Source organism: Pipistrellus kuhlii, unplaced genomic scaffold, assembly GCF_014108245.1.
Source record: "Pipistrellus kuhlii isolate mPipKuh1 unplaced genomic scaffold, mPipKuh1.p scaffold_m20_p_9, whole genome shotgun sequence".
NCBI lineage: Eukaryota > Metazoa > Chordata > Mammalia > Chiroptera > Vespertilionidae > Pipistrellus > Pipistrellus kuhlii.
This window is the reverse complement of record NW_023425595.1, coordinates 40,487,128-40,631,306: the sequence shown is the minus strand read 5'-3', so window position 1 is coordinate 40,631,306 and position 144,179 is coordinate 40,487,128. Positions and strand designations below refer to the sequence as shown.

Below are 144,179 nucleotides of genomic sequence, written 5' to 3'. Positions count from 1 at the left end.
AGAAGCAGGCCTAAGCCATCAGTCGGACATCCCCTGAGGGCTCCCAGACTGTGAGAGGGTGCAGTCTGGGTTAAAGAACCCATCCCCTTTGAATACACAAATTTCATGAACCAGGTCTCTAGTAAATAATAATAATACAAGAATAACCTCTGCTTGGGTACTCACAACTGTAACCCTACTTTTGCCTCACAATGTGTATATCCTATATTCTGAAGGTCCAGTTATTTGGGTGCAGCAGAAATCTCAATGTGCTTCCTTTGTGTGCTTCCCAGATATCGACCCATGCCAACCCACTGGGTGACAACCTGGAGTCTACAGCCATTTGGAAGGCAGCTTCCTATATACATTGACCCTAACCCTAGATTATAAACTCAGCCTTACATAATCTCATGTAGAAAAATAGGGTTGGAAAGAAGCTTTAAAACCCCCATAAACATCAGCAGGACTTAGCTGAGGTAGAAGTAGAATTATGGCCTCCAAATTTCCTGTGAACCCTAGCATGTTGTAACAATAGTAGTTTATCACTCATAGTCATGAGGGACACTCACAGCAACAGATGGGGAAAAGTACATTGCAAATGCCCCTTTCTCGTTATTGACATAATGAATTTTATTGGCTCCTTTCTAAGAATGATGTGGGGAACTAAGCATTTAATCCGAAGTCCTCATTTTGAATCCCCTTTGCCATTTGTTTGTGGTACATTGAGTCCTTTTTTGAAAAGGCTGGAGATGAAAGACAGTATATCACCATCTGAATGGAAATCAACCATGAGAACTTATGACAGACCCAGGTGAACTGAAAATAGAATAAACAGTCACTATAGTACAAACAGGAAATCACTAATTAGATTTTGAGCTCAGCATAAATGCCTCCTAAATTGCATGTTAATACAGGAACTCACTGTATATTGATTCAATTTTCTTTAATCAAAGGATGCACTGACTAGATGTGTCCTCAGAGGCTTAATTGTGCTCAGCATCCTCCATCCAGCAATGGATGATTAAAATGCAAATGACATCGTGAGCTATCATTTGTATCTATAGAGTTTTGAAAACAGGTTATTCTAAATTATTATTTTTATCTTTTTTCTTGTCTCGACCTTAGCAAAATGTCAAAAATGGCCAGAACTCATTCAGAGCTCAGACAAACAAACACATCAATATGAATTAAACACAAAACCAGGCCCATAACTTTAAGTCCCTGTACCAATCTGACATCACACAATCCTCAGTAAGGATGTGGAGTTGATAAGCCTTTGGGTTGGCTACCGGTGTGACTGAAAGCATGGCCAGCTTTTGACTATTGCACTATATCAGGGGAGAAGCAGTAAGGATCAGAAGAGAGCACAATAAGGGCATAAAGAAACAAAGCCGGGACCAGTTTGGCTCAGTGGATAGAGCATCGGCCTGCGGACTGAAAGGTCCCGGGTTCGACTCCAGTCAAGGGCATGTACCTTGGTTGCGGGCACATCCCCAGTAGGGGGTGTGCAAGAGGCAGCTGGTCGATGTTTCTCTCTCATCGACATTTCTAACTCTCTGTCCCTCTCAATTCCTCTCTGTGTAAAATCAATAAAATATATTTTTTTTAAAAAGAAAGAAAGAAAGAAAGATGAACAGAGGAAAGTAAATGCCTAGTGGGGAACTATTTGCTTGGTAGTGTGGGAAAGGAACAAATTTTCCTTTACTCTCAAGGTTCTTGTGGCTTGTCTAATAATTAAATAGATATGAGACAGATTAGCAAGAGAAAATAACTAAACTTAATACATACATATGTATGGGAATCCTGCATACATGAGAGAATCAGAGATCCCACATGCAGGAAAGGTTCAGAGGTAGAAAGGGAGGTTGAGGTGTATAAGACATCCTGAGGTAGGCATAAGGTAATGCACCTGGGGGCTTCAAAGGTTCATTGCAGGATAATAAGAACAGAAGATTGTCCTGTCCTATAGATGAGTCGAGAAAGAAGTTATCTCTGATGATAATCCCTTATTAGGGACAAGGCCCCCAATTCATGTTCTCCTCAGTAGTTAAAAGGAGGGACAGAAGACTCTCTTGAATGTATAGCTGACGTTGCCTTTAGCTCAACACAATCTGCATACCACAAAGGCACCTCCTGGGGTGACCCATTATGGACTCTCACAGTTGAAATATAACCAAAGCTTTTAACACTTAGACATAAGCCTGACAGGTCATCCTGACATAGCTGAACTCGGTCCATCATCACAATAAACTGAGAACCAATCAGACACACTCAGAACTCAGAAGATTGGGCAAATGTTTATATACTAGTGGCACACTAAAAGGAAATTAATTGGAAGAAATATTTTTTTTAAATATATTTTCTTGATTTTTTTCAGAGAGGAAGGGAGAGAGATAGAGAGCTAGAAACGTCGATGAGGGAGAAACATCGACCAGCTGCCTCTTGCACACCCCCTACCGGGGGTGTGCCCGCAACCAACATACATGCCCCTGACCGGAATCGAACCTGGGACCTTTCAGTCCGCAGACTGACGCTCTACCACTGAGCCAAACCGGTTTCGGCTGGAAGAAATATTTTAATATCACTACTTGCCCTTTCTCTATGAAAGTGTCAACCAAATTCACATTCAACAGTGACAGATGGAAACACACACATGCAATTGGCACCAGCAAGAGCTTTATATGTATTGTGCATGCACGAGTCATGCACAATACATATAAAATCTTAGCCTTTTATAGATATAGAATAAACTTGCTTAATTAGACCTGCTTTCTGATTTAGCTAACCTTTTTCCAGCCCATTGAAGCACCCCAACCAAAAATGAATGAAAGTCAATCAAGCTTCTCCTAAATCAGTGGTTCTCAAAGTGCGGTCCCTGGATAATCAGCATCAGCATCAACCGGGAACTTGTTAGAAACACAAATTCTCAGGCCCCACCACAGGCCTACAGTCAGAAACAGGATGGAGGTCCTGCAATCTGTTTTCCCAAGCCCTCCAGGTGATTCTGATGTGAGCCAAAACTGAGACCCTCTGTCCTCCATTATCTTCCTAAGACTAGAAAAGTGCCCCTTTCCTAGCCCAACTGAAAAAACACCAACAGCTCTTAAGTCGGCTGCTTCTATTTCTAACAGAAAACTGAAAATGATGCATAAATCCTACACTGACCCCCACACCTGAAGCTTTAGGAAAGACAGTCAAACAGAACTTCCCCAATGAACCCTTACCCCGTCACATCCACCCCTTTCCTCGGTGTTTGTGGCCCCATTCTTCCTCTAAGCTCAAGGCTTCTAATTTCATTTTTCTCCTAATTTTATTGTCTTGCCTTATAATCAGGTTCTGCAAAGGATCTTTCTAGGGGATAACTAAGTTAACTCCATGCAGATTTCTATGTCCAATTAGGCAGCATATTGATGCGGCCTCCAGAAAATTAAATTACTAGGGTGTTATTGCATATTTATACCATCGACACCACTCTCATAATTTATAAACTTAATTTTATTTAATCTCCTAAAATGAGCTCCTAATAATTATTTTTTCAGAGGATTCGTGGTATTATTATATTATTTTATGCTTATATAATTTTTCTGGGGATTTCTGGCTATTATAAAGACCCTTTGTTTCCTTCACCTTTAAAACCAAATGGTAATACTAAACTTTCAAGGTCATTTTGAAGACTAGATACAATATAATGTTGTCACTAGCGTGTGCTTAATAAACAATATCTAATATTACTGATATTTCAGCTTATTCTGTTATATCTAAACTTCCTACTAACCCAAAATGCAAATTTTCACTCTAATAAAGTTATGATTAACCAGGAAGAGAAATGGGAACTTAAAATTTTAAATTTAAGAATCTTTAAATACTTGAGAGAACAATACAGTAAAAGAAGCTTTATAGTTCTCTTCTTTAAAACCATAATACACAAGTAGAATGGTTCTTAAGGGCCTATAGGTTGTCACTAGCTAAGTGGGCTTGGAAGATAAAAAATCGCTAACAGAATGGCGCTAGTAGAGGAGGAAGTGCTCACAGGGTGAAGGGGCATGAGGACTAATAGGAAGGGAGCGGCCCCATCCTGCCTCTGCTCTGCAGAGAGGTGTGTGTGGCCTGTGAGCTCACTGCCTGCATTGGAATCTGGCTCTGTCACTTCCCAGCTGTCTGTTCTTGCCTGAGTCACTTAATAGTGCTGCAGCTTGTTTTCCTCATCTCTGAAATGGAGACAGAAATAGCACTTGAACTGCCTGGCATATAAGACTAACGTGTTTGCAAGTGCTTGTATGAGCAAAGTACCATTCTAAGTTCTTTATATGTACATGTACTAATTTACTTAATTCTTATAACAGTCCTAAGAGCTAACATCATTTTGCAGCTAAAGAAACCAAGATACAGCAGAAACCGGTTTGGCTCAGTGGATAGAGCGTTGGCCTGCAGACTGAAAGTTATTTAGGAAGTTTTCCTGGGCACACCAGTTTGGAGAGAGCAAAGGTTTGTTGCAGGAGTGGGGAACATTTTGTCTGCCAAGGGCCATTTGGATATTTATAACATCATTCAAGGGCCATGCAAAATTGTCAACTTAAAAATTAGCTTGCTGCCTGGCCAGGGTGATTCAATGGTTAAGCATCAAACTATGAACCAGAAGGTTACAGTTCGATTCCTGGTCAGGGTATGCTCAGGCTGTGGGCTTAATTCCCAGTAAGGAGTGTGCAGGATGCAGTTTATCAATGATTCCCTCATCATTGATGTTTCTATCTCTCCTCCCTCTCTCTCTGAAATCAATAAAAAATATATATATTTTTTAAAATTAGCCTGCTGTATTTGGTCAAACTTTTAATTAACTCCCCTCAATGCCTTGGCAGGGCCAGACAAAATGATTTCATGGTCCCATGAGCTGGAAGTTCCCCTCCCTGGTTTAGATGAACGGACCCTAATGGCCAGACTATGGTGGACTTTGAATGGCAGACTGGTACTGTCACACGTGTTACCTTTTTTATTCTGACAAAACTATTAGGCAATTCCTATATCCTCGTTTCACAGATGTGGACACAGAAACTCCAATAATTTAAGACCAAAGAACCAGTTAGTTACTGAGAGGGCAGGGCGGGGTGAGGGGGCAGGGCGGGGTGAGAGGGCAAGGTGGGGCGGGTCCAGCTCCAGGTAACTGGACCCTAGGCCTAACCCAACCAATCAGGTCAGCCAAGGTAGCGGCACCACCCTCCCTATAAAACCCATTGATATGTTAAGTTCTTCCTCTTTCTCGCCCATGCCCTCGTTGGTGTGGGTGAGACTGGGCTCGGACTAGTCCGAAATAAATACAGGCTTTCTGCAATTGCATCGGATTCGGCTCCCTGGTAGTCTTTGGGGTTTATGACACTTGGGCATTACATATGGGGGCTCGTCCGGGATCTCCAAGACTGAGGGACTCTGAATCCGGAGAGCCTGTCTGGCCGCGGTAAAAGTGTGTGAAGGGATCCCTGTGGGAAGTGCCCGAGAGGTCTAGCGGACGCGCTATTGAAGGCCACGGGCCGGAGAGATCAAAAGACGTTTTGATCCTCCTTTAGGAGGGACATAGAATTCCCTCTCAGGACGAGGTAGTCGGCGTGAGGCCGTCGTTTGGTTTTAGGCGCCGCTTCCACGAAGTTGGAAGGCTGTTCTTGGGGGCCCCCCCGTCTGTTCCTGTGTTCTTTGTTTGTTTGTTTGTTTGTATGTTTGTATAGGGAAAGGTTTCAGTTTGCTCTTGTTTGTAAATTTGCTATAAAAACTTAACTGAATGTATTGAATTGTTATAATACTGAAAATGTTGATGTGGGGAGTTCTTCTCCTGGGGGCTGTTATAATTTTATGTGTTATTTTATGGACTCACTGTATGGATGTTATGGGACAAACTCAGATTACTCCTTTAAGCACTGTGATTAATCATTTTCAGGAAGTAGAGGCAAGAGCTAATGATTTTAGTATAGAGGTCTGGAAGGACGAATGGCAGACTTGTTGTTCAAGTGAGTGGCCAGCTTTCAATGTCGGATGGCCACCAGAGGGAACATTCGATCTCCCTACCATTCGCCGGGTTCGGAGTGTCGTCTCTCATCCCAAGACAGGTTACCCCGATCAGCTCCCATACATTATAATGTGGCAGGACCTTGTGGAGAACCCACCCTTTTGGCTTAAACACTCTGTGGCTCCGCCCCCCTCGGAGCCAAAACCTATTTTTGCCTTACAGGGAAAGGAGAGGACAGAGAAGAAAATCACCCTGCCATCAGCTCCCCCCTACTCTGTCTTGCAGGGGGGAACTGAAGAAGAATTAATTTTTCCTCCCCCGTATCAGTTCCCTAGGGTGCCGGAGGAGGAAACTGACCCTCCCCCATTGAGGGAAGCAGATGCCACAAGGAGAGCGGGAAGCCCGCCGCATACCAGACAAAGAGCCCAGAGGGAACAAACCACCTTCATCGCAGACTCCACTGTTAAGACTTTACCCCTTCGAGCCACTGGTCCCCCAGATGAGAGGGGCGATCAGCCCCATCACTACTGGCCTTTCGCCACTAGCGACCTTTATAATTGGAAAACTCAAAATCCTGAGTTTTCTAAGAAGCCAGCGGGGCTTATTAATCTGTTAGATTCTATCATTTTTACCCATCAGCCAACCTGGGACGACTGCCAGCAGCTCTTGCAGGTCCTGTTCACCACCGAGGAGAGGGAGAGGATCCTCAATGAGGCCCGGAAGCTGGTTCCAGGCGTGGATGGAAATCCTACCACCAACCAAGCTCAGATAGAAACCTCTTTCCCTCTGACTAGGCCTGAATGGGATTTCAACACAGCAGAAGGTAAGGAGAGGCTCCGGGTCTACCGCCAGGCTCTGATGGGGGGTCTCCGGGCGGCTGCCAGAAAACCGACTAATCTGGCTAAGGTAGGCAGCGTACAGCAGGAGAAGGATGAATCTCCAGCAGCCTTTTTAGAGCGGATCATGGAGGCATTCCGCACCTATACCCCCATGGATCCAGAGGCTCCTGAGAGTAAGGCAGCTGTTATTGTAGCCTTTGTAAACCAGTCTGCTGCAGATATTAGGAGAAAATTGCAAAGAATAGATAGACTGGGAGAGAAGAGTCTGCAGGACTTGTTGGTGGTGGCTGAAAAGGTGTACAATAACCGGGAGCCCCCTGAAGATAAACAGGCTCGCAGGCAGACTCCAGACCTGGCTAGGATCCTGTGGGCCGCCACTATGGATTCCCCTGAGAAACGGGACCTCCGCCTCCGACAGCTTGCAAACGATCGAAAGAAGGGTAAGGAGACCTCCGGGGAAGGGAAGTGGAAACTGCAGAAGGACCAATGTGCATACTGCAAGAAGATAGGGCATTGGGCTCAAGAATGTCCTAAGAGAGGCAGTGGGAAGGGGAGCAAGAGAGACCGAGTAAAGGTCTTGGGGCTTGATGAACTAAGTGATTAGGGGAGTCAGGGTTCGGACCCCCTCCCCGAGCCCAGGGTAACTCTTAGAGTGGAGGGGACCCCTGTGGACTTCCTTGTTGACACCGGAGCGCAGCATTCGGTCCTCTGCACTCCACAAGGAAAACTAACTAGCAAAAAGTCCTGGGTGCAAGGGGCAACTGGTATGAACCAGTATTCATGGACTACCCGAAGAACAGTGGATTTAGGGATGGGCCGGGTAACCCACTCCTTCATGGTAATACCGGAATGCCCCTACCCACTGTTAGGACGGGACTTACTGACCAAGATTGGAGCTCAGATAACTTTCAGACAAGGGGGGCCTCAGGTCACCGATGGCGAGGGCCACCCCATCCACGTTCTGACTCTGAGGCTAGAGGATGAGTACCGCCTCCACCAGGAGGCACTCCCAAGGGGGGATAACATGGATAGATGGCTACGAGAATTCCCCACAGCCTGGGCAGAGACAGGAGGGGTAGGACTAGCTGCTCACAGGACCCCAGTCCTAGTGGAGCTAAAGCCAGGAGAAGGTCCAGTAAGGATCAAACAGTACCCCATGTCTCAGGAGGCCCGGGAGGGAATTCAGCTACACATCCAGAGACTGCGGAGTCTAGGGGTGCTGGTTCCCTGCCAATCTGCCTGGAACACCCCCCTACTGCCGGTCAAGAAGCCTCACACAAATGATTACCGACCGGTGCAAGACCTCCGGGAAGTAAATAAAAGAGTCATGGACATACACGCAACTGTCCCCAATCCGTACACTCTCTTGAGCTCCCTGGTGCCCACCAGAATCTGGTATACTGTATTAGATTTAAAGGACGCCTTCTTCAGTCTGCCGCTAGCACCCAGAAGCCAACCCTTGTTTGCCTTCGAGTGGCATGATCCAGAGGAGGGCTACAGTGGACAACTCACCTGGACACGACTGCCTCAGGGGTTCAAGAATTCGCCCACCATCTTTAATGAGGCACTACACGAAGACCTGGGTGAGTATAGAAGGGAGCACCCTGGCCTCACCCTCCTACAGTACGTAGATGACATCCTGATTGCTGCCGACACGGCCAAGGACTGTGAAGAAGAATTAGAGCGAATCAAAAGCCACCCCACAAACAAGGAAGTCAGGGGCTGGTGGTATGCTCCAGACGGGAAGCTCCTGCTACCAGACCAGCTTGGGATCCCGATGTTGAAACACATACACCAATCGACGCACCTAGGGTCCCGGAAACTAAAGGATTTGGTCCGGCATGCTAAGATCAAAATTCACCAGCTGGACGCCAGAATAGATCAAATTGTATCAGCCTGTAAAACTTGCCAGCTTACAAATGCAAGGGCCGGGTCAAGTGGAAAAGGAACCCGGCTCAGAGGAACAAAGCCCGGGGTGCACTGGGAGATTGACTTCACTGAGGTAAGGCCGGGAAAGTATGGCTATAAATACCTTCTAGTTTTTATAGATACCTTTTCTGGATGGGTAGAAGCATATCCAACTAAGCATGAAACAGCCCAGATGGTTGCTAAGAAGCTACTGGAGGACATTCTACCCAGGTACGGTTTCCCAGCTGTGATAGGATCGGACAATGGCCCGGCTTTCATCTCACAGGTAACACAGGCAGTAGCCAAGGCCATAGGGGCAAATTGGAAATTACATTGTGCGTATAGGCCCCAAAGCTCAGGACAGGTAGAAAGAATAAATAGAACATTAAAAGAGACCCTTTCTAAATTAACCATAGAGACTGGCGGGGACTGGGTGGCTCTCCTTCCCTATGCTCTTTACCGGGTGAGGAACTCACCCTATACCCTAGGCTTCACTCCCTATGAAATTATGTTTGGTAGGCCCCCGCCTATCATTCCCAATCTTAAGGCAGAACTGCTAACTGAATTTGAAAACCAAGAAATATCTTTTTCTTTAAGAAGGCTCCAGAGGGCACATGAGGACATTTGGCCACGCCTACAGGCCATCTACGAGGCTGGCCCGATCCCAACGCCCCACCAGTACCGGCCGGGAGACTGGGTCTTTGTCAAAAGACACCGCTGGGAGACGCTTGAACCAAGTTGGAAAGGACCATACATCGTAGTGCTGACGACGCCCACCGCCCTCAAAGTGGATGGCATTGCGACCTGGGTCCACCACACCCATGTTCGGCCAGCTGACTCCTCTGCGATCCGGAAAGACTTCGCCAACGGATGGAGCATCGACCGAGACCGAGACAACCCCCTCAAGCTCAAGTTACGGCGTACTCAATCTGCCTGATGAAATTTTGTTTGCAGCCAGCTGCAGGAGTCCCCACCCCCCATACACTGGTTCGAGAGGGGGAGGAGGGAGGACTCACTTCTGCCCTGGACACTCCTGACCCCGCTGTGTCATCTTGTGTCCCCCTGGACACATCTCGTGGACTCCCCCAAAATGTCAGATCAGGGCACCGGGAAGGAGGAACTTTATGCACCCTTCAGAAGTGCATACGGTCCCATGATTGGGCCTGTTAATTCTCAAGACAAGGGGGGAATGAGAGGGCAGGGCGGGGTGAGGGGGCAGGGCGGGGTGAGAGGGCAAGGTGGGGCGGGTCCAGCTCCAGGTAACTGGACCCTAGGCCTAACCCAACCAATCAGGTCAGCCAAGGTAGCGGCACCACCCTCCCTATAAAACCCATTGATATGTTAAGTTCTTCCTCTTTCTCGCCCATGCCCTCGTTGGTGTGGGTGAGACTGGGCTCGGACTAGTCCGAAATAAATACAGGCTTTCTGCAATTGCATCGGATTCGGCTCCCTGGTAGTCTTTGGGGTTTATGACACTTGGGCATTACAGTTACAAAACCTGTCATCAAATCTTAATCTTCATACGGGTAAAATAGTTATTTTGATAGCCAACACATTCATCTTCCCCCACAATGCCTCAGTGAGGAGAGGTTAGTATTCATATACCGAAGTCATTTCCAACCTCTCACCAACACACACACACACACACACACACACACACACACACACACGTGCTTAGATTCTTTGTGTGGCTTGAACTTTCCTATGTATACTGTTGAGAAGGAAAACCCCTATTTTGTAAAAAAAAAAAAAAACAAAAACTGCTGTTTGGAATTTTCTGCTGTTTTTTTTTAGATGGCCTCTTATTCTAAAAAAAAAAAAAAAAATGTTTGCTTTCTAGCCTGCTTTAGTCTGCTTGAATAATGAGGAAGATAAACTTAGCTGTCTGACCTTGTAGGCCAGAGACTAGATATGCCCATACTCTCAATGCCATGCCAGATGCATATTTTAATTGGATAGAATTGTGTTGTTTTCAAGGCCAGCAGCGAGATAACCACTAAGTGCACATAGGGCTGGCTCTTTAATAAAAAGGGAAGTTCTGCTTGTAGCCTTACTTAGAATTTGAATTCATTTTCTCTAAGCCCACCACGGTGAATAAAGTGAATCTCCAAACTCTCCTCCATTGTTTGATTGTTCGGGATCTCTGTAACACCGTAGGCACTAACAGCTGAATTTACTATTTGATCTCTCCATGGGATGTAGTTTCCAAGCAAAGCCCGTCCCTGAATCCCACAGGCTCTGAAAATGCAAGCGTGCAAGGCACAATCATGTAAAATACAAGCTCTATTCCACTTACTTTGAAATATTGTCAAAAATTGCTTCTGTTAGAGTGCAGGCTTTGGAAATGAAAAAGGTCTATGGGGCGTGGCCGTGTTGCTGGAGCTGATGGGCAATCATTGCTGTAGGCTATGGGTGGAAGTCAGCAAAGCAGAGAGCCCACCACAGGGAGCCTTTAGACAGGATAAACATAAGAATGTGAGGGAGCCAACAATCGGAGCAGCAGATACGTGCTCAGGAAGGACCAAGTTAAGACAAAACTTTCCTCCAACCTCCACTCCAGGCTCCAACTCTTCCTCTGATGAATAAGACGCTCCCCCTGTGCTTGGCGTCTCCTCGAGGAAACCTGCTCAAATGGAGGTAACCTTGAAATGTTTACAATTTAAGTATCTTCAATCCAATTACAGTGACTTCACTGCAATTAGGTTAAGTGTACAATCTACTTTGGATACTAACCAATCTCCAGCCTAGAGGTTTGGATTTTTTTCATTCACATTTCTATCATATCCTTTTTAGTATCTATTTTTAGCTTTTTCTCCACAACTTCCCTCAGAAAATGGGGCAGCATTCCCAACTGACTCTGTCTTAATGGCTACCATTTCTCTCTCTCTCTCTCTCTCTCTCTCTCTCTCTCTCTCTCTCTCTCTCTCTCTCTCTCTTCCTTTTTAAGCCCACTTGCTTCTATTATGTAATCATGGCTATAAAAATAAGCCCTTGCTTCACTAAATCATGCACCAATCATTTGAGACAATGAGCGGAGTGTATTACATGTCAGAGCTTTTTAACAAGTATTCACCATAGAGAAGGTCATCCTGGTCTCAATGCCTTTGGGCAGGCCATGACATGTGCTCAGAGCTCCCCCAGCTCTCAAATTCTATCCGTTTTGTCTGGGCTTGACAGGAGTACTGCCTTGTTTTTGACACTGGATTCTGCTCCTTTCCGGTCCTTGGCCCAAGGAGAGTCTGTCTGTTCACAGGTGTGCACAGGCATGTGATTGTTTTATGTTAACTTTGGAGCATTTTGTTTCATTTCTACACCTTGAATTTCAATAATTTTCGCACCACTTCTTCCTGCACAGATGGTCCTCGGAAGACATTTTGCTTTCCCATACCTTTGAACCTTTACATGTTAGTCTCTCCACCAAAGACACTGCTGTCCTAGGAAATATTTCCTGGAAAGCCTTTCCTAAATATCCCCTCAGGTGTGCAAATGCTTCTTTGTGCGCTCATGGCACTTCATACATGTGACTAACCTTTAGGGCAATCTTCGCACTGGATTAGATCCTTGTTGGCATGTCAGTTTTAAGAGACACTTAGGTCCTTGAGAAAAGGGACTATATTAGTCAGGGTTTCCAGGGAAACACAACCAATAGGATATATGTAACTTATCCTATTATCCTCCAGAGAAATAGAATCAATAGGATAAATATAATAGGATATAAGTGTGTGTGTGTGTGTGTGTGTGTGTGTGTGTAAAAATTGGCTCATGTGATTGTGGAGGCTTGGTGAATCCAAAATCTGACAGGGGAGGCTGACAGGCTAGGGAGTCGGGGGAGAGCTCAAGTCCAAAAGCAACCCTAAAAGCTAATGTTGAGATGAAGTCTGAAGGCAGTTCACTAGGAAGTTTCCCTTGATCGGGGGAATAGGCCAGTTTTTTGTTCTATTCAGGCCTTCAACTGATTGGATGAGGCCCACCCACATTATGGAGGGCAATCTGCTTTATTCAAAGTCCATCAACTTAAATGTAAATCTCATCCAAAAATACTCTTGGAAAAAGAAAAACCCAGAATAATGTTTGACTAAATATCTAGGCACATAACAAATTGACACAGACATTTAACCATGACAGGGACTCTGTCACATTTGTCTTTGACATCCTCAGCACTCAGCAAAGGCTTAATATGCAGGGTGTGGTTTTTTGTTTTTGTTTTTAATGAATGATGTCCAGTGAATACAGAAGCAACTTTTTGAAAGACTTGAAACATCCAGTTCAGTATGACCCAAGCATTTTCTTTTTTACTTATTAGTATAATTACAAAAACCTCTTAGAATAGTGGCAGTGTTTTATTTAGAGATAGATAAATAATTTTGACCTATAGGCAAAAATGTTAGGAGCAAATACTATGAAGAATACAATAAGCCTGTGGCCAGGGAAAAGTAAGGATAAGACATGCTCACCCTAAAGCTAAGACCATGTGACTTTTCCTCTTATGGCTCTTCTCCCTTACTAGGCCCCTGAGTGGGAATAGAAATATATCCAACAAAACTTTTAAAATAATCCTTGGACACAGACCACACCTACTCTGCTACCCCTGTTGCCCTCAAAAACACATGAACCACAAGTAGAGACTGTAATTGATGGAGTTCAGGGCTTTGTTCAATACATTCAGAGAAGCCACCTCTCCATTTTCCCATCCTTTAGTCTGAATTGGACTCTTCAAACTTTGCATGTGGCCCCTGGAGCCAGGGTGAGAAAAGAGGGGTTTGGAGGTGTCACTAAAAACTTTACTAAGATTATTCTTAAAAGTAATAGAATGTCCTTGAAAGACCTATAATGGCTTAGCAGAGAGAAACATGAGGGCATTCTATCTGACCAGTAATGGGGGGAAATGCTCCTGGAGTTGAGCGGAGGTTTATTGTTATTTTATTTATTGCACACTTTTTAAATGGAATCGGTGAACTGAGCTCCTACCTTGGGACTCATTTTTTGTGATTTTAATATGGCTTCATAATTTTCAAGAAGAACAAAGTGTGTTGAAACCGGTTTGGCTCAGCGGTAGAGCATCTGTCTGTGGACTGAAAGGTCCCAAGTTCGATTCCAGTCAAGGGTATGTACATTGGTTGCGGGCACATCCCCGGTGGGGGGTATGCAAGAGGCAGCTGTTTCTCTCTCACCGACATTTCTAGCTCTCTATCTCTCTCCCTTCCTCTCTGTAAAAAATCAATAAAATATATATTTTTTTTAAAGAAGAAGAGCAAAGTGTCTGAGCACTTACTTATTCATTCAGAACACATTTGCTGAGGCCCTGTGTTAAGCCATGAAGATAAATATGACCCAACTTTGCCTTCAAAATCTCAGTGAGTGGAGGCAGCCATATTTGAATGTAAAATATTTTATAACAAAAAGCTGGAAACCAACCAAATGTGTCTATCCATCAAAGAGAGAATAGAAAAATAAATATGGAGTAGGCCCATAGTCTTTAAATTTTGGAAACTGAAAGTGACTTCATAATTATTTGGCAAAAGAGCCTGACATGAATTAATACACTAGTTAGTGTCTTTATTTCACTTAGAATGAATATTTTTACATTTCAATCAGAAACATTCGCCCTGGCTGGCTTGGTTCAGTGAATAGAATGTCAGTCTACGAATTGAAGGGTCCCAGGTTCACTTCCAGTCAAAAGCAAATGCCTGGGTTGTGGGCTCTATCCCCAGGGGACAGCCGATCAATTTTTGACCTATAGGCAAAAATGTTAGGAGTAAATACTATGAAGAGTACTCTTTCATCATTGATGTTTTTATCTCTCCTTCCCTCCTTTTTCCTTTCTGAAGTCAATAAAAATATACTTTTTAAAAAAAGAAATATTCATGTGTCTGATTACAAATGTTTCTCTATGACTCTAATAGGGGGGTAGGGGGAGAGATACTATGTGATTGATGGAATTGCATAATATCCATATTTATCCTATTACCTTTCTAAAAACAAGCAAAAAGACTATGGGCCCCAGAGAATTTTAATAACGTTTTAAGGACCTGTACACTCATTGCACCGGAAACAAAAATGAATGAGTTACAGTTATATATATCAACATGGATGAATCCCAAAAACATGTTGAGTGAAAGAAATGAAGTCACAAGAGAAAATATTCAGCATAATACATGCTTCCTAAAGTTCAAATTCTAACAAACTTTACATGGTATTATCTAGCAATGCATACATTTTACCAGCAACTAAAATTGTAACTTAAAGCAAAGGAACCTTAAATACAGGTTCTGAGGGGTGGCTCTCTTTGTGGGGAGGGGTCCACAGCTTCTCAGTGATAGAGCGGGTGGTGCCTTGGCAGCACTCTGGCACAGATGCTTACCGGAGCCTCCACAGGCCAGGGGAGGGGGCAGGCCAGGAAGAGAGCCAGGTGGGGTGGGAGATGAGGTTATGGGTTGGGCTCTACTCACGGGGAGGCTACTGTAGTCCTCATACAATGACTTCTTCCCGAAATTGCAATGTGGAATCTGTGTCTAACAAGACTGTTGACACAGTTTTCTACGTTTTTATTTCCCTTTGCCCTAGATTTAACCTCACATTTCCTGACTACACAAAATTAGTTGGTTCAGGTAGGAGCTGTCACTGTCAATAGGGGATGGGCTAAAAATAAAGGCTGCGATTGTAGGGGGTGCTCTGATGTAAAAGGATGCAATTAATTAACTCCACTTCAACAGGAAGTCCAGGTATAAGTGATTCATCTCTAAGTTTACAATCCTGATTTTATGAGCATTTCCAACAGTTATGGAAATTGCAAATGAGCATGCAAACCAACTTGATATTCAGAACAGTTAGCTTCATTAAACACTAATCACAATTTATACCCATGGTCCCATACCTCATTCTAATTTTGCACTCAGAAGCTGCCCTACTGAATCTGACTATGATGGGTGGACACTGAGGATGGAATCACAAACTTCTTAAATGTCATAAGTTTTACATCTTGGCAATGCCCTCAGTAGTACTTGGGGGAGATACAGGCACGATTGGAAACAGCAGATGATGAAAAGCAATATTTATCACATAGTCCTGATTGTAATGCACTGAAGATTTTTATCCATCTATCCAGCCATTCATCTACCCACCTGCTCATTCTTTCCTTAGACAATGTGCCAGGCACTGGAGTTAGAAAGTTGAATATGGTCTTGGCCTCCTGTTATAAGAGTATACAAACAATTATAAGCAATATAGTAAGGGTTGTGATGGGGTGAGCATAAGGGCACCCACTGGACAACTCTATAGAATTAATAGACTATTTATTTATAGCATAAAATTTCATAGCTGCTCCCTGGAGGTGTGCATTAGAAGAACCTCAGATGCTGCTGAAATACAAGGAAGGGTTGGGCAAGAACAGAGAAAACTCTATTAGAAGCGGTATCAACCTGAGTTTTGAAGAACTGGCCATGTGAAAGAGGGAAAAGGAGACATGCATGAAGGAAGGTAGAGTTCTGTTTTTCATGAAATAAAGTTTATTCTTCAGTTGGAATAGTTTAACCAAAAAGATGTCATGTCTACTTCCTATCAGTTCCCTTTGTTCTTGAGAAAATTTCAAGTGTTGATAATCTGCATATTCCAGTGGTTCTTTTTGTGTGTTTTCTTTCTTCACCATTGATCCCCTCCATGCCCTCTTCCACCTCCACCCATCTCCCACAATCACCACGTGGTTGTCCCTCCAAAAAGTTCTCTCTCTCTTTTTTTTTCTTTTTTTGCTCAATCCCTGCACCAAATATATTTTTTATTGATTTTAAAGAAAGAGAGAAAGAATGTGGTAGAGGGCAAGAGAGAAAAAGTGAGAAAAATTCATCAGTTGCCTCCTGTATGTACCCTAACTGGTGCCCGCACTGGGGATCAAACCTGTCGCCTAGACATGTGCCCTGAGCAGATTACCAGTGACCCCTCAGTACAAGGGATGATGCTCAACCAACTGAACCACACCAGCCAGGGCAAATGATACACATTTTTGAGAAGCATTTCCTATACTTTCTCACATGTACAAATCCTCTGTATCACTTTCAAAGAAACCACCAGACAATAATTCTGGCTTCAGTAAAATAATTAGAAGTTATCATGTGTAGTGGATTTTATTACTGGTGAGAATTACACAAGCATATCCCACTTTGTCTAATAACAACTGAAACCTAGAAGGGACAATGCTCAACAACTCAAAGGAATAAATAAACAACATTGATATTGAACCAAAATGCCCCCTGGCAAAATAAACCTTCACTTTCCCTTTTAAAAACCCTGAACTATTGTTTCAGCAAAGCATTTCTGCGTCATAGAATTGAATGAAAAGACATCCTTCAGTATTAGTAAAAGTTCTCCAGAGAAACAGAACCAATAGAATGTAGAGAGAGAGGGAGAGAGAGATTAAGGAACTGGCTCACACGACTGTAGATCCAGCAAGTTCAAAATTTGCAGGACAAGCTGGAAGGCTGAAGACTCAGGGAAGAGTTGATATTGCTGTCCTGTGTCCAAAGGCCATCTGGGATTTATCTTTTCCCTTAAGGCCTTCAATTGGTTGAATGAGGCCCATCACATTATGGAGGATAATTTTTTGTATTCAGCCAACTGATTTAAATATTAATCATATCGCCAAGCTATGAACCAGGAGGTCATGGTTCAATTCCTGGTCAGGGCACATGTTGGGTTTGTGGACTCAATCCCTGGTGTGGGGAGTGCAGAAGACAGCTGATCAGTGATTCTCTCTGATCATTAATGTTTCTCTCTCTCCCTAACTCTTCCCCTCTGAAATCAATAAAAATATATTTTTAAAAAATAAATAAATAGTAAATGTTAGTTATATCTAAAAATATATCTTCACAGCAACATCTAGATTGGTATTTGACCAAATAACTAAGTACCACAGCCTACTCAAACTGGCACAAACGATTAACCATCACATTCCATATCCCCAAATCTCAGTAAATAGCAGCACCATGCACCCAACTGTCCAAGTAAGAAATATGAAATCTAGATCTTTCTTCTTTCCTTACCCCACATACCCAGGTCCCCAAAATACTAATTTTTCTCCAAATTTTCTAGACTTAGTTCCTCTTCTTCACCTCATGTCTATTGCCAAACCAATGTCTTTTATCTGATTTATTAAAATGACCTCTTAAACCCCTAGTCAGTTGGGCTCAGTGGATAGAGCATAAATCCACAGACCGAAAGGCCCCAGGTTTGGTTCCAGCCAAGAGCACATATCTCGGTTGTAGACTCAATCCCCAGGGGCAAGTGTAGGAGGCAACCAATCAATGTGCTTCTCTCACATAGATGTTTCTCTCTCTCTCTGTCTCTCCCCCTCCCTTCCACTCTCTAAAAAAATCAATGGAAATATATCCTTGAGTGAGGATTCACAACAAAAAAATGATCGTCTAACCTAGGGGTGTCGAACTCAATCAGAGAAGGGGCCAAAATCTAAAATCCAGCCTAAATCGCAGGCCGAATGGTTTACTGAACAGTCATAAACTGTCATTGTGATGGAAACGCAGCGGAGTGCAGTGATGACAGTGCGGTGCGGGCCACATTGCAAGGCCTGGCGGGATGGATTTGGCCCGCGGGCCTTGTGTTTGACACATGTGGTCTAACCTGTCCCCTTATCTTGAATGTCATCTTCATTTTAAATTTTGAAACCATTAAGTTAATTTCCCATCTTAAAATACTTCAGTGATTCATTGTTTTTAAATAAAATCTAAGCTCCCTAAATCATAGACTACAGGCCCGTTATGATTTGACCCTGGCATGGCCTACCTGACCAGCTTCATTTCCCACCACTTACCCTTACTCACCCCAAAACTAGACAGCTATCTGCTTAACTTGGTTATTTGCCAGAGTACAATGAATTCAGAGTACAGCCAAGTACAGTAGAATTTAAAATAAATGGTTCCAATTGATCTTCTACAATTAGAGTTCTAAAATGTCATGATAAAATGCCTTGAAGTAGGTTTCTTTTTTATTCACTGTGCTGAGCACTCAGTGAATTCTTTCTATCTGCAAATTTATATCTTTCAGTTTTAGAATTTTTTTATTTTCTTTCTTGAATAATTTTTTCTCTCTCCTTCTTGGTTCAGAATATATTTGCAAATAATATTCAGGATACTGATATTCAATTAATCAGCTATAAGACCTCTTGACATATCCTCTAATTACATCTCTTTTTCCCTCTATATTCAATCTTTATCTGACAGTCTGGTTTCTAGTAGCTCAGTGGGAGTAAGATAGTTTGTGCCTCACTGTCCAATATGTAAACTTCCACTTAATTCTACTATTTTCAATAAGATGTGTGTCTCCCACTGTTCCTGGTGTCTTGAGTGTAGAGTCTGTCTGATTCAATTTCTCCAAATAACAAACTCTTTCCCCTTGTTTACTGATATGTGAGAGGTGGTTGGCTGATGGCATGGGGTTCAGAAAGGAATCTAGGGTTTTCCTTCTCCTCTATCTTGTGAGGCATCTGGTACTTCCAATTCCTCAGCCTTTCTGGAGTTTTAGAATTGAACTGATTTCTTCTTGTCATCTCCTTCTGCAGGATTCCATAAATTGTCTAAATAATATATCAATAGTAAAGCATTTAAGAGATCAGGACCTATAGCCATGGTTTAAATCTTGGCCCCTATACCTTCTAGACATTTCACTACAGACAAATTACTTAACATCTGTGTTTCAGTATTTTTATTTATAAGTGGAGGTCATTATAGTGCCTACCTTTTAAGGTTTTTATACCTAAAGGATGAAATAATACCTTTAACACATTTAGAGAGGTGAAAGAGTTGTACATTAAGGGTTCAAGATGACGGCGCCCAGAGGTTCCACGAGCGACGTGGAGAGCAGCAGCGGCAGCAGTGACGCCGAGGAGCTGGCGCGGTGCCGGCCTGGGGCCTGGAGCAGCGCCCGGAGGCGCCGGAGAAGCGAAGAGCCGATGCTACAAATTATCAGTTGCCAACTGCCCAGCCGAGCCTCAGGCATAAGGTGGATGAGCACGAACAAGATGGCAATGAGCTTCAGACCACCCCCGAATTCCGGGCCTACGTGGCCAAGAAGCTGGGAGACCTGCTGGACAGCTCCATTACCATCTCAGAAGCTGTGAAGGAACCAGCAAAGGCTGAGGCACAGAAAGCCACCCCAGAGGATGATGGCTTCCGCCTCTTCTTCACCTCCGTCCCCGAAGGCCCCGAGGGGAAAGCTGCTCCCCGGCCCCGCCGCCGAAAGCGCCTGCCTTCCCACTCCAGCAGTGAGGACAGTGAGGAGGAGTGGCAGCGGTGCCAGGAGGCAGCTGTGGCCGCCTCTGCCATTCTGCGGGAGTCCGCCATCCATGGTCCTGTCCAGGTGGAGAAAGAAACGAAGAAGAAGAAAAGGAAGTTGAAAAAGAAAGCCAGGAAGGAGGCCAGCACGGACTTGACCGCCGCCACCACCATCACCGGCACGGCCACCGCCGGGAAGCAGGAAGAGGAGTCCGCCACGCTCCACGGAGACCTTGTGTCACCTGGGAGCAAAAAGAAGAAATGGAAGGAAAAGGCCAAGAAGGCCACTGAGGCTTCCCCACTCCCGCCATCGAAGAGCGCAGCAGCCGCGCCTGCGCACTGACCAGGTGGCGGCGGGGCCCAACCGGCCCCAGGACGCGGTGCCCCTGGGACGGGCATTTCCAGGCGCTGCCGCCCTCCACGTCAGGGACTTGGCTGCACGTCCAGACTCTGCCCGTGACTGGGCTTGCCCACGAGTCGGGGAAAGCCCTGGTTGTGGAGTGAGAAGCCTGAGTAAGGCCGCCCTCCTGTGCTCCCTGGGCGCCGGGCAGACTGTGGAACCAGGACGTCTGTGGAGCCGTCCAGTCAGTCAAGGCTGACAGCCGAGTGGTGGCGCTCCCATCTCCCCAGGGCTGTCAGGGAGGTGCGTGAGGGGAGACCGAACCCCATCCTCAGCCTGCTGTGGGAGACAGCCTGAAGAAAATGCGGGAAGAGGTCCTTGAGGTGTCAATGTCCAAAGTGCCATGTAGACTGGATAGAACTGTCTGAGGAAGGAGAGATCTCCCTCCTCATTTTCCAGAACTTTCTACATTTGGGAACATAACCACACAGGATCATCTCCCAACCAGATTGTGGAAAAGTAAGGGTCAGACCCAGCACGTAACTAAGTGATGGGGTGCTGCCTCCAGCAGTGCTGAATCCTGATGAGACATTTTAAATCGGCACCACAGGAGGGTCCCTGCCCGGCCGCGGCTTATGGGAGAGTCACGGGCCTGGTGGACTGGCTTCGCTGGGCTTCGTGCATGAGGCCTATTCAAGGAGCAGAAGGCCAAGGTGAAGGTAACATTCTGGCATCGTAGATTCAGCAGAGCAAGAACGACAGGTGGCCCCTGAGAGTCTGTGTGTGCTGGACCCATCTCTCCTCCAGCCCCTGGCCCACCTCCGCCCCTCTGCCTGCCCAACCCCATCTGGGCAATGAAGGACAAGTAAGGAGTTTCCAATACGTTCCTCGTTTACTTTATTAAAAGTTAAATAATGAAAAAAAAAAAAGTTGTACATTAAAAACAAGAAAATATTGCTGAAATAAATCTAAGAAGACATCATGTGTTCATGAATTGGAAGATGTGAATACTACCTAAAGCAATCTATAGATAAGTGAAATCCTTACCAAAATCCCTGTAGCATTTTTTCAATAAGTGGAAAATCCCATCCTAAAATTCATATGGAATCTCAAGGGACCCTGGAGACCCAAAACAATCTTAAAAAAGAATGAAGTTAAATATCTCATATTTTCTGATTTCAAAAGATACTACAAAGTTACAGTAATCAAAACATTGTGTTAATGGCATTAAGACAGACATATAGACCAACAAGATGGAATAAAGAGTCCAGAAATTTGGACCAGGGTGCCAAGGTCACTTTTTCAATAAATGGTATTGAAATAACTGATATTTACATGCAAAAGAATGAAGTTAACTCCAAATGAATCAAAGACCTAAATATAAGACCCTAAAACTGTAAACCTTGAGAAGAAAACATAGGGGAGAAAACCTCATGACATTTATTTTCCAACTTCTGACCCCGTGCACAGACTCATGCACATTGGAAGGAAATTGATTAGAATAAATATTTTAATATCTCTATTCGCCCTTTCTCTACAATAGAATTGTCAACCAAATTCACAATCAACAATAGCAGATCGAAACACATCCATGGGTCATTGTTCCTATGCCAAGATCTCGCCAGTTGCAGGGCTGACTGACAGACACAATGGAGTTTCCATCAGCATGGCCTTTATTGAAGGTCAGATAAAGAGCTTCACAAACAAGAAAAAAACTAAAGGAATTCATCACCATCAAACCAGTATTACATGAAATGTTAAAGGATATTCTTTAAGGAGAGGAAGAAGGAGGAGGAGGAGGAGGAGAGGAGGAAGTAGAGAAGGAGAAGATATAAAATATGAACAATAAAATGCAACAAATACATATTTATCAATAATTGAATCTAAAAATCAAAATAAACAAAAAATCTAATTACCAAAATAAACTGGTGAATAAAACAGAATCAGAGACATGGAAGCATGGAACAGACTGATGAATCTCCGAGGTAAGGAAGGTGGGATAACCAAAGATCTTACATACAGACACAGAGAGTAGAATGGTGAAGCCCTGGGGTGGGGTGGAAACCAGATAGGGGAGCAAAGCGGGAATAAAGGGAGACATCTGTAATACTCTCAACAATAAAGTTTTTTTAAATTATAACAGGCAAAACTAAAAAAAAAAAAAAAAAAGGCAGCCCATGGAATGAGAGAAAATATTTGCAAATATATATATGATAAGTGGTTAATATCTAGAATATATAATAAATTCCTACAACTCACAATAACATGATTTTAAAATGGGGGAAAGGCCCGGCAGGAGGCTGGTAGGCTGGTATGGCTCAGTGGTTGAGCATCGACTTATGAACCAGGAGGTCATAGTTTAATTCCTGGTCAGGGCACATGCCTGAGTTGCAGGCTCGATCCCTGGTAGGGAGCATGCAGGAAGCAGCACATCAATGATCCCCTCTTATCACTGATGTTCCTATCTCTTTCACCCTCTCCTTTCCTCTCTGAAATCAATAAAAATATTTTTTAAATAAAAATAAAAAATGGAGGAAAGGCCTAAATAGACATTTCTCCCAAAGAAGATATACAAATTTCCTTTCCCCATCTGGCTTCTGTCCCAGAGAAACAACTCTACCTCCTCAGTTATCTCTAGTGAGAAAGAAATCAAACTTTTGCTTTGGGTCATCATCAGTACCTTAAAGAGACTGTCCTGCTCTCCATAAAAACACTTGAGCACTTTCTATAAACCTAGTTAACCGTCCCATGTACCTTAGGGCTCTTGAATATAAAAAAAATCTTTACTTTCCCAGATGGTGTTGAAAGTCCAGGACGGCCTTTAGGCCTCACAGATTGACAGACATCCAATGGCTGCTCCCTCCCTACTGTTCAAATCACAGACCAGAGAGACTGACCTTCCTGCTCCCCAGGTGTTTGGTGCTAAATCACAGTCCCTTAGAAAAATCAACTCTCTGAGAGGCATCAATCATTTCTCTACTCGTGGATAAAATGTTTTCTCTACTCTTCCTGGGCAGGAAGCTCTCTCAAAAGTGATCTGTATTCTAAGGTGACTCCTTCCAATCTTCCCTCTCATGGAAACATCTTTCCATCCAGCGTTCCAGCCTGGGCACTTCTCCTCATGATTTATTCTGGTTTTCAGACAGCTCAGAAGTCATGTCATTCACTTCCAACTTTGCATTTAGAAAGAAAACCGAGGCTCAGAGAGGAGGTAGGGCATGACCAAGAGGCAGCGCTCCCACGGCCTGGTTCAAGTCTGGATTCCTGTCCAGCTGCCTGTCCCACCCAAGGGCAACCATGTATTTTCAAGACTACAGAGCATCTTAAGAAACTAAGCTTTAAGGCTCTCCTTCTTTTGTGCTATGTGAGCCTGACTGGGTTACTCACCTTGCTCTTCAAGATGTGGTCCCCAGACCAGCAGCCTTGGCAATACAAGGGAAATGCAGAATCTCAAGCCCTATGTCAGACCTACTGGATTAGAATCTGATTTGAAAGAGATCCCCAAGTGATATGTACATTCAAGTTTGAGGAACACTGACTTAAATGATCGGAGTCTCAATATCTTCATCTGTTAAGTGGGATGATAGTAACTACACCTCATGAGATTGCTCCAAAAAGTAACAGTAACATAACTTGCAAGTTATAAGATGCCTTGATTTGAGAGCTCTGAGATTTTCTTCAAGGAGCTTTCGAGCTCAGCCATCTGGCAGAACTAAAATAAATGAAATCTCCACACACTGCTTCAATTGAATCCATATATCTTATAACTTATGGTAATGATTACTGCAGGAGCTAGAGAAAAATTCAAATTAAGGAATAACATATTTAGATGTTTGCTCTTGGGTGAGACTGCCTGGGTTTGCTCATTTCCTAGAGAGGCAAACTTGAGAGAGTCATTTATCTTCATTAACCCCAGTTTTTGCATCTGTAAAGTGAGGATGGTAATGCATCGTATGATGATGAGAATTCAATGAGATAATCCATGGGAAGCACTTAGCCCAGAGCCTGACCCATGGGACCTCTGCAGAAAAGCTCAGCCCCCATCACCATCCTCATCATCTTTGTTATCTTCATTCATGACAACGTCTCCCTTATGTCACTCACTCGCCGTGACTTGGGACGATCTCAGTACAAATGCTCCTAATGAGAGACAGGACAGGAGCCTCTCCTTTAACATGAATAATAATTAAACCCTCCGTTTCCCTTTTATGAAGGTAATCTGATCAGGGGCAAGTAAACAGCAAAGTTCTCACCTTGCCCTTCACACAGAATCTTTTGGGGGAAAATTTGTTCAACCCCGTTTGCTTTAAAGTCCATCGTCTTTGAATGAGGAGAGGTGAACCAGAGTGTAGTATGTTCACTCCCTGAGAGTTGGGATGAAGAAAGGGGCAGCTAGTGAACTGCAAGCATCCTGCAGTAACAACCTCGAGCTCTGTCTCCAAGCAACAGAAAGCACAGGCAGTAATTACAGGCTCTTGCTTTTTTTGTGCTTGACACTTTTCTAAACACATCAGCAACCATGCCATGAGGAGGGTAGAGCAGAAACTATGATGTCTCATAAGAGGCTCAGAAAAACTAAATGATTTTTCCAAAATCACAAAACTAGTAACCAGGCGAATCAAGACCGGGTATTTCTCCCAGGCTTTCTCTCGCATATATTAGAAAAGAAATCTCAGAATGGATCATACCCTAAACTCTCTTTAGAAACTCTCAGATTGTTAGTTGATTCTTTAATGGGAATGAACTGAGAGTCAGCTGAGAACAAGAATGGTACACAAACCCACCATCATGAGAAAGGAAGCCGGGGGTGGGGTTGGATGGATAAAAAGGGAGGAGAGGTGCTTTCCTAGACAAACGTCCCAAACTCTATAGTTTTACTGAAGGTGAGATCTGACCATGCCAAACCAACCCATTTGCAAGCTCTATTGGATCTGGTCCTAGACCAGGTCCCTGAGGGCAGGAACTTACCGTATTTTCCAGTGTATAAGACAACTTTTGAAATAAAAAAAAGTCAACAAAAATCAGGGGCAAAAGACCAAAATTGCACAAAAATTACCTGCAGATCTTGATGGCAAAGTAAGTCTTTTCTTTGAAGTGGGGGGTAGTCTTATACAGCGAATATAGGCCTAAACCTATGTTTTAACTGTAAAATTAGGGGGTCGTCTTATACGCTGGAAAATATGATATATCTCCAATGGTCAGCACTGTGCTGGGCACAGAGTAAATTCTCATACAGACTTACTGAACGAATGAATGGATGATTATGTGTCCATACTAACCCCGGTTTTGTCTTTAACATAGTCATTGCCCTCACCTTCAGTTTTCTTCCTACTTCCTCTCGGATCTCTCTAGCTGGGCCCAGTGTCAGGGCTCCTAATCAAGAAGGGAATTAGCCCAGAGAAGGCTTCACCTTGGCCCAGCACAGAGTGCAAGCAGGTCTGGCCCTAGGACAGCACTTTTCAGTTGAACCAAGCTAAGCAGGTTTATTGCTCATTCCTCTCAGACACAGCAGATTTGACATTTCTCCCAGCAGAGGGATTTCTTGTTGCAAAACGAAATGGAATCAATACAGTTTTATTAGCCACCCAGTGTAATAAATTTGCTCCAGATGACAACCTCTACGCCAGATTCTTACCAGTCCAGCCTGAGTCTGAGATACAAAAGGAATAGTCACTCCTCCAACCCCATTCCCACCCTCCAGCCCCCATCCTGAGCACCACCTCCCCAACCCATCCTTTATCACCTCTGCCTGAACTTCTGCACAGTCTCTTTAATCATTCTCCAGGGCTCCAGGCTGTCTCCCCTCCAGCCTTTCTCCTCCTGATCTGAATACTTCCCCCTTCCTGTGGCATTCATGGTCCTTCACAATGTGGACCTCCCCATCTCCAGGCTGATTTCCCACCACTCCACCCAATCACCCTACAGGTCACAGGAACCATTCCCCAGACAGCCCACAAACTTTCTCACCTCTGGACGCTTGCACATACTAGTTCCTCTGCCTAGCATGCCCTTCTCTACTCCTTTATCAGAACTCCTACTCATTTTTTCAAGGCTCACTTACTCTAGGAGGCCTTCTCTAAAGGCCCCAGAAAGAAGCAGTTATTCCCTCCTCCATGCTTTCTCAGTATCATTGTATTCATTGCCTGATACCTGGGACATTATCTTTTAAATTGAATTGTCTCTTCGCCCACTTGTAAATGTCTCTAAGATGAGTATGGAGTGTTGTTCAACCTTTAGACATCCTTGAATACCCCATGCCTGCCACAGTATCTGAACCAGGTGCACAAAAGTGTGTTGACCTGCACAAAAAAAGGCCAATAGGATTGTCCAAATCTCTGGAGAACTCAGGAGCTTTTGGTTCAGGCAATTCACATGTTGCAGCTGGTCAGAGCCATTGAAAGGTAAGGAACACCCTCATAAAAATATCCAAATGAGTGAAACTTTTTAGAGTGCAATATAGCAATATATTTCAACGTTTTCAATGAGCATACTCTTGGAGATTCCCATACTTTCATATCCAGGCAAGCAATCCTATATAATAAAAGCCTAATCTGCAATTGTCCCCTTGACCTGGAGTTCCACAAGGAGTTCAACTGCTTGCTATGATGTACACTGGCCACCAGGGGGGGCACAGACCATGGCAGGCGTTGGCAACACAGAGCTGATAGGGGGGCAGCAGTGGAGACACTGTTGGCTCCGATGGGCCTCAACGAGAGCAGGACCATGGCAGGATGGTGGAGATGAGTGGGCAGCACCAGGCCAAGGTGGGTGCGAGCGGGGCCCAATCGCCCTGCCAAACGCCCCACAGATGGCAACCGGCGGTGGTGGTGGCAGCAGTTGGCAAGGGGGAGGGGCCATTGCCTGGCTCCCTGGTGCTGAGGGAGCCAGGCAGGGGACTAATAACTCAGGCAGAGGGGGTATGCGGGGGCTGCACAGGGCCTAGAGGTCATGTGGGACCTGCCTTGCCACACCAGATGCTCGCACTTTGATTACAGGCCAGGCCTAGCATGAATTTCATGCACAGGACCTCTAGCTCATTTATAATTCAATACATGCTTTTTTTTGTTTTTTTTTAGCAGAAGCCCCATCCTCCAGCTTCCCTTTAGAATAGGGGTGTCGAACTCAATCAGAGAAAAGGCCAAAATCTAAAATCCAGCCTAAATCGCGGGCCGAATGGTTTACTGAACAGTCATAAACTGTCATTGTGATGGAAACGCAGCGGAGTGCAGTGATGACAGCGCGGTGCGGGCCACATTGCAAGGCCTGGCGGGACGGATTTGGCCCGCGGGCCTTGTGTTTGACACATGTGCTTTAGAAGATGAGCCCAGAGCTATTCACCGGCTAGAAAGGCCAGAACCTGCTTTTCTGCAGGTGCTCCATGAAGGGACACACCGCTTCCTGCTGCTCCCTCCCAACAGCCAATCGCACCCCCTTCTGCTGATGCTGGAGGCAGGGGCAGGAGCAGGGGGAGGATTGCAAGGGAGGGAGGCAGGTAGATGGAAGAACTGTAACATCAAAAGATGCCTCTGCTTCTATCTCTTTATCTCTCAAGGCTGTCTTATGGAGACCAGAATGAGCAAGGAAATGAACTACCACTACCGGTGCATCAATTAACTACAGAAACAGCCCTCCACCTGCACTTCCAGTGGCACTCCTGGTCCTGGGCAGGGTCTCCCACAGCAGGGAATTCTGCAGACACCAAGGCTGGCCTGCAGGGCACTGGCTGCAGAGGAAGTTGGGGATACAGCTCCTTGGGAAGAAAAGGACAGAAACAGTTGAATGAATTCCATGAATTGGTAAATTGCTAACCTAATCTCTCTCTTTGGATGAATGTCCTCTGTCTCTGCTTTAAGTGGTGGAAAAGGGCACGGGGTGAGGCTGCTGCCAGCTCTCTTCTCATTAAATGGCAGGCCCACGTCTTACCTCAGCAGTATTCCAGAGCCTAAGAAAGGACATTGCAGCAAATGAGCCTCTTCCTCCCTCCCGCTGTGTACGCTTTAGGGTATGAGCTGGGCTGGGAGAGCCTGAAATAAGCATATATGGTAAATAGAAATAATCCTAGTAATTCTATGTTATTAGTTCTAATAATGTTATTATTATCATTAGCTATATAATGGGTCAATAAATATTACATTTTTACTCTAAGCACTGTGCCAATGCTTGACATGCATAATCTCACTTTAAAATAATCCTATGGTGCCCTAACCGGTTTGGCTCAGTGGATAGAGCGTCAGCCTTCGGACTGAAAGACCCCAGGTTCGATTCCAGTCAAGGGCATGTACCTTGGTTGCAGGCACATCTGCAGCAGGAGGTGTGCAAGAGGCAGCTGATTGATGTTTCTCTCCTATCAATGTTTCTAACTCTCTATCCTTCTCCCTTCCTCAATAAAATCAATAAAATATATTAAAAATAAATAAATAAAAATAAAATAATCTCATGGTAAATTATTATTTCCATTTTACAAATTATTTAATCCTGAATTAAATAATTTTCACATCATTATCCAGTAAGTAGCCACACTGAGACTGATTTAGTCCCATTCTTAACCATTACACTACAGTGGTTGGTACAGTAGAATTTTGGCATTCCTGAGAGATACACCATGATGAGGCCAAAAATATTCAACCAAACACAAATATTTAACTCCCTGTTAAAATTCTAAAAACATTCAGGAAAGATATTTTGAAAAAAATAGTAAACCAATTAACATCAGAGGCAGAATAGTACATTGGTTAAGCACACAGCCACTGAAGCCAGGCTACCTCAGTTCAAATCTCACCTCTGCTACCTACCAGCTGTGTGACCTTGGACAAATGACTTAACCTCTCTGTGCCTCAGTTTCCTCATTTTTAAAATGGGTTGTTTGGGGATTAAAAGAGTTAATATGGTTAAGTAGATTAGTTTCCTATTGCTGTAACAAACTAACACCAACTTAATGACTTAAAGCAACACACATTTATTATCTTATAGTTCTGGGGGTCAAAAGTGCAAAATGGATCCTAAAAGAACTCAAACTGGGCTAAAGTCAAGGGCTCTGTTCCTCCTTGAGTGTCTAGGGGAGTATTCATTCTCTTGTCCTTTCCAGTTCCCAGAGGCCACCCACATTTCTTGGCTCATATTCCACGTCACCTTCAAAGCCAGAATTGCATCACTTCTATCTCTGCTTTCATGGTCACATCCCTTTGTTTGATGCTAACACTCCCTCTTCCTTCTGTCCCTTATGAGAAAAGGGCCATTGGATAATCCAGGTCTCCTCATCTCAAGATCCTCCATTTAATCACATCTGCAAAGCCCCTTTTTGCCATGTAAAGTAACATATTTTTAGGTTCTGGGGATTAGAACCTATTTGGGGGAGGGGGACATTATTCTACTTATCATGGTAAGGCTAGACAGGTAGGTAAGTAGATAGATGATAGCTAGATGATAGATAGATAGATAGATAGATAGATAATTGATAGAAGATGATAGATAGATAGATGATTGATAGAAGATGATAGATGATAGAAAGTTAGATGATAGATAGATGATAGACAGATGAGGCAGACAGCAGGTTTTGCCCAGTGAGAGTGAGCACTGAGGTGTGATAGGCCAGGAGGCAAGCTACCAGCCTCTCTCCTGCCAGTCACGGGAGCTGAAAGCATAATCTTTACTCAGAGGCCCTCAAACACACATTGACACATGTAAAACTGAGCACTAATCAAGAATCACCAACATCTGAGGAAAGCAATACCCGTGAAGATTAGAACTAATTCCACTAATGAGAACTAATACCTAATGAACTAGAAGAAGATAACTTACATTTAGTTTAATTCCTCCTCCCAGGGAAATTTGAGAAGATATTACTTCCTAGAAAAAATAAACATAAGACCGTGAAATAAATAAAATTAGACATTAATAACAATAGGATGAAAAATACTATTTGTTGAGTTAAAAGTCTAAAGCACCCTTTAAATTATCGTTAGGTTAAAGAGGGGAAAATTAAAATTACAAATTATCACCGAAACTGGTTTGGCTCAGTGGATAGAGCGTCGGCCTGCAGACTGAAAGGTCCCAGGTTTGATTCCGGTCAAGGGCATGTACCTTCATTGCGGGCACATCCCCAGTGGGAGGTGTGCAGGAGGCAGCTGATATATGTTTCTCTCCCATCGATGTTTCTAACCCTTTATTCCTCTCCCTTCCTCTCTGTAAAAAATTAATAAAATATATTTTAAAAAATAAAATTACAAATTATTTTTAAAGTTAAACAACAATGAAAGTATTAGATATCAAAACTGTGGAAAACTATCAACACAATATCAGAAAAAAAGAAAAAAAAATAATCTACTACCTCAAATGTATTTATTAGAAAACAAAATAGAAGCTATTTGAAGGGAGATAACAAACCCCCAAAAAGTAGAAAACAGAAATTAATAAAGGAAAAAGGGGGGGAAAAAACCCTGAAAAAGTAAGCTGATTAATACTAGCAAAAGCTGATTCCTTAAAAGGACTAACATATTACAAATATCTAACACGTGTAGTCAAGCCAGTGGGGGTCGGGTTGGGGAGAGACACCAAAAAGTAGCATTAAGTTAGATGAACGGAGGTATTAGAGATGCAGAGATGTCTATCCTATATAATAAGAGATGAATATGCTAATTAAATGGCTGCATAATGACTGGATCACGGATCTGTAGGAGGGTGGGGCAGCAAACTACTTCGGAGAGCTATAGGAGGGCACAGGGCAACAAGCTATGAAGAGGGCAGAGACAGGGGGGAGCGACAGAAGGGCAGCAGAGAGCTACTGGTGCATGAATTCGTGCACAGGGCTACTATTAAATTATAAGAGAATCATATTTCTTCTAATAAATTTGAAAATCTAAATGGCCCTACCGGTAGGTAGTTCAGTGGTTGAGTGTCGACCTATGAACCAGGAGGTCACGGTTCAATTCCTGGTCAGAGCACATGCCTTGGTTGTGGTCTCAGTCCCCAGTAGGAGGTGTGCAGGAGGCAGCCAATCAATGATTCTCATCAGTGAAGTTTCTATCTCTCCGCAGGTCTGGCAGCTCTAGTGACTACACTGTGGTATAGTGTGAGTCCCCATGTGCTCTAGGAGGCTGCAGCTGCAGAAACTGCTAATACCTCTGCAAGATAGCTCAGCTCAGTGAGACTTTGCTTACACGAAAAAAAATTTCATCAAAAAGACTTTAAAAATAATAACAATGCATTTATTTCAAAAGCAATATATTTGTACATAAATAATGCTATTTTCATTTGGGAACAGATCTTGCTGTTGAAATGATAAATCTGCGCTGTTTTCACCAGAAGAAGATAAAAATATTAACAGGACAGCCAGTGTAATATCTTGCTAGGAACAGCTTCCCGAACAACTCAGTTGAGAACATTTTGCTTTATTTCACTTGCTGGCTGTGGTGGGGAGGATCTCCCCTCTAGTCCCAATTCTGACAGTCATTATCTATAAGACTTTGAGCACGTTATTTAACTTATCTAAGTCTCAGTTCTCACATCTGTAAAATGGGAGTTCTGGATGTGAAGTCAGATTATAAGGAAGAAATAAGAAAAAGTGTGTATTTTCAAGGATTTATCAAAGCACTGGACACAGAAGGGATTGCAAGGTGGATAATTGGACCTCACGCCCCACTCCCCCACCAACCCACAGGTTCCTGAGGGAAATGTAAATGTGGAGTAAGGCTGAAAGAAGAATACCCTTCATTACTACGAGGCTGACAACTCTAATGCGCACCGCTCACGCGCACAACTCATTTGTCCGGACAGCCTGGCTCGTGGGTTTGAAGCCCGGTAAGTGGCCTCCATCGCCCTTCCCCGTCATCCCAGATCCTACAGCTCAGGAAGGAGGGACAGACAAGGCAGAAAGCCCACAGGCAAATAAGGGTTTGCAAGCACAGCAGCCAGGGCGAGAGGGCCGCTGTGGGCCTGCCCCGGGGAGAGGTGGTCTGCGCTTCACAGGCTGGGCGGTAAAAGCAACGCTGGCCAGCCTAACCTTCACACAGCACAGAGCAAGATGCTGACGGAGCAGAGAGAGCAAGAGAGAGAGGATGACTTCGGCGTTCCCTGAGCAAGAGAACTCAGCCCTTTCGGGAGAGAGATCCCAAGAAAGCAGGCCTAAATGCAAGCTCTGAACTCCGGTTCAAACAGTGCGTCTCCCCTCCCTGGTGAACAGAATGTGTTCAGACACAAATGATGGGTACCAAGGTTCTTCCTACAGGAGGTGCAGAGAAGGAGGCGGCAGTGAGGACTGCGGAGGAGCCCCCAATTGCTTCAAAATACCCAGCTGAGCCCTGGCCCCTGTGGCTCAACCGGTTGAGCATCATCCCATGCCCCGAAAGCTTGCCTGTCAATTCCCATCAGGGCATATGCCAGGATTTTGGGTTTGATCTTCAGTAGGGGGCATGCAGGAGGCAGCGGATTGATGTTTCTCTCTCTCTCCCCCTTCCTTTCTCCTCACCCCCTTTTCTTTCTCTCTTCAATACAAATATATTTAAAAAACAAAAAAACAACAACTCCCAGCTGAGGCATGTCAGCCATTTCCTGCTGGGACCCAGACTGGTCTAAAGACTTACAAAGAGAAATAAAGAATAGTCACCTATGCCGAAGCCGGTTTGGCTCAGTGGATAGAGCGTCGGCCTGTGGACTGAAAGGTCCTAGGTTCGATTCCAGTCAAGGGCATGTACCTTGGTTGCGAGCACATCCCCAGTGGGGGGTGTGCAAGAGGCAGCTGTTCGATGTATCTCTCTCATCGACGTTTCTAACTCTCTATCCCTCTCAATTCCTCTCTGTGTAAAATCAATAAAAATATATTTAAAAAAAAGAATAGTCACCTCATGGGCACAGCAACAGAGTGAGGAGCTATACAATCTTGCTCCTGAAGTCTGGACTCTGACCGAACTGCCTGTTCAGGCTCCATGATGCCAACTCTACTAAGAACCCCCTCTTCCCCTGAGGTGAGGCCTTGTCTTTCAACTTTCCAGGGCTTTTGCTCTCATATCGCCTTCCAGGGCCAGCAGGCTGCAGGAGGACGGGCCTCACATGCTACTGGGGGCCCACAGGGCTAGCACTGCATGTGGACCGGCCCCTCTGCCTGCAGCCACCTGTAACTGAGTGCTTGGCTCCATCAAAGGAGAGAACCACTCGGAGCCTGATGTGGACTCAGTCCGGGGCCCACAGACTATGCACCATTGTCTACACGGCAAGCCACACGGTGCAGGAGCCGTGCAGGCCCTGTTCTTACAAAGGACGCTCATTTACACGCGTGCTCTTCTGGCTGAAGATCTGTCCTCTCCAGCTTTTCCTTAGGGATGACTCTCCTCCTCTCTGTTATGGAGCAAACACGAGTGAACAGCCACTGGAGTCCTGACCAAATTAAAATTTAGGGAGCCTTTATTAGTCAGCCGGGCGGCCAGCAACTGCTCTGCCTTTCTCCACTCAGAGAGACCAGAGAGCAGCAGCGACCCTTTGTGGGATCACTTTTAAGCCCACAAACCATATCCTGTTTTTGCAGAGCAAGTAACCCAAGACAAAACAGTTTTTCCTAAGCTACATTAGGGTCATACTATTGATGACCATGTTATTCACAGGGACATCCTGTTCTTCAGAAAGCTGACAGAGATCTATGAGAGAAGGCCTACGTGCTGGGAAGGGGCCATGAGACTGTATCTCAAGGCCTGGCCTGCTGTCAGCAATGACAACTCTATCTGGGGCATAGTCCACGGCCTCAATAGTGCTAAAAAAAAAAAATTCCCTCTCTAACACCCTTCACGTCCTACAGAAACAGCCTGTGTTCACAGCCTCAGACATCCAGCCCCTTCACCAAGCAGCAGTGGGAACCGAGCGCTCGGGATTCCTTTGTGTCCTGATTTCATTAATATTTTTAAACTCGCTGTTACTTAATTTTCTTGCTCTTGCACCTGTTCACATATTTTATCCGGCAGCCAACCTGCCACATGTTGACCTAAATGAAAACCTGAAAACTGAAAAATAAACCAAGAGTCTGAATAAAACCAAAATTAACTTCAATCCCTCTTCAGAGGTGGAGAGGGGCAAGTCTGTGTAACCATCTGTGGAGTGGCTAACCTTCCAGGCCCTTCTGCTCTGCGAATCTGTGAGAGTGGCTTCTGCCTGGACGGTACGCCTCGTGCACACAGGCCTCGCCTCATTCCCTGCCAGGATCCACACCCCTTCTCCTCCGGGCATTGGGGCCTGGGTGCTACCTGACTCCGGCCTGCAGCACCATCCTCTCCCAGTCTCTGGAGCTAGTACTTTTGGGAGGCAAGCCTGAGAGTTTCCTCCTGACCATGTCTGTGTTGTCCCTTCAGACTGTCAGGGCCCCAAGGGCAGGGACTGTGCCTCTGCACTTCCCCTGGCTCAGGCCCACACACAGCAGGTTCCCAGTGAACACTTGCTCAATGAATGAGGGGCTGTGGCTCCCTGTGCCCAAGCCCTGTCCGGGCAGCCTTCCCAGCAGCCCCACTGGGGCAGACACTGGGAACTGGCCTGTTCCGGCCCCTTTATGGTGCTCGCAATGGAGGCTGCCAAAGTAGAAACACGTTTCCAGAGCTCTTTTTATCTAGGTCCTAAGTGTGATTTAGTTTCTCTAATCAGATGCACTGGTCCGAGGCTTCATTCAGAATGGAGTCGCCTGGGGAGAGGGACAATGCCTGCGGCAGCACATTTCTGTGTCTGGGAGCTGAACCACAGCTGTGGCGGCCTCCTGCTCCCAGTCTCCTGATTCTGGCAAAGCCAGCAACCCCGTGGTGTGATTGTAGGGAGTCACTTCTGGAAGGGAAACTCCCTTTATTTTCTGTTTCTTCAGTCCCTTCCCCCCACCCCTACCCGCCCCACACACACACACACACACTACCACCACCAAGAATTCTGTGAGCCTTCATATTTTCCATAAGCCCCTTTCTGCATCACCAGGTAGAACAGATTCTATTTCCTCCAACTAGAACCCTCACACCTGTGCTCCTGGCCTTCCACCTTCCGGAGTGAACCCCCCAACTCAAAGCCCCACACCCTTCGTCTCGGCTCAGCTTACCTTCACCCCACTCTGTCAGAGGGGAAGCACTCCCTCTGCTCAGGGGCCCCGGGCTACTTGCTGGAAGTACTGACATGAATGGGACCTAGCCCCTAACTGCGTAATTTTTCAATCAGAAACAGGAAACCCGAGAAGGTTTTGAAATGTTCCAGACAGGTCATCTCCGTTCCACGCGTGTTCCCTGAGCACTGCTCAGAGCATCTTCTGGAAAGTGAAACAGGGGCGAGCAAACGTTTCAGGAGATGAGGCTTTTTAAATATTACTCGGAGCAAACAGCATCGGTCCCTACAGCGGGGCGGGCGGGTTTCCTTAAGCACAAGCGCACCCAGGGCCCAATGATGCTACCCTGCTTCTTCATAACAAAGGCTGCGCTCATTTGCTTACCACAGGGCAACGGACACTCAGGATCTTACCTGCACGTGACTCCTGGGGGAAAGAATGCTGCTTATCTGGGAGATTCCAAGGACTTTGTGCCCTTCCAACCTTGTCTCCACTGATCTCTCCATTCTTCCAAAGGCATGGGCACAGCTAACTTCCACCATCGCCAAAACATGACCTGCCCTGTCTCCCTCTAACCAGTGGTTTTCAACCTTTCTCAGGCCGCGACCCTTTAATACAGTTCCTCACGTTGTGGTGACCCCCAACCATAACATTATTTTTGTTGTTACTTCATAGCTGTAATTTTGCTACTGTTCATGAATCGTAATGTAAATATCTGTGTTTTCCGACCTACACGTTGAGAACCACTAGCAGGGTCACCTAAGACCATCGGGAAAAAAACAGATATTTACATTATGATTCATTAACAGTAGCAAAATTACAATTATGAAGTAGCAACGAAAATAATTTTATGGTTGGGGGTCATCGCAACATGAGGAACTGTATTAAAGGCTGGTGGCATTAGAAAGGTTGTGAACCTCTGCTCTGACCCACCAGACTGCTCCCTTGACTTGTCAAAATCCCTGGCTCAGCTGAACGCTCTCCTGCACCACAAAGCTTTCGAGCGTTCCCTGGATACAGGGTCAGCTTGTTCCACATCTGTACCGTGGACCCTTGACATTTACAGATTTTAACCTTCTCCACTTTGAACATTGTCAAACCACCCTAAAGGTCCAAGACACAGACTAATTTGGAATGTGTTGAGGAGGGAAGTTCAGTCACACAGCTGCTAGGAGGCTGGTGTATCGGAAAGTGTCACTGAGCCACGAGGGTGGTGACAAAGTTGGGTATAAAGAAGGCCCTGGAGGTTAAAGAAGACAGAGAATGGTGGTGCTTCTTCCTATTTCCACCCTCACCATCACCCCGCTCTGTTAGAGAGGAAGGGCTGGTGAGGGGCGGGAATCTAGTCACTGAATCCCATCCAAAGGTCTGGAGGCATCAGGAGAAGTTGGACAGGGACCCTGGCACGCAGGATGGAAGCCCTTCCAGTCAGAAAGCAGGGCTCAGACACCAGCCATCAGGTAGGAGCTTGAGGTTTAGGGCCCGAGAGCTGACCAGGCACCCAGAAGCCAAACATGGTATTTCCGTACTCTTATTACGATACCTGCTGCTCAAGCCTAGTGGGGTCACAATCCTTCTGTCATATTTTTTTTCCAAATCCTGTGGGAGAACATAGAGCATCCATTAAATGCAGAGATGCCAGAGGCCTTGGTGTGTAGTTTCTGGAATGTGAACTTCCGCTGGCCTTGAGGAGAGCCTCTGTCACAGCACCTGTCGCCTCGGGGAGGTGGGGACCCCGCTTCTCCTCCACTAGAGCAGCCGGGGCTTTGTCCAGGTGGTCCTCACAGTTACCGTGGGGGCCACAGACCAAAGTGGAGCCATCATGGCATGTGTCCACTTGACCGTGCTAACTGGTCCAGGAGTGAAATGGAATTCAAGCTGGCCTGTGACTCTTTCCCTTTGCATGTTTGAACTGAAAACAGAAGACACGCAGTCAGTTTCTCTCTGATGGTGACGTTAGATGTAAAACTTCTGAGATGTCAGAGGCAGTTTCCTATCCTCTGAAGTCAGTCTGCAGTCCAACAGAAATGATACTAACAGCTAACACTATTTAAGCACCTTCTATGTGCTTAAACCAGGGACTATGCCAAGTCCTTTATGTACAGTAACTCACTGAGTCCTCATAACAACCCAGGAGGTAAATAATGATGATCTGGTTTACAAATGAGAAACTGAGGCAAAGCCAGGTTAAGTAACTAGCTCACTATCACTCGACTAGTAACAAGCCTACAGTCTGGCTCCAGAGCCCATCATCTTAGTCACTATCCTGCCCTGTAGTGCTGGCAGGCAGAGGGAATAACAACGAGATGGCAGGAGCCTGGTCACGTTCCAGCCCTTGTTCCAGCTCCCCCAGGCTATGGGACCTGTGCTGCCCCGTGTGTGTAGAGGAGGACGTCTGTGCCCCCAACACAGGGCTGGTTCTCAAGGTGAGTTTCTGTCCCTAGCAACCAAAGAACTCCTGACGAGCATAATGTCTTCCCAGCACGTAGCATGAGGCCCCCCAACAACATTCTTACTCTGCATCTCACTCACCCCTTCTCAAGTGGACACCAAAGGGAGAGTCCAACTCCACATGAAATCATCTCCCTAAAACACTCCAATATCCTTTCAGTGCCATGAGGGGAAACATCGAGACCTCTCTGTGTAACCCGCAAAGTGCTTCAGGGTGTTTCTCCTGCTTCATTTCTCACCATTCCCCTGTCCCTGCCCCCTTCCCACAGCGATCTACAGCTAAATTCCTGGGGCCTCGTGTGCTCTTCTCCCCAAACTCTACTGTCATTGAACTCTACATTCACCCCAACTGACCACCAGCACTGTCTGCTTTGGGTCCTGCTACCCTCCCTTCATCAGACGGAAGGCCAAAGACAGAAGCTCAAGACCTTAGCTCGCTCAGGTAAGGACTGCTCACCTGGCTGACCCTCAAACACTGCCCCCTAGCCTCCCCCCCCCCCCATCATTTCTTCCCACTGTGCTTCAACACTGGGTTCTGCTACCAAACAGAAATGCCGTATGAGAAAGTCCTCTACACAGAGCCTAGAGCATAGTAGTTGCTCAGTGTGTGACATTGCCCTTCCTGCCTCTCTTCTCCTCCTGGAACCCTATTATTGAAGTGCTGTTATCCTCCCTCTGTCCCCATGACAGCATCTCAGAACAGACTCCCCACTTCGTATGCCCTACGGCAGTGGTCGGCAAACCGTGGCTCGAGAACCACATGCGGCTCTTTGGCCCCTTGAGTTTTTAGCTAAGGCCAGCTTAAAAGTACCCTAATTAAGTTAATAACAATGAACCTACCTATATACAGTAGTTTAAGTTAAAAAAAAAATTGGCTCTCAAAAAGAAATTTCAATCGTTGTACTGTTGACATTTGGCTCTGTTGACTAATGAGTTTGCCGACCACTGCCCTAGGGCATATCTGAGAACTGTCCCACCTCCTACCCAGGTCCTGGGATCAGACAAGAATGGTTCAAGTTCTAATGCCTTAGGTCAAGGTGGGTGCTACTTTGGGGTCTGGGTCTCCAAGGGCCCAGTGGTAGAGAGGGAAGCGTTTCAGAGACTGGCACCCAGCAGACCTGACAGGGCTCACCCACACAGCACCTTTCCCTGACCTGAGCGCCGCTATAAAAAGAACAAGCTCAGAGCAAGCTGTTCTGGAAACGCTGCTCCATCTCCACAGCAATTCTATTTGTGTTAGCAGAAGAAAGAGGGCTGGAGCATCCCATTCTGGTATAATTGGAACAATTACCCCTTAAATGTGATAATTACAGTTTGATCATTTTGTAGGCAAAGGAAGATTGGCTCCAAGATCTCCTCCTTGTTGGAACTTTCAATGAGGAAACAGCGTATGTTCCAGAGCCATAGGCTTCATTGGTCAGATCCAGATGTGAATGCTTTCCAGGGCCTACCTTACCAAAAGAACACAAATTCTGAAATTTCTCTTCTGTACTGTGCTGCTAAATTTAGGATGAGACAAGGCAAATGTTTTGATAATTTAAGCCAGAAGAACCAGACTCATTACATGTGAGCATCAACTTAAAGATTTGTTTGGCTGAGTGGATAGAGCGTCAGCCTACGGACTCAAGGGGCCCATGTTCAATTCCGGTCAAGGGCATGTATCTTGGTTGCGGGCTCATCCCCAGAAGGGGGGTGTGCAGGAGGCAACTGATTGATATTTCTCTCTCATCAATGTTTCTAACTCTCTCTTCCTCTCCCTTCCTCCCTGTAAAAAAAATCAATAAAATATATATTTTTTTAAAAAGAGTTGATATCTAGCCTACCCATGTTCTTATAAATCTGTAGAGGACACCCTTTGTCACCTCTAGGTCTTCCCAGAAAGAAACGGCATATGGAAATGGCATTTGTGCTGCCCCTGCCCTCGCCTGCACCCACAGCAGACAGTACCAATCAACAGTGATATTCTTTCCTGCTGCACCAGACAGCCTCACACAATTCGATGCTTAGTTCTGAGCAGTCAATCGAAGGGAGTTGTCCTAAAGATGAAACCTATTTGCCACCTCTGGACTAGATGTCTGGTTTTCTTGAATACATGAAAAAAACACAGCCTCTTGAGGGATGAGAGGTCATATGTCTGAGAAGTTGCAACTTCCCAATTTTTGCCCTGTGACCTAGGAGAATAAAAGGTGGGAGGGAGATTGGTAGAGGTGACTTCTCTGTACAGCTAACAGTATGTTCCATTCTGAACTCCACCACTTACCTGCTCAGTGACCTGGGACAGGTAACTTTGGCCTTCTGAACCTCAGTTTCCCTGCCTGTAAAATAGGAGAAATAGCACCCAACTCATGGAGTTGCTAAGGAGTTCATAAGAGCTAATGCACATGAATGAGCTCATCTAAGGAGGTAAAGCAACACCCAAATGTAAGTTCTTTGGGGAAGAACTGTGGTTGGGGAGGGAAGGACACGCGTCATGGTACAGCTCCGGTGAGATTTCCCAGCTCTTCCAGCTCCCACTGCAGAAATTAGGCCCCAAAGGTGAGAAGACCCTGAAATCTTGTTTCCCAGCAAGTCCCTGTGAGATCCAAGTAGCCAAACCCCACAGTGAAGAAGGCTTCTCTGATCCCACCCCTCGATGCAAGCTGTGGACAGTGTGGACTCCTTGTGGACTCTGGCAGGTGAGGGATCATCCCTGGCCAGGAAAGAGAGGCTCTCAAAAGTCTCCCAACTCAGCATCTAGGGCAGGGGACCTAGGTGAAAACCAGGCTGTGACTCCTGAAAGTCCACACTGAAGAGGTGAGCAAAGAGCAGGCAAAGACCCTTTCTTTTCAATGCCACTCCCCAGCCGTTATAACACCCGTCGGTGACTCCACTTTACCCACTGATGAAGCCAAAGCAACTTTGAGGGCCAGCCCCACCTTTATCACCTTTAGCATCTGACTCCCTCTACCCACGACACATTGCTCCAACCACTCTCTCAGTTCCTGGACAAGACGGGCTCTCTCACACATACTTCCTAATTTTTGCAAGTATTGTTGCCTTTTGCACAGAACATACCCACACCACTAACCACCAAACCCACTTAACTAAAATACTTTTCTAGTCATCCTTCCAAGTGAAAGTCTTCCCAGCGCTCCCTGCTTTGGGTAATATCATCCTCTCTTATGCGTTCCCCTGAGCAGTCCATACTTCCCTTCCTCATAGTATTGATTACAGTTACACTGATAGTAACCTGTCTTTAGCCTCATGGCCTAGCACGTTGCCTGGCACCAAGGAGAGTCTTCAGGAAGAATTAGTTGAAGGAGTAAATAAGTCATCAACAAGAGTCACTGTCAGATATGATGTAACAATGCAAAGTATACCTTATGCTTTAACCGTCCTTTTTTCTTTTAATAATTCTTCCCTTTAATTCTTTATAAACAGCAAATGTGTAATTGGGTGTCATTGCCAAGCCCCTAGTACAATTCAGAAAAAGCCTCTTCCCCAGATTTGTGGAGACAGGGATAGGTATTTATCTATCTATAAAAGGCTAATATGCAAATTGTCCACTTGGGAGTTTGGCTGGGAGAGCAGGAGTGCGATCGCTCCCTATGATGGGGCGGCACAGAACACGGAGGGCGATCAGTGGTAGTGCTGAGGGTGTGAGGGAAGGATGAAGCAGGAGGTGGGGAGGCCAGGCCTAGGGACCCTACCCTTCATGAATTTCGTGCATCACGCCTCTAGTATTAACATAAAGTAACGCAAAGCTTTTGTAACAATGGGCTCCTCTGACTCATAAACTGTAAAATGAGTTGCAGAAATAAGGCCAAAGGATTGTTCTCTGCTCTGTCCTGATACTCCCTCTAGTGTCAAGAACTGCAAGTAAGCTAAGAAAGGAAAAGGAGACCAGTGGATCCTGTGCAGTCTCTCTGTCTCGTTCACCTGCTTCCCGAAGTACACTGGGATTCCTTCCCACCTACTCCCGGAGAAAAGGCCTGACTCATGTGAGTAGTCCAGGCAGCACCTTCTCTCCTTGAAGTCACCAAAACCACTGTCACTGTGCTGGAAGCCGTTGGCCATCTCATGCAACTGTATCCAACCTGAGTCCCCAAACCTCTGGGCCTCAGAGGAAAGAGCACTGGGGTCCTGGAGAGGGTTCTGGATTTCAAAATGTCTAAAGAAATTGTACCATCACTGGAGATAAAACTGGAAACCACCAAAAAAAATTGGCAAGTGCCTTTGCCTTCAGCTGAAACGTATCAGCTTGGTGTTGGATCAGCATTGCTTACAGCACTCACAGTCTTGAATTCATTGAATATAGTAAACTAAATAATGGCTTCCTACATGTCGTTGGTAATGAGTGGTTAAATTTAGGCACATAAGGGTAAAAATTAATAATAATAAAAGTGCTCCTTCACAATGAAAAATCCAGGACCCATTTCTCTGCCCCCAACTGGCCCCTAAGGTTCAGATACACTAGGTTGCTGTTAGATGGGGAGAATTTCTCGGGGCCAGACCACCTCATTGGGCGTTTGGAGGAGAAATGCTTTAATAGCCTGGACCAGTGAAGGCCAAACAGTTATTTTCTGGAAAGGCACTCCTTTTAAAAATCTCGAAAACTTTTGAAGTCTTCTGAGTCTACTGTACGAAAAACTTTTGTTGGTTTTTTCTATTCTTTTTCTCGGATTTCTATCCTCCAATTCCACCCAGTCTCCCAAATAACTCCTGTGTCCCAGACTACCAGGTCTCCTCATTCAGCTGTGACTATGTTTTGAACATTTACATATTCATCCAGCACATATTTGCCACAGGCTCATATTGGCCCAGGCATTGTAGTAGGTGTTGGAGAAAACAGTGACAGACTTGTTCTCCACCTTCACGGAGGACACAGAAGAGGAGTGCAGAGACGTGTGAAGGCTGGCCTGCTGTAGGAGTCCACAACAACAAAATGAAATCTACATGTGGAGAGCGGGGAACCTCACACAGAAGTGGCATATAAACAGATCTGAAGGTCAGGAAGGAGTTAACCAGGTAGAAAAAGGAGAAAACACTCCAGGTTGAGAGAAGACAATGTGCAAAGCTGTGAAGTGGGCAGAAGCATGGAGATTCTTAAACCATCCTTGCTCATTCCATCCTCTCTCCTAGACTTCTGCCCCACAATCTCCACCTAACAAAGACCTTTAAGACAGGGCTCAAACCTTATTTCTTATTGATAACCATGACCAAAAAGTGTAATTCTCAACTAACCCGAAGGATTTGTTTTCTGTAACCTTTATATGACACTAATCTATTATTGTATGGAAGCAATATACTTGTTCTGTTCTCCCAACTATATTACAGGTTCTTAAAGAGCAGAAATCTTTGCACACAGGAATAAATCAAATCGTTATGTTTCTGAGTTGTTTCCTTACGTTCCTCAAAGTAACCTTAAGCCTGGCTGGTACTCTGTGAGTAAAATTGAAAGGATGAAAAAAAAAAAATTTTAAGTCCAGAGTAGGGCAATGATTGTCAAGGACTGTGAGAGGTCTGAGATCTTATCCTATTTTCAAGCTAACTAGTTAGCCTGTCCCTAACATGGGTTTTTGGATGGATATTGGCAAAAGACATGAGGATCCTTGGCCAGAAACAAAGGACATAATTACTCATGGCATAGCCAGCTACATGAGCATCAGCATATTTGTGCCAGGCCCCAAATCTCATGGGGATGATGCAGATGGACCCAGGAATGTACCTGAGTATCTAGTAGCTTGCATTACAGAGAGAAACCCTGAGCTAGGAAAAGCCAAATCTTTTAGATTAGGCAGCAAGCATGAGGCCTGCTGCTCCAGAGGGAGACTATATTTCCCAAGGCTACTAATCATACAAACTTCCTTAAAAGAGAGTACAGCCGAAACCGGTTTGGCTCAGTGGATAGAGCGTCGGTCTGCGAACTGAAGGGTCCCCGGTTCAATTCCGGTCAAGGACATGTACCTTGGTTGCGAGCATATCCCCAGTGGGGGGTGTGCAGGAGGCAGCTGATCGATGTCTCTCTCTCATCAATGTTTCTAGCTCTCTATTCCTCTCTCTTTCCCTCTGTGGAAAATCAATAATATATATATATATATTTTTTTTTTAATTGTTATTTTTTTTAATGCAGAGAAGGCCTCTGTACGGGAGGTATGAGAGACCCATGGAGAACTACCTCCCAACATTGAACAAGGTCAACAGCAATTATTAATAAACATAGCTACTGTTTATTGGATGTGCCATGTACTGTGCTAAGCATTTTATATGTATTAGCTCCTTTATTCTCTCAACAGACATATAAAAAATATTAACAAATATATGGGAAAATAGTTTTATGAATTGAGACTTTCAGCATACAAAAAGGAGATTTTGGAAACACACGGAAACAAAAAGAGGTCTCAGGAAGCGGCTAAATCTTAGTTCCATCTCACGCCATCTGCTATTTCTGCTGCAGCCTCTCTGTACTTCTCCCACCCACTGGGCGGAATATGGCTCTCCCAGCTCTATAGTTCCAGCTAGTTTTAGTGAATGGTTAATAATCTCTGAATCCAATAGACAGCTCCACGAAAGAGAACAGGATTGGCCCAGCTTTGGTCACTGACTGATCAACACTTGTATTTCTGTTGGGGAGAGAGTCTTACGGTAATATAAACAATGGCCAATATTAATAAATAAAAAGGTGTGCTTTTTTTTATTATCGTTACGTTAAGGTAAATAAAAATACTGTGGTCCCACTTACTGGTCTGTATCTTCCAGTGGCTGTGAACTCCTCCAGCCTAGGGAACATATCATTTAACAGAATTATAATCATATCGGAAATGCACAATTGACCCTTGAACAGCACTGGCTTGGCCTGCACTGATCCACTTACAAACCGATTTTCCCCCAATAAATATATGTTTCATATCCATAGGTTTCACATCTGTGGATTCCACCAATCTTGGACAGAAAACAGTATTTTTACATTCACAACTGCGATTCCCAATTGTACAATAGATGGAAAATACCATGTTTGGTCCCCAACTGGTTGAATCTGTAGATAGGAAGGGATCTACTGCAGAGTTAAATGTTGTATACAGATTTTGGACTAGGCTGGGATCAGCATCCTAAACCCCAACCCCATTGTTCAAGAGTCAGCTGTGTGTGTGTGTGTGTGTGTGTGTGTGTGTGTGTATAAATGTTTCTGTCGCTAAGAATTTTTTAAAACTACTTAATGGTTGCATATTATTCCAACTTGGAACATTTCTGCAAGTTACTGAATCATTTTTACATATTTAGATAGTTTCAAGTTTTTTACTATAAATAACACTGCAAGAACTATAAATTTTAAGTCTTAGCTACAAGTGTAATTATTTTTTTCTTAGGATAGATTCTTAAAAGTGAAACTTTGTCTATTCACTTTTTAGAGTTTTCATATATATTATTAAATTGCTTTCCAAGTATGTTGTACTAATTTACACTCCTGCCAGGAGCATGAGTAACCCTAATTGCATACTTGATAGCATTATCACTTTTTAAAATCTTTAAAGGTTTTCCTTAGCTGGTGAAATTAAACTGTTCTTTCTTATTTATTTTCAGTTAGTACCCATTTGTACGTATTTCCTCTCCATGTATTACCTGTTAAAGCCCTTGCTGGCAGGAATCAAGTGTTGTTCTTTTAACGTGCCTGAGTGGGTAGAATGGTGCTTTTTATTTAGCTGACGTTCCCAAAACAGCAAGGAACTTACTGCTTGGATAATTACGAGAATAATTAAACTATTAAAAACTAATGATTGCTGCCATCTTAGATCTACAAAAAAAAAAAAAAAAAAAAAAAAAAAGTGCATTAGCCATGCATCTCCTGTGTGTTGTTATTCTCAGCATTTTACCCAGTGCAGCAAAGTCTGAAGTAGCTGAGATCTGAGAGGGATAAGTGGTGAATATCATCAGATCTACCCTCGAAGCAAAGGAATTCAGTTTCCCTGAAGAGGGGCTCAACCAGCTCAAGTTCCTCCTCCTGTGCACCAGAGGGCGAAGCTGCAGGATGTAAGGCAGCAAGAATGAGGAATTCTCTGGACTACATTTCCCAGAAGGGTTCTACGTGACCCCCACTCCCACCTCACCCCCACCCAGAAGGCTTAGCGGCTAAGGACTTCAGGTCCCAGGTTGCTGTGCGGCTAAATGTGCCTCCATCTCCCAGAGAGACACAGGCGCAATGGCTGCTAGTTCTCCAGGATTATTCTGCTGTTGAACTGTACCTCATTGCCAGGAAGCGGGCGCCAGAAGGTTCAAAGACAAGATCCCGCTCCCTTAGGGCGGTAACGGCGCGTAGGGGCTGGGAAGGGGTGGCGGGCGAGGCGGAATCGCTCGGACCTATGCCAGTGAATTGTGGGTCCTCCTGTGAGGAGGCCCCGCTTGGCTTGGCGGAGCCGCTGTGCGAGCCGGCGCTGGGCGGGGTTCTTGCGACGGGTCGAAAACTACATTTCCCAGCATCCTCGCGGCTCCAGAACTACCGTGCCCGAAAGTCTGAGCGTGAACCACCCAGCCTTCCGCTTCCTCCCGCTGACCGGGAAACGCGGGATATGTGGGGTCGCAGTGCCTGGCGGCTCCTGCGCTCCGAAAGCCCCGGGGGCCGCCGGGTTTCAGCCCCCCGCGGGCGTTTCTCGCTGGCCCTGCGGAGAGGTGAGGAAGGCCCCGTGTTCCGAGGTCGGGGTGCGTCCCAGAGAAAGGATGCTCCTTCCAGCCCGAGACCAGGGTGCGGGTGCCACGCCCCCCTGCCCGGCGCTCGCCGGGTGCTGGAGACGCTGCTGCCCGGCCTCGCCCCGGGTGGGCAAGGACTGGGGAGGACTCCGAAGGCCTGGGGTTCCCGCCCGGCGGCACCACGAGAGCTCCGCCGGGCTTCTTTCCGAGCTTGTTTCCTTTTTACCGTCAGATGAGCCGGTGGTCCCCGCCCCCTCGTAGGTCTTTCTGGGGCCAGCGTAAGGTAATCGGTGTCGGGAGACCTGATTTCTCTCGTAGCCTGTTCCCATTTAGACTGTTATGTGGGTGCTGGCCTCGAGCCCAGGTTATGGGGAGGCCAGCATGTGTCAGGCCTGCTTCATTCTCGTCGTGATTTTCAGTTCTCCGCGATCATCAGTGCGGATCCTGGAACTTACAGGTTGAACTGTTGGCGCCCCTGTTAGCAGTGTGCCCTGAAGGACATCTGACTCTGTTCTGAGAGAGGTTTTCAGAGCCATCATCCCACCACAACCACCAATTTTTAAACCCGTTAGGGTTGTCCACGGAGTGGCCGACTGGCACTAATGTTAGCATTGTGTTCACCTGGAATCTCCAGTGCCGGGTGAAATGAGCCAACCAGTACCCACTGTATTTTGTGCTGTTTTGCACATTGCTCCATTTTACTCACAGTAAGACCGCAGTTGTTGATTCAGCTGCCAGGGTCCTTCACAACCTCTTTGGTTCTCTATTTAGGTGTTTAACTTGTGTGCACATTAAATGTCCTTTACAAAAAGAAAGTAACATTTTTTTAAACCCTGGGAAATCACCCCAATCTCAGTTCTATGTGTGTAAACTTTTAGAGGTGAACTTTGTTTACATATTCAAATGAAAACAATATTAAACAGTTTTAAAGAACTTTAAAGTGCATATAACACTGGTAATACATCACCATGAGTAAAGGATAATGCTTCAACATATTTGTTGAGTTATGGCTCTTAAATCTATTGGAGAAACCTTAAGTGGCCCCTTAGTCTTTCCATCATTTGAATTGAGTTTATATTTAGATTTTTTTAAATCTGTTTCCTTCCTACTAACATATAAAGTCAATGAAAACATGTTATATCTGATTTTGCTCATTGCCCCCATGCCTTAAAAATTGGGACTTTATTGAAACAGGACATATATTTTTAAAATGTGACACTTCCTAGAGCTTTGATGTTAACAGCAAATACTCCAGCTTTCCAACCACTGTTCTAGGTATTAAAAAACAAACAAACAACAACAAAAAACAGTAATGAAAAACAGAGTCAGGGCCTCATGAAGCTTATATTGTGACTCAGAGAAACAAAACATGCATAATGCATAATTTCAGATTAGAACTGAGAACTATGTGAGAAATAAACTGAATATGGAAGAGTGTGGGAGTATAGAAAGCTACTTTGGAGGGGGATATAAGTATTAAAAATTCTCATAGCTCTATAAAAAACTTTTGAGCACTGAGGCAAGTTGGGCAATTTATGTTCTCCAGTAGAAATGTGGCAGTGATAATCAAAGCATTTGACGTATATTATTTTAGAATAACTCTTAACAAACATTTCTAAATACTAAAAGAAGGAAACATTTATTGAATGTTAGTTATGCCAAATAATGATAGACAATTTTGGATAAAAGAGTCAGGGGCTCAGAGGAGTCAGTTATCTTGCCTGAAATTACAGAATTCCTACGTAGAAGAGCTGGAACTGTATTATAATAAATGGGGAAAATGCTTTAGAAGCTAAAGTATGCTGCTTCTATTAGTTATTACAAGAAGTAAAAATATTGTCTTCTCTTCTCAGACTTCTTCACCACCACAACCAAAGAATCACATGATATAAGGCGAGTGGACATAACTCCTTTAGAACAAAGGAAATTAACTTTTGATACCCATGCATTGGTTCAGGACTTGGAAACTCATGGTGAGAAACAGGGGTATCTCTTGACAGAGTATATTAATACCACTCATGATATATTACCTAGTCAAGACAATATCACTATTAGGAACAATTAAGAATCACTATTTAAATGTAAGTGCCATCCAGACAATTTTATAGTCATAAAAAATGGTATTGCTTGATTATGTTCAAGTATTTAAGTGAAAAAAGTATTATGTAAAATTATGTGTATAGGGTGGTTCTAATTATGTAAAAAAGAAAAAAAGAAGAGTTTCTAGGCTGATACTGAAGTCCAAGTGGAAGTACAAGGACAATGTTTAAGAACAGCAAAAAAGAAAATAACAAGCACAAAAACTGACCAGATATCAAAACAGTTATTTAAACTATGTAATATCACATAGAAAAATAGATTATAGAATGGGAATCAGACACACACACACACACACACACACACATATGAGCTTAGCAAGCAAAAAAGAAAGTATAACAAATAGGGAAAGGAAGGACTATTTATTTAATGAGCTATGGTAACTGACTAGCCATTAGGAAAAATATATATGATCTCCTTACTGAAAAATAAATTTTAGATTGACTAAAAGCTAAATATAAAAAATGAAAGAAAAGCTGTAATAGAGTACTAGAATATAGAATATGTTTAGATTTTTAGAGGGAGCAAAACAAAACTCTAAAGCAATGAAAGTAAATACAGATGTGATTACAGAAATATGTATTTTTTAAAATATATTTTATTGATTACAGAGAGGAAGGGAGAGAGATAGAGAGCTAGAAACGTCGATGAGAAACATCAAAGAGCTGCCTCTTGTACACCCCCTACTGGGGTTGTGCCCGCAACCAACGCACACACCCCTGACCAGAATCGAACCTGGGACCTTTCAGTCCGCAGACTGACGCTCTACCACTGAGCCAAACCAGTTTCGGCTACAGAAATATTTTTTTACAGAAACATGACAATGAGCCTATGTTTTAATAAAGAGTCCATGTGAATCAATGAGAAAAAGCTCAGCAACTTTACAGAAAAATGGGCAAAAGCTCTAAACAGCTCACAGAAAAATAAATATCAGTAGTCAATAAGTATATGTAAAGATGTTTGACCAGCCGAAACCGGTTTGACTCAGTGGATAGAGCCTTGGCCTGAAGACTGAGAGGTCCCGGGTTTGATTCCAGTCAAGGTTGCGGGCACATCCCCACTAAGAGGTGTGCAAGAGGCAACTAATCGATGATTCTCATCTCTCATCGATGTTTCTAACTCTATCCCTCTCTCTTTCTCTCTGTAAAAAATCAATAAAATATTTTTTTTTAAAAAGATGTTTGACCAAGGAAATACAAACTTTAAGTACATATTAAAATAACAATGCAATACCATTTTTTATGGCAATTGTACACTTAAAAGTAAAAAAGACTAAAGTAACCCCAGAAGGAAAACTGACTTGCTTATTGCTGTTGTATGCCACTGTTTTGGGGTGGTTTGCTGTGCAGTAAAATATAACTGGAACAGAGACCTCTCACCCTTTATACATTTTCAACTTTCCATTATGTAAATATATTTCTTATTTGAAAGTAAATAAAATTATCTCAAAATAAAATGTACAATTAAAAATAAATAAGACTACTAATATCATTATTGATATAAATTGGGAAAATGGACAGTGGGCATTAAACTTGTAGATGGTTTTTAGAAAGTAATTTAGCAAAATCTGCCAAATTTTTATTGTAACCATTTTATAAAAACAGATAACAATTTATAGGGAAAGTTATTCCAGCTGTCTATTCTGATAAGAATGTGCACTTTAAAAAATATATAAATACCTATTTGCTGCCTACAGGATTTGACAAAGCACAAGCAGAAACAATTGTATCAGCATTAACCACTTTATCAAATGTCAGCTTGGACACTATCTATAAGGAGATGGTCACGCAAGCTCAACAGGTAACATTTTCCTTTTTATCACTTCTAAGTTTATTTGTCCATCTGTTTTATAACTGCATCTCTGTTTGCCCAGTGACCTCCCAGACATACCTGCATCATCTTTGTTCTCTCTAAAGGGATTAAAAAAAACCAGAAAACCTTTAGTAAAGTCAGTACCTAGAGAGATTAAGGAGTGAGAATAGTCATAACCATTTCGGTAACACAGAGAATGAAATTTTGTCAAATCTTACATTATGAGATAATTATATTATTAAAATCATGAGATGGTGGTAGATCATTGGTGAAACAATTTTTCCCTTTTGAAAGCCCTCCACAGTAGAAAAGCTAATCCTTCTATATAATAAAAATATTTCACTGCAGTCACATGTAAATTCTGCTTAATCTTTACAAACTTAGAAGGCTAAAGGTACTTATATGGCTGGAAGGACTTCATCAATCACCTGGCTAAGATGCCTTAATTTGACTGGATACACAAATCCTTTAAGTCAAAATAATGTCATTTACTAAGAACTTAAGATGTTGGAGGCACAATGCTGAGGACTTCTCATGTATTACTAGTATTTAACCACTCTAACAGCCTTGAAATGGAGGTAGAATTTTTCTCTTTTTGCCACTGAAGAGATGATCAGAGAGGTTGAGTAATTTGCAAGAGTTGTCATTGTGGTGTTATGGACAAAAGCTACAAGTTTATATAAAGAATAGAAAAAGCTCAGTGAACCTAACAAATAATTCATAGTTTGTCATCATGAATTAATTCACTATGTTTAAGAATCTTCTTATGTTTATATTTTTTAATTTTTCAAATTTGAACTTCCTTAAATATTTCACAGCAGCGGGTTTCTTTCTTATGTAAAATTAGCAGCTCTTACATAAAATTTCATTACATTAAAGGTCATGAAGGACAAAATCTTTTTAAAGATACAATAATTTCCAATTAGACTTTTAAAATTAAGAGTATTCAACTCCTGAATTTAACTTAACTAAAAATTTGTATGTGCATTATTTTAGCTTAATTTATTCAGAATCATAATAGACTACTAAGTCTACTGAGAAAAAGCCAATCATTTCATTCTCCCAACTCTCCGAGCTGTCCTGAAAGAACAAATGGAACTACTGACATCCTAATATATAAAAAGCCAGGGGCCGTCAGACCGAAACAACGAGAGATGACTGAACAACAGGCTGAGTGGGGCTACCAAAATGGCAGGGGAGGGCAGTTGGGGGCAACCAGGCCAGCTTGGGGGCAGTTAAGGGTGATCAGGCAGGCAGACAGGTGGTTTGGGGTGATCAGGCTGGCAGAGAGGGGCAGGGGCAATCAGGCAGGCAGGCAGGTGAGCAGTTAGGAGCCAGTGGTCCCAGATTGTGAGAAGGATGTCCAACTGCCAATTTAGGCCTAGTTTAGGGCATAAACTGGCAGTTTCCCTCAAGGGGTCCTGAATTGGAGAGGGTGCAGGCTGGACTGAGGGGACTCCCTCTACCCCTCACCCCCTCGTGCACCAGACCTCTAGTCTATAATAATAAAAGTGTAATATGCAAATTGACATGACGGCCAAATTGCAGAATTATGGTCTGGATGACCACACTGTGACACACACTGGCACCCAGGTGCGATGTGATTGGTTGAGGGTCCTGCCATCGCCCCATGAGGGAGGCCCAGACCAGCCAAGCAATTGCACCCTGCACCTGTTGCTTGCAGAGGGAGGCGACCAGTGGCAGGGGAAGAGGAAGCACCTCCACACAGATGGCAAGCAGTGGTAGTGGCAGGGGTAGGGCCAGCTATCCAAAGTCAGGGGAAGGAAAGCCTTAATCACTGGCCAGGCCCAGGGACCTTACCTGAGGGGTCCTGGATTGCAAGCCAGTTTGCCAGAGGGTGCAGGCTGGGCTGAGAGGCACACAAACACACACACCCATGCACAAATTTCATGCACCAGGCCTAAGTAATATACTCATATCAGATTTTTAAGTTTACCTGATATGTAATTAGTGAGTTAAAACTAGCTTGAGAAATGTTTATGTTGCCAGGACTTTTTTTTCAGGCTCCTTAGGGTGTCAGCCCAGAAAAAAAGAAAAAGAAAACCTGGGGAGGGGGAAGAAGAGAGTGAAGTGGAGGGAAAGCTGGTGAGGGCAGGGTCTGCCCAGGCAAGGGAGACTCTGCTAGGACCATTTTTTTTTTTTTTTTTTGCTAGGACCATTTAATCATATATTCAAAATGTAGGATCACATGTGGGAATATTACTGCTACACTTTTGATTTTTTTTTATTACTGGTGTGTGACATTGAAATCCCATTCCATCCTTGAGCTAATCCCCTTGCTGACCTCATCTCTAGGATAGAATACAAAGATGTTATGAAAGATGGGGTGAGACTCAGGGCCATGAGACAACAAGCTTCATACTTGATCACTTCAGAAAGGGCCATACTAAGTTGACTCTGCTCAATCTGGGAATACAGTTATATGCTGAATTTATTTATAACCTGAATTATATTCATATTCTTTGGTGGCTCCTTAATATATAATTACAGTGATTACACTTAATAGATTCGACTACTTGATACTGGATTATGCTTTTTCCATTTCAAGTCTTTGAAGATGGACACCTGTGCTGTTTTATAGGCCTGTTGAGTCACAAACTGTATTTAAAGGAGGAAATGGAGATAAATAGAGGCTATTAGGGTCATAGTACAATTCCTTATCTCAGGTTCAGACTCCACAAAAAACCTATGATTACATTTTCAGCTATTCTCTACATAGTCTCAGTAATAACATCTTATTAATGATTCAAATAAAGATAACATTATGTTTAATGCTTTTTGAGTAGGATTAACACAGCCCATAGAGCCACTTCTATATAACTTCTGAACTAATTCTCATGATTATATCAAGTAGAACTGCAAAAAAGGAAATGAACCCCCTATCCCAATAAGGATGAAGGTTAGGGAAGGCATAAGACTCAGGGATGTTTATTGTGCACAGCAAAAAAAATAATAACTTTATGATAGGATTAATATTGAAGGCAAAACATCTCCACATCAAAACATTGGTGTTACACTGGCCTGCTTCAGCCATTACATCCCTGTCTCTGGTAATATTAATATCGATAATAGACAACATTCATTGAGTGCTAACTGTGTGCCAAGAATTACATTAAGCATTTGATGTGACTATCATTTAATTCTCCAAATAACTCATTGTAAGTACTGTTATTATTTACATTTTACTAATGAGGTCAAAGAAATTAAATAACTTTGCCAAAGTCTCACAGTAAATGGCAGCATTTGGATTCAAAGCCAGGCAGCTTAAATCCAGCACTCACATTTTTAACATCTACTCCACATGACTGTGCCATCTGGGAGTTGTTATTGGAGAGCGTTGTGTATTCCAGATCTTCTGAAAACAGTCATTTCTTGGCACGCATCTGGAACTGTGATAGCCTGTTTTCTAACAGTCCAGTCAGTTTTAAAATAGACTTTCTTGCACATATTGGTCAGTGGAGGACTGTAAACTCAACAATGAACTGGCCACAAACTGACCAGAAAAATGGGAGTTCCACTAGTAATCCTGGTCTGTCTTAGGCTTTTTTGGTTTTGTTTATATACCCTGGTATAGAGGGTCCTTTTCCTGGCTACATCCTTATCTTCTTTTTCTTTTGGTAAAGCAGGAGAAATGAGTCAACAAGCTACCAAATTTAATAAGTTTAGTGTTAAATCCTAGCCAGTTTGGCTCAGCGGTTAGAGTGTTGTCGGCCAAGGACTAAAGGGGCAAGGGGACGTACCTGGGCTACAGGCTCATCGCAGCCCCAGTTGGGGGCTCATGTAGGAGGCAACCAATTGATGTGAGAGAAACATCGATGTTTCTGTCTCTGTCTCTCTCCACCTTCCTTCCACTCACTCTAAAAATCAGTGGAAAATAATTGTCCTCAGATAAGGATTAACAACAAAAAAAAGTTCAGCATTGAAGTTATTTCAACAGAAATGTCCCTCCTTAGCAAAGCAAAAGCATATAAGTCTATCCGATAAGGATCACCTTTTCTTTCACATATTCTTTGTAATGCCAAATGTAGGAAAGTTACCCAGGAATTTATTTATTTTGTGTGTGTGTTTATATTAATTTACTCATGATGTTGCCATCAGGAATGGGCAAACTTACTTTTTTTTCCCCTACAAATTACAAATTGGCTTAAAGGTTTAACAAAAATCAACTAATTAATAGCTAAAAATGATTTTTTTTTTCCCCCGTTTCAATGTGTCTCTTGCTTTATCTGTTTTCAGCTGAGAGATACAGAATTGAAATGACATTTAAAAATCACTAATGCTAACAAGGGGTAGTTATTTAAATCATACTTCTACCTATTTTGTTTTACTACTTAACTTCTGAGTCTTTTATCCAGTACCCTGGAATTTTCTGATGGTAGAAAATCCCTCAAAATTAAAGCAGTAAAAAGATTAACAAAGCCCTTTCCATGTAGCCATTTTAAAAACAATATTTGTTGAGGAACTCATAGATGTTAAATACTTTATTGGGATTCTTTCATAGATGTTTCCAGACATTTATTTTGCTTCAGGAAATGCTTTTTTTATTTTTTTATTGTTTCTGTTAATTCCCACCGGAGGATATTTTTTCCATTGATTTTTAGAGAAAGTGGAAGGGTAAGAGAAAGACAAAGAGAGAAACTTCAATATGAGAAAGACTCATCAATTGGTTGCCTCCCACACATGCCCCAGGATAGGGATTGAGCCTACAACTTAGATACATGCCCTCAACCCTTCAGTCCGCAGGCCGACATTGTAAGCACTAAGCAAAACTGGCTAGGACTGGGAAGTACTTTTTCTTCCTTGAATCTCCTTTTACTTTTCATTTTGATAATATGTAGGTTTTATGTGTTGTTTAGTTTTACTTAACCAAGCGACATTGTATTTTTAGCACTTGAAACCCTGAAGTTTTATGAAAACGACTCCATGTAAGGGGATGGCTTTCCATAGATCACTAGGTTATTTTATTTTACTTTCTAGGAAATAACAGTACAACAGCTAATGGCCCATTTGGACTCTATCAGGAAAGACATGGTCATCCTAGAGAAAAGTGAATTTGCAAATCTGAGAGCAGACAACGAGGTGACACAAGTTTCAGTTTATTACTAATAAAGTAACTGACTTCACAAGTGGTCTACTTGGTGAATAATAGTACCAAATAATTTTATGTGGTTATTAAATAGTTATTTATAAATTTTCAGATAAAAATAGACTATATGTTTAACCATACCTAATCTTTTGATGTAAAAGCATAGTTTCTTGCATAGTAAAGAATAAGAGATGTATCTTATATGTATAAAAGTCACTTAGATATTTGAACTCTTTATATTATATACAATTTGAGAATAACGCATAGTATAATATTCTCAGAACTGAAAGTAATGTGGCATTTTCCATTTTATTTGATTCTGTACTAATTAGTCATTTAAGAGAAAAATATGGTTTTTGTAATTCAGGGGAATTTTGTTATCCAGCAGATAAACTACTAATATTTTTAAGTGTAGACTATCAATTGTTTTAAGAAATAGAAAACTAAAACATAAATATTTTTTAATGTTTTCCTAAGAATTATTTTCTAAATATGAATTACTCTTTTTTATCTTTATTTTTAATTTAAGAAATCCTTAGATCATCCAGTTTTTGCTAATCTAGGGTTTCAAATTTTATGGGAAAAATATCATAATATGGGCTTTTAGTTTAAAGCCAATTGTATGTGATCTTTCTTACATCTAGAAAATGAAGAGTGAATTAGAACAAGTTAAGCAACAATTAATAGTAAGTGAAATGTTTTTTCCCATTTAAAAACATTGTATTTTCAAAATACTCATTACAAGAAAACTTTTTAACTATTTTTACTTTCTTTAAAGAATGAAACCAGTCGAATCAGAGCAGATAATAAACTGGATATCAACCTAGAAAGGAGCAGAGTAACAGATATGGTAATGTGCTTTTAATTGTATTTTCTTGTTTACTTACTGCTTCTTAACCCCTTTTAGTCTTTTTTTCTTAACCTCCTGATGCATCATATCCTTTAGTTTACAGATCAAGAAAAGAAACTTATGGAAGCAACCACAGAATTTACCAAAAAGGTAAGTTAGTGTATAAAAATTCCTTTTTTGTACAGCTCTCAGTCTTGTGTACCTGCTTTTATGTGTATCATGTTATAAATTTGGACTTTAAACAGCTAGACCTAAAGAATCCATGATTTCCTCATAGCTTTTATGGTTAACTGGCACTGGGGGTAATGCCACCAGGTGCGTGATAGTACCAGAGCTGTGACCTCTGAGTAAGAACCAAGCTTTCCTGGTAGCATACTTTTTCAAACTAAATTATTTTCATATAAAAAAGAAATGATTCATAATTAGTATTTTAAGTGTCTAGGTCAAATTATCTTAAAAATTTTTTAATAATAGTAAACATTTAATAAGTGTTTATTATATGCTAGATATTGTTCTACTTGCTTTACTTTTGTCTATTATTTAATCCTTACATCAGCCTCTGTGAGGCAGGCAGTCTTATTCCGTATTTACCAATTTAAAAAATGAGGCACAGGGACATTAAGATCACACAGCTACTAAGTGGTAGAGCTGGGATATGAACCTGGATTTTAAACCCCATACTTATTGTTAATGGTTAGCTTCTCAGTAATCCTACATTGTAATCATTAATCTCTGTGGCTTGAGTAAAACCCAGCTTTCTGGCTTTGCCTCATCCTTTTCTTAAAAGTTAAAAGCCATTTGGTCTACATTCTAACAGAAAAGATGGCACTTTCTTGCTTCTAATTTAATAGAAGGGAAGGGTTCCATTTGTCCTTCTTAGCATCCTATTCTGTCCTCTTTTTGGCAAGATAAAGGAGATAAGGAAATGTAGTAATTCTCTCAGAGCTAATTCCTGAGCTCTCAGTACCATCTCTCAGCTCCTATACACACAGCATTCAGTGTTACCCAACAAGCATTTCTGCCATTTCCTTTAACGTTGGTGCCAGTTCACATTATAAACTTGGTCAGGTTTTTTCTTCTGCAGAACATATTTAAATTTTTAACTATCATAGCCTTTCTATACATAAAGTGATAGTTCAGTGACTACAGTATTTTCTGTGTATAAGATGCTTGCTTTTTTTTTTTTTTTCTAAAGTCATTAAGACTGAAAATGGAGGGACATCTTATACACAGAAGTCAGCTATGCTTTGTCAAACAGGCTTCCTCCAGTCACGAGCCTTATTTTTTCTGACATGAGGCCTGTGAATCAGGAGGTCATGGCTTGATTTCCAGTCAGTGCACAAGCTCAGATTGTGGACTCAATCCTCAGTGAGGGGCATGCAGGAAGCAGCCGATGAATGATTCTCTCTCATCGTTGATATTTTTATCCTTCTCTCCCTCTCCCTTCCTCTCCCTGAAATCAATAAAAATAGCTTCTTTTAAAAAGCCCTGGCCAGTTTTTCTCAGTGGGTAGAGCATCGGCTGTGGACAGAAAAGTCTTGGGTTCAATTCCCAGTCAAGAGCACATACCTCAGTTGCAGGTTCGATCTCTAGCCCCAATCGGGGTATATGTGGGAGGCAGCTAATCTGTCTCTCTCTCACATCACTTTTTCTCTCTCTCTCTCCCGTTCTCTCACTTTCCCTCTCTCTCCTTCTTCCCTCTCTTGTACTATCTCTAAAAAAGTCAATGGAAAAAATATTCTTGGGTAAGGATTAAAAAAAGACTATTGTAATACACAAAATCATTCATAAATAATATTTTTAATGTAAATATTTTCCCAATAGTATATTGAGGACAAAACTTAATTGTATTTATTCTCATTTATTACAGGATACCATAACCAATAGTATTATTTCAGAAACCAGTAATAAAATTGACACTGAAATTGCTTCTTTAAAAACACTAATGGAATCTAACAAGCTTGAGACAATTCGTTATCTTGCAGGTAAGGCTGTGTTTGTCAGAGAAAGAATTATTGTCATTTGATTATCAGACCTGTCAGCTCCTACCTCCCAAGACCAGCATAGAAGAAAAAATGAACGTTTCTTTTATTGCTTGGTCCCTGCAGTGTGTGAAGAATCTAAGTCTGGAAGTCAGTAAGATTAGGATATAAGTTTTTTGGAAGACCAGTAAGATTAGGATATAAGTTTAACAGGCAACTTTGCAACTTACTAATAGGAAAAAAATTATCAATATCAAAGAAATATATAAACACAAGTACAGAATACTGCAAAGATGAACTAGGTATTCTACAATTAAAAAAAGTTATTTTTATTGCTGTGCTCTTCAGTATTTGAGTGGACTTTCAGGAAATTATAGCTAAAATATATGTAGGCCATTAAAAATTATAGCAAACAAAGGGGGGAAATTCTCCTACTTTGAACCCAACTGACTGAGCACAGTTACTACCCCAATATTAGATTATTTGTCCCATACTAGGCTCCTCAAGTACCATGGGGCCTGAACCAATTACAGGACCCCAAGGAGGTAGGAAAAATGCCCTAGTCAAATAGAACTTTTTTGTTCCTTTTTATAAAAAGTAATATATTTTCCTTATAAGTGATTCATGTAATTCAGAAACAATATAGTAAAAGTAAAAGCCTTTTACGCCCTCATAGGTTTTTACTATTAATAGTATATATCTTTCCAGAATTTCTCTTCTTTATATAAATATTATAATTTTTAAAAATAATAACTAGATCATATTGTACAGACAGCTTTTCTTCTACTAGTTTTTTATTATTAAAAATTATGCACTGAACAGCTACATATATGTTTGTGTTTGAGTAAACACACACACCCCTTTGTGCCCTCATGTTAGTATTTCTGTATAAATTGCTTTGCACCATCTATACTTTTGTTTAAAAGATGTGCACATTTAAACGTTTTCATGTTATGAACTGCTGTCCAAAACAAAATTGCTGATTTATACTACCAGTGGTTTTCTGGGCAGCCACTAAGGATGTTGAGGTGGCAGTAGGAGTAAAGATGGAGCCCCCGGCCTTCAGCCATGCACCCCCTTTATTTCTTCAACTTGAATGCCTCAGCTTCTGTCTTTTTAAAATACTTGGCTTCTGCCAAAATTTCATTTGAAGCGTTCTAAGGGGAAAACAAGTTTTGAAAACCCCCATTCTAGCAAAGTCTCTGGAACTAGATAGAGATCAATTCAGTGGTAATGCTCAGGGAAAATTTCCAAACAGCCAGTTTGTTTCCACTTTCAAAATGGATTTTAAAGCAACTCAGTTTAGGAAGAGCTTCAAATTCCACTCAGCTTCCTCTAGAGTAGGGGTGTCGAACTCAATCAGAGAAGGGGCCAAAATCTAAAACCCAGCCTAAATCGTGGGCCGAATGGTTTACTGAACAGTCATAAACTGTCATTGTTATGGAAACGCAGGGGAGTGCAGTGATGACAGCGTGGTGCGGGCCACATTGCAAGGCCTGGCGGGACGGATTTGGCCCGCGGGCCTTGTGTTTGACACGTGTGCTCTAGAGTATTTACTAAAAGAATCGATATCTTAGATAAAAATAAAATCCTTTTTGTACTCAGTTTGAAGAAGGTGATAGTCTCCATAAGACTTTCATTCAGTAGTGGATTTATACAAGGCTGATTCTAAGAAACTTATTGGCAAAAGCAAAAGAATTAGCAAGTCATTGTTTGGAAAAGTACCTTTCCTAAGTTATGTGCCTTTCTTTTTTTCAGTGAGGATTTGCAACCAACAATTCTAAAGGCATTGTCTTTCTCCTTCCTCTTTTTTTTTTTTTTTTTTTTTTTTTAATATATATTTTATTGATTTTTTACAGAGAGGAAGGGGGGCAGAGAGAGAGTTAGAAACATCGATGAGAGAGAGTCATCGATCAGCTGCCTCTTGCGCACCCCCTACTGGGGATATGCCTGCAACCAAGGTACATGCCCTTGACCGGAATCGAACCCGGGACCTTTCAGTCCCCAAGCCGACGCTCTATCCATTGAGCCAAACCGGTTTCGGCTCCTTCCTCTTATCCAATTATTTATTGCTGATGTTACTGGTAAGCTTTTTAGGAAATTTTAATCCCACACTCTCAGCAGGTGGGTAGTTAATGCCAAGAGTGGATCCACTGGGCCCTAGAATACCTGAGATGTTGCCAGTAAGACGGTATTACTCCACATATCTGAGATTCACATACTGAATTCAGTCACAAACCCAGAAAAAAAAAAAAACTAATAAAACTCTAGCAGTAAAGATCTTGTGTTTCCCTTAGAGAAGAAATCCTTCTAAAATGTTAACCTTAATAATTTTGTTTTTCCAGAATGCATCAATCAGCCAAGGTGCTGTTCATTTCAAGTATTATACTTTTGAACTTGAACTAGCTTAGGCATAAAGGGGAATTTACATATTGAATTATGGAAGAAAGGCATAGGTATAGCTTCAGCCTAGGGATAATTGGAATCACAACTTTCTCTGTATCTTATCTCTGAATATCTGTCTCATTTTCTTAAACCAATTTCCTCCATGGGATTATAAACATAGCCACCACACTCATATTCCAGTTTCACCAACCATGAAAAATTATCCTTTTCCTTAGTTCCAATTCAGAAAATCCCAGGGAAGGGATCTGAATGGCTCATCTTGAGTCATATACAACTCCTTGACTCAGATCAATATTGTCAAGGAAACTAGAGCTGTAGATAATGGCAGTTTCCATGTAATCTATAGTTAATGTGGCAAATTCTGTTTTGGACAGATAAGTAGTAAAATCTAACACAGAGTACTTAAAATGTACCAGGCACAGGCTCAGCTTTGCATTTTATATACCCAAAGAAGTGTCTCAGATAGGCCCTAAAAGATAAACAACTAATTTGAAAGCAATTTGGGGTTGGCACAATGACAGCAATGAGAAGTAACAGTTGACAGTAGAAATGAGAAACTTAAATACATTAACCACTGTGTCAGATACCAGGAGCACTGCTGCTCTGAGTTGTCCTAAATCCATATATTCGAAGTTCTTCCTGACTATACCAAGGGTGGCTCCTTTTCAAACTCTGCCCACTGTACTAATTATTGGGAACTTAGTCCAAGTTCCTCCTTTATCCTCTGTTCACAAGTACACTAGGTGTTAGGTCCAGCCTAGGGCTGGACCTCCTCTGATGCTGGGTCTTAGATGGAGAGCCATGAGAAGTTGTGAATATATAAGAAGGAGTCTTTATTGCAGAAGTCAGTGCACAATAGCTCTATACAAGCAAAATAGTCCTTCACAGCAAAGTTCACACAGGCAGGCAGCCGGACACCAGCTGGTGAACAGATACATCTTTCCCACAAAGCAGCATCAGTCTCTGTACCCATAGCTATTATCTGAGCAGCCGCATGCTGCCCCCTAGACTCACTACCTTACATCTTAGTGGTGCCTAAGCTCTCTATCTAGGCAGCTTCTCTAACCTCTCCGGCTTAGTAGTTTCTCCTGTCTCCCCTGCCCAGCACACTGGCTGGTGAACGAGGTCGCTGAATCAGAGCTCTTTTGCCTCTGCTCTACCCAGCACCCTGACCTTAGTGATATCCTTTTATATTATCCCTTAGACAAAGATGGCTTTGTGCCAATAGTTTCATTAATCATACTTTGGCTATAGAAGGGCACAGTGTACCATGAATCCTTGCACCCACTCATGGTATATTGGCCTTGGGCACCCCAATTAGGCTTGCTTATGCTTAGAGAGGCCTTGGCCATTCTGATGTGTTAATGACAAGGCCTCTGTGTTCCCATTGGCCTGAACTATCTGGATACCCTGGCATGGTTCCCACACATTGTGTTGTTTTCTAATAAAAGAATGAAATACCTCCTTCCTCACAATAAAGAACTCACTAGTAGTCTTAGACAACTTAGCTCTTTGTGTTAGCAAGAATATACCAGATAGCACTGTGTAGCCCCCAAATTAACAAATTAGATTAAGTCCTTCAGGTGACGGGATAAATAGGATAATATAATGGCTTCCTTTAAAAACAACTTTGGAATCAGGAACACTTAGTTGAGTCCTGGTTCCATCAATGGTAGCAATATAGCTTTGGACTTGTCTCATCTATATAATGGGAATGATATCACCTACCTCATAGGATTTTAATTATGGATAAATGGGTAATTTATGTAATCAGTCAATCAAGACAAGAAACTCAGTATTAAACTTTCTCCTCAAATGTTCTCATTTCCTATGTGTCTTAAAGAGACCTAATCCCATCTCTTAAAATTAAGGAAATGATCTTGTCATTAGCCAAGTTTCAGTAAGTAGTGGGATCAAATGAGATATTGTATAATTTTATACATTAAAATTAGAATAGCTTTACTATGAAAGGCTTTTTCTTTTGTCTTTAGTCAAAGTTTGCCCTTCATTTCAGTTTCTCTATTTTAAAAATTAAGAAGAAAATTAAATCATCCATAATCCCATCAGTCATTACAGACATGTTATTGTATTTTATTTAGTCTTTTACTGTATGAATACATGTCATTTTTAATGGCATCATAGATTACTTCTATTATAGATTCCCAATTTTTTTCTATATAAATAGTAATAAATATCTTTGTGCATAGATATAAAAAGGTCATGGCTGTTTAAACAAACTACTAGAAACTAGGGAGTCCCTAAAAGCTTCACCCAGATTAAGCTGCTTAAGAATAGGAAGGGTTTTTTGTTCAGAATGAAATAAAGAGCAGATGGTATATTAAATGTTAAAGTCTGATGCTTGTTCTGCCTTTGCTTCTACCTCACAGATATTTTAAAGGGTTTCATTACAATTTTTTATTTGTTTTTAATATGAGTTTTAATATTTGTGAGAAAATTTATTTTTAAATGTATTGAAAGGCAAATTTTCTCATGGATGATCTGATGTCAGTTTTACTAACTTAACTACATAACTTTAAATATAAGTGAAATGTTTTTTCACTTCCAAGATCTGAAATTAAAGTTCATAATTGTCACTGTTAATGCTAATATTAATAATGGATTTAAACAATTTATACATTCTAACTGACATATGACCTACATTTTTAAATTACTGTCATCCTTAATTGGGTTTAAAATACAGAAAGCTTTTAAGAAGAATTGGTATCCTGCCCAAAAGAATATCCTTTATTTTTAGCTTCATTTTCTGGGAAATGAAAAACCTAAGATACAAAATTGATTGGATGCCCTTTGTTTTTTGTTCATTTAAGTTGAAGATGACATTATTCTGTTTCTCTCTGCAAAAAAATAATCACAAATGCATGACCTACTGTACCATGTTTTCTTCTGTTCACAGCCTCAGTGTTCACTTGCCTGGCAATAGCATTGGGATTTTACAGATTCTGGAAATAGCAGTGGAACAATTATATTATGCTTCTACTACTGCTTCCATTGACTTCTTAAAGCACTGAACTAGGATAGATTTACTTTGAACATTGAAAGTTGTAGCAAAACTTAATACAACAAGATTATTCAAAGTACATATGGACTAAAAATGTTTTAGAATAAAATGTAGTTTGTGTTTTTAATGTCTATTTTATTATGTTGAAAAGCTGCCACTCAAAACCTGGTTAATTTGAGATAGAAGGGCCTTTTGTCTTTACCTTCTTGATAGCTTATAAAAACTGAACTGGAGTTTTGTGTTTGCTTGAATAACTGTGTAAATCATATAGGATTTCTTTGGTATCTGCTGCCTACATACTTTGATATGCAACTTTCCTGGTAATTACACAATTACCTTTTCATATTTAATAAAATATTATTAAAAAGTTGTTTGGATTGTTAAAGTGACTTACAATGTATTGTAGATGGAGATTTTTTAATAATGAACAATTAAAAAACAATTTTAAAAATGTTTAATTTGTTTTCTGTTGACCAGTGTTTCCTATTCTCCTCTTACTTCTCCCCCTCCACTCAGTCCCCATTCCACCCTAGGCCTTTACCACACTATTATCTGTGACCGAAGGCTATGCATATAAGTTTTTTGGTTAATCTCTTCCCGTCCCTCTCATCCCTCTCCCTTCTAAGATCTGTCAGTCTGTACCATGTATCCATAAGTCTGGACTTATTTTGTCTATCACTAATTTGTTCATTAGATTCCACATATAAGTGAGATCATGTGATACTTGTCTTTCTCTAACTGGCTTATATCACTCAGCACAGTATTCCCCAGGTCCATACATGCTGTTGCAAAGGATAAGAGATCCTTCTATTTTACAGCTCAGTATTTCACTGTATAAATGTACCACAGCTTTCCCCCCCACTTATTACTGATGGGAACTTATGCTGTTTACAGATATTAGTTATTGTAAATAACAATGCTATGAACATAAGGTGCATACATTCTTGAACAATTAAAAACAAATTGGCCGAAGCCGGTTTGGCTCAGTCTGCGGACTGAAGGGTCCTGGGTTCGATTCCGGTCAAGGGCATGTACATTGGTTGCGGGCACATCCCTGGTGGGGGGTGTGCAGGAGGCAGCTGGTCGATGTTTCTCTCTCATCGATGTTTCTAGCTCTCTATCTCTCTCCCTTCTTCTCTGTAAATAATCAATAAAGTATTTTTTTTTAATTTGAAAATTTTTAAATGTGTGCCCTAGTACAAATGTATGACACTTAATATGAAATCTGTTGAGTTACTAATCTTGAGCCCTAATTATTATATATTTTTTTTAAATTTTTGATTCACAAAAACATGTTTGTCCATGCTTCAAATTTATTGCTTAAAATAAAGATTTTTCTTATGACAGTTAAATTCAATAAATGTCTATAAATAATCCCTCTCTCAAGAAACTCATACTGTGGTTTTATTGCTATTGGGTCTACTATATATTTTTCCTTTATAATAGTGCCTATTAATATACACATAGTTCTAAGAAAAGTACAAAATATGTTCAACTCAGACCTTTAATTGAAGATATTTCAAAAAGCCAAGGCCAGGAAGTACTAAAAATTTCATAATGCCTCGACGATAGCTTTAAAAGTTTGATAATCTGTTATTTATTCAATATGTTAAAAAATAACCCCATCATTTGTTTAGTTATAAATAAGGAATGTGCAGACTAGAGAAGTCAAAGACTGGCCCATGTGGTCCAATAAATGAGAATCAGAGGCTCTCCAACTAAATGTTCTTCGCAGATCTAACTACTGGGTTGTTTTCAAAGCAAAACTCAATTTTAATATCCTGGAACGTCCTGATTCATTTCCATCTCAAAAGTTATCTTGGCACACTGTAGATAAATTTTTATTGATTTAATAAATAAGGACCAAAAGGCTCCACTGTAACAAACTATTCATTCACTGAATAAATAGAATGCCTCCTGAATGCCAGACAACATGCTGGTCCACCTGTGCACAAAGGTGAACGCAGTTTTCCTTCTTACGGAACTGACTATCTTAGTGAAGACAGACAAGAAACAAATTATTGGCTTGTCACAATTTATAATAAAATGTTGAGAGGGCATACTTCTTTCCTCCACATGAAAGAGACTCCAGTAGCATAACATTGTCATCACTCTTACTCCCATCATTCACCTGCCCCAGGTAAAGTGAATTGAAAATAGAAACAGGACCCAAGACACACTCTGAAAGTAGTTTGGTTGGTAAGCTCTAGATATCAAACCACCAAAAAATAGAAACTTGGAAGTTGTTGAATTGTTTTACCACTTCCTCCCCAGTCCTGTTTGGGACCAGCATGTCTTCAGAGAGCATTCATTCTATTTCTTCTCCTATGGGATCAGGCTCAGCCTACCCAAGTACAATGTTGCTTGGAGAAGGTGAATAAGTTTATCCAATTTTCTGTGGTTCAGTGATAGAAAATTTACTGAAGAACTGAACTATATTTTCCAATATCAGTTTTAATAGTAAACTAGAGGCCCAGTGCACAAATTTGTGCACAGGTGGGGTCCCTTGGCCTGGCCAGTGATCTGGGCTGATCCGGGCCATGTGTTTCAGTCCGTCTTGCTCAGTTCAAGCAGAGGGACCACAGGAGGTTGGCTGGCCGTGGGAGGTTAGGTTGGCTATGGGAGCGCACTGACCATCAGGGGGCAGCTCCTGTGTTAGTGTCTGCCTCCTGGTGGTCAGTGTGCATCATAGCGACCAGTCATTCAGTCAACCAGACATAACAGCTTAAGCTTTTATATATATAGAAAAGGGTATATTTAGGACTCTATTCAATTTATTCTTATCTCAATTAAGTTCACAATCCAGATGGGAAGAAGGGGATGGCCATTTATTGGATCTCCTCAAACCAAAACAAAGATGCATATTTCCAGTTCACAGCCATTAATAGTAAAATAGATGTGTTCCATCTGTAGTGAAGTGCTTTGCATCCAATAATGGAAGAAATATATACACCATCCCCAATTCCCATTACTTCCAGATTCTATACCTTTCCCATGGAAACTTTGTTTTGATATTAGTTTTGGAGTTTAGATAGATTTTTGTTTAGGGAATAGAAATATCTGAAGTGAAACATGAGAGGATTGTATCTCAAAACTACCCCTCTATTCCAGCACTTGCACCACTATAAAACAGCTATTGTACATCTATTTCTTATAATAAACTGAGTTTTCCAAAGGCCTTTAAGTATATATGAGGTACTTTTTATGCCTATGAAATAAGTGATATGCATAGACCTCAATCTTAATCCAATTTGTTAATATTTTAAATATTTTATTATGGGTGTAATGAGAATGTTTCATTTATAGAGTCTGAGAACTCTAAACCTTTTTAGCATTTTCTGTAGGTGATAAGTCTCCAAGAGGATTAGTTAACTTCATCTTGTTTATGGCCATAGACTAGATCCTAACTTGCCCATTCAAACTATTTGATGATAGTAGACCAGGCAATATTATATAAGGACTAGTTAAGAGTCAATAAAAACCTTTTACCATATTTGAAAAACAATTAAGGCTTAAAATGCCCATTTTATCAACTGTTAATTTAGATATGTAACATCTTAAGTTTCAAATATTCAAAAGTTTTAAATATTTTTTAAAATATTTAAGTATTTGTAAATGGTTTGGCACAAATCACATACATAGTAAGTGCCTAATAAATTTTGATAACTATTATTACTACAGATTGAAAGCTTTTTGAACTATAGAAAAGCTAACAATAATGACTAAACGTTATGAAAAGGGTTTAATACTGTCTTACAGACCCTTAACCAGCATGGTACTGGTCTTAGCAATAACATGCACTTATGTCAGGGCAAACTGGTAAAACAGGGTCCAATTAGCCTTTAGCATCCTTATAAGGTACATGCCAGGGCCTGGGGGGTGGACAGTCTGATGTACAGCAACAAGCTGCTATCAATGAAGCCCAAAGCTAGCCATCAGATCTTCAGGGGGAGTCAGGATCTAGACAATTGCCTCAGGAGAGTGATAAATCTTTTCTAGGTCAAGGAGTGGGGTCGGGTAGGAAAAGGGAGGGAATTGAAGTCAGAACTTCCATTGTTGTTTTTTTAGTCATCTAAGTTGAGGGGGAAAATAATAAAACCATGTATTTTTTATTCTGCCCAATTTGCCTTGTCTCTACATTCCTTTCTTAGAGAGCTTGAAAGACAGAACAATAGTTGAATTTTAAAGCAGGTTATATACCTGGGTTTTCTTAGTAAGCACACATGTATTTTTTAAAATCCTTTTACAAGTACTGGTCTTCACTTCTGTAAAATTTTCTTGAGTGAGATATTTGGTTGTTATTGCAAAATTGTCCCTTTTTTAAAACTTACTGTTCTTATATTGCATTTTCTCCCAAGTCCAAATGCTTTTTAAAAGTCAAGTCACTTGAAAAGTTAAAAAAACAAAACAAAAAAAAACACATGTACCTGTGGGGGCCAGATTCAGCGGGGGCCAGATATGGCGGGGCTTCCCCTTTTCCGCACCAACACAGAGAGAAAGATGAATGAACTGGTTTTAACTGGAGGCGGGCCAGGGATTGAGAAATAATAGAAAGTAATAAGGAAGGGAGGGAGGGAGGGAGGGAGAAAAGGAAAAGGAGAGGAGAGAGGAGAGAGAGGAGAGGAGAAAGGAGAGGGGAGGGGAAAGGGGAGAGGAGAGGGGAGAAGAGGAAAGAAAAGGAAAGGAAAGGGGAAAGGAAAGGAGAAAGGAAAAAGAAAAGAAATAAAAGAAAAAAGGAAAGGAAAGGAAGGGAAAGGAAAGGAGAAAGGAAAAAGAAAAGAAATAAAAAAGAAAAGGAAAGGAAAGGAAGGAAGGAAGACACAGATTTAAAAGCTGAGAACTAGGAGGGACACCATTCTCTCTGATGCAGAGGCAGCACTACAACCCGAACCATGCAGCACATTTATTTTATACCTCCAAATACCAGGAAGTAACACCAAAACTTGGGATCAAAGGAGCTTATTTGCCTTCATAAGTAGGCCAGAGCATTCCTGGAGGTTGACTGGATTTATATATCTAGACCCACCCCTGCCGCCCCTGCCTACCTGACACCTGGACTGATATGGAGGCCAAGATGTCATGTGCTGCCTCTTTGGGAAAGTATGTTCCCAGGGCGTGGCTCTGCCTATCGCCCTGAGTTCAGGTGACGATAATTAAAAGAAATGCCCATGTGCCTTTCCAGGCGGCCCTCTACAGGTACCTTAGTAGTAAGGTACTCTCTAGAAAATAAAAGAAACATAATTCTATTATGAAGTTATAATAGAATTTTTAATAATTTTTAATATCATAATTTTAACATCTAGAATTATATTTCTTTGGAAACTTTAATATTATATTTTAAAGTTTATGTGAATATTTGTAAATTAATTACTCATAAATCTAAATCTTGACTTGCCTACATAACTATAAGGAGGATATATTGGGAGGGGAATATAACTGAGTACGTGTAATTTTAACATTCCTTTGAGTTTATGTAACATATTTCTGCCTTAAGAATTGGAGTAGCCAAAACCGGTTTGGGTCAGTGGATAGAGCGTCGGCCTGCAGACTGAAAGGTCCCAGGTTCGATTCTGGTTAAGGGCATGTACCTTGGTTGCGGGCACATCCCCAGTAGGGGCTGTGCAAGAAGCAGCTGATGGATGATTCTCTCTCATCAATATTTCTAACTACAATATCTCTCTCCCTTCCTCTCTGTAAAAAATCAATAAAATATATATTTTAAAAAAGAATTGGAGTAATTGTATGTCAGAATAACTTTAGAAGAGTTTAACATATTAACATATCAATTTTTAAAATAAAAGAGAGAAATCAAGCAAGTTTATTTAAATTTGTTTCATTGCTTAGTACCTTCTCACAAAAACACCCCTAGAAGACACTTTTTTCTTCACTCGCTTCTTCTCTTTGCTTGACTCAATAGAAGAGTCATCTTCCTACAAATGACAAAAAAGAGAACCAAGTTAAGATTTCTACCCCTGGACACATCTCATCTTTATATCTGTTCCAAAAGAAAAAATTAATGATACTAATATTTTCAACTCTAGATTAAAATAAAATAGTGTTAGGAAGTTTGCCTGACAGATCAGGTTTGAGATGATACAGGCCTGGAACAGAACTAACTCACCTTATGACTGAAGAAAAAATTTCCTGTGAAAAGAAAATATGTAACATACTCAAATCCCTACACTGTGTCACATGAGCTGTCCACAAGGATGACATCATGGCTGTCTTCACTCACAGAAGGGAGCAAGGGTCAAAGTTTCCCCAGTATACTTTCTGCCTCTTCTACTGAGACCTGATGGCCTGAAATACAAGTGCCATTGGGTTTCCTGCTGACGCTATCACTCAATTATAAAAATACTCCACCTGCTTTTCTGTATTTGTTCTTTGTATCTGTTTCCATATTCGTTCCTTCTAGAGATTTGTCCTTTTCATCTATAACTATAAGCATTTTCCTATATTCCAAATTCATAGTTCCAGTTGGGAATTATGAAAAGAGCTAAGGCTATGGAATCAAAAGTTAGAGATTGAATACTGATCCCACCATAACTAGACAACTCTGCTCTCTGAGCCTCAGTTTCCTCAGATGTTAAATGAGGGCAGATCTAATGACATGTCATAATATGTGTCAGAACTTTGTAAGTGTTGCGAATGTAATCTGAACAAAGGGATACTATGACAACTTCCATGCTTGCTTTCTATTCTTAAAATTGCTCTTTCGAGAAACTGACACTTTCTTATATGGATTCCACTCAAAGCACTTTATTTTGGCTATTTAGAATGTTAAATATATATATATATATACTCTCTAATTGCCTTAGAATTCTTATTGATTATTCTGCAAGTATTTTTTCCTTATATGGGGCAATAATAAGAACAGTAACACTTACTGAACTTTTTATGAGCCAGGCTGCTGTTCTAACCAATATATATATAAATATAGATAGATATAGATATGTGTGTACTAGAAGCCCAATTCCCAAAATTCATGCAAGAGTAGCCTTCCTTCCCCAGGTTGCCAGCACCGCTTCCCTCTGGCACTTGGCACCCTGGAAGGACGTCTGGTCTAATTAGCATATTACCCTCCTTTTATTATTATATATATATGAAGGAATATACATAGATATATATTCATTTATATACTTACAACACTCTAGAAAATATAAATTATTACCTCCAGTTTACAACTAAGGCAAAGAGAAGCTAAATGATTAGTTCAAATAAAAAAAGGTTGAAGCCAGGATTCAAATCCAGATATCCCCAAGTCCAAACTTGAACTCTTCACTACTCTTGTATACTACTTCTTGAGAAAGATCAGGGTGTTAAGAAGGACACTAACCACTGCCATGAGACTGGGGACCTGAATATCTTCCAGGTTCTCCCTGAGCTGATCCACCGCTGCTCGATACTCATCCAGCTGACTTTCTAGCTTTTCTCTCCGTAGTCGTTCATACTGCAGCTGGTCCTGCAGCTCTTGGATAGTCCTGTCAAAAACAGAGTTTGTTTTCAGCCAGTCCCAATATGAACTAAATATGATTTTGATAATAGTGAAAAGCATCCATGCACTGTATTTAAGGCAAATCAAAAAATAACTCTGTATTCGACAAATATGTATTTAGAAGCTGCATACACCAGCAATAATCTAGATGGGGATCAGCAGTAAACCAAATGGACCAAATATGCCCTCAAGGTCTTGCCTTAGCAGTGGAGGAAGACAGACATGAAAGAAAATAAGTAATTATGGTATGTTGGAAGTTGATAAATGCTAAGGGAGAAAAAATAAAGCAAGAAAGAGTCATATAAAATGTTATTGAAGAGGGCATTAACATCTCATACACAGTGGCAGAGAAGGCCTTACTGAAAAGGTGCTTCTGAGCACATTTCTAAAGAAATGAGGGATATAATCAAGCAGACATCCGGGGGAAGGGCATTCCACAGGGAAAAGCAGGTCCACAGGCCCTACATCAGAAGTATCCCTGGTGACCTGAAAGACAACCAGAGGCCATGTGATTGGAATCAAGTATAAAAAGGGATAGTAGGTCAGAGAGGTAAAAGGAATCCAGTAAAGTAGAGCTTTTACTCTCAGTAAAATGGGAAGTCATTGGAGGGTCTGAGCAGAGAAATGGCATGAATTTAGATTTCTTTTCTTTTGCTAAGTGTGTGTGTGTGTGCGTGTGTGTGTGTGTTTCTACTGATTTGCAGATATTTTAGCATCCTTGCATCCCTGGAATAAGTCCTACATGGTCATGGTATATGATCTTTCTAATGTAATGCTGGATCTGATTTGCTAGAATTTTGTTGAGGATTTTAGCATCTATGTTCATCAGAGATATTGGCTTGTAATTCTCTTTCTTTGTAGTGTCTTTATCTGGTTTTGGATTAGGGTAATGCTGGCTTCATAGAAAGAGCTTGAGAGTGGTTTTTTCCTCTTGAATTTTTTGGAATTGCTGAGGAGGAGAGGTTTTAATTCTTCACTGAATGTTTGGTAAAACTCCCCTGTGAAACCATCTGGCTCAGGGCTTTTGTTTGCTGAAAGTTTTTTTTTATTATTGCTTCAAATTCCTCCACAGCCTATTCAGGTTTTTTTATTCTTTCTGAATAAAGGAAAAATTGAGTTTTAGAAAGTTGTATTTTTCTAGGAATATGTCCATTTCTTCTAGTTGACCAGCTTGTTGGAACAGAGTTGTTCATAATATTTTTTTTATAATCCTTTGTATTCCTGTGGGGTCTGTTGTTATTTCACCTCTTTCATTTCTGATTTTGTTTATTTGGGTCCTCTCTCTCTGCTTCTTGGTGAATCTGGCTAAAGGTTCATCAATCTTGTTAATCCTTTCAAAGAACCAGCTCTTGATTTTATTGATCTTTTGTGTGTTTTTTTGTTTTTGTTTTTGTTTTTAGATTTCATTCCTTTTTCTTTTTTTAATATATTTTATTGATTTTCTTACAGAGAGGAAGGGAGAGAGATAGAGAGATAGAAACATCTATGACAGAGAAACATTGACCAGCTACCTCTTGCACACCCCCTACCGGGGATGTGCCTGCAACCAATGTACATGCCCTTGGCCGGAATTGAACCTGGGACCTTTCAGTCCGCAGACTGACGCTCTACCGCTGAGCCAAACCGGTTTCGGCTTATTGATCTTTTGTATTGTGGTTTTGGTCTCTATGTCATTTATTTCCTCTCTGATCTTTATTATTTCCTTCCTTCTTCTCACTCTGGGCTTTTGTTGTTGGTCTCTTTCTCATTCTTTCAGTTGTAGAGTTATTACCAGTTTTTCCTATTTTTTGAGATAGGCCTGTAATGCTATGAAATTCCCTCTCAGGACTGCTTTCACTGTGTCCCATACATTTTGGATTGTTGTGTTTTCATTGTCATTTGTTTCCAGGATGTTTTTTGCTTCTTCTTTGATCTCTTTGGTAACCCAATCATTGTTTAATAACATGCTATTTCACCTCCAAGTGTTTGAATTTTTTTTATTACTTATATTGTAGTTATTTCTAGTATTATGCCATTGTGATCTGAGAAGATGCTTGATATGATTTTCAATCTTCTTGAATTTGAAGAGACTTTGCATGTGTCCCAATATGTTATCTATCTTTGAAAATGTTCCATGTGCACTTGAGAAGAATGTATATTCTGGGTGAAATGTTCTGAAGATGTTGATTAAGTCCATCTGATCTTGTGAGTCATTTAGGATTGCTGTTTCTTTGCTGATTTTTTCTCTAGAGGATTTATTCAATGATATCAATGTGCTATTAAAGTCCCCTACTATGATTGTATTGCTGTTGATTTCTCCCTTGATGTCTTCCAGAAGTTTTTTTTAATGTATTTGGATGCTCCTGCATTTGGTGCATATATGTTTACCAGTTATATCCTCTTATTATATCAATCCCTTTATATTATGAAGTTGCCTTCCTTACCTCTTATTATGGCATTTACTTTGAGGTCTAATTTGTCAGATATAAGTATTGCTACCCTAGCTCTTTTTTCATTTCCAACTGCCTGAAAGATATTTTTCCATCCCTTCACTTTCAGTCTATATAAGCCCCTTGTTCTGAGGTGGGTCTCTTGTAGACAGCATATATATGGGTCATATTTTCTTATCCATTTAGCCATTTATTGGAGCATTTATGTTTAATTTATTATTGATAGGTACTTGTTTGTAGCCATTTTTATTTGGACTTAAACATAATGGGAAACCATAAAAATCTTAGAAGAATCCATTGACAGCAAAATATCAGGCATATGTCATAGCATGGAAACTAAGAAGAAAATAAGCAAATGGGACTACATAAAAATAAAAAAAACTTCTGCACAGCAAAAGAAACCATCAACAAAACAACAAGAAAGCTCACTACATGGGAGAACATATTTGCCAATGTTATATCCTATAAGGGCCTACTCTCCAAAATTTATAGGGAATTTGTACAACTTTAAAAAAGGAGGATAAACAACCCAATAAAAAAAAAAGATACTTTTCAAAAGAAGACATAAGGAAGGCTAAGAGACATATGAAATGAAGAATCTTAAAAAAAAAAAAAAAAAAAAAAAAAAAAAGAGGGGTGGGAGTGGAGAAGCTGTAGCAATAGTATAGTAAACTGCCAGGAAGAAAAGCAACAGAAACCAAAGTTTAAAACTCATTATCTAGGAAAGAATTGTTCCACTGTGAAGGGATCCAAAAACATTCAGTTAGGCTCTTTCATAAAGGCCTATACAAAAATATTCCATATCTTAGAATACTGTAATCAATACAGAGGAAATAGACAGCTAACTAAACAATGTGATTTGTGAGATATCAACAAGGACCCTGTTTAAAAAAAAAAAAAAAAAAAAAAGTTAAATTTTGCCCCAGTTTTCTAGTATCTAAAATCCCACTAAAAGATAAGAGTATTTTGGTTTAAGCTTTGTCTTTTACTCAAATTCCCAAGTACCCATGGAAGGATAACAATATTAACCCTTATCAAAAACTTAGATATTACTCTGAATGCATTTACCAGACCTCTTACTGAGTCTATATTCAGAAGAAGACAGAGAAAAGGGAAGCAGGAGGTTCTAAGAATCTGAGGAAAAGACACCCAACCAAAAGAGAGAGCAGAAAAAGAGGAGAATCCTCTTTACAGACCCAAGTTTTGATTAAAAGTCTTCTCCCCTGTCTCCCTACGTTCACTATCCATTCTGAAAAGCAGACAGACAAGCAGAGAGGCAGTGGGAAGAAATAAAGGCATCCTCTATTCCAAAAAACATTAATTAAGTAGAAAGGCACCAAATGTGCAGAGCCAACTTAGGAAGCAGGGAGTAAAGGATACAACTGCTCAATGCCTCTGGACACAGAACCTCTGACGAGGTTCTACAACCCTGGGCCTCAGATTCATAAATAAGCAGTCCAATTTGATAGGGATGGTTATAGATGTGTTGGTTGAAAAGCTCAACGTAGCTATGATCTCAACAACAACAAAAACAACTCTTTAGAATTTCAATTTTACAAGAAGAAGAGAATTTTGGAGCTAGGTTGTGCAAAAATGTGACTCTATTTAACACTACTGAATTGTACTTAAAAATGGTTAAGATGCTATATTTTATGTTATGTGTATTTTAACACACACACACACAAAAATCTTAATACCTCCTCCAAACAGGATAGACTCTTACGCCCTTTGGTGGGGATAAAAAACAAGTTGTTGGTCAACAAACCCTCACATGGCATTTAGAGAGAGAACTAAAAAGAAACCATTAAAATTTGGAGGACATTACTTTTCAGACTCCAGCTGTTCTTTCTTCTGTTTTAAGTCTTCTTCTGTTATCCCTCCCAAGTGTTTATAGTTGCTTTCAGCAATTTCCAGGAGGTGTCTCAATTCTACAATTTTCTTATAAGCTCTCACTGCAAGACAGAGTTGCATAGAAACCTAATTTAGACAGGTGCTCACAGGATGCTCATCCTGGAGCCTAGTCTTCCTCTCAAGCCAGTGTCTGTGTGGTTTGGGGAGGAGGAGGATGGTGGCATACACACAGAAGGATAAATATCAGCAAATAATACTTAGATGAACAAGCAATGATAAACCTAAATGAAAGGTTCTCCTCCTGCTCTTGGAGGATGTATCAGATTGTTATGACACTTAGAACTATGAACAAGGAAGTTCAAAGACTAGCAGTGGTTTAGAGGATAATCTATTATATGACAAAATATATATAAAAAATTGAAATCTGCTGCATTTATTTAAAATAAGAACTAGCCCAGCTCCCAAATTTTATGATTAGTTATTTGTAATATCTATGCAAAAGGATACTGAGGGAAGGAAATGTGTTGAGAGCTGCTTTTAGCTATTCTCTAACTATCGAATCTTCTATCCTGTGTGTCCATTCTGAAAAGCAGACAGACAAGCAGAGAGGCAATGGGAAGAAATAAATACTAGGCATCCTCCAGTCTAGCAGACATTACCTGGGGTGATTTTCTCCCTTAAGGACATATAATATCATCTGCATACATTGTTGCTTATGAACTTGATGGGTGGAGAGGAATAGGTTACTAGCATCTACAGGCTCAGGTCTCTTCTCAAATGTCACTCCCTTAGAGGCTCTAATGGCTCTTATCTATAGCACCACCCTACTTTATTTTCTTTATGTATCTATTTTCTTATTATCTGTCACCACCACATAACCAGAATGTAAATTCTGGGTGATGCTGGGGATGTTATACTGTTCACTGTTTCTCCAATAACTACAACAGTATCTGGCACATTGTAGACAACAAATATTTGCTGTTATTATTATTTGTAAAAATCATTTGCCAACTAACCATGGAAATCCTTGGGATGTCTCTTCCTGTTTCCTATGATCCACTTAAATAATGTTTCCTCTTATATAACATTTTCCTCTTTGAGGGAAAGAGATCATATCTTACATTTTTTATATGTTCAACAACACCTAGTACCAAAATTATAGTTCTGGTTCCCCCCAAAATGAAAGTATTTTACTTTATAGATAATAGCTATCTTTAGGATAATTTTAAAATTTGTGGAAAAGACAATGGCTATGGCATTTCTTAAAGAACAAATCACAAAAGAATTGGCACCACTTACTTCTGGCATCTGTTTTATCCGACTCATTAAGATATAAATCATTTTTAGCATCAGTGCTTCCCTCAACACCATGTCTTATAAAACACTTCATATCATCTTCATCAATTTCATAATCATCTATATCATATTTCTGTTGCCCCTCTAAAAGCTTTACTGCTGCTAAATGGGCAAACCTGTAGAAAAGAATCAACAATGAACAAGAACCAATTTTCAAACTGGAATTACAGTTTGAACTTAATTTAAGTAATTACACTTTGTACATTATGCCACCAACCCACCCATTCAGTAAAGGAGCAAAACTGTACCTGAATATCAGTGCCAATTTGATATACTATATCCAGCTAGTAGTACATGGGAAACTGTTATTCGACACTAAGGACAGGAGATGATTAAAGACAGATTCCATCAATTTTTATTGGCAAAAACCCAACTGAAAGAGGAGACCCAAGATAATTGCTAAATTGAACAGAAAGTTCAAAACCACCCTATTTGATCACCTGCACTTACTACCTTTTTCTGATGGCCTAATTTAGACTGTAGAATTAGTTAGTTATGGTTCCAATTTTAGGGCTAACTATAGCTCTAGCATCCTTATTCTTCCCCCCATCTCCCCTTATTCTTGATTCTTCTCCAACCCAAAGCACTTGACATGGCTTTGAAATTTAATAGAAAAAAAATGACTTTCCATCCATATTTTCTTTGCTATTTCCTACATCTCTGAAGCTTCAAATAATATACCTTTGATTTTGGAGTTGTTGTAATTGCATTGGCCTTCATTGGAGCGTGTTGGCCTGATCCCACCTGTGCACAAATTCATGCATCGGGCCTCTAGTCACTAATATTTAGTGAGGCCAGGTCCACGAATACTTAAATGCAAAATGTTCTAGAGGACTAAGAATAGTGGTGAATAACATATAAATCATCCCATTCAAATGCTGGCACCTCTTGAGAAATATTGTATGATAGAGCTAATCAAAAGGAGTTTCATGGGTTTTGAAACAAATTTTGGTCTCAGGTCCTCAAGGAATATTTAGTCCATTTTTTAATTTTGTTGTGAGCTGTTTTTTTTTGTTTGTTTTTTTTTTGTTTGTTTTTTGCTTGTTTGTTTGTCTTTTATTTGTTAGTTTGTTTTTGTTGTTAATCCTTACCAAAGAATATTTTTCTCCATTGATTTTTTTAGAGAGTGGAAGGGAGGGGGGAAAACAAAGAGAAAGAAACATTGATGTGAGAGAGGCACATCGATTGGTTGTCTCCCAGGTGTGCCCCAACCAGGACCAGAGATTGAGCCTGCAACTGAGGTACGAGATACGTGCCCTTGACCAGAATTGCACCCACAACCCTTCAATTCATGGGCCAATGCTCTAGCCACTAAGAAAACCAGCTAGGGCTGTTTTTTTTTTCAACTTTATTATACTTATCATGTCCCAAATGGTATGGTTAGTGTTAGTGTTACAAAGATGAAAAAACACAGTTCTTGCCCTCGAAGGAGCTTAGCATCTTGTGGAGTGATAAATTATAATTATTGTATTAATAATTATTAATTATAGTAATTATTATATGTAAACATAATTATTGTTAATTATAATAATTATATTACATTACTAGAGGCCCAGTGTATGGATTTGTGCACACTGAAAGGAAATTAATTAGAAGGTAGCCAGAAGGGCGGGATTGGGCAAGATGGGCTGGACACACCCTGGAGCTAACCTTCTGCAGTCCCTCCCAGGCTGCCCGCACCTGGGGCAGCACTGGGGCTCAAAGGGCATCTGCGGAGTGAGCGGGGTCCCTCCAGCAGGTGGGGTCCCTTGGGCTGACCTGAGGGATTGGGCCAAAACTGGCAGTCCATCATCCCCTGAGGGATCCCAGAGTGCAAGAGGACACTCTGCAAAGCTGCTATTGCTCTGCAGCTCCTGCATTGAACATCTGCCCCTGGTGGTCATTGTGCATCATAGCTACTGACTGGTTGGCTGGCCACTTAGGCTTTTACATGATATATTACTAGTGGCCTGGTGCATGAAATTCGTGCACATTAAAAGGGAATTAATTAGAAATATTTTAATATTGCTATTTGCCCTTTCTCTATAATAGAAGTGTCAGAGATGAAAGAAAATTTGTAAAATGTATATGAAAACCTTCCTCCTGTTAGTGTCTGGGGTGTGCTGCAACACCCAGAGTCAAGTCCCCACCCACCTTCCCAGTGCACATCATAGCGACTGGACATTCCGGTCATTGCAATGTTTTGGTCTCTTAGCTTTTATATATATAAATGGTTGCTAGTCATTGTGACAAACCCAAATTTCCAAAAGCCCCTCATACAGGAAAGGGGACAATACTACCTCCCAGTGGAGAATCACTGCTTTAGAGAAAAGAGTTGATGTACTGTCAAATGTCTATTCAGCTTGAATATTGTAATTCTATCAGCATTTGAAATGTCATTTAAGTATAACAGAGTATATGCAAAACTTTAAAAACAAAATCAAGGGAAAAAAGTAAAGCAGATAGGAATACCTCTTAGCCACATCACTGGGTTTCTCCCCTGCTTTGTTGGTAATATTACTGTCTGCTCCCATTTTAATTATCCACTGCAAACATTCTATGTGACCTTGTCCAGCAGCTGTAAAAAACAAACAGAAAATACACAAAAAATTGTTACTAGTAATTTTAAACACCATTAGAGAGTACTTTTATAAATACTGATACTTCCAATAACCTATAAATTGAACAGATGTAATTTTCACCATTTCAATTATTCATTCATCAGACAAGCATGTAATCAAATATATACTGTGCTCATCACCTATACAGAGAACTTTACATACAGATATAAAAGTTGAGGTTCAAAGAAGTTATTTCTTTAACATCACACAGTTAATAAGTAATGGATTTGAAACTATAATCTAGTTTTTTTATAATCCTTATTGAGTGTTTGCTGATATTTATAGCTCCTGACCAATCTTATATCACACCTTGTATCACAAAACTTAATCCTCTGAACTTCATAACTCAAAATTTATAGGTCCCCAATTACCTAAACTGTTTACACCTTTTTCTAAATCTTGTCCTTAAGATACATGCACTCGATATTAATTTTCACCTCCACAACAATGTTAATTTTCACCTCCACAACGCTGCAAATGTGTCACTCAACTCTATGCTTATCTGACTTCTACCCATTCTTCAAAGTCTATCTCAAGATTAAGGGAAACTGGGATGGGGGACTTAATAGACTTAAAAGCACTGAATTTAGGTCTATTAAACAATGAGACAGAAGGACAGAATAGAATTTAGCAAGTGGCTGGCACATACAGACCTGCAACAAATGTCTATAGAGTTGATGAGTGAATGAATAAAGAAAAAAAGTAAATGAAATCTAAGCTCTGCTCTTACCAACTGTGTAACTCAGTCAAAAAACCTAGGGTCTCTGAACCTCAATTTCCTCATCTTTTACACAGATAATTTCATATTTATAAAGTAGTAGTGATTTACATTGCTGATTCATAAAATTATAATAAGGTTGTATCCCTGGTAAGGGCACATATAAGAATCAACTGATGAATGTATAAACAAGTGAAACAACAAATTGATGTTCCTTTCTCTCTTTTTCTCTTTCTCAAATCAATTAAAACATTTTAATTAAAATAAACAAAATAAAATAAAAATTAAGTACTCTGCCATGCATTTTCATATTCCTGATGGGTAATTATTATAAAAGGTAAATAATTCAACAGCAATTGTGTCAGAATTGAAAATTAAACAAGAATCATAACTCACCTTTATGCATAGGAGTTGATCCATTATTATCACGTTCATTAATATTGATTACTCCATCTTCTATTAATTTCTTAAGCATTTCCAAATTACCATTAAAGGCAGCCACGTGACCTGGAAATGCTAAACCTATGAATAAAAAATTCAGCATCTCAGTAAACACATGAGTTCATTCTTTTTTCCTGCCTTAAGTGGTTGCAAATTTTAGATTTCAATATTAACTGAAGTATGAGAATGTTATATTGGAAATAGTTCTTTTAACAATAAAGTAATAAAAAGAGAACCACAAAATAAGATTATTATTAACTGAGTAGGCTTTCCACCCCTCAGGACCTCAAACATGCTAGGAGTAGTATTAGATATATCAGAACTATTCTTAGTCATATTCCTTTTTACCACAAAACACAAAGAGATAGTCATTTTTGACCCTTTGAATAAGACATACTTGGCTCAACTTGTACATTAGCATAAACCACCCTTTCCCTCTGTTTGTAAGGAAGTGAAGAAAGTAAACGGTAAGCAAATAAAGTATAGGTATATACACATATACCTATATATGTGTGTATATACAAATACATACATATATATATACATACATATATATATACATATATATATATATATATATATATATATATATATATATATATACACACACACACACACACATGTGTGGATGTACCTGATCTACTAGTGCCTAGCATGTCTATATATAAAAAGCCAGGCTCGTAACATCCAAAATGACTGAAGGCTCGACCAAACGCCAGGCTGCGCACACAGCAGGCGAGCAGGCTGAACTGCAGGCAGGCAGGCAGATAGGCATATGGTTAGGAGCCAGTCATCCCGGATTCTAAGAGGACATCTCCGGATGGGTCCCAGATTGGAAAGAGTATAGGCTGGGCTGAGGAACCCCTGCCACTATGCATGAATTTCATGCACCAGGCCTCTAGTCTATATATATAAAAGCCTAAGCGACCATTACAACTGAAGGACCAGAACAAGTGGAACGACCAGATAGTAGCTATGACACACACTAATCCAGACTTTGCTGCTGAGGCCCTGACAGCTCAAAATCTGATTCATCCGCATCCCGGACCCAGACAGGAGGAAAGAGGGAGCCCAATTCCTCGCAGAATCAGCAGTGCCTTAGCTTGCTGCTGGGGCCCTGACGGCCCCAAATCTGGTTCACCTGCACCCCGGCGGGCCCAGACACGAGGGATGAGGGAGCCCGATTCCTCACCATTAGTTAGCTTGCTGCTGGCGCCCTGACCTGGGTGCCAGAGGGACTTTTTAATGTTATGCTCCAATCCTATGTATTTAACAAACAGCCCAGGTCCTGGGTACCAGAGGGAAGCCAGTGCTGGCAGCCAAGGAAAGGAAGACCTACTCTTGCATAAATTTTCATGCATTGGGCCTCTAATCTATACTAATATAAAGGATAATATGCTAATTAGACCAGGAGACCTTCTGAGAGACCTTCCTGATATCCTTCCAGAAAAAGCCATGGTGGTGGGGCTGAGGCAGAGGCGGTTAGGGGAGATTAGACCAGAAGGGGAGGGCAGTTGTGGTGATCAGGCCAGCAGGAGGAGCAGTTGGGAGTGAGCCCTGCACCCTGGACCCAGATAGGAGGGAAGAGGGGAGGAGGAAGCCCAATTCCTTGAGGAATCTGCCATTGGTTAGCTTGCTGCTGGAGCCAACCTCCCATGGTCCCTCCCCCCCAGCATGCCGGCCCCCTCAAATCAGCCCCAATCACAGATTAGGCCAAGGGACCCCACCCATGCATGAATTCATGCACTGGGCCTCCAGTAGCAAATACTTGATAAAAAAAATTTAATAACTACTACATTTATTGAGCCCTTGCTGAATGCCAGGCACAGTTGTAAGCACTTTCAAGGATTGCCTCATTTAAGCCTTTTAGCAACTCTGAGATACATCTATTCTCATTTTTACATATGGGAAAAAAAACTTAGAATAGCCAAAGAGTATGTTAAAAAGAACAAAGTTTGAAACTTACAGCCTCACTATAAAGCAATAGTCATCAAGACAGGGTAGTACTAGCAAATAAACAGATATATTAGTATGATAGATAGAATGCAGAGGCCAGAAATACACCTATACATATACACATGGCTGATTTTTTTTTATAAAACTTCTTTCCAAAAATATGGAGTTAGGACAAGTGGCTATATTTTTATAAAGTAAAATCTACACTTTATTTCATTCAGTAACATCAACTTTAACTTGATGTAGAGATCAAAGATATGAATTAAAAAGCTAAAATTGTAAAATTGCTAGAGAATAGAGAATATTTTGCTGACCTTGGGGTAAGCAAATATTTCATAGATAGGACACAAAAAACACATAACCTGTAAAATATTGATAAATTGTACTTTATCAAAATTTAAATTTTTTGCTCTTTGAAAGACACTATTACAAAAATGCAAACTTCAGAGTGGGAGACAATATTTACAATACATATATCTTACAAAACATAATAAACTGTCAAATATTCAATAATTAGTAGTCAATCCAATAAAAATGGGTAAAAGAATTAAATGGACACTTCATAAAAGAAGATACATGAATAGCCATATAAGAAGATACTCAATATCATTAGTTATCAGGAAAAGGTAGATTAAAACCACAATACTGTAACACTTCACATTCATTAGAATGGCTAAAATGAAACATGACCATATCAAATGCTGGGAATTCCATGAAGCAAATATAATTCTCTTGCATATCTGATGGGGATGTAAAGTGATCCAATTACTTTGGAAAACAATTAGACAACTCTTTAATGTTATGTTCCACTCCTATGTATTTAACAAGAAAAATGCAAACATATGTCTATGTAAATGTTCAGAGCAGATCTCTATTATTAATAACAGCCCAAACTGGAAGCAATCCAAATACTCATCAGCAGGTGAATTGATAAAACATATACATTCATACAATAGAATACTATTTAGAGATAAAAAGGAATGAACTACTGAATTTTATATATATATATATAAAATTTTGTAGTTCATTTTATATATATATAAAATTCAAAATTATTAATTTAAAAAATCAAACTAATCTATATCAGCAATTTTCAACAGATGTGCTGCAAGACTTATTAGAAGATGCAATACCCGACTATTTAGTCAGGGGCACTGACCTCTTTTCCCTTCCACATGTGTCAAACACAAGGCCCGCGGGCCAAATCCGTCCCACCAGGCCTTGCAATGTGGCCCGCACCGCCCTGTCATCACTGCACTCCGCTGCGTTTCCATCACAATGACAGTTTATGACTGTTCAGTAAACCATTCAGCCCGCGATTTAGGCTGGATTTTAGATTTTGGCCCCTTCTCTGATTGAGTTCGACAACCCCTACGGCTTAGACTGTCAAATTTTTAAAAATGACAACAACCAACACAATAATAGCTATCCAATGAATGAATCAAAATTATACCTATATTCTTTGTCAGATGTTTCTCTCTCACATCGATATATTTTTTTCTCTTCTTCCCTCCTCGTCTCTCTCTCTCTCCCTTATCCTTTCTTCTCTCTAAAATCAATAAGCAGCCGGCCAGAGTGGCTCAATTGAACATGGTCCTGTGCACTGAAGGGCTGTTGGTTCAATTCCAAGTCAGGATATGTTCATAAAGCAATCTCTATTTCTTGGCATATACTCTTTTTTTCCATCAGTTTCTTGCATCGATGCTTCTCTCTTAGCATGTCCTCCAGTGAGGATTTAAAAAACCAAAACTATGGCCGAAACCGGTTTGGCTCAATGGATAGAGCGTCGGCTTGGGGACTGCAAGGTCCCGGGTTCGATTCCGGTCAAGGGCATGTACCTTGGTTGCGGGCATATCCCCAGTAGGGGGTCTGCAAGAGGCAGCTGATCGATGACTCTCTCTCATCGATGTTTCTAACTCTCTATCTCTCTCCCTTCCTCTTTGTACAAAATCAATAAAATATATTAAAAAAAAAACAACTATGATACATCTATCAACCTAATCTAAAAAAATATGTCATAGAAGTTAAGTCATAAAAGAATACATACCCTTTTATGCCATTTTTATAAAGTGGTTTTTTTTTAATATATACTTCATTGATTTTTACAGAGAGGAATAGAGAGTTAGAAACATCGATGAGAGAAAATCATCAATAGCTGCCTCCTGCACACCTCTTACTGGGGATGTGCCCGCAACCAAGGTACATGCCCTTGACTGGAATCGAACCCGGGACCTTTCAGTCCGCAGGCTGATGCTCTATCCACTGAGCCAAACCGGTTTCGGCCATTTTTATAAAGTTTTAAAAGAAGTTTGAAAGACTGCTAGTTGTCTACTAAAATCCCTCTCCATCATTAGAAAGCAAGCTGCAGCTGAGATGATGCTTCTCATCTAGGTGGCAAAATCACCAGGCTCCTAGTTATACTAGTATATGGCCAGGTAACTAAACCCTTGTCAATGGAAAGTTAGCAAAAGTGATGAGTTCAAATTAGACTTTGAAAATCTCTATTTCTTGGCATATACTCTTTTCCCTCCCCATCTCCAGCTGGATTAGCAACAACTATTTTATTCTTAAATCCAATGGTATGAAGATTACTCATTATATTAATCTCTGTACATTTCTGCCTAAAATATTCCTCAATAAACATAAGAAACTGTATAAATATATGGACAATGTATGTAACATATTTTAATATTTAACTTACAACTTTTTTCTTTTCCTTTTCCATTTATTCTACATATTAAATGCTAAAACAATTCAGGTTTATTACTTACTTTCCTGATCTTTTGGATCATTTCTTTCATACTCAGACCCCTGGACAAACTGTAAAATATTCTGCTTATAAAACCTCTGGGCCAGGTCCAGCACATTTTCTCCATTGTCATTGAAGGCTTTTAAAGCTTGTGTTGCATTGTTCATTCTACTGAGTAGAAATTTAAAACAGTGAAGGTGGCCTTCCATGGCTGCTAAGTGAACTATATGTGAGAGAGAGAAAAGAATTTCATTTTTAAGTTGGCAATAAAGTAGTCATAAAAAATAAATAATACATTGTCTCTAATCCTCACAGGGACATACTCTGAGCAAGAGAATATATATTTTTCCAACCTGTATGTCCTTACTCGTCCTTCTAGTCATGCCAAAGCAATACTTATTATAAGTGTGGAGAGGCCAGAGGAGGGTCACCAAAGAGCAGACCCCAGAGTGTTTTCTTGGAAAGTGAAATCCCAGTTATGCAGCTTATCATTACATGAGAAAATGCTTGTTATGTAAGAGAGATAAATGATAGACAAAATTCTTAAATATTTTGCAAAAAAAAAAAAAGGAAATAAGCCAAAATAGTAACTATGCAAATATGACTGATGTTATTTTTATCACTATGTATTTTGTCACTTTTCCATAAACGTTATCTAGTAGCCCATTGCATGCTATTACGCACATTAGGCCAACCACCGTTTCCACAGCAGCCAGCAGGAACCGCAGCATGCCACCAGCAGCCGAGCTGCTTCCATGGGAGCTGTCCCTGCTGAAGAAGACATATCCAAAAAAATATCTCTAAGCTCAATGTCAAAGTTTACTGCCTGTTTTCTACTAGGTATTAGGACCTATATTTAAGACTTTAATCAACTAATAACAAACTATCAGAAAGAGAAATTAAGAAAACAATTCCACTTACAATTGCATCAAATGGAATAAAATACCTAGGAATAAATTTAACCAGGAAGGTAAAATACCTGTATTCTGAAAACTGTTAAGACTTTTATGAAGGAAACTGAAGACAACACAAATTAATACCATGGGACAGAGATTATCTATATTACCCAAAGTAATCTACAAACTCAATGTAATCTCTATCAAAATACCAATGGCATTTTTCACATACTTACAACAAATAATCCTAAAATTTATATTAAACCACAAAAGACCTCGAATAACCCAAGCAATATTGAGAAAGAACAAAGTTAGAGGTATAATGCTCCTTGATGTCAAACTATACTACAAAGCCATAGAAATCAAAACAGTATAGTACTGGCACAAAAAAGACAAAGATCAACAGAACAGAAGAGACAAATAAACCCACACTTATGTGGTCACTTAATCTATAACAAAGAAGACAAGAATATACAAGAGGAAAAGGACAATCTCTTCAATAAATATTGTTGGTAAAACTGGACATATACATGCAAAACATGAAACTGTTACGCCATATACACAAATAAATTTATTTTTTAAACTTTATTCAAAAATTATTTTAAAAAAAAGAATGATAGCAAATAATCATTTAGAGAAACACAAAAACTGAAAAATTGTATACAACAGACCTTGACTAAATGAACATTAAAGGATATACTTCAGCCAGATCAGTGTGGATCAGTAATTGAGTGTCGACCTAAGAACCAGGAAGCCTTGGTTCAATTCCTGGTCAGAGAACATGCCTAGGTTGTGTGCTTGATCACTAGTATGTGGTGAGCCGGAGGCAACTGAGCAATAATTCTATCTCATCATGGATGTTTCTACCTCTCTCTCCCTTCCCTTTCTCTATCTGAAATCAATAAAAATAAAAAATTTTTTTTTTTTGAAGAAAGAAGCGAAATGATTACACATAGCAGTGTAAAGGGGTGGAGATGAGGCCAGGAAGGTAGATAGGTAAGAGCCAAATAATGAAGACCCAGCATGCCAAGGTAAGGAATCAAAGCTCTACAGGGAACTAGGGGATTTTAAACAGCAAAGAGACTGAATCAATCCTGATCATACACTTCTGCAAAGACTTCCCATTCATTTGTTTGCTAAAAATTTCTTTAAGACATAATTCAAGTATCATTTTAGTAACTCTCACTCCAGTCTCACTGTAACCTACCCCTCTAATGAATTTCTACAGCAGTTCTTAGAAGAAGACACAGTACCCTAGTGGCCTGCGGACTGAAGGATCCTGGGTTTGATTCCCATTAAGGGCACATGCATGGTGGCTGACTCGATCCCCAGTAGAGGGCGTGCAGGAGGCAGCCAATCAATGATTCTTTCTCATTGATGTTTCTATCTCTTTCTCTCCCTCTTCCTCTCTGAAATCAATAAAAATATATTTTTTTAAAAAGAAGATACAGTTTTTAAAGTATATATCTCACCTGGCCAGTTGATTAACTCATATACACTAGTGTCCACTATTATACTTTTTAAAAAGTAGTCTGTCGAAACCCTTGCCGGGTAGCTCAGTGGGTTAGAGCATTGTCCCAGTATGCCAAGGTTGTGGGGTCAACCTCAGGTCTGAGTACATAAAGAAGCAACCAATGATTGCATAAATAAGTGAAACAACAAATTGATGTTTCTCTTTCTCTCTCTAAAAATCAATAAACACATTTAAAAAATAACCTAACTGGTTTAGCTCTGTGGATAGAGCATCGGCTGTGGACTGAAAGGCCCCAGGTTCAATTCCGGTCAAGGGCATGTACCTTGGTTGCGGGCACATCCCCAGTAAGTGTGCAGGACGCAGCTGATGGATGTTTCTCTCTCATCGATGTTTCTAACTCTATCCCTTTCCCTTCCTCCCTGTAAAATCAATAAAATATATTTAAAAATTAAAAATAAAGTAGTCTGTGGAACAGAGATGTATAAAGCTAAAAAATAATAATAATAATAATAATAATAATAATAATAACTCTTGGCAGTAAACGAAGGAAACTACTAGCTAGAAGAGAAAATCCAAGTTTAATTTTGCCAATTTCTCTTTTGCTGGTATAGTTCCAGAAAAAGAAATTGGTCACATGACAGGCATATAATAGGAATAATATAAGATTTAAAAAATGTTCATATTAACATATTTACTACTTACATTTTGTGAGGGACTGTTAGCATGATGACAGTTTAACTTAAAACATGATCAACATTTTAAAAGCTTACATTAGTGAAAATATAAAATATTTGCTTTTGAGGATACCTGGAAGGTTTCCATTGTAGTCCACATCTTCTATGCCACATCCCCACTTAACTAGAAGTTGCAAACAGCCAAGTCGCCCATGAAAAGATGCATAATGTACAGGTTTCCATTCTCTCACATCAGTTATGCTGGGATCCTGGAGGTAACATTCACAAGAACTAAGTTTCTTTCCATTTTGTAGGGGAAACACTAGTATAGCAGTTTAACTCAACAATTAAGAACTAGAGGTTGTTCTTAAAACTATAAGGCAAACACTAAATATAAAAGAAAAATGTACTGAAACCACTGATTTGAACACAACCGCTGCCACGGAGGCTTGCAAATCAGATCCTGCTTCTCTCTCTGGGCCTCTCTCTGGGATTGATCCACAGCCTCCTCAGCACTCAGTGCAGGATTGCTGTGCCTGTAGGACTGACTTCCGGTGTTTGTTTGTCTGTTTGTCCAGTGTTTGTTTGGTCGTTTTGGACATTATGGACTCTGACTCTAAATATAAATATAAATATAAATATAAATATAAATATAAATATAAATATAAATATAAATATAAATAATATAAATATATTTGCTTAATTATCTGCTTTCTAATTTAGCTAAACTTTTTCCTGCACCCAACTTTTCTTTCAGGTAATTATCAGCAACACAGCAGTAAATATCAACATGAAGCAGATTATTATTGTAGATCATGAAGGGAGAACAAAGGGTAAAATATTTAATTGCAGCAGTGTTTGATTATATTCTGTGTAGTAAGAAAACCTGAAGTCATTTTCAAGATCCACCATTTCTTACTTTTTTTGAGTTGGGTCAAGTTTCTAAGCTTTCTAAATCTCCTATTTCCAGCTAATAAAAAGAAAATAGGATTACTGGATCAAATGGGAGTTCCATTTTCAGTTTTTTGAGGAAACTCCACACTGTTCTCCACAGTGGTTGCACCAGTCTGCATTCCCACCAGCAGTGCACGAGGGTTCCTTTTTCTCCGCAACCTCGCCAACACTTGTCGTTTGTCGATTTGTTGATGTTGGCCATTCTGACAGGTGTGAGATGGTACCGCATTGTTGTTTTGATTTGCATCTCTCGTATAATTAGTGACTTTGAGCATGTTTTCATGTGCCTTTTGGCCTTCCTTCTGTCTTCTTTTGAAAATATTCTATTTAGGTCCCTTGCCCATTTCTTAATTGGATCATTCATCTTCCTTTTATTTAGTTGTATCAGCTGTCTGTAGATGTTAGAGATTAAACCTTTATCAGTGGTGTTATTTGCAAATATGTTCTCCCACACAGTGGGCTTTCTTGTTGTTTTGTTGATGGTTTCTTTTGCTGTAAAAAAGCTTTTTATTTTGATGTAGTCCTATTTGTTTATTTTCTCTTTAGCTTCCATTGCCCTAGGGGCAGTATCAGTGAAGAAGTTCTTTTGGCATACGTCTGAGATTTTGCTGCCTGAGGATGCTTCTAGTATTTTTATGGTTTCCCGTCTGATGTTTAAGTCCTGTATCCATTTTGAGTTTATTTTTGTGTATCCCACTCCTAGGAATATATCCCAAGAAACTAGAAACACCAATCAGAAAGGATATATGCACCCCTATGTTCATAGCAGCACAATCTACAATAGCCAGAATTTGGAAACAGCCTAGGTGCCCGTCAGCAGATGATTGGATCCAAAAACTATGGTACATCTACACAATGGAATACTATGCTGCCATAAAGAAGAAGGAATTCTCATCATTTGCAGCAACCTGGATGGAATTGGAGAACATCATGCTGAGTGAAATAAGCCAATCAATGAAAGAGAAACACCACATGACCTCACTCATTTGTGGATAATAAAGAGCATTATAAACTGATGAACCAAAAGATAGATATAGAGACAGTAAAGCAACAAGCAGATTGTCAAATTACAGCGGGGAGGGGAGGAGGATCTGGGGGAGATAACAGATCAACCGAAGGACTTGTATACATGCATATAAGTACAACCAATGGACATAAAACTATGGGGAGGGAGGGGATATGGGGGAGGGAGGGAGGGGGCAAAAAAAAATCATTAAAATATGTAAAAATAAATAAATAAATAAATTTAAAAAAAAAAAAAAAAAAAAAAAGAAAAGAAAATAGGGCCGGGACCGGTTTGGCTCAATGGATAGAGCGTCGGCTTGGGGACTGAAGGGCCCCGGGTTCGATTCCGGTCAAGGACATGTACCTTGGTTGCGGGCATATCCCCAGTAGGGGGTGTGCAAGAGGCAGCTGATCGATGACTCTCTCTCATCGATGTTTCTAACTCTCTCTCTCCCTTCCTCTCTGTACAAAAATCAATAAAATATATATAAAAAAAAAAAAGAAAAGAAAAAGAAAATAGGGCATGAGTGGGAAAATTGGGGAAGGGGGGCAGTGGGAGATAAGGACACATATATAATACCTTAATAAAGAAAAAGAAAAACAATGGAATGGTACTGAGTCTCCTATCGGGTCTAGTAATAATTAATGTCGTTTTTAAACATTCGTTTAAAATCTTGCTTGGCGTTGACTTGTATTGACATAACCTTCAAACACGTGGTATCTACAGAACGTGTGAAGTGCAATTAACAAGTTTTGCTTGAAAAAGTTTGTGTTGGGTTTGGTTTTTGTTGCAAAACTAGGGCTAAGAAGATGGCGGATGAAGAGCATATTCGGCACTGCATGCTTTACGAGTTCCAATTAGGAAGAAAAGCAAGTGAGGCTGCAAAAAACATCTGTAGTGCTCTTGGTCAAGATGCAGTTAGCGCCAGAAAATGCCAGCGTTGGTTTGAGAAATTTCGCGAGGGAAATTTTTCGTTAGATGACAAGAGTGGTCGAGGCCGTGTGTCCAATTTTGATCAAGAAGCTCTTCAAGCTCTTTTGGTGCAAAATCCTCAAATTACCCAACAAGAGCTTGCGACAACTTGAAATTGTTTACAAAAAACAATTTCCAATCAATTGCGTGCACTTGGCAAAGTCCAAAAGTTTGGAAAATGGGTTCCTCATGAGTTGACCGACAACAACCGTATTCAGAGTCACAATTTGCAGTTCGCTCCTCTCTCGTCAAAACTGTTTGCCGTTTTTAGAGCAAATTGTTACCGGGGATGAAAAATGGGTGCTGTATGTTAATTTGAAAAGGCGGCCTCAATGGTTGGACAAAAATGAGGCTCCGCAGCCTACGCCAAAACCTGACTTGCATGCGAAAAAAGTGATGTTGTGTTTTTGGTGGAATTTTAAAGGAATTCTTCATTATGAACTTTTACCATCTAACCAAACCATTACAAGTGCAGTGTATAGTGCCCAATTGGAAAGGTTATCCCAAGCTTTAAGAGAAAAAGAAGCCGCGCTGATTAATCGGAAGGGCGTAATTCTTCACCACGATAACGCACGACCGCATACTGCAAGAATCACTGCTGAAAAACTGTGCCAGTTGGAATGGGAAGTTCTCCCTCAACCTGCATATTCTCCTGATATTGCCCCTTCCAATTACCATTTGTTTCGTTCTTTGCAAAACTTTCTTCTTGGAAAAAAATTTAATAATGAAGAATGCCTCAAAAATGCATTGACCAAATTTTTTGCATCAAAATCACAAGAATTTTACAACAGAGGGATTAAAATGCTTCCTGAGCGTTGGGCACAAGTAGTAGAAAACAACAGCAACTATATTGTTGATTAAATTTTGTTGTATTGTTTAAATAAATTCGATTTTAAAAAGTATTTTAAAACGACATTAATTATTACTAGACCTAATATTTACCTACTCTAGGACCTCTGTGAGGGTCAAATGAGATGCGGCAAGGGAAAATGCTTCACAGTCATTTTGTCAAAGTATAAAATGTTTCCACCTCGCTATAAAGCAAGTCATGTTCCTGGGCTAAAGAAACTGTAAGAAGTCTAGTCGCTAGGGAGAGGAAGCCAGGCATTGCTATGTGAAGTCATTACCAGGACAAACACTTAGCATATTAGCCTTTTTATATATTATAATACTAAAAAAGGCTAAGTGACCAACCATCCGTCCATCCGTCCAACTGGCCAACTGGCTGACTGACCAGCTGGTATATATAACGCACACTGGCAATTTAAAAATAAATGTTGACTCACACATGCGCAATATTTGTCCCCTTCTGACACTGGCCTCCCATTTAAATTAATTCAAGGACAGTTTCTTGTAATGCCAGCATTTGCGATGACTATTAATAAATCACAAGGCCAAACTCTAGTAATGTCTTTGTTGTTGTTATATCATGTTGTTATGTTTATTTAGTAATAATTTATTAATGTTATTTTCATATACATTTTACTAATTTTCTTTAATCTCTGATACTTCTATTGTAGAGCAAGGGCAAATAGCAATATTAAAATATTTCTTCTAATTAATTTCATTTCAATGTGCACAAATCTGTGCACACAGGCCAGTAGTATGAAATAAGAGTTATACAAGAAATTCAGAAAAACTTACAATCATTGGTTAACATATGTTTAGAAGCTTCAGAATCTTCCCAGTTAAACTCTGAGCTGATATGAAGAACCCCATAGCCTCTGAAATAGTTTATATTACTAACTGGGTGTTTTGGGGTTTTCTGAAGACTTATCTAAATTATTACTCCTATTCCTAAAGAAGGGAAAACTAAAGAGAGAGATCAAATGACTTCCCTAAAGTCATAAAGGATATTTAAAAAGTCAGAAAGAGCTAACGAGGCTACCAAATGTTATTTCATTTATATGGTTATACATCCTCACATACTAATAGGAATCCCTCACCACTCCACTCCGGAGCATTATTTGCAAAGTGAAAGAATGTCCATGTGTTGCAGCAAGATGTAAAGGAGTGCAACCACGATCATCTTTAGTTGTCAAATTTGCTCCGTTGATTATGAGAGCCTAAAAACAGAGAAATAGGAATGAGTTTATCCCTACCAATAATGCTTCTGTACTACTTACCTCTTTAAAATCAACCCATTCTTTTAGGCTTAGCTAAAATTGTATTTCCTCCAGTTATGCTTTATCTATCTCCAGCTAAGTTCTATAATTCTTCTCATCTGTATTTTTTATTAAAACCTTAATTGTAAAATGTGCTTTGTATTGCTTTGTGATGCACTGAGCAGAGCTCTTGTCACTGAACAGAATCTCGGGGTTTTTTTTTTACAGGCAGGGACTCATATACACATAAAGAAGCAACCAATGATTGCATAAATAAGCAACCTGGCTCCCTTTTTGCTTATGTGATGTTGTATTTCTCCAAAATCTAGTCTATTGTACTCTAATAAATTAGATCCTGTCACATATTAATGTGCTATTCTGGCCAGGAAACACATTAAATAAGGAATTTTAGGCATGGAAAGCTATAAATGAGGTAATCTGTGGATGAATGTGACATCCCTTAACAATCTACTCAGATAATCAACTACTTTGAAGATAAAAGGGTTTCTTCTCATATATCTTTTGCTTAAGTGGATAGTTGATACCAAAATATCTAAGACATGGAGTCCTACTGGGGATGTGCCCACAACCAAGGTACATGCCCTTGACCGGAATCGAACCTGGGACCCTTCAGTCTGCAGGCCAACACTCTATCCACTGAGGCAAAAACGGTTAGGGCCAATAAGTTCTTATTTAAAAGCAAATCTATTGTATATGATCAAATTATTAGAATAAAAGCAACAGCTTAACAGAACTATGCTAAAGTAAACTTACTGAATTTTTAAAAAGTAAACAAAATTATTATTACCTGCATACAAGCATCTTGACCCCTGATTGCAGCTATGTGAGCTGCTGTCCAGCCTCTCATAGTTGCTTGTGTAATATCAGCTCCGTGCCAGAGGAGCCAATGAAGACACTAAGAAAACAACCATGTTAATAAGTGATAAGATAGATGTTTTAAACATTTTTATATCATTTAAATTTAGTCTGTCATCAAGAAATACTGTAACCTGAGAAATATCATAAATGAATGAGGGAGCCAGGTATAAGCACAAGCACAATAACAGGATATCAACATCAGACCTTACTGTTGGGTAAGCAATAGCAGTAGGAACTGTGACAAACTGGAGATGACATTCCTTGTCAATAAGGTACAGATGCCACTCAATTCCAGTCAGTATTGCTGTGACTAAAATGCTGATCCAAAACTTATGTTTGACCAGTACTGTACAAGCCAAACAAAAAGCATATCTTCGAACCAAATTCACTTAAGGACTATTAGTTTGCAACCTCTGCCATATATTTTATTTTTTGGTTTGTAGTGTTTTTTCCATAGATTTTGAATGGGTCAAGAAACTTCTGTATTAAGGCAAACTTTGTTATTCTGATGACATTCTCTAAAAATAGGTTTATATAAAAAGGGGGATGGTGGGAATCAAAGGCATCTTCTTTTAAGATTTGTAAAAATTACCCTAACACTTATTGTAATAATTAGAGCTCTGTACCACATATAGCATTAGTGTCACTATATGTTCATGTTTATAGACTCTGCCTTTAAGAAGTTTCTTTTTTATTTATTTTTAACTTAATAAATCTTTATTGTTCATATTATTACAATTGTTTCACCTTCCCCCCACCAGCCGCTCTCCACCCGGTCCCCACCTAACCCTCTGCCCTTACCTCCCCCCCACACTGTCCTCATCCATAGGTGTATGATTTTTTTTTTCTTAAATAAATTTTTATTGTTCATATTATTACAAATGTTCCTTTCTCCCCCCTTCCCACCCCACTCTCTGCCCTTTCCCCACCCCCCATTGTCCTCATCCATAGGTGCACAGTTTATGTTCAGTCTCTTCCCACATCCCCTTCTCCCCTTTTCCCCAAGAATCATCAGTTCACTCCCCTTCCATACCTCTGATTCTATTATATTCAACAGTTAATATTGTTCCTCAGATTTTTTTTTAATTTCCTTGGTTTTTAGATTCACTTGTTGATAGTTACGTATTTGTTGTTCATAATTTTTATCTTTATTTATTTTCTCTTCTGAAAGATCCCCCTTCAGCAATTCATATAATTCTGGTTTGGTGGTGATGAGCTCCTTTAGCTTTTTTTTATTAGTGAAGCTCTTTATCTGACCTTCGAATCTGAGTGATAGCTTTGCTGGATAGATTATCTTTGGCTGTAGGTTCTTACTATTCATCACCTTGAATATTTCTTGCCATTCCCGTCTGGCCTGCATGGTTTCTGTTGAGAAATCAGCTGACAATCATATAGGTGCTCCTTTATAGTTAACTACCTGCTTAGCTCTTGATGCTTTTAATATTCTCTCTTTGTCTTTTGCTCTTGGAATCTTAATTATGATTTGTCTTGGTGTGGTCCTCTTTGGATTCCTTTTATTTGGAGTTCTGTGTGCTTCCTGGACTTGTAAGTCCAATTCTTTCACCAGGTGGGGGAAGTTTTCTGTCACTATTTCTTTCAGTATGTTTTCGATATCTTGCTCTCTCTCATCTTCTGGGACCCCCATAATTCTGATGTTGGATCGTTTGAAGTTGTCCCAGAGGTTTCTTACATCATCTTCAATTTTCTGGATTTTCTTGCCTTCTAGCTTCTGCAGAGGAGTATCTTCTGGCTCTTTATGTTCCAAATCTTTGACTTGATTCTTGCGATCTTCTATTCTGTTTTTAGGACTCTGTATAATATTTTTTCAGACAATGTATTCTTTATTTTTTGTTGATCCCTTTTTATATCCTCATAGGTCTCATTTATTTTATCAGCCTTTTCTAGGAAACTCTTGAAAAACCTTATAAGTGTGGTTTTGAATTCTATATCCAGTCGCTTTTTGTCCTCCATTTCTTTCGTTTGTGATCTATTTGGTTTAGGCATTTTCGCAGGCAGCTTTCCTGATGGGGCGGTGTTTCAGGGTGGAGCCTACAGCCTTGGCTTCCATCAGCCCCACCCTATGCGGCTCCTGAGTCTCAGGGTCCTTCAGTACTCTGCAAGTGCCTCTGAGAGAAAGGTGTCCACGATCACCTGCTACCAAACAATCTAGTCTCTCCCCCAATGGGCCCGAAACTGGGGTTCAGTTCAGTTGAAAGTGGAGTTGGAGGTGGCGTTCAGAGCAGTCTGGAGCCCCTGTCTCCTTCCCGCCAGGGCAATCCCGAGGCACAGCCGGCCGACCCTTCTCCGCGCGCAATGTGCGTGCCTCTGGGACCTCCTTTTGCCGCTCCCCCAGGTTCCGCCTTACAGCCCAGCTACCTATGGATGAGCCTGGGTCTCCAGGGTCTGGCCTAGAACTGGGGTTCAGAGCGGTTGGAGCTGGGCCCAGCACAGTCGGAGCTTTTATCTCCTTCCCACTAGGGTACGCCAGCCAGGCACTCAGTCTCCCTCCGCTCCGGCTCCTTCCTCTCCGCGCGCGCCTCGTGTCTCGGTACCTTAGGCTTTTACAGCTCCTCCGCTCTTCCTTCTTGTTATCTCCTTGCTTCTTGTTGTAGAATTTCCAGTCAGTCGACTTTCCTGTAGTTCTGGGTAATGTCCATTTTATATTTTTGTATTTTATTGAACTTGTTGCGTGCGGCTGCTGCTAGGTGTCTACCCAAGAAGCCATCTTGGATTCTGATAGGTGTATGATTTTTGTCCAGTCTCTTCCCATACCCCCCACACAGAAACCCTTCCCCCTGAGAACTATCAATCCATTCTCATTCTATGCCCCTGAATCTATTATATTCACCAGTTTATTTTGTTCCTCAGATTTTTAATTCATTTGTTTTTTAGATTAACCTGTTGATATATATATATATATATATATATATATATATATATATATGTATTTGTTGATCATAATTTTTATCTTTTTTCTTCTTCCTCTTTTTAAAAATACCTTTCAGCATTTCATATAATACTGATTTGGTGGTGATGAACTCCTTTAGCTTTTTCTGATCTGTGAAACTCTTTATCTGCCCTTCAATTCTGAATGATAACTTTGCTGGGTAATCTTTGTTGTAGGTTCTCGCTATTCATCACTTTGAATATTTCTTGCCACTCTTGTCTGGCTTGCATAGTTTCTGTTGAGAAATCAGCTGATAATCATATGGATGCTCCCTTGTAGGCAACTATTTTTCTCTTGTTGCTTGTAAGATTCTCTCTTTGTCTTTTGCCCTTGGCATTTTAATTATGATGTGTCTTGGTGTGGTCCACTTTGGATCCCTTTTGTTTGGGGTTCTGTGAACTTTTTGGACTTGTAAGTCTATTTCTTTCATAAGGTGGGAGAAGTTTTCTTCAAATAGGTTTTCAGTATCTTGTTCTCTCTCTTCTTCTGGCACCCCATAATTCTGATGTTGGTACGCTTGAAGTTGTCCCAGAGGCTTCTTACACTATCTTCAACTTTCTGGATTCTCTTCTCTTCTTGCTTCTCCAGAGGCATGTCCTTTGCCTCTTTGTATTTCAAATCTTTGACTTGATTCTTGCGTTCCTCTAGTCTGCTGTTGGGTCTCTGTATAATGTTTTTTATTTTAGTCAGTTTATGTTTCATTTCTAGTAGGTCCTTTTTCATATCCTTGAGAGTCTTGTTAAATTTATCGGCCTTTTCTAGGAAATTCTTGAAAAACCTTATAACCGTGGTTTTGAACTCTATATCTAGTTGTTCATTCTCCTCCATTTCTTTCGTTTGTGATCTGTTTCCTTGTCTCCTCATTTTTGCTGCTTCCTGAGTTGGTAGGGTGGCTTTGTGTGCTAGGTGTCCAATATGGTTCAATGGGTCAGCCTCCCAGTTACCTGAGGTGAACACTCTTGGTGAAGCCCTTCATGAACTGTGTGTACAGCCTTGTTGTAGTTAAGTCTTGATTGTTGTTGGGTCACTGGGGAGGAATTGACCTCCAGGCCAACTGGCTGTGAGGACTCGCTGTGTCTATAACAGAAGAATTGCTATGCTGGAGACACGTTTATGTGGCAGATCTTGTTCCAGTGGGGCTTTGGTGCTCACTGTGTCTGCCTCTTGAATGTCTCCCTTATGAGAGTAGTTGAAATCCGGTGTTGTCTCTAGATTCACTAGTTTCTGGATCTCCAATGGGATGCAGGTCAGTTACTGTCTGAGGCCTCCTAGCAGGAGCTACAGCAAGAACTACAGTTTTCTCCTCTTTGCTTGGGATTTGGAGGTTTTGGAGCTCTCTGACTGAAGCTGCAGTTTATTTGGTTAAGCTGCGACAGAGCAGGCCATTTACATGCAAAAGCCACCGTTGGGAGCCTAGGTGGGTTTGTAGATTTTGTGGGGCGTGGTCTCAGGGCGTCTCTAGGCTAGGGCATGGCAAACAGCGAAAGCTGGCAGTCAGTCTTCTCTGTCTTTCCGTGTTTCTAAGTCCCCACAATAAACAATGATTGCTGGATGCACCTCTGCAAGAAAATCACCCTCACTTTCCAACCCGATGGCCAACAGTCCAGCTTTTCCCTGTAGACATCTGGGTCCCCTGCATCTCCCCAGAAACAGGACTTCAGAGTGATCAGGAACTTGTCTCCCTGTAGATTGGAAAAAAGTAGCGTTCCTAGTCGCCAACCACCAGCCCAATTCGTGTGCCTCCGTACCTCAGCTTTTCAGCGCTTGTGCTCTCTTTCCTTCTAGTTGTAGAACTTCCACTCAGCCAGCTATCCCATGATTCTGGGTGATAGACGTTTTGTCTTTTAGTTGTAGTTTTGAAATTGTTGTGCGAAGTGGCAGTTTAGCTGTTTACCTACACTGCCATCTTGGTTTCTCCCAATTTAAAAAAAAAAACTTTTTTTTAAATTGACTATAATTGGAATCACAGCCCTATCGTTTGTTAAAAGCTTACCATTAGATATCATTTGCCTGTCACAGAGATTAGTTGCCAGTAATATATTTTTTTAAAAGTTCAACTTCACTAATAATCACTGTAAATAATTCATTTATTCAACAAATATTTGTGTGTATACTACTATGTACTAACACTGTTTAGGTACTGGAATAAAACCATTATAAATATTCATGTACATGTGTAATTGTTCTAAGTAAATACTATGTAGAAGCGAGACTGCTACCATGTTTCCCCAAAAATAAGACATCCTCTGAAAATAAGACCTAGAGCATGGAAAGATAAGACATCCCCTGAAAATAAGACCTAGCGCAACTTTGGGAGTAAGACACTGTCTTATTTTCGGGGAAACAGGGTAGAACACAGACTAATATATTTTACCTTGTAAGATACTGCCAAACTGTTTTCCAAAGTGGTACTATCATTTTATACTTCTACGAGCAATGTATGAGAGTTCTAGTTATTACATATCCTTACCAATACTGTATATCATCATTTCTTGAGTTATCTATTTGTAGGGGGTTGTTTTTTTGTTTGTTTATTTTCTTTTTTTGGTCATTCTAATATATGTGTAGTGGCATCTTTTGTGGTTTTAACTTGTATTTCCCTAATGCCTAATGATGATGAATATCTTTTCATGTGTTCAATTGCCATCCATATTACCTTTGAGTAAATGTCTATTGAAGTTATTTGCCATTTTTCTAAAATATATTTTATTGATTTTTTTACAGAGAAGAAGGGAAAGGAATAGAGAGTTAGAAACATTGATCAGCTGCCTCCTGCACACCTCCTACTGGGGATATGCCCACAACCAAGGTACATGCCCTTGACCAAAATCAAAACTGGGGCCCTTCAGTCTGCAGGCAATGCTCTATCCACTAAGCCAAACTGGTTTCGGCTGCCATTTTCTTATTGTGTTGTTTTTTTCTTTTCTTTTCTCACTACTGAGTTGTGATCTCTTATTCTGGTTACAAAATCAGATACATGATTTGCAGAGATTTTTTTCCTATGCTTTCTTCTAGAAGTTTTATAAGATTAAGTTTCAAATTTGCCTATAATCTATTTTGAGTACATTTTTTTATATGGTGCCAGGTATGAGTCAAGGTTTCTTCTTTTTACATATGAATGGTCGATAATGCCAGCACCATTTAATGAAATTAATGAATATCTGCTCTCCATTAGATTACATGTTCACCCTTATCAAAAAGCAATGAACAAATAAGCAGGAATTCAGAAATGGATAAATAAGGAACTTGGTAAATCCTCCCTGAGAAGCAATGATAAAAGTAGACAAAGTTGTCAAAAACAACAATTTAAAGACTGGAAATTGACCAAAGGCATGTAATAAAATGAGAAGCACATATATGAGAAAAATCTACTGAATCTCAGTAAGTACAGGAGACTGAGACTATAGCTTTGCTTACCCCGCTGCATGGTGCAGAGATCTATTGTACTAGGTGAAAAGCTCCAGTGCTCTGCTGAAGAAATTGACTTTGCTATAGCTGAACACATAAAACTCCATGCCCAGACACATTGTCAAAAACAATTCTGCTCCTCAGTACAATCCAAGAAAGCCAACATCAGAGCTAGCCTAAAGTCATGATACTGGTTGGAGCATGCACAAAACTAAAGACTACCCAGAAAATTAATAGGAAATTCCAAAAAATGAGATGGCCAAAGTGGTCCTTAATAAGATTCCATTTTCCCCTTGTGATCTAAAAGGCTGTGTGCATATACAAGGCTGCTCAGACAAAGAAAAGACTGAAGAGGGACTAAGTTGATAAGATATCCCTGGCTAAACATGAGGCCTTGCAAACTTATTTTTTTAAAAAGATGTTAGGCTGGCTTGTAAGCTGCTTGAATTTATCCATACACACCCATCAGTAAAAGATTAAATCCTTATGGTATTTAAGCACATGATCTCATAAGTCACTGGCTGACCACTAAACTATGCAGGCCCAGGGGTGAACCCTTAGGGAGCCAGGCTTAAAAATAAAAACAAGAATTAAGCTGAAACCAGTTTGGCTCAGTGGACAAAGCGTCGGCCTGTGGACTGAGGAGTCCCAAGTTCGATTCCTGTCAAGGGCATGTACATTGGTTGCGGGCACATCGCTGGTGGGGAGTGTGCAGAGGGCATCTGGTCAATGTTTCTCTCTCATCGATGTTTCTAGCTCTCTATCCTTCTCCCTTCCTCTCCGTAAAAAGTCAATAAAATATATATGTATTTTTAAAAATCATCGGGTGAAAATTTTTAAAAAGATAATGATGTGAGAAAAATGCAATTAAAAAAAAAAAAAAAAAAAAAAAAAAAGGCCAAAGGGAAATCCTTGTTCACAATAGTTCAAGTGGGGCACACAAACTGGTGGAGATTCTCCAAATAAGATTTGGTTCCAAGAAGCAGAGGAGCCCAGACAAACAAGAATTCACACAGAGAACCATATTCATAGAAAGCAGTCTCTGCTTGTGTAGCATGGGAAAAAAGACTGCATAGTGAATAAACCCATTGCAGCCCATAGGCTGGGGAAATGTAGTAGCTAAAATAAGCTCTCCACACACAAACTTGAATCATGAGAAAAATTTTAGTTGGTTTGTATCCAGACCAAGAATAAGAAGTTTTGCATTAAAACTTCATTAAAGAATGCTTGTACTAGGTAAAAACTGAAACCAACTAAACATCCATCAGTTGAAAACAAATAAATTCTGATGTTAGTGTAAGAATAGACTATAACAATATGGCTGAAAGAAATAAACTAGCGTGCATATATTTAATCACATGTATCAAATAATAATACATATCTTACCTAATGATAGAGAAACATGTATATTGACTATACCTCTGCTATGCCCACAGCCAATCAGAATGAGTATGCAAATTAACCCAACGAAGATGGTGGTTAATTTGCATACATACCTGGGTCCTGGGGAGCCTCCTCAGCACCCAGGTTGACACCCAGGTCACTCCTAGCCGGCCATTGGGCAGAGGCTTTAGGCTTGGGAACCTGCAATCAGAGGAGCGAAGGCCCCCTTCACAAGCCTAAAGCTGGGCAGAGGCTTTAGGCTTGTGAAGGGACTGACCCTGTGATCAAAGGGAAGGGGAAAAAAAACAATGGAAACATATCCTCAAATGAGGTTAAAAGGAAAAATAAATGTCATATCCTATGAAAGACACATCTTGAAAATGCTTAAAGAAAGTTGTCATTTTTTCATGGTGAAGGGACTGGAGTCCATGTTGATGTAAATAACTTGGCAGCTGCAACAACTGGCAGTGACTGCAGCAGCTGGGTGATAGGGTTGGTGCCTTCCCCTGATCAGCCCAGATGCCTCCCACAAAGGGAGGCAAGACTGTGGCTTAGGCCTGAGGGCTCCCAGTATGTGAGAGGAGGCAAGCTGGGCTGAGGGACCCCTCCCCAGTGCACGAATTTCTTGCACTGGGCCCCTAATGTCATTTATATAAAATATGTCATTTAGAGCAATGATATAATCATAAGCAATAACAGCATAAAATATAGATAGGAATAATAAACACCAAATTCAGGGTAACAGTTGTCTCTGGATTTGGAAGGAGAGAAATGGTGCCTGGAGGGGTGTTCAGGGATTTCCAATGTATCTATAGTATTTCATTTGTTTTCTAAAAATCTGAAGCAACTATAGCAAAAAAAAAAAAAAAAAACACATTAAGATTTGAGAGAACTAGGTATTCATTCTGTTATCCTCTTTAATTTACCCTTTATGTTTTCCTTTGGAACCCAGTAACCACATTGTGAGGAAGTACAACCTAGAAAGGTAGAGTATCTTCACAAATAGGCCCACAAAGAGCCAGCATATACCAGAAGACAGCTGTGTGAACAAGCCTTGAGAAGGATCCAACCCCAGTTTTTCAATGTGTAGCTGAAGCCCCAGACATCATGGAGCAGAGACAAGCTGTGTCTGAGATTCAAACTCCTTGTTCAGTCCTGAGCATAAATGAATGGTTATTTTATGCCACCAAGTTTTGGGATAATTTGTTACAAAGCCATTATAAGTAAACAAAACTCCTAATAACAGACTGAATTAAAAAAGAAATTATTTGCAATGCATCAGTCCTGTTTGCTAAATTTATAAAACTGCTAACAGCTGTAAACTTATCCTAGTTTTATTTAGCTTACCTCCAAGCTTCCCGAATGTGCTGCCCAATGTAAAGGGGTAAATTTGTGGAGAACATCAACTTCATTAATGCTGACTCCACGTTCTACCATTTCTGAAAGCTGCTTTACATCTCCAGCGCGTACTGCATCATGTATGCTACTAAAATGCACCTTCCTCCTGGCACCTACTGAAAAATCAAATTGCTTAAAATATATTACAATGTCAAAAAATATGAAAAGACTAAAGCAATAAGACAAAAGAAAGCACAAAATCACTTTGACTTTCCAAATAATTTAATACAAAGATGTTTATGATTAACATCTTCTTAACCAGACTTCCATTTTAGTTCTAATGTCTAAAAAGCATGGAAGTATCATTCCCTTATACATAGGAGAAAACAAACTGAAAACCAATAACTGTTCTTAGACTGACCAGAGAACTGAGGTCTCGGCAAACTACCACCCTGAATCTGGAAAGATAGGCATATACAGAGAAACACAGTTAAGCCCAGTTCACCTAGAGAAGAAGCCACGGGAGCCACAAAGAACTAGAAGCACTTAAATGAGGAATTAGTGAGGGATTTTAAACAGAAGACTAATAATGATCAGATTTGTAATGCTGGATTTATGGGACTGGCTACAGGTGAGGGAAATTCATTGGGGAGCAAAAATGCAGCACTAGCTGAAACCGGTTTGGCTCAGTGGATAGAGCTTCGGCCTGCGGACTGAAAGGTCCCAGGTTCGATTCCGGTCAAGGGCATGTACATTGGTTGCGGGCACATCCCCAATAGGGGGTGTGCAAGAGGCAGCTGATCAATGATTCTCATCGATGTTTCTAACTCTCTATCCCTCTCTATTCCTCTCTGTAAAAAATCAATAAAATATATATATATTTTTAAAAATGCAGCACTAGAGATTCAGGAGGCTATGTAAGAAAATAGCTATATAGTCTATAGCAGAAAGATTGAGATCCTCAACCCAGAGAATGGCTTTGGAAACAGAATATTCAACAAATATTATAAAAAACAGGTTGAACTAAATTTGGATGTAATAGTGGGCAAAATAAGGAAAGAGTATTGGGGTAACTTCAAGGAGTATGGCTTAGTTCTCTAAGTGGTGTGGCACAATTGAAAAAGTGAACACTGGAGGACAGAGACATGTGGATACAAAATCACTTTATTTTTGAATTTTTAAAATATATTTTTATTGCTTTCAGAGAAGAAGGCGGGTGGGGGGAGAGAGAAACATCTATGAGAATTACTGATCAGCTGCCTCCTGCATGTTCCCTACTGGGGATAGAGCCCGCAACCTAGGCAAGTGCCTTTGACCAAAATCAAACCAGGAACCCTTCAGTATGCAGGCTGACACTCAATCCACTAGCCAAACAGACTAGGGCTATTTTTTTTTTTTTTTTAAATCTTCACCCAAGGATATGTTTTTATTGATTTTAGAAAGAGAGTAGTGGTGAGAGAAAGAAACATCAATCAGTTGCCTCCTATATACACCCAGACCAAGGATTAAAACTAAAACCTAACTATGTGTCCTGATAGGGAATCAAACCAGCAACCTTTTGGTGTAGAGCAAGCATATCAAACTCGCTGCCCATAACGAATATTTTTATGGCCCAGCCAATATATCTGTATGTAAGAAACGTTTTAATAAAAATTATGTAACTTAATTTTTACAATATCCTGTTATACATAACTAGAGGCCGGTGTACAAAATTCGTGCAAGGGTAGGGTCCCCAGATGGCCGGCAATCAGGGACCTTCCTTTGCTCTGCGCCACCTCCTCGTGGTCAGTGCACATCATAGCAAGTGATACAACTCCCTGGCTCCTGATGGAATTCCTGCAGGGACACTTTGCATATTAGCCTTTTATACACATAGACTATTAATAACAAACCAATGACTGATTACTATAATCGCTGCATTCATTTCCCTTACATGCCTTACACACAGGCCACACCATTTCTCTCCACTAATACTAGCAGCGAATATTTTTAGCAGCCAATTGCCACATTATTAGTCTTGTACTGGCTAGTGTAGAGTACGCATGTCAAACTTGATGTGCACAACAGGAAATATTTCACTTTCGGAGAACAAGAAAAATAGGTTTACTTACATTATGCTTATTAATTTGTTCAGTTATTCAGTATCTGGTAAGTTAATGTTCAAGAAAAAATATTTTTATTAAAATGTTCTATTACTTTATGTTAACCATTACTCATTTATTTCAGCCCTTTGTATTCAGCATCAAAATAAACCTACTTGTCTATGAAAATTGAAGCTTTTGTTTTTTTGTGGCCCAGATAATCTTAAACCTTGTTAGTCGTTGACTGTAGAGGATGACGCTGGAACTAACTGAACCACCCAGCCAGGGCCAAAATTACACTGTAGACATGTTGATTTTAAGGTTCCCCAGGAAGAGTTCCAGAATGGACTTCTACATGAGTCTGCAACTCAGAGGAGAGATCAGGAATTCAGATCTCAGTAGATGTGTCCGGCATTAGGTAGGTTTTTCTGACACCCGTAAACTGGAACCAATGGCACTCTACTCTTCTTTATAATATGCATCACACTAGTCATTATTTGCTCAATACTTATCTTCCCCAGTAGAAGGTAAGGAATATGCCTGTCTTCTTAGTGTCCTTAAGACAGAACACATATTAGGCACTCAGTAAATATTTATTGGATGGTTGAATGAATAACATAGATTTGAAAGTCCTCAGTAAGGCTGAAGTCATAGCGATGGCAAGGGGGGCGGGGGGGACGGAGGGAAGGGGAGAAGCAACATTTAAGGAGAGGATGTTAAGTCTAATGTCATCTTCACCGGGTCAAATGCTTCAAAGAAGTCAAGTAAGAACTTAAAAGGGTTCATAAGATTTAACAAACGTAGTCATCATTGGGTGAGAAGTTTCGGGAATGTGCAGACGGAAAGAAAGGAGGTAAAGCTAAAATGAGGAAGGCTGGGGAAAAAGAGAATAATAGCTTTGGGACCTACCGAAAATAGGTCACTGAGGTGGAGAGAGGAGTGACAGCTGAGAAAGGGGACGGCCAGAAAACAGAAGGCTGATGTGGGCAGAAATGAGAGGGGGAGCGAGGCAGAGATGAGGGCTATCGAAGTCATGAACCTGGACTCACACGGGGTTGCGGACTCCGTGAAGGAAGCGGAGGGGTCTGAAAGGGGCACCCCGGGCATGGTGCGATCCCACGGACGCCGAGGAGGAGGAGGAGACGAATCCTGGCCGCGGCTGCTGCGGCGGTCCTCACTCGCTATCCTCCAGGAGTCACTGCAGCGGCCGTCCTCGTCCTCGTCCTCGCCGGGCCCAGCGCCGCGGTCCTCCCAGGAGCCCCTAAGGCGGTGGCTGTCGTCTTGGCCGCCGCTCACCACGGAGGAGTCGCTGGCCGCGTAGCCGCGGTCTTCACCCACTCCTTCCCAGGAACTGCTGAAGCTGGTGCCGTCGTCCACGCTCCCCCTTCGCCGGGAGCCACCGAGGCGGCGGCCGAGCTCGTCGCCGCCCCTCTCCCCGGCGGAGTCGCTGGTCCCGGCGCCGCGGGCTTCTCCGACTCCCTCCCAAGCACGGAGGCTGCGGTCTTCTCCGACGGCTCCCCCGGAGTCCCTGCCCGGGGCGCCGCCGACCTGACAGAGACCACCGGCGTCAGTGCTGGGGAAGCCGCTGTGGCCGTGGCCTCCGCCACCCCGAACTGTCTCCTCAGAACCGCCGCGGCGGCGGCCCAGGTCTTCACGGAGCCTCCTCCGGTCCTTGCCGGAGAGGCCCCCGTCGTCTCTCACTCTCCCCGCGGAGACGCTGCAGGGGCGGTCGTCTTCTTCGCGGTTTTTTTCCGTGTCTTCCCTGAGACAAAACTCCCGGTCTTCGCTCCTTCTCTCCTCACACTGGCCGCCGCGGTGCCCGGGCCGGCCGTCTGTCCTCCACCCCAGAGGGCCGGCGCCGCGGCCGCCGGCTTCGGCTGCGTCTCCCCGCGAGTCGCTGAGGCGGCGGCCGCCGTCGATGGGGACCCGCTCCTCGAAGGAGCGTTCCAGCGTCCCCGACTCCGGCCGCCAGGTCGGAGAGGGTGGTGACCGTTGCCTTGGAAACGAATAAACTTCCGGCTTCCGGCACGCGAGGGTCATTTCCTGTTCCTGGCGGCTTTGCATCACTTCCGGCTCCCCTCCCTTCACCCTTTGCAAGGCTGGGCCTGCAGGCCAATCGGATGGTGGTGGAGACCAGTTTTCGGTGAAATTCCGCTCGGCCCCACAAAGCCAACCTTATCCGACCCCGTCTCTCGGGGACGGCTGGCGGGCTTCGCGGTCTCCAGGCCCCGCGCTCCGGCGGAAGCCCCGGGATCGCCGTCTGCGTAGGTGACCTGTACGGCTCGTGCCGGGCGGGGCCTTTCGTCCTTGGCAAACCAAGTGTAATTTTTCTCCGTGCAGGATGGGATATTGAAGAAAGGCTCTTCTTGGCCCTTAACTTCTCACAAATATGGAGAAAGACCTAACGGAGACGTTAGCAGCTGCAGCCGGTATCATTATTGCGTGCTTACTAGTGCCCGGCCCTTTGATAATCGCTCGCTTGGTACTTAATTCTCACAATAATTTGGGAAGGTAGGTGGTATACCTGTTTTACAGTTGAGGAGATTGAAGGTGTCAGTGTTTTTGCTCAGGCCGAACAGCAGGTAAGTTGTAGAGCCAGTGTAAAAATACAGGCCATGAGTCAAAAACTTGCTTCCGGTTTTCTGACTTCAAATCCAAGATTCCTTTTCCTGTAAAATGTTTACTTTCAACAATTTAGCCCTGATCTTTTTCTCCAATCCTATTGCTTAACGTGCATTCTTCCATTCACTATTGTAAAAGTATGGCTCAAATGTATGAAAATGTACTAGCAGCTGAGAGTACAGAAATTAAAATTCTCTGCCCTCCAAGGGCATCACCCAGCCTGATTCCCCTCACCTGTGTTTTTTTCTCCCACATCTTTATTGCTTTGCCATAGGGTTTGTTGTTGTTATTGTTACCTTGTTTTGTTTTTTAGCTACAAAACTTTTTAAATTTTATTTTTCAATTACATTTAGTTTTTGTATTAGTTTCAGGTGTACAGCACGGTGGTGGACAATCATATATTTTACAGAGTAATCCCACTGATATTTCAAGTGTCCACCAGACACCATACATAGTTATTACAGTATTATTGACTGTATTCCTTATGCTGTATTTAACATCCCTGTAACTGTTTTATGACTACCAATCTGTACTAAATCCTTTATCTTTTTCATTCAGTCCCTCTCCCCCCTGACCTGTGCCTCCCCACAGGTTTTGTGCTGTGAACACATTTGGGAAATTCCCCAGACCCCATTTTTACTCTCTTGAAATACAGTAAATTGCCTTCTTTTTTTTTTTTTTAAGAGTTCATATGAATATGGCACTATACTAAGTGCTTCATATTTGTTATTCTTAATATAACTTACCAGCCTAGTACTGCTATTGCTTTTTACAAATAAAGTGCAAAGTTAATTGCCTGAGAATACACAGCTAGTAAGTAATAAGTACCTGAATTGGGGTTTCTATCTTGATCTTTGATTTTGCTGCACATACTCCTCAAAGTCTCTAAATTCCCACAATCTTTATATCAAACACTTATCAATTGTATTATAATTACCTGTTTAACAGTTAATCTTTACTCCTACCCCTCAAGGACTCCAAGCTTCTGGGAGGTAGAAACTGTTGCTTCATTATTCATCTTGGAGTTCCTGACATCTATAATATTTAGCTCAAGGGGGAAGGGCTTACTAACTGTTGTGTGGGTGAGTGGGTGGATTGATGAGTTGATTTTCTGGTGGATGAAGTGATAGACTGAAAGTAAAGTTTTTTACAGTTAGAAGGGATTTGAGGATTAGTCATTTTTTGTTTTATTTTTTAAATATATATTTTATTGATTTTGTACAGAGAGGAAGGGAGAGAGAGATAGAGAATTAGAAACATCAATGAGAGAAAGTCATCTATCAGCTGCCTCTTCTCTTGCACACCCCCTACTGGGGATATGCCCGCAACCAAGGTACATGCTCTTGACTGGAATCGAACCCGGGACCCTTCAGTCCCCAAGCCAACGCTCTATCCATTGAGCCAAACCGGTCTCGGGGGGATTAGTCATTTTTAAAATAGGACAACTGAGGCCTTTTACCAGACATCTGTTGAATTATTAATATGGGACAGTTTCTATGCTAAGTGACTTGCAAATAGTTTCAAACTTAATCTGTATTGTTCCTGTTTTTACAGATGAAGAAACCGCTCAGATTTGGCCAAGATCACATAACTAGAGGTGGAGAATTGGAGCCACTATGACTGCTCCAAATTAATGTAGTGGTTGTAGCCACTTATATAATAATGATAAAGGCTTCATTTTTTGCTTTGTTGTATGGGTAAACTCACTGAGGGAAGGAGCCAGCACATCCTTAGATATACACATGACAGGAAAGATTGGAAAAAGAAACAGAAGAAAAGCAGAAAAAGTAAAATGCCCTCAAATTAATCTTAAAGGATTTAAAAATAAAAACAAATAAATGGACTAGGAAATAAATTGATCCCAATACTAGCTGGCATTTGAAGACAGACAAACAATAGACACTTAGGAAATGTGATGAAGGAGAGAACAATATTGGAAACAAAGGCAACATATTACTGACAGCGTTTTTGAAAATCAGAAATGATTTAGTGTAAAATTACACAAATAGTCCTGAAAAATTATGTATAATTTTCTAGGAAAATGTAAATTGCAAAAAAATGGATTCAAGTTAAAAAAACCTTAATCTGATAATCATAAAAGAATGACCTGTGTAGCCCTGACAGAAGTTACAAAGAACAAAGCATAGAGAAGAATGGAATACTTCTGCACTATGAAGTATCATAAATAAGGAGAGGGAGGAGAAAAAACGTTGAATCTTAGTCTCATTTATCAATACATGCAGCTTTTCAAGGAACGATGAAGCCAGCAGTGCATTTAGAAAACAATGTCATAACCAATAACCAAGTTGGGTTTATCCTACCAGTACAAAGATGGGTTAACATTAAATAATTAGCAATGAAAATTTCCTAATAAAGGATATAAACTAGATCTTAATTGATACTGAAAGATAACTTGAAAAGTTAGTATTTATTACTCAAAAAGAAGACAAAATTAATATTAAGAAATAAAAGGAAGCTTACTTTAATGAAGGAACAAATAAACAGCACATTTAATGTTAACAGTCCAAATTATCTACTGTCCGGCAAGTCAGCATTGTTCTGAGAATTTTGGACTCTAATAAGCAAGAAAAAGTATGAAATTAGAAAAGAAATTAAGACAAGTGATGTCATTGTTTACCTGGAAAATATAAGACAACTGTAAAGTATTAAATACTAGAGAAGAGAGTTCAGTAAGATTGAGAGCTAGCAGGGCAACATACAGAAGCAAGATTCCCTATAAACTAAACTCAATGTGTAAATGTAAAGAAAGATCTCATTCAAATTAGCAGCAACAGTGGGGAAATACTCTGAGAATAAACCTAGTAAGAAATAAGCAAAATGTACATGGAAGAAAAAATGAAATTTCATTTATGGATGTTACTGAAGATTCAACTAAAACAGTGGTCGGCAAACTCATAAGTCAACAGAGCCAAATATCAACAGTACAACTATTGAAATTTCTTTTGAGAGCCAAATATCTTAAACTTCAACTACATAAGTAGGTACATTGTTATTAACTTAATTAGGGTACATATTATTATGTGGAAGAGCCACACTCCAGGGGCCAAAGAATCGCATGTGGCTCGAGAGCCACTGGACTAAAGGGAAAGGTGCTATGTTGCTGGGTTAGGTGGTTCAGTACTGCAAAGATAGAATTGTCTTGAAAGTAAATTTGTTGCATTTGAAGTAAAAATCTAATGTAATTTTTTAGTGGAAGTTGGCAAGACAATTTTAAAGTTTATCTTCAAGGTTAAACAAAACATGTTTGGAAAAGATTAATTAATGACAACCCAAATAGATGTTAGAACTAAAAAACTAGAACACTTAGAACAGGGTAGTATTGGAACAGGACTAGACAAAGAGATGAATGGAACAAACTAGAATCCAGAAATAACCCCATTATAGAGGCGGAGTTTTACAAATGGAGAAAGATAGGCTCTTCGATATTTTCATATATAGAAATTTCAGGAGAATAAAGTTGTTAACAATTATAAAGTGTTGAGACAATACAGAAAATTTCTTTCAGTGAGAAAGAATAACTCAATAGAATTAGCAAAAAAAAAAAAAAATGATAAAAATACCAAGAGCAAATTAACAAGAGGATACTCAGACTGTTGAGACATCACAATGATAAAAACTAAAAGATTATGGATAATGAGTTGGTCTAAACGTACTCTGAAGACTACTAGTGAATGACTAAAGTGGTCGGATGCATGAAGGACAATTTCACACTGTCAAAATTACAAATGTATGTTATGCTTGACCCAGCAACTATCAAGTCATAAAATCTTCAAAATAACTTGTATGTACTAGGATAGTCATTGCAACACTTTTAAATTGTAAGTTAGAAATTTGAATATCCACCTGTGAAAGAATGGCTAAATTACACATCTACATGCATTTAGCAACATGGAAAGGGTAAGAAATGGTAAAGAATCTCTACCAAATTGTTAACTCATTGGTTACTTTATGTAACAAGAAAGAGGATGTGAAAGGACTATTTTCTATACTTCTATGTATTATTTTTAAAATTTAATTTTTCCTAAGTAAAAATAGCAAAGCACAGGAAGACATGTAGTGTCACATAAAGCAAAAGATACTTTAAGGATACATGGGCCAGGAGAGATTTAAGAGGCTAATAAAAGCACATTTGTTTTGGCAAGGAGTCATAATACTCGAGCAATTGTAATGAAGCAGCCAAGATGTAAAAGCCAGATTGCATAGGATTTCAAGGTAAGTAAGGGACTAGCATTAAGGAAGTTTTTCAGGTGAGAAGGTTCAGAACACACTGAAGTGGGCATCAGCATTCCGGATAATTAGAACCCTGTGTAACTATGAAGGTTAAGATTCCAGCTAGTAAAAATGGATAGTCCTCCACCTTCTACCTTAGGATTTCCAAAGTTGCATAATTAATCAGGTTTGCATCTACTTCCAGAGAAGGAAGTAGGACCAACCCCAGACCAAAAATTGACCTAAGGATTTTGGTAACCATTTCTACTTCCTTTGTTCCCTCACGCTTTCCAGGCATTCTTGTTCTTCCTCAGGGCATCCCACTGGTGCTTTAACTTGCTCTTTACCTGCCCAACAAAGTGTCTATTATTTCAGGGAGCTGACCCTGAAATTAGGAAGAAGCTACTCCTGCAGAAGTTCAGGCCTTGACAATAGTGTTGTTGTTTTTTTAATATTTTTTATTGATTTTTTACAGAGAGGAAGGGAGAGGGATAGAGAGCTAGAAACATCGATGAGAGAGAAGCATTGATCAGCTGCCTCCTGCACACCCCCTCCGGGGGATGTGCCTGCAACCAATGTACATGCCCTTGACCAGAATCAAACCTGGGACATTTCAGCCCACAGACAGACACTCTATCCACTGAGCCAAACTGGTTTTGGCAATAGCCTGACTTCCCATTTCTACCTTCAGATTACCTTTTTAGTCAACTAAATCTTTTCACTTGGAGACATGCTTAGATGCCTTATACTTTCCTCAATATTTTGTATAAACCTTTCAGAGCATATATTAGACATTAAAATAGGCTATAAAGAAAGTCAGCCAGGAAAATGGACTTCTCAATTTGTTAAGCTAGTATAGAGGAGAATCTTAATAGGTAATTAGGACCTATTTTTACTATCCCTAAAACCTTGTTTTTAGCTGAATAACAGATCACTGTGTAGTAGTTTCCATAGAAGTTTTAAGTAGGTAAATTATATTGATGATGTACAGGGTATAAACAATGAAATTGGAAGTTTTCAAGAAAAAGACTATTCCTTTTATTCTCAAACGCATTTCAAATGAGAATGTTCTATAACTTTTCCAGCTTTGCTACACTTTCCAGTATAAATTATTTCTTAGTTTCCAGTGCTATGTGTGTGGGGATTGTTATTTTTCCATCTTTGGGGCTAAAATTCAATGTTCTGATTTCTAAATCAGGAGATTTGCCTGTTCATTAGAATAAAGTTTAGAACTTTTAAAAAATATATTTTTTATCGAGGAAGGGGAAGGGGGGGAGAAACATAAATGATGAGAATCATTGATTGGCTGCCTCCTGCATGCTCCCCACTGGGGAATCGAGCCTGCAACCCAGACATATGCCCTTGATCAGAATCTAACCTGGGACCTTTCAGTTTGCAGGCCAACACTATCCACTGAGCCAAACTGGCTGGGGCATAGAACTTTTTAAAAAGTATATTTGTATTTATTTCAGAGAGGGAGAGATAGAAACAAATGATGAGAAGCATTGTTTGGCTGCCTCCTGCTCCCCACTAATAGGGATTGAGCCTGAAACCCCTGCATATACCCTGACAGAATCAAACTGATCTGGTTCATAGGTCCTCAATCACTGAGAACTTAATTGTTTTTTTGTGTTTTTTTTTTTAATATATTTTATTAATTTTGTACAGAGAGGAAGGGAGAGAGATAGTTAGAAACATCGATGAGAGAGAGTCATCGATCAGTTGCCTCTTGCACACCCCCTACTGGGGATATGCCCGCAACCAAGGTACATGCCCTTGACCGGAATCGAACCCGGGTCCCTTCAGTCCCCAAGCCGACGCTCTAGTCATTGAGCTAAACCAGTCCCGGCTGAGAACTTAATTGTTGATATAATTGACATTAATTTTGAGTGTAACTTAATTCATTGTCATAGCTCTAATTGGGGGAGGGGGAAGCATCTAAATCACTACACTAAATCTAGCCTCCTACTTAAAAGAAAAACTAGGAATTGAGTTCTCATTCCTGGGCCAAAATCTGTGACCATCTTGATACTGTCCATTCTTTAAAAAAAAAAAATATATATATATATTTTTTACTTCAGAGAAAGGAGAGGGAAAGACAGAAACCAATGGTAATTATTGATCAGCTGCCTCTTACATGCCCCACAATGGGTTGGAGCCTGAAACCCAGGAATGTGCCCTGAACAAGAATTGAGCCCGTGACTTGGTTCACAGATCAGTGCTCAACCACTGACCCATGCCAGCCAGGTGCTCCATTCTAAAGCTAATTTCTCTTGTGCTCTGGATAGTCTTTCCAGCTACAACTTGTCATCTCTTCAACCTTTTCCATGTGTTTTCAGAATGCTAACATTTCATTCTAACCACAATTTAATCTCCAATTAAATTTCTTAGTAGCAGCTCTTATTTTGTCCTCTATCACCCACACAATCCATTACAACTGGCACTTAATAATTAGGGGATATTTATCAATCTTCCAATATTTTTTTTCTATCGTTTTTGAAATGTTTCCCTCATTACTGCTTTTCTTATTTTAATTGTGCTCTCATCTACCTAGCTGCAAAGCTAACTGTTCCCCAGGGATCTTTTTATACAGATACTAGATTTGAATGCCACCTTCCATTTGACTTCACATACTTTTTTTAAAATTGTATTTTGTTTTAAATTTAGTTTTGTTGATTTTGGAGAGAGGAAGAAAGATCTGTCACCTCTCAAACCCACTACCTAGGTATGTATCCTAACTGGGAATCACATCCACCTTTCAGGATTTTGGGACAATGCTCCAACCAGTCGATCTATACCAGCCAGGGCGATAGTCATATACTTTTAAGCATTTGATAAGAACTATGATGATTTTCCCAAAAAGCAACACAACAGGAAATTTTTCCTACATTTCTCAATTCAGACCCCAGCATTTCTTCCATGCTTGTATATTCAAAAGTTCAGCCATCTCAAATCCAGTACATACTTATCCAGTTTTCTTATTGGACCACTCTATTTGAAAAATTTCTATTCAAAAAAGAAAAGTCAACCTTAGATGCAAATTAGGATATACTTGTTTAAAAATGTCTAGTGGCTCCCATTGTCAGTTTAATACAAACTCCTTAGCATGACCAAGACTATATAATCTATTCCATTACTGGATTTTAACCCTGTAAAATTTAATTTTTGAAAACATACTGTTTTTACATTTGCTGTTTATTCTTCAGAGATGCCCTTCTCATGAATGAACTCCACTGCTAGCTAATCTCCAGGTAGTTTGGTGTGTTTATTTCTATCCTAGCATTTTTCTTAACTATAGAAATAGTTTGCACTAAAATGAAGCAAAGCTTGCTTTATGTTCTTGTTCTATACCTTTCTAGGGTGATTCAATTTCACCTATAAATTGGGGGATACCATCTATCATACAAGATTTTCTTTAAGTCCTAGAGAATATATGTAAAATGTTTATCAATGCCTACCACATAGTAAATGCTCAACAAACTATAAATTTCCTTAGTTTTATATGCCTATCTCTTCCAATAGAAGGCTCATAAGTGCCACTTGGTTTTAAAGCTGAAGAAAACAGTCACAAGCTAAAGCCATTCAAGAAATAAAGAGACACAAACCAAGTTTCTTCATCATCCTATTTATTACATGTATGAATATTAACATCTCATGGTATCCATCTAATTCAGTCAAAACCAACAAATGAAAAAGGTTAACCATGTTTCAAATGAACATTCTTACAGACTCCCCTGTAACTTAAAATAGAAATATGTTCACTGCATAAAATTGTGACAAATTTGAAAAATGTCATTAAAAAAAAAAAGTCACCTTTAGTACTTAAATATATTCGTTGTTTGATGGCATCAATGTCCAAGTTAAAGAATAAAAGTTGCTTCGTTACTTTTCAAAAATGGACATCTGAATGGTTCTCTATAGCTAGATATATATATATATATATATATATATATATATATATATATATATGCATAAATGTCCTATTTCTAAAATTTTTTAAATCTGGCTTTTCTATTTGAGAAAAATTCTGCAGCACTCACAACCCCCCTTTGAAGGATAAAACTTAGACTGCTTTAATCATAAGAACTACCAGAAAAAAAATCTTATGTTGAAGTTGCTGTTTAATTCCATTTTCACCCAATAAAAAGTACAGAAACATTGTCTTTATTTGATGGTGTGCATAAATATTACACTCCATAGGTAGCAAAAATATTTTTTTATTTATAATTTACAGTTTCACAAGTGAAAATCGTACATTTTTACATATACAATTTCATTTTGTTAAATTTGCACACATCTACAGAACTTTCACACAACAAGCACCTGAAACTGTGCAGGCAGTAGGATATGCAAATACTAAAATGTATTTATTAACCAAATGATAGCTGAAGGCCCTGCCTCAGCTAGACAATTTATATAGATAGGTCTATATATACATAAAAAAAATTCTTCACCTTCTAGATCCAAACAGCAGCTTTTTTAAAAAAGAAAAACATACCTTTCTCATTTTATTTAAACTGACTCAACTGTATCATTTTCTGTTTTAATTTCAATGGGTGTTGCTATGTTCTCCTCTGTACAAGCTGGTGGAGTATCAATTTGTTCTTCCTTAACTTTGGGACTTTCACAGGGTTCCTGCAATTCATTTTTGACAATGTTCAACATAATGTTCAAAGGGTTTTCAACTGGTGTCTTGCTGGGAGATGGCGTACAATCAAATGAAGATGTCTACAAAATAAAAAACCTCATATAAGTACTGATTTCACTTCAAAAGTATATTAAATTAGTTTTATAGGACACTTATATGGGCAAAGAAACATACATATATCTCATGCAATTAAAATATCTGCTTCCCCACAAAACAAGATTACTAAAAAGCCTAATCTTTTGATGGCCTACATATATCTACAAAACTGCCTCTCTGAACCCATGACATATTTGAAAGGCAGCATGTTTTGTTCCATTGTTTGGATTTAAAAAGTGGTCACTATAAAAAAATGTTTGAATTTCTAAGGGAAACACATTGATATATTTTTCAGATTCCATGTGTGACCATTTAAAAAGTATTCCTATATTATATGGCTGAGTGAAGTATGTAAGAAAAAAGCTGTACATGCTACCCATAATTCTAGAAACCGATTCCCATCATAATCCTTCAAATCTTCCAGTTTTCCTCGAATTTCTGACTAGTGCTCTAATAAAAATCATCATGATTGAAGTGAATGGAATGCAAGGAATAAAGAAATTTAAACCAGATCCTAACAACAATATAAGATTAAAATAACTAATTCTCTATGCAAAAATAACTATTAATGTAAATTGAGAACAGTAACCAAAAAGAACTTACATTTTGGTAATCTTCATAACATGATGGATGATAAATCTGAAGCAAAAAGAAAAAAAGTAAGTAGATATTCCCATGTATATTCGTTTCTAATGGCTATTCTAATGAGATTTCCTTTTCTAATTTAAACCAGAAGTTAACTGTTTAGAAAATCAACTGTTTACTTAAGTGGATTAAAAATTTTTCATTCTGATTTCTCTTTAAAGTTGGCTTTCTGCATTTAAGTAGATAACATGCTACTTTCAAGGCAGTAACAGCTTTAATGAAATAGAAATTTAGAATATGAAGTGTGGTTAGACAGAAAGACTAGATTCAGAAGACCCAGTCCTAGATTTATCATTAACTAGTTTTGCAACTTATATAAATGAGTTTAAAACCAGGTGACTGCTAAGATCCTTTCCAACTCAAATATTGACTAAATTCCAATACCTCCAAAATATCTTTTTTTATTAAAAACAAGAACGATTCTCTTTCAAAGTAGTGAGCTACCTTTACAAAAAACAAATTTTAAAGCTTCCTATAAAGAGCTGAAAATTACCTTTCCATCCACTCTAATGGCATTCTTTAAATGCCACTCCTCCTCCTCTTCATCCCAGTATTGTTCAAATTGTTCTTGACAGATTTCACAACTCTAAAATGGAGTAATATAAAATGAAATGTACTAACAACACATTAAGTAAAAATATATAAACATTAAGTGGAAGAAGGATTTGAGTTTTCTTAAAGTTAAAACAACATTTGACATATAATACAGATACAAAGTAATAAATTTCACTGCTATTGGTCACTAATAGATATTATGTAAAGAACTACAGTGGTTATAAAACCCCAAGTCAAATCACAGAGTACAACTGAAGAGTAAAGCTTACACAAAACCTTAGTATCACTGAAAGAGGGATATAAATAAATGTTTATTTTAAGTGAGCGAAATGACCAGAGATAGAAAATTTAACATTCTTTTCTTACCTCCACTGCTCCAGCTGGCCCTGCAGGTACACTTTGGAACTCCTTTTCTTTAGCAGCTTCCTGAGTTTTGAGCACAACTTCTTCATGCACCTTTTCAAAAAACTGGCTTTTTGCACGTTCTTCCAAATCAGCTATTTCCTCAAATTCTATCCAATCCTTAAAAGGGGTTGATTTAAAAGAAGAGTATTTTCATTTGTTCCTAAACTTTTACTGCATATCTTCATCATAATGCCACTTAAAAGTATGGGTACCTTCTTTTTCTATAATATTATTTAAAATTATGTGTTCTCTTTCAACATTTGTTTTAAAAGAGTCAAAATAAATAAGTAAATAAAATTACATCCTCTCTTTGAGCCCCATAATTACTAGACAACATAAAGGCACTAATTACACTTAAGACCTTAATATTAATTTCCCACTGCCTCTAGACTTACAACTAAATTTAAACAAGATAAATTTTATGGACAATTAAAAAAAAAATCTCAGTCATAGCAACTTGGAATTTTAGGCCTAGAAGAAATCTGTGTTCCACTCTAATTTCAACGAAAGACAATATACACTATTCAAGTTTCTTTTATTTAAAAAACCTTTTATATTCTAGCAATCAAATATTATTCAAAACATTCACAAGTTAGATCCCAGCAATTATTTAAACCAAGCATGTCAAACTCGCAGTCCACGTGGCCCAAAACAAGTATTTTTGCGGTCCAGCCAATATAACTGTAAGAAATGTTATAATAAAAATTTTGTAACTTAATTTTTACAATATCCTGTTATACATAATTATTAATAATGAATTACAACGTTCACTAATGACTGATTACTATAATCGTATTCCATTCATTTCCCTTCCGTGCCGGTGCACCCTTTCTCTCCACTAATACTAGCAGGGAATATTTTAGCAGCCAGTTGCTATGTCATTATCTTGGACTGACTTGTTTGGCGTGTGCAACAGGAAATATTTTGCTTTCTGAGAACAAGAAAAATAGATTTCTTTGCATTATGCTTATTAATTTGTGCAATTCTTCAGTGTCTGGTAAGTTAATGTCCAAAAAAAAAATATTACTTTTTATTAAAATATTTTATTATTTTATGTTAACGATTACTCATTATTTCAGCCCTTTGTATTCAGCATGTCTCTATCGAAATAAACCTACATTTCTATGAAAATTAAAGCTTTTGTTTTTTTGCGGCCAACATAAACATTTGGCCCATGTTAGCCTTTGAGCTTGACATACTCGATTTAATTAATATACTTTTAGAATTATAGAATTTAAAGGCTGACAGTTCAGAAATATATGGATTACTTACTGTTAAACTGTAGTACCAACGTCTATGAGTGACTTTTCTGCTAACATCTTTTTCAGTTCTATTTTGCCGATAATGCCAGTCCAAGTGATCTGCATATACATCTGTCTGTGATGTTGTAAACCTCATTCCACAAGAGTAACACTGAATACCAGTGTACAGTCGATTTATAACACTATCATAACGCCTGTTTAAAAAACAAAGAATCTTTAGTTTTTAATGGAATTTAAAAAAAGACAATTACAAATATTTCCATTTTCTATTATTTTAATAATTCTATTATTTTAATAATGCTGATGCCATTATTATGTGACAAAATAATATTACTATCACTCTTCCCTTAACTTGGGTGAATATGTAACATAAAATCCATCGTATTATTGACAGACCTGGCCTAATTGCTTATTTATTTTTGGCTAAAAATGTGCTAACTAATAAAGCAATAATTGGCCTGTTCTTAGACTAGTGTCAGTATCAAGACGGACACAGCAAGCAGACATGGCAGAATAATTAAGAATTCACCTCTCCAGATTTTTTACATTCTCAGTAACTCAGCTGCCACACCCTGGTCTAAAAGAATACTGGACAAGATACAGAAACACTAATTGTATGGGTTACTAAAAAGAAAAATTTATAAGACTAATGGGAAACTAAGAACAGCAATAATATTTTTTTAAAATTCTAGGTTCCCTACTTTAATTGAAATTGTATACAGAGCAAGTAAATCCACAAACAGGGCAGTTAGGAATGCCAAACAATTTTTTAGATAGCAGAATAAAACAAAGGACAGTATAGTAGTACTTTGTATACCAGCAAATAAAATAGTGTCATAATATTAATAGTGAATGATTTCATAAAAACTGGTTATATAACAAAAAAATTAGTAGAACAGTAAGAGAACTAGCTAAATCTTCACTTTCAGAAAGTCAAAAGGCTTCTAAAATAAATCAATGTGATCAATCACCCCTGAAACCTATAATTTTATTAACCAATGTCACTCCAATAAATTCAATAAAATTTCAATTAATTTTTAAGAAAACAATAAAAAAGAAAAATTAGGGTGGAGCAAAAGTAGGTTTAGAATTGTTTGAATGGAAATTAATACAATAATTCATTAAAAATAATACAAGTTTGTGTACTCACACAATTGTAAACCTGTATTTTTGCCCCACTATACATGCATGTATCTTGTAAGAAAGTAAGAGAAATGCTAGGAACCACAGAATTTAAATGTTCTTTTATAACTAATATATAGGCAATAGAAAATTATAAAAAGATTTTCACCAAAGGTTAAGAGGGGTTATCAGTAAAGTGGGAAGTGTAGGTCATTTTATTTTCTTGATTTGTATTTTCTAATTTCTCACAATGAATATTACTTATAAAGAAAAAATAAATTTTTAAAAATTTTCTGAAATACTAGAGTACAAAAATTTAATTCTCTTAGCCCCAAAAGCATAAGAATATCAATGAAGAAAAAATAATAAGAATAAAGATAAAACAGAAGATGAGTCATTATTAAATATCTAATATTTACACCACCTGTATTTGTTACACCAAACACAGGTATGACAAAATAGATTTTGGGGGAAAGCCTTGGGCCTAAATATTTGTGCAAACAAATTTTAAAAGGGGATTTAAAAATAGGCTTCCTTAAATTTATGTTGTGTATTTTACAACATTAAGAAAAAAAAAAGAAAACAGGCTTCCTAGATTTTAAAAGGAGCATATGAGGGGTAAAATTAATATCACTAATAATAATGTCCACTGTTAGTAAAGTCACTGCCCTTTTTATCTTAGAAAATTAGAATACATACTGTTTTAATTCTTCAATTGTGAAATTGGTAAGATCTGGAACATCTTGATCTTCATTTTGATCTTCCTCCTCTTCAGTAGGAGGCTGAGCAGCAACTTCATTTGTTTCTTCAATTAAAAAGAAATATATCAATTTCTCAATACCATTCTTCCATGTGTTTTTTATATAGGAATACTACAGTGTTATAAGCAATAGAGAACACCATATTGTCTATTCAGCACTTCTAAACTCATATTTATTTACTGATCAAAATATTTATCACTTATTTTGACAAGTGATATTAGGTTTGACCTAATATCAATTAAAAGTCAATCTTTACAAAATTTTCCTTCAGCAATATTCAAATTATTTGTAAAAAACTACATTAACATTGAATAGTAAAAAGTCTGAACATTATCTATAGAAATGTTAATAAATTGAAATAATGTTCACTAAATTTAAAAATAATTTTATTATAAACCAATTCTATTAGATTTCAAAAAAAATCTGAGTAGACACTAAAAATTTAATCATTGTAAGTAAGAACTTTTATAACTTACATTATGTATCATACACCTGTATAACTTAATGGAGCTCTGTAGAGATGAAGCATGACATACTTACGTGTTGTAGATGAATCAGGCTGAGACAATTTCAAAATTCCTGTTTTTAGCAGTTTTGAAAATAATTCATTTACATCCACCTGACTGAGGTGATTATCAGGATATGCCTTAGGAAGGGCTCCTTTAAAAAAATAACAGTCTCAAAATGAAAGAAAAACTTAAATATAAATTATATTAAACATGAAAAGTTTTCTTGATTTCTTAAAGATGTCCTATCAACAATATATTTTATAAACTCTTGTTAAGGATGACTATAAATTAATTACATCAAAAGCTCCTAAAATGAATTTTACATTTAGGTAAGCAAATCATCACCTCTTAAAAATATACTCTAGGACAAATACTAAAAAAAACAGATACTTTATACTCATACTCTATTCTAGGCAATGCAGCCCATCACTTCTACTTCTATCTAAAATTTCTTATTCATCATCTTATAACTATACTGAGGGGTAGGGGGGAATACCCAAAGCCCAAGTGGAAGTACTTCTTAGCCTCCATCCCCATGACTATCAAGGGGAACTGATGCAGGAAGATGAACCATGTGGCTCCAAGTATACCTGCCACTCTGACCTTTACTGAATTATTGCACTTGCAAAGCAGTTCAAACTATTGCTAAATAGGTGTGAGGATTATCAAAACTTCAATAATTGAGATAAGAATTATCTCCTTAAGCTCACTAGTGAGGAATCAATTCAATTACACATTTTGTTAAGCAGTAATCTAATTATGATTCTTTCACTCAACTACAAAAATATTATTTCTATGTATGTCACTGCATCTCACTACACATCTAGAAAATGTTATGGACCACTAAAAATTCCTTCTTGAGAAGAAATTCAATTTGCATCCACAATACACATAATCCCTGCTCTTAACCACTGCATATTCTTCCACTTAGCACAATCCCTTGGACACAGTAGACTTAAATGTCTGGATACATGAACAAATAAATAAATCAACCCTGAGATCAATTACAATAGCATTTCACATGTTACTTTAACATTTACCTTTCATTAGAATTATTTGTCTTAGTCCTAACTAGCTACTATTTATAGGTCTTCAGATGGTCAAGTTTAGTGATCAAAAACATGAACTATGAAAAACAAACAAACAAACAAACAAACAAAAACCTGAACTATGGAACCAGACTGATGGGATTCTAACTATAATAGAAATCCCACATTTTAGTTTTGTGACATGATCAAATTGCTTATCTGTACCTCAGTTTCCTTTACTTATAAAAGGGTAATAATAATTGTTCCTCGATTGTTATGAGGAGTAAATGAATTCATAATTTTAATGCACTAAGATGTTCAGAACTATATATAGTATTTGTTTGTTTTTGTTTTTAAATTTGGAGTTTTGCACACTAATCTCAATCCAACAAATCCTCTACCCAATAAGAAAAACTAAATTCTAAAGTAGGATGTACATAATTTAAGTTACAAAATACTTTTGCATTTATGAGCTCATTATCTTATAAAAAATTTTTCAGGCAAATACTGACTTTTATCATTCTGTCTAGAGAGGAAGAAAATGAAGCCCAGAGAGAATTTTTGCTAATATCCTGCCTATCTAGAAATAAAAGTGAAAATACTAAAGTTTTCTGACTTTAGATTCCAAATTCTTTCCTTATCTTTCATTACAATGACACCAAAAAACATTAACCTAATCAAACTAGAAATTAAAAACAAAAAGCTTTCAAATTAATTGAGTGAATTCCTTATGATGACACTGTTTAAAAACTAATGCGTAAGCTAGAACTTGGCTAGGACTTCCCTAATTACTTCAGAAGATTTGGACAACTCCCTAACCTGGTAAACTGAATAGTACCATGTTAAAGCATGTTTCTGAAGATTCAGAAATAAAACAGCCTGGCTGGTGTTGCTCAGTAGTTAAGCATCAACCTATGATCCCCAGTAGGGAGCATGCAGGTGGCAGCCAATCAATGATTCTCTCTCATTGATTTTTCTGATTTTTCTCTCTCCTTTCCTATCTGAAATCAATAAAAATATATTTTAAAAAACAATTTTCATTTTTAAAGCCCTTGTACCCAATGTTATTATACCCATAAAAATATTGTTATGCTTCACCCCAGACTAACAAAGATGCTTATCAGTGTACTTGACTAAAGAAACACAGTTTTTTCCTACTCTTTTAACATGTTGGGTATAATTAAAATTTGAGTACCCATAATCAACTTTATAAGGCAATATAATACCCCTAGTATTTACTTAAAGTTTATTGAATCATCACACATATACATAAAATATCAAATAATGAGATTTCTAAGATTTGTCATTTATCACTTTAACTTAAGTATCACATTCCTCCCCCACCTTCCAGCTTCCAATAGGTTTCATTCCTTCTTTTTTAAATGAGCTACTAGTCCTCGATAATCATCTCTAGTTGTAATAGGATTAATTTGAACACATCAACAATGTAAACAAACTCAGTAGCTATTCAACAAGACAATAATTATTTGCATTTTGAAAAACACAAAGGTCAGCAAGTACATACCCGAAGGATTTTGAACAAATGCTCCAGGATTTTGTGGATGAACTGGTAAAAATTGTTGTCCCTGGCCAAATGGTACTGGCTGAGCAACACCAGTCAGAACCTTTAAGAGAAACACTGGTTTTAAGAACATCTGTTCCATATTTTAAGCAAAATTTTAACATACTTATCACATAAAAATATTTACATACATCATAAAGCTTGGTTTCTATACTAATAAATATTTATGAGTATAACCTGACTGGATCACTTCATTTCTAGGCTTTCTATAATAAAAGGAACAATAATACCTTCCCAAATCTGTTTCATAGAATTATAAAGAACTGAGAATAGATGTGAAGCTTCTTTGAAAAGTTGAAAACACCATGTAAACATCAGGTAATCAACAAGTAGCTGTGTGACCTTATATAAGTTACTTTACTGCTCGTGCTTTCTCTTATTTTAAAAATAGAAGAACTGACATCCAGAGATGTGATCTATACATAGTCATTAAGGATAGAGTTAGAAACAAAAATGAGACCAGAACGCCTGACCTGATCACAGGTGTCAAAAGCCAGTTTTAATTAGCAATTGAACTTTTTTGTGATCATCTTGCTTGGCTTTAATACCTTGGGTTACAAAGTAGACTGCAAGACATCAAGGAAATGTTAAATGATAAAGAGCAATCTAAAAAACAAGATCTAGCCCAGCCAGTGTGGCTCAGTGGTTGAGTGTCTACCTAAGAACCAAGAGGTCACAGTTCAATTCCCGATCAGGGCATGTGCCCAGGTTGAGGGCTCAATCCTGGTCCCCATTGTGGGATGTGCAAAAGGCAGTCAATCAATGATTCTCTCTCATCATTGATGTTTCTCCCTCTCTTGCCCTCTTCCTTACTCTCTGAAATCAATAAAAAATAAAACATAAGATCTCTGGTTAAAGCTTATCAAGGCTCACAGATCTACAATGTAGCAGAGATCTATTAAACACCCTCACAATTATATAATACTTTACTATAATAGTTTTGTAACCTAAAGCAAACAAACAAACAAAAACATTGTGGGGAAGCTATCCAGGTGTGAAGGCAGGAAGTATAAGGGAAATATCTTACTTCACAGCATGATTTTGCTGTGAACCTACAAGTACTCTAAAAAGTCCACTTAAAAAAAAAAAAAAAAAAAAGTGTGGCCCTAGCAGGTTTGGCTCCGTGGACAGAGCACCAACCTGCAAACTGAAAGGTCCCAGGTTCGATTCCGGTCAAGGGCACATGCCAGGTTGTGGGTTTGATCACCAGTGGGGATTTCCAGGAGGCAGCCTATCAATGATTCTCTCTCATCATGGATGTTTCTAACTCTCTCTCCCCGCTTCCCTCTTCCTTCCTCTCTGAAATCAATACAAATATATTTTAAAAAAAATAAAAAGTGTGAATGTGTGTGCACGCGTTGTGTGTGTGTGTGTGAGTGTGAGTGTGTGTGTGTGTGTGTGTGTGAGAGAGAGAGAGAGAGAGAGAGAGATTTCTCTAGATACTGGAATAGCTGAAGTCAATTTTTGATTGAAATTGCAAATTTTAGACCTAAGAGACTCTTCCCAACTCCCTAGCATGTGGGGTTTTTGAAGTACATTAAAAACTTTCCAATCTATGAACTTGTCTCCTGAAGACCTTCCTCAAACCCTAAAAACATTAAAAATGGTTCATATCTCCACACAACATAATTTTAGAACAGAACACAACAGACTTACCTGTTGAGATGCCTGAATGTTTCCTACTGTTATTGGAGCGGGTAAATTGCCAAAGTTTCCAAATTGAGAACTTTGAAGATTCTTTTCATCAAAATAGTGTCCAGAAGCTCTAAGAGGATTTGAGAAACTCTGGTTTCCAGGGCCATGTGGTCCATTAAAATTTGGTCCTTGAGGTGAATCAAATATTTGTTCGTGTCTTTGGAATTGCAATCCTTGGGATGGGGCATTAAAAGCATTGCCAGGCGGGTCATTATATGGGCCAGTCTGATTGAAAGAAACGGATTCAAGCCTTTGTGAAGGATGATTGTCAAATCGTGCACCTTGAAGACCAAGGGGAATATCAAACCTTGATGCTTGCTGGTGTTGTGGACCATCAAATCTTTGAGGAACACCATCAAATCTTGGTTGAACCTGCTGTCCAGGTGGTCCATCAAATCTCTGTGGGCCTGGTTGACCAGTTCTTTCAAATCTAGGACCTGGTTGACCATGTAATCCATCAAATCTTGGTAAGAGTGATGGCTGACCTGGCTGCCCATCAAACCTTAAAGCATGACAACCTTCAAATCTTGGACCACCTTGACCCAGAGGCCCTTCAATTCTCAGTCCACCTCCTGGTACAGGACCCTCAAACCTCATTCCACCTCCTTGTTGGACTAAAGGCCCCTCAAACCTAATCCCAACCCCTGGTTGACCATGTGGACCCTCAAATCTAAGGTTCCCACCCAGTTGAGTATGTTGTCCTTCAAACCTCAGACCAGCTACTGACTGACCATGGGGGCCCTCAAACCTCATTCCAACTCCCTGCTGTAGCAAAGGGCCCTCAAATCTGATCCCACCTGCTGGCTGACCATGAGGTCCATCAAACCTAATTGCAGCTCCTGATGGACCATGACCTCCCTCAAATCTAAGTCCACTTACAGGCTGACCTCGGGGATTATCAAATCTAAGTCCACCCACAGGCTGACCATGAGGTCCCTCAAACCTCAGACCTCCCACAGGTTGACCCCGATGTCCCTCAAACCTGAGCCCACCCACAGGCTGGCCGCCTGGTCCTTCAAATCGTAGACCACCTGCAGATCCCTCAAACCTCAGACCAGGGGAACCTTCAAATCGAAAACCACCTCCGCCTGCTTGACCAATTGGCCCCTCAAACCGCAGAGGTGTCCCTACTGGTCCTGGAGGACCTTCAAATCTCAAAGGACACCCGCCTCCTAGCTGACCTTGTGGTCCTTCAAATCTCAAAGGGCCACCTCCCCCCATTTGTCCAGGTGACCCATCAAATCGAAGAGAACCTGGTGCAGGAGGTCCATCAATTCTAGGGCTTAATTTATTAGGTCCTTCAAAAATCATCTTGGTTGGGCCATCTCTTGTTACTGATGGCCTACTAGGTCCATCAAATAATGGTCTGTCTTCAGCTAACGCTGTTAGTCGCTGATTTGTATCGAGGCCGGCAAATCGTGATGCTGGGCTATCTACAAATGGTTTATCTGAATCTTCATATCTAGGTCGCTTAAGTGGAAAACGATCATTGAATGGTGACCTCTGCTCTTCTCGTACACCTTTTAAAAAGAAAATAAATTATTTTCCTTGAATCCGAATTTATATAAAATTATCTTCAAATCTTTCTACATTCATGTACATGTTTATCCAAAAATATCCATAACTATCTCACTTCATTACAGGGGAGGGAAAAGACACCACTGAAACAGCCTTTGGTAAAATGATGCCCTCTAGAGTCAGACACACCTGGATTTAAAAAATCCCCATTCTGTCAACTTACCATTTTTTTTAAGTAAGTTATTTAACTTGTCTGGTCTTATTTCCTATCTGTGAAATGGGGATAATATATATTTCACTGGTTTGTTCTGAGGGTTAAATCAGATTACATATATAAAGAACCTAGTAAAATACCTGACATATAATAGATTTTATAAATATTGACTCTCTTCCCTTCCCTCTGAGGGAAAAACAAATTGATACAAAAAAAAAAAGGTAGTCTGAACAGTCACAAAAAAATCCATCCCCACTTAGCTGTTCATTTTCCCTTCACTGCTGTGATTCAATAGTCATAATCTGATTTAACTTTCTACCTTTAGCAGAGACTTGCTCGTCATGTCTTCTCCGGCCCTCATGGGGTGAAAGATTCTCAGCATAAGAACGACTCCCAGATATAGGAGAAAGACGTCTTGCTCTTTCACTAAATTGTTCTTTTCTGTCAAACTGTGCTCCACTATTCCTACTTGCATGTTTACTTTTGGATGGCTCACATTCTATTCCAGACAACAAGGCATCAGTCAAAGGGTAGTCAAAAATATCAGGATCTAAGAGATCAAGTCTTGGAAATGAATGCTGAACCTGTGTCCTTTTCAGTTTTGCTTTATGTTCATAGTAGGTTAATTCAGCATCAGATAAGAGAGGTTTCTTTTTTAATCCACCTTTATTTTCTTCTGAAGGACTATCGCGTACATTGCATCTATGTTTACCTTCTTGATACTGAAATAGCTGTCGAATTTGATGCACAACAACAAGGAACTCATCCTGTGTAATTTCACCAGATGCTAAACGTTCACTCGTCTGCATGGGATGATAAAAAGAAGTTAAGTATTTAAATATAAGAAGTACTTATAAAAATACTTAGACAAAAACAGTATTATATTACATGGGATCATGATAACTACCTTTTGAAGTAATTCTCTTTTGCTTGCAAGAGTTAACTCTTTAGGAATTTGAAGATTGGCATCTACACTTAATCGATGCTGTTGCTTTGGGGCTCGAGGTGACAAGATTCCTTTAGTGCTTGACCAGCTTTCCCTATGCCTTAGATGAGGAGATTTACTATGGTCATCACTTTGTTGTAAGCTGAAACCATAAAAGCAGTATGTTACTTCATAAAATTTAAATATTCAGGACCATATTTAAGAATGAATCCTTTTCAAAGCCTCTGGTTAAAATTATCATATGTAATCATAAAAGTTAATTAAAAGAACAAGATTGCCGAAGCAGGTTTGGTTCAGTGGTAGAGCGTCGGTCTGTGGACTGAAAGGTCCCAGGTTTGATTCCGGTCAAGGGCATGTACATTGGTTGCGGGCACATCCCCGGTAGGGGGTGTGCCAAGAGGCAGCTGGTAGATGTTTCTCTCATAGATGTTTCTAGCTTCTATCTCTCTCCCTTCCTCTCTGTAAAAAATCAATAAAATATATTAAAAAAAAAAAAAAAAAAATATATATATATATATATATATATATATATATATATGCCGAAGCCGGTTTGGCTCAGTGGTAGAGCGTTGGTCTGCGGACTGAAAGGTCCCAGGTTCGATTCTGGTCAAGGGCATGTACCTTGGCTGCGGGCACATCCCCAGTAGGGAGTGTGCAAGAGACAGCTGGTCGATGTTTCTCTCTCATCGACGTTTCTAGCTCTCTCTCTCCCTTTCTCTCTGTTAAAAATCAATAAAAAAAATAAATAAATAAATATATATATATATATATATATATATATATATATATATATATATTTAAAAAAATAAAAGCACAAGATTTTAAGTCAGGAAAATCAGATAAATTCTAATTCTTGTCCTGTATGCAGCCTTAGAAAGATTAACCTAAACTTCATTTTCCTAATCTGTAAAATAGGAGTAATGATATTTAACCCATGATGTCATAAGAATTAAGTGAAAAAATACAGCAACAATTACAGCACCCCATGAACATTATCCAACTTTTAAGTTAACACTGTATTTTAAAATGCACATATTATTTCACTTGATTTAAAATGTGAAGATCCTACCTTTTATTTTCTTCCCAACCAGATTTCCATCTTTTGTTAGACTTGGAACTTGACCAATTTTCTATGTTCTCCTTTGGTTCCGTGCCTGACTTTATAGAATGCTGACTTGTAGTTTCTTGCGGTCGTTCCTCTTCAGTCTTTTTTATTCGCCTTGGATCTCGAACATCCTGTTTAGTACCTCTCTTAGCATTTCTTTCTTCCCTGGAAGGTGGCATAAAGTCTTCCATATGTGACGGCTTACATCCAGATTGGCGAATCTTTCCAGCTTTGGCTGTCGAGGTTGGAGACATACTCCTTTGCCTTCGTTTGGGTGACCGCCTATCTCTTCTTTTAGGAGAATGTATAATTGGTGACCGAGACTTGGGTGATCTCGATCTTGATCGCTTTCTAGTACTTGATCTCCCTGGTTTTGTTCCCTGTTTTTCTGAGTCTTCCGTTATTACATCTTGTTTTTGAACAATGCCATTAACGATTTTATTTCGACTTCCAGCCAGTCTATGTTCAGATGATTTCATATGCTCATCTTTATCTTTTTTTTCTGAAGTTTTTCTCTTCTCTTTTGCGTCATCATCTTTGCTATCAGTCTTATCTGGAAGATGTTTTTTTAATCTTGGATCTCTCTTACTCAAGTCAGACATCCTTGGGCATTCAGATTCTTGATTTTTCAAGTCTTTTGTGTGAGAGAATTTGTTTTTCAAAGGTGATGGTGATTTAGATTTAGATTTAGATTTAGAATCTAACTGGTCAAGTTCTTTCTTGGTTATTTTTTCACCTGATTTACTTTTTTCTTGTTTGGATGAGTTTAATTTTTCAGAAGGTATAGTTTTACTTGTCTTAATATCAGATTGGTTTAATGTGTTCATTAGGAATTCTTTTCTGTGACTTTGATCTTTTCCATGAGAAGAATGCTGGCTCAACCTATTAAGACGGGGATCCCGGTTTGTTCCTTTCAAGTCCTGAATTTGTAAGGATGGACCTGGACGGCTTTTTTCAGGTTGCAAAGGAATCTGATGGGGAGTTTTAACTCCCATAGGAGGAATTTGTGAAACATGTAATTTGGATGGTGCAGATCCAGAACCTAAGTTGGATGTCTCCTGCTGAACACTAAGAGAAACTGCCTGAAATACAATACAAAGTAAAGGTTTATGTTAATACTGTAAAACATGCAAATTATCAAGAAACTGAAACCTAGAATATGCTTTATTCAATAAATACATATACTCAATTCTGTTTTATTCAATAAATACATTTACTCAATACGGTTTTTACATTGAATACTTTTAAGTGGAGATTAAAGTGAAAAGAGAAAGTTGATATACCTATGTGGCCTGTTATTTCTTACTAGTCCTTTACTTGGGGTTTTATAATATAATCTCTAGGTAGAATGGAAAAAGTGGCACTAATAATAAACATACAAAACTCTGCCTTCCTGAACCTCCTCACTCTCAAACAAACGTAAGAGCCAAGTAAAATAACTTTAAAGTCATTCATGCATATGAGCATGTAATCTTCCTAGAGTCATTAATTTTGTGGTGGCTTTTCTTTTATCTCCTTCTATAAACCTGACGCCTGCTCATGAAGCACAAGGTTGTAAAAGACTCAAGACTCTGCAAAAACATTAACCACAACAACACATTGACCATACTGGGACTGATACTAAATCTACATGATTTAATTAACAAAACTAAGGTGTTATCTTCAAAGATAGGTATCCAATAGAAAAGTAATTGAAAAGAAAATAGTGTAGTTTATACTTGAGTTTCACAATATGGATATAAAAATTTGCTCTAACAAATACACCATAATTTGTGAAATAAAAGTGGGAAAAGATACTATTAATAAAAATAACATGTTAAAAGAATTCAAACATAAAATAATTTACTTCTCTATCAGAAGACATTATTGAAATATTTAAAATGTAGATTTCCTGTACTTACCAGTTGTGCTTTAGCTTGCTCTAGTTCAAGCTCCAGCTTTTTCTGCTGAAGTTCTAATAATTGTTTTTGTTTTGCAAGTAACTGCTGCCTTATTAGTTGTTCTTGAGTAAGATTCTTTTGTATATCAGGAACAATTGGAGGAGTGGAGATGCTAGGGGAACTGACCACTGTGCCAGGTGTTGAAGGTTCTTCAGGCTATAAGAGAAAATTATTTGTTAAAAAACTTCGTATCACAGCTAAAAAGGAAGCTAAGAAGGAACTGAAAATTATGAGTTTATCTCTTAATAAATACCATCCATAATTTTAAATGGCCAATCATGTTTAAAAACACAAAGAAAACTTTTCAGGAATTTAAAATCAAAATAAGTACATTATGTAATACCTAAACAATATATGATTAAATGTACTGTGAACCTGAAGAGAAAAAAAAATGTAATTGTTTCAAGCACAGGTTATTTTTGATATTTCTTTCTGGCAACCAATTTTAGAAGAGTTAAAATTTGACAGTTAAAAATATTAGCCACACACCATTCTTGTAAAACTTACCGATTTATTTAAAAATTTAGGATTCACATGGATGCTAGATGTATTCACATTGGGGGGTAGAGGTTTAATAGGCCAAGCAGGATCTAACGAATTGACTCTGACATCCAGGGCATAAAGTTTCTTCAATGGGAATATCTCATCCCATGTGGAACGTAATTTAAATAAACTTTTTCTAGTATTTTCATCCACCTAAAACAACAGAACAATTCTATGGCTTGTTAAGTCACTATAGAATGTTTTAAATATTAAGTATAAAGCTATTATCAGTCTCTTCTTCACATATAGCACTCATACTGCTCATTCGTATATATACAACAGCAAGAATTTATTCAAGATATAATTTACAAATGTTAAAAGAAATTCTCAAAAAAAATCAGAAAAATTAAAGTTGTTATCAACTAGCCTTCATGAAAGCAAACCACTAGGCAAGTCTTTCTCCTTTAAAAAATATAATTCTACAGGAAGTTTGACTTTGAGATTACTAAGACAAAGAAATACTATATGCAGATAGAGCCCACAGATGCTCATATGCTTCAGAAAAACCTCAAAAATCCCTTATGGCCAGAATGCAGATGTGAAAAAAAAAAACAAACTTACAAATGGGCTTTCTTGCACTTACTTGCTTGTAGCCACATAAAAAAGGCTTATGTGGGGGGGGGGGGGGGGGGGGAAGAAAGTGCAAAATGTTTCCAAATTTTAGGTCTTGAAATAGCATTTCTAATGTTATTCTTACTCTGGACAAAACATAAGACCATAAAATTAGGAAGCAGTTTACCAGATGGCTTAAATTTCTTAAATTATTTACATGGTAATATAAAGTTAAAATTCAGGGGGGAAAAAAGACAGAACTATCTCACTAACCAATCTTCTGCAATACAATATGGTTTGCTACCTCAGAATAAACTATTTGTGGTGTGGAAGTCACCTTAATAAAACCCAAAATCTTACCTACTGATGAGCTTTAGTTTTATAACTTAACTGCTCATGCTTATGATGGGCATAACTATTTTTTAAATTAGCCATCAGAGAAACCTTGTATTTAGGAAAACTGAATTAGCTATTTAACTTTAGGATAATAAAGTCTTGGCTATCTATATTCAAGTCTTCAGATAATAATTATATTTACTACAAGGTCATTTTCATCAACTATAAGATCTTAAGGCCCAGTTAGATTCAGTAAAGGTATTCTATCAAACACCCAAATGAATTTGAATATATTAAAACTAAAGCCAAGTTGGTTTAGCTGCCTAACTTCTACAATGCCATGTTAACTTCTCCTTAAGGCCACAGGCTCAGGTAAGCAGTATTTAGCAAAGGTCTACAATTACTATTAACAAGCTTTTAACACAATCTGAAATATGGCTTTCCAAATTTCTTCTGCATGTACTTACTTAGCAGCATTTCTTTTCTCTAGAAATTTAAAGGGAAAAAATTGCTCAAGTAGCAACTACATTTTCTTTCTAACAAAATCTGATACTGAATAGTTCTTTCAAAATAATCCCAATTCTCCTAGTATAACAACTTTTAAGTTTTCTCCAAACACAAGTACTTCTAAATATAAGAATTACCAACTTTTTGTTAGGAAACAATCTCTAAACCTAATTATCTTATAAATGCCCTTTTACTAAATTTGAAAGATAAAAGCCTAACAGGAAGATAATTACTACAGCAAATCTCTTTGTCTCAACATAGTAACAATGTTATTGAAGGAATGTACTATCTTTAGGTCTAGAACAAACCAATCTTTCTTCTGAACACTAGGAGGTTAAAAAGTATTTCCAATATAACTAAGGCAATTAACGGGTCCCTATTCACACATACCTCAAACATTCATATAAAACATACTTGAATAACAAGAGGAAACAAAACAAAATTACAAGTTTCAGGAATCAATAGTATGTTGAGACACACTTGTAGATTACTTTTTTTTCCCCAGATAGGAATAGCCAACAACCCAACAACAGAAATGTTAACAATGAAATTTGAAATGCTCTTGATAGCTTCATATTTTTTTGCCAATCTAAAATCAAAGTCATCTAGGGGAGAAAATTGGGTACACATCTGTAATTCCCTCAGCAAAAATAAATTTAAATATAAAAATAAAAGCAAAGTCATCTAATCTTGAATGGGTTTTGTAAAACTCCTAGAATTTGGGTTAAAAACCTAACATAAAACACTACCTTTAGCATGGTACTTGGTAAATGTCCAAGAGAATAAACAATTCACCACCCAAGAAAACCCAACACAAAGGCAAGTATTTATTTAATCAGGAACACTTTTTTTTTTTAATTCAAATGTTTCTAAATGCATATATACCTTTTCAAACACACAAATAAATGTTGCAACTAGATTTTTAGTAAAGGCAGTGAGATACTCTCGTCCAACATTTTTCACGATAGAATCCATAAGGTACATTACAGGAAGCTTCTCTGAGGAAGGAGCCTGAATAAAAAGAAACTGATAAGTTTAGAATAATGAATTGCCACCAAATACTTTTAAAAGTGAATTTTTAAACATACAATACAGACCTCTATTTTTGTTGATAATTTAAAATTAACGTTTATGAAACATTTGTGGTCAATCAAGTAGTCATTTCTTACAGTGATCTTTAGCTGAGCATACAAAACAAGCTCAAAATCACCATTAAAACCTTAATCTTTAGTATACTCATTTAATGCTCAATAAAATTTCATGTTCATATGATAAAGACCTGGTTTAAGTGACCAAAAAGTAGGGGGGAGATATTTTCTGTAATCTAAGTATAATGTGACCTACATTAAATTATAATGGTGTACCTAGACTCAATGAAGTTTTCAAGCTTCTTGCAGAAACACTAATTTCCTTAAGTATATTTTATGTTAAAGTCTATGAAGCTTTTGTTACCTGTAAAATCATTAGGATTATTTCTCTATAATCCAACGTACAAAGAAATCAAGTATACTTCATATATGAAGTTAATGGCAAAAAAAAAAAAAAAAAAAACACCAAAAAAACTTTTAAACTTGCAGGAAGGTGCAAGTTACTGATACAAGAAAAACTGGATGGAGCGGCCGCTGAGTCATGTAAATCAGGTTGAACTTGACTCTGGAAACCAGGATTTGTCCTGAAGATTTTCTTCACAGCATGGACTCTTCGTCGAAATTATTTTTCCTCTGACATGCACAAACCAGAGGTTCTAAATTTGTGCAGAGCCAGTGTGGTGATGCGGATACAGGTGGCCCTTTCCAAAGCAAACAAATGTTGCCCCAGTTCAACTGGAATGTCTACCCATCACTGGCTTTTAGAAGGCACAGCAAGTTTCCAGAAAGCATCAGCAGGTTCACAGACTTGCCGAGGAGCATTAAGACACACCATATAAACTAAGTGTTAAATCCGACTCCACAGGAGCAACCATGATTTAAAAAAAAAAAGAAAAAAAAATTATCCCTATTTACCCATCCCACGTGTATAGGAATCTTAACCCTGAACAACACTTACCCATAGCTACCTGTAGCTAGGGTAGGCTCACAGTTCTGCAGTACACAATTCCACCATATTTCACAAAACCAATTGCCCATATAAGTGTGTAGAAGTGCTCTTGCTTCCGATAACCTTTACTACAACCAAAGTTGACTAAGGAAACCTTTGAATAACCTTGTATGAAAAATTTCTTTTCCGGTACTTCTAATAAAAGGGTTCAAAAGGCCACTGCATGTGGGTAAATTAAGAATCAACATGTCAAATGCTTTATTGCTGTGTCTTTATCTTACCATGTCATGTTTTATACCATTTCAGTCATTGTGATCCTTATGAAAACAACAGGCTCTCTATAAAACGAAAATCTGTTCAGTAGGCTAATTTTTTATTGTACAAGTGAATCCTATATGTAATATTTTTTCGCTACTGTCTCACTGGAGGAGTTAAATTTAGTGTGAATCCTTAAGTTTAGCAATGCTGAGATGCTAGAAAATAAGGACACAAACATCCACCTCCAGAAACACAAAACCAAGCCAGTTTGCTACCAAATGACAGAAAATCCCTCCCCTCACCCTCAACCCCACCCCCTGTTTAAGGTTATTTCCCCAAAGTGACTTTTACATCTTTTCCTCAATCTGGCTTTACAAAAATAATCAGGAAACGTGTGCCAAAAAAAATTTAGCTGGCTTTTATCAGCAAATAGTCCATCTATTTTCACCACTCTGTGTAGCCATACACAAATACAAGTTTTAATGGGACCCTATATTCAGCATTTACTTTTCACTTCTCGAAGATCTTCAGGATTTATAAAACCCAGCAAAGAAACTTGAGTGACAACTTGAGCTACTACATATTAGGCTCTGAGGAATATTAGTAATCCCCCCAAATATTAGGTATTTAGACTTTTAAAAAATGTTATTTTTAAAAAATGCAAGTTGTTTCATTTTTTAAAAAAGGTATTCAATGTCAAGTTAAGCCTTCAACAAGGCAAAAATTAAGTTTTCATGTCCAGCATGTTTGTGGTATCAACAAAAAGGATGTTGAGTATGAGGAATACTTCCTTTTTAAATCTCATACTTTAAAAAAAGAACAATAGCTGTTTGACACCAACATTCACAGGAAAAGGAGAATGAAGGCTTTTCTATTTTAAGCTGCCAGACTGAGCATGACAAACTTGTTGGGCCCTTAAAAAAACAAACAAAAAACAAACAAACAAAAAAACCCTCACTTTAATACTTTTTAAATTAAGGTATTGAAAGGACCACCTGAAACCGTGTATCTTGTGAATGGATTTACCCAAGAGTGGATGGAACCTAAAGAATGAACCCAAGTCACTTAAAGACTTTTGTTTAAAACACACAACCACGTAGATAAAAATAAGTCTTGGAAGCAGATTCTACACCTTACAAAGGTAAATAAAAAAGACAAATACATATTTTATATGTTTTATTCACAAATTTTATAATACCAATCACACATTTCAAAACCATTTATTAGTCAGACCACTCAGTTTTACACTAGACAGAAACCGCCTCTAAACAATATATTTGGTGGTTGTTGTTAAAGTGGCCTTTTAAAAGGGGTTCACTCTGCTAAGAGGAGGCTCATCCTGATCATTTCAATGACTAACAACTAGAAAAAAAACAAAAAACTAAACCATAAGTACAAGCTTGAAGAACTTAAAACGTTGTGCTGGGAGACTATTAGAACTCATTATGATAACCAAGTTGAACAGTAACTTTACTTAAGTGACATCACTCCCACATGAATGCACAGAAGAGGAGGACTATAGGGAAATATAGAGTGGCAGAGGACCACTTCTGTCAAGGGGTGAAGAAAAAAGTACGTCTCCCCTATCCGGGAAGGGAGGGGGAAAAGAGAAAAGGAAGAGGAGGGACTGAACTTTAAAAACAAAACAAAACAAAAAAAAAAAACTACAAGTACTTGTCACCCAATGGGCCAGTTCTCCACCTACAGGTTGGATCAAACCTCCTTCCCCCCCAACCCATACCCCACCCTCAACCCCGATTTCCCACTTGGGGGGACAAATAAAGCACTCCGAGAGGAGAATGAAAGTTCTATCTAGCCGCCCCCACCCCAAAACGGGGCTGACGGGTGTGAGCAGCTGCCTGGCTGGCTGGCAGGGAATGGATTCTTCTCTCTTCCCTTTTGCATCATGTGCTTTGCAGGCGCCATGTTGGGCTCCTAACAAGCGGCTGCTCCACTCGGGGCCAATGTCCTATGCCCACCCCCCGACAGCTCGCTCCCAGGTCCCCCTTCACCTCCTTCCAACCCACACAGCACAGGTTACCCAAAAGGGTTCTGGGGGGCAGGGGAAAGGGGGGGAAAGCGGGGGGGGGGGCCGGGGGAACCACTCCCCACCTTCCCAGGGGCTCAAAATGCTTTTCACTCTTTTAACTTCCCCGCACCACAAACTGCCTCCAAGTCTCCCCCCTCCCCAAAGGGCTCTGGTCAAAAAGCGTGTGTCGGGCTCTGCGCTGCGGTGGCCTAGATAGGGAGCTGGCAAGCGGAAGTGGGACTCCACCCTTCGCCCGCCCCGCTCCCTCCCCGCCGGAGAGGCCCACGCTCGAAGCCTGGGCCCGAGACCGAGCCAGAGTCGGAGGGGGGAGGAGGAGAGGGGGTTGGAGAGGAACGCTGTCCCCCTTCGGATGGAAGCGAGACCTGGGATGAGGCTGATACTAAAATCAGGGAGTATTAGAAGAATAGGAGGCTGCGGGGTGTATAAAAACCTTGGCGGTTTGGGCCTCGATGAGAGAGACGATCTCCTTGGCGAAGGGCAGGTTCTCCTCAGCTAGAATGGTCAGCATATTGATGTGCGGTTTGCTATTGAAGGTCAGGTCTTCGAGGGATGACTGATAATCCCGACAGGCGTCCTCCCGGGCCCCCGCGGTACCGGCCTCGGCCGGCGTCGGCTCTGACATTGCGCCGCGGCCCCCCTCCGAGGTCCGCCGCCGCCGAAGCTGAAGCCGCTCTCGACACCCCGCCTCCCTTTCCGACTGCGCTTCCTCTCCCCGGAGCTCTCTCGCGGCTCCGGCCTCACCACATGCTGACCGCGGAGGGGGGTTGGGGGACGACACGGGGGGGACCTCGGGTACGCAACGCCGCCCTCTCACGCGTGATCTCTCCGTCCGCTTCCAGCCGCCTCAGGAGCCCCTTTCTCCACAGGCACAAAATGGCGCCGGCGCTGGCGGCTCCAGCTCCGAAAATGTCTGTGTTCCCAACCGCTGCGTCGTGCGAAATGAGCTAGGGGAGGGGAAATGTGCGGTAAAGGGGCGGGGCCGTTGGGCAAGGGCGAGCGTGATAGGCTGGACGTAGTGGCGTCACAAGCCCCGCCTCCGCTCTTCCGCAGAACGTCCGGGGCACCGTCCGCCTGCTTGCCGCCCGGACCGGGGCTTTCGCAATGCCTCCGGCTAAGAGGTGCGGTGGAAAAGACGGGCCCTCTCATTGGCCAGTTCGTAAGGGACTGTCCGGTCATGTGTTACCATAACAACCCATTCTGGGCGGCCCGGAGGCCTGGAGAGGCTGTTCTCGAGGCCCAACCCAACCGTTTAAGGGGAAAGCGCAGCCCGCCCCCCCTTGGCCCCGCCCTCTGCGAGCCCCCAGCCACTGATCAGCTTTGTCAATCATCCTCCTCCCGCCCTTCCCGGCGGCGGGGCGGGGCGGGGGCCCAGGGGGCGGAGGCTTCCTGCCCTCCCCGCCCCTCCCCTCCCCTTCCCCTCCGCCGCGGGTCTCAGGTGCTCCCCAGAGCCTGGGCGGGGCCAGCGGCTGCGCCCCGCCGTCTCCCCGCACGAAGCGGAGGGGTTCCGGGGGGTGACTCCGACTTTACCCTTAACCTCGGGAGAGTCGCTGGAGTCGATTTCAGCACGCTGCTTCCCACACCCGCCAACAAAAACACCAGACTGGCTTCCTGGAGTTGAATCCCCAGGAAAATGACTTTATTGAGAGGGCGTGTGTGTGTGTGTGTGTGTGTGTGTGTGTGTGTGTGTGTGAGAGAGAGAGAGAGAGAGAGAGAGAGAGAGAGAGAGGGAGGGAGGGAGGGAGGGAGGGAGAGAGGGAGAGAGAGAGAGAGAGAGAGAGAGAGAGAGAGAGAGAGAGAGAGAGAGAGAGAGAGAGAGAGGAGAGCGCAGAGACAGACAGGATTTGGAAGAGATCTTTGAGAAGCCCCCTCGGATTCCCATCAGCCACACCAGCCACGAGCCTGACAGCGCCTCTCTGGTCATCGCACGCTTGAAAACAGCCCTAGAACACGCTGTTTGGGGCCTGTTGGGAAAATGTGTATATTTCAACTCTGAGGCTCTTTCCCCAAGCTTCTAAAATCCTGTCTGGAGGCTGGGCATGATACGCTAAAAGCACAAAGCGTTCAACTATCGATAATTCAGTCATGCAACCGCAGCACAATACAATCAACTAAAAATGGGTTTTGTTTTGTCTTCCCACTGCGTAAACATAAAAATAAACATGTAGGCTAAAAATAAAAAGTACAAATTAGATAAACTTTGCTGCCTTAGGTTACCAAGCTCTGTAGAGATATTTTGTTGTTCCTCAGAAAAAACCGCTCTGAAGAAATAAATGAAGCAATTCCTTTATTTGTCCCCTATCAAGTAGAATTTTTCTTTTGAGTTTTTTTAGAAGCTTTATTGAAATATAGATATATAATAAACTACACGTAAAGATTGTTTTGAAGCTGAGAAACTGTTGAAAACTTTATTGATCTCAGTAATTTCATACCATTGTTATTGTGGTATTTGGATTAAATAGACCGTTCAAATTTAGGAATGGTCTGAGTTCCTGTTTTCTGAAGGGAGATAAATGTCTGGGCTAAGATAGTCCTCTAACAGTTTTCCTTGTAATTTCAAAGGTGAATTTAATTACTAGATTTTGAGGTATAGAACATATCTGCCTGTCATTTTTAATATTCTTTTTAACAACCAAGTGTACTTCAAAAAAATTTAAAGTTTTCAAAGCTCTAATTTCACTTCTATTTGTAACACTCCCAGGCTAAACATAGAGTAAACTATATATGCCTAGCATCATAAAAAGCAACAAATCCATGCACCCACCAACATCACAGAAAACTCAAGAGTGAAATAGCAATCTTACTCAAATTATGTGCAATACTATAACAAGACTATTTTTCTTCTTTAAATATATTTTTATTGATTTCAGAGAGGAAGAGAGAGATGGAAACGTCGGTGATGAGAGGGAATTATTGACTGGCTGTGTCCTGCACATCAGATGGAGCCTGCAGCCCAGGCCTGTGCCCTTGACCGGAATAGAGCCCTGGACCCTTCATTCCGCAGGAACGACACTCTATCCACTGAGCCAAACCGGCTAGGGCAAGACTATTTTTCTTTATATCCTCGGGACAGATAACAAACTAAGTAATGAGTATTTTTAAATATACAAATAAATGCCTGAAACTTCTCCCATGATCGGTTCGGTGCCAGTTCTTTCATCAGAGTATGTACCTAATGGCCTCTGCAACAACATTAAGCCCCAGCTATCTTCCCATCTCTGTGTTACTTGCAGTGGTGAACCTGATAGGCCCTCGGGCCAGCCTTCATGAAATTTAAAGCCCAATTATAATTATAATCTCATAGAGTAGTATGAAAAAGTACTATATCTGACTAGGAAACAGTGGAATGTATTCCAGAACTGTTTTAAAAAATGACTATTGTGTTTCTGAAGGATATGAAACTTAACCTTTTTTTTTTTTTTAAATAAGGAAATAGTATTCTCCCTTGGTTCACAGGGTGCAAAAGAAGTTAATTTCTCCTAAAAATGTTTTTAAATAAAAAAAGCTCTGTTCTAGGCAATCAATTACCCTTCTGATATAAATTTTTTGTGTCATTAGAAAAACTGAAATGTGTATACTAAACAGAAATTACAAAAGGAAATAAGGAAACAAAAATTAGAAAGCCATCCCTTTAACCCTGGTTAGATGCTTCAGTTGTTTGGAACGTCTTCCCAAACACCAAAAATTTTCTGGTTCAATCCTCTGTTGAGGCAAGTACTTTGATGTTTCTCTCTCTCTTTCTCTCTCTCTCTCTCTCTCTCTCTCTCTCTCTCTCTCTCTCTCTCTCTCTCTCTCTCTCTCTCTTTGTCTCTCTCTCTCTCTCTAAAAGTCAATTTAAAAAAATCCTTAGGTGAGGATTAAAAAAACGTTTTTAAAGTAATCCCTTTGATAAGTTATATAATTGTCTAATCACTGGGTTGTACACCTAAAACAAATATAATATTGTACATCAACTGTAATTGAAAAATAAAAAATTATTTAAAAATATATACAGCAGACCCCAATGATAAAGTATAAATAAATAAAACCTCAGCTATTGTTTTTTTTTTTTTTTTAAAAAGCAATCCCTTTGAAAACATAAAACAGATTATTAACTAGCACTGACAGCAGGTGGAATTTCACCTTAACCATGTGAATCCAGTGTGTGTTAATAATATTCAAGAATAATATTCAAGAATAATATTTACACTATATATATCTATATCTATATAGATATATAGTCAAGACATTTCACCTTTTCACTTACCAGAAGCACTTTTCAGCTTCTCTTTGGCATAGCTGATTACCAGCATCATTATTCCTGCCCTTTGGGTTCATTGTTAAGTAAAATATGGGTTCTGTGAACACCAGTGCTGTGATACCAGGAGAGTCAATCTGATAACTGAGATGCCTACTAAGTGAATAACATGCGTAAAGTATGGATACTGTGGACAAAGAGATGATTCACATCCTGGGAAGGATGGAGTGGGATGGAACAAGATTGTATCACGCTATTGAGAATGGCATCAGTTTAAAACTTCTAAATTGTTTATTTCTGGAATTTTCCATTTAATGTTTTCAGACAATAGTTGGCTGTGAGTAAGAAACTTTGGAAAGTTAAACCACAGATAAAGGGGAACTACTGTGTAAATGGTAGAGACTTGAGAAATACTTAATTTCATCGGTAACATATTAACATTCCAGCTCTTAAGGAAATCTTTTTCTCAGAGGTTTTGTTTCATTTTTTATATGCTGATAAATATTTTACATTTTGCCAGAAGCTTGTGAATTTGCTTCGTTTTGGATTCATGACCCTCTGTACACTATCACCATCTATATATATAAAAGCCTAAATGACCATTTCAATCATTATGACCAAATCCAGAATGACTGGAATGACAGATTGACCAGTCGCTATGATGTGCACTGACCATCAGGGAGCAGACACTCAATGTAGTGGTCAGAGTGCTCAAACAGCCAACCTCCCACAGCCAGCCAACCTCCCTCAGTCCCTCCCCACATCCAGCGGGTCCCAGCTGGCCCGACCCCGATCAGGATCTTGATCACTTGCCAGGCCTAGGGACCCCACCTGTGTACGAATTTCATGCACCAGGCCTGTAGTGTAAAATATTTCAGAGAGCCCGGCTTGTGTGGCTCAGTGATTGAGCATCCACCTATGAACCAAAAGGTTAAAGTTCGATTCCTGGTCAGGGCACATGCCCCGGGTTGTGGGCTCCAACACCAGTAGGGGGTATGCAGGAGGCAGCGGGTCCATGATTCTCTCCCATCCTGGATGTTTCTATCTCTCTTTCTCTTTCCCTTTCTTTCTGAAATCAATAAAAATAAATAAAAATTTTAACATTTCCAAAAGAGTTCTATTAACAAACAAATAATTACCTACTGTATATTTATCTTAAAAATTGCTTTGAGCCGAGACTGGTTTGGCTCAATGGATGGAGCGTTGGCTTGGGGACTGAGAGGTACCGGGTTCGATTCCGGTCAAGGGCATGTACCTTGGTTGCGGGCATATCCCCAGTGGGGGGTGTGCAAGAGG

At 39.8% G+C, this 144,179-nt stretch overlaps 5 protein-coding genes and 1 long non-coding RNA gene across 27 annotated transcripts; 3 read left to right on the top strand and 3 right to left on the bottom strand.

The window, feature by feature from the left end:
- The first annotated feature begins 5,772 nt into the window (after positions 1-5,772).
- Positions 5,773-9,655, top strand: LOC118713737. The gene is given in 1 exon segment (XM_036428643.2): positions 5,773-9,655. A coding segment is annotated over 1 exon segment (3,882 nt). The 5' UTR covers position 5,773.
- Positions 9,656-19,542: 9,887 nt separating this feature from the next.
- LOC118713377 (protein CUSTOS-like) lies at positions 19,543-32,500 on the top strand. Its single transcript, XM_045577773.1, is given in 4 exon segments — positions 19,543-19,622; positions 19,625-20,732; positions 23,247-23,253; positions 32,488-32,500. Coding segments are annotated over 2 exon segments (792 nt in total). The 5' UTR covers position 19,543; the 3' UTR covers positions 20,338-20,732; positions 23,247-23,253; positions 32,488-32,500.
- Positions 32,501-45,962: 13,462 nt separating this feature from the next.
- Positions 45,963-64,229, top strand: CCDC90B (coiled-coil domain containing 90B). 5 transcript variants are annotated; one of them, XM_036428231.2, is made up of 9 exons: positions 45,963-46,480; positions 48,352-48,471; positions 50,292-50,395; positions 55,406-55,507; positions 56,159-56,200; positions 56,293-56,364; positions 56,461-56,514; positions 58,235-58,349; positions 63,667-64,229. In XM_036428231.2, exons 1-9 carry the CDS (start codon positions 46,174-46,176, stop codon positions 63,720-63,722), a joined length of 972 nt encoding a protein of 323 aa, XP_036284124.1. In that variant the 5' UTR covers positions 45,963-46,173; the 3' UTR covers positions 63,723-64,229. The 5 variants fall into 5 exon arrangements, with proteins under 5 accessions (XP_036284124.1, XP_036284123.1, XP_036284125.1 ...); XM_036428230.2 differs by having other exon boundaries at positions 45,963-46,504; XM_036428234.1 differs by having other exon boundaries at positions 46,383-46,480; positions 48,352-48,391.
- Positions 64,230-69,563: 5,334 nt separating this feature from the next.
- ANKRD42 (ankyrin repeat domain 42) lies at positions 69,564-108,397 on the bottom strand. 13 transcript variants are annotated; one of them, XM_036428220.2, is made up of 13 exons: positions 106,999-108,380; positions 106,533-106,962; positions 103,412-103,578; positions 94,256-94,363; positions 93,289-93,408; positions 88,544-88,679; positions 85,389-85,589; positions 80,617-80,742; positions 79,354-79,459; positions 76,846-77,018; positions 75,521-75,647; positions 71,108-71,252; positions 69,564-69,701 (listed from the first exon to the last, which is right to left on the bottom strand). In XM_036428220.2, exons 1-13 carry the CDS (start codon positions 107,545-107,547, stop codon positions 69,612-69,614), a joined length of 2,478 nt encoding a protein of 825 aa, XP_036284113.1. In that variant the 5' UTR covers positions 107,548-108,380; the 3' UTR covers positions 69,564-69,611. The 13 variants fall into 13 exon arrangements, 11 of the variants coding, with proteins under 11 accessions (XP_036284113.1, XP_045433599.1, XP_045433598.1 ...); XM_045577643.1 differs by having other exon boundaries at positions 103,412-103,575; positions 106,533-108,381; XM_045577642.1 differs by having other exon boundaries at positions 106,533-108,380.
- On the bottom strand, positions 103,667-104,647 carry LOC118713541. Its single transcript, XR_004986295.2, has 2 exons — positions 104,301-104,647; positions 103,667-104,068 (listed from the first exon to the last, which is right to left on the bottom strand). It is a non-coding gene; the product is annotated as an uncharacterized LOC118713541 (long non-coding RNA).
- Positions 108,398-115,944: 7,547 nt separating the features above from the next.
- Positions 115,945-139,604, bottom strand: PCF11 (PCF11 cleavage and polyadenylation factor subunit). Of its 6 annotated transcripts, none has more exons than XM_036428215.1 (16): positions 139,080-139,601; positions 135,190-135,315; positions 132,874-133,062; positions 132,328-132,522; positions 130,391-131,508; positions 129,283-129,463; positions 128,695-129,178; positions 126,605-128,163; positions 124,892-124,991; positions 122,370-122,489; positions 121,768-121,873; positions 119,957-120,140; positions 118,646-118,801; positions 118,218-118,310; positions 117,683-117,718; positions 115,945-117,063 (listed from the first exon to the last, which is right to left on the bottom strand). In XM_036428215.1, exons 1-16 carry the CDS (start codon positions 139,269-139,271, stop codon positions 116,848-116,850), a joined length of 5,055 nt encoding a protein of 1,684 aa, XP_036284108.1. In that variant the 5' UTR covers positions 139,272-139,601; the 3' UTR covers positions 115,945-116,847. The 6 variants fall into 6 exon arrangements, with proteins under 6 accessions (XP_036284108.1, XP_036284109.1, XP_036284111.1 ...); XM_036428216.1 differs by having other exon boundaries at positions 128,872-129,178; XM_036428218.1 differs by having other exon boundaries at positions 129,088-129,178.
- Positions 139,605-144,179: the final 4,575 nt, after the last annotated feature.

Bases quoted from the DNA above. Each gene is read 5' to 3' on its own strand.
- CCDC90B (XM_036428230.2), top strand. From the start codon at position 46,174: ATGCCAGTGAATTGTGGGTCCTCCTGTGAGGAGGCCCCGCTTGGCTTG. The intron at 56,515-58,234 runs GTAAGTTAGTGT...CATTTATTACAG, and splicing joins CCACAGAATTTACCAAAAAG to GATACCATAACCAATAGTAT. The intron at 58,350-63,666 runs GTAAGGCTGTGT...TTCTGTTCACAG, and splicing joins GACAATTCGTTATCTTGCAG to CCTCAGTGTTCACTTGCCTG.
- ANKRD42 (XM_045577642.1), bottom strand. From the start codon at position 107,547: ATGCAAAGCCGCCAGGAACAGGAAATGACCCTCGCGTGCCGGAAGCCG. The intron at 94,364-103,411 runs GTAAGCTAAATA...TTGTTTTCTTAG, and splicing joins CACATTCGGGAAGCTTGGAG to TGTCTTCATTGGCTCCTCTG. The intron at 93,409-94,255 runs GTAATAATAATT...CTCTGTTTTTAG, and splicing joins GTCAAGATGCTTGTATGCAG to GCTCTCATAATCAACGGAGC.
- PCF11 (XM_036428215.1), bottom strand. From the start codon at position 139,271: ATGTCAGAGCCGACGCCGGCCGAGGCCGGTACCGCGGGGGCCCGGGAG. The intron at 132,523-132,873 runs GTAAGTTTTACA...TTTCTCTTATAG, and splicing joins CTAAATTTTTAAATAAATCG to CCTGAAGAACCTTCAACACC. The intron at 120,141-121,767 runs GTATGTATTCTA...TTTTTTAAACAG, and splicing joins ACAATTGAAGAATTAAAACA to GCGTTATGATAGTGTTATAA.